At 51.9% G+C, this 134,925-nt stretch overlaps 1 protein-coding gene across 6 annotated transcripts; it reads left to right on the top strand.

Annotated features, from left to right (window-relative positions):
- Positions 1-13,634: 13,634 nt before the first annotated feature.
- On the top strand, positions 13,635-79,972 carry DICER1 (dicer 1, ribonuclease III). Of its 6 annotated transcripts, none has more exons than XM_045822115.1 (28): positions 13,638-16,974; positions 36,323-36,386; positions 37,322-37,422; positions 40,903-41,091; positions 41,736-41,898; positions 42,848-42,978; positions 43,957-44,091; positions 44,498-44,658; positions 46,558-46,726; positions 47,942-48,414; positions 54,809-54,941; positions 56,105-56,347; positions 56,938-57,092; positions 59,513-59,645; positions 60,455-60,530; positions 61,192-61,331; positions 62,107-62,286; positions 62,517-62,730; positions 62,932-63,085; positions 64,032-64,214; positions 64,463-64,568; positions 65,569-65,744; positions 66,537-67,317; positions 73,867-74,755; positions 76,436-76,704; positions 78,961-79,123; positions 79,211-79,286; positions 79,639-79,972. In XM_045822115.1, the coding sequence occupies exons 4-28, from the start codon at positions 40,948-40,950 to the stop codon at positions 79,802-79,804; spliced, it is 5,613 nt and encodes a 1,870-aa protein (XP_045678071.1). In that variant the 5' UTR covers positions 13,638-16,974; positions 36,323-36,386; positions 37,322-37,422; positions 40,903-40,947; the 3' UTR covers positions 79,805-79,972. The 6 variants fall into 6 exon arrangements, with proteins under 6 accessions (XP_045678072.1, XP_045678071.1, XP_045678070.1 ...); XM_045822114.1 differs by lacking the exon at positions 40,903-41,091 and adding an exon at positions 70,347-70,502 and having other exon boundaries at positions 13,639-16,816; XM_045822113.1 differs by lacking the exon at positions 40,903-41,091 and adding an exon at positions 70,347-70,502 and having other exon boundaries at positions 13,639-16,974.
- Positions 79,973-134,925: the final 54,953 nt, after the last annotated feature.

Here is a 134,925-nt window from a genome sequence, read left to right as displayed (position 1 = left end):
GACTGTGGAGGTGAGGTGATGTTCACAGAGTGGTCTGGAAAGGTCTCTGAGGTGTTTGGCTAAAGTCTTGGAAGATGCGGGGACAAGCAACTCCACTTTCTCCGGGAAGAGCTTTCCGAGCAGAGGGAGCAGCAGATGCAAAGGCACTGAGGTCATGACTCGTGTTTTTAAGGAGGACGAAGACCCCCGGTGGCTGAAGCAGTGAGAGGGGGAGGGGGAGGCGGGAGAGGAGGCGAAGGGAGGCAGGTCAGGTGGGGACATCGTAAGCTTGGCCTCCCCGCTAAGTGAGCTGGGACCCCCTGGAGGGACTTGAGTTGACTGACCTTCTGGCAGGCTAATCCTGGTTGCCATGGCTTACGTCTTATTTTGGCCTGGGGGTTATGCCACAAAAACCTCAGATGTGAAAATGGGGTGACATCTTCACATTTCCATTAATTGCCCATAACATCTAGGATTAATTTCAGCTGCCTCTGACCAAAAAAAAAAAAAAATCCATCAAAGCAATGGCTTAAACACAATCAAAGTTTTATTTTTGCCTTTGAAGAGAGAGGCCATCAAATCCAGGGTTGGTCCAGCAGCTTGGTATCTGTCTGTCCCTCCAAACCACACGTCCGTGTGCTGGGCCGTGGGAACGGGCCGCCCCTGCCTCCGAGACTTCCAGAAGAACCGCACACCACATCAGCTGTCAGCTCATTGCCAACCCGTGTCGCTGACCCCAGCTGCCAGGGAATCAGGAAGGATGTCCTTTGACCCGACCCCATGCAGAGTAAACCACCTGTAGGCAGGATAGGCAACTAGCCACCTTCGTGGCACTTGCCTAAGTCTGGGCTGTCAGTGCGGGCCAGATGCAGACAGTGTGTGCGTGCGACATGCGTCCGGAACATGTTGGGGACGCATTCAGGACTAAGATAAGGCGTGTCCCCTGGAGGAGGTCAGAGGAGCCCGAAAGTGCTGTGCATGGGGCACGGCCCCCATCGCTTGCTCGCCCTCCCCAGCGCTCAGCTGGAGGCCCGGTACAGGATCATCCAGCCGCCACAGCACCCCAGGAGGGCGGTCCCATCCCACCCACGGGAAGGTTAAGGGTGGGAAAAGTGAATTCATTCCCATGGTACCCAGTGGAGGAAAAGGACCTGGGGCTACCAGACCTTTACTGTCACATTGCCCCGCCTTTTCTGCCCCCAGAAGGGGTCCCTCCCGCTCACCCTAGCCAGAGAACATGGCCTGGGGCTGGGAGCCCCGGCTGCTCCCTGACGGGGGTCCGGGAGAAAACGGGACAGGAGAGCTCCCCTCGCTGTCCCGGGCCCTCCGTTTCTTCAAATGTGAAGTGGGAATACGGACAGCCCTGCTCTGAGGTCTGAAATGAGCTTCTGCCCGTGACAGTGCCTGAGAAGGAACCCAAGGGTGCATGTTCCCAGTGATCGGCGGTCATTACACTCTTGTGTCTTTGCCTCTTAAACAACATTCTTAACTATTAAAGCCTCAACTTAAAGCCTCGACTGTTGTGTTTTTAGAACTGAACCCCTCCTACCCAACATTCCTCACTTGCACACTTTTCTGCGCCACTGCCCTGACCCTTGGAAGGTCCTGACAGCCTTCGAATGTTCTGGACGGACTGCAGCATTTCAACACTCCAGGCCTCTCTGGCCCTGGGCAGCCACGTCCCAGCTACTGAGACCGACAGGAAGGGAGGGAATTAATTCATGCATCGGAGTGGTGAAGATACTGTGTGTCTGGCTCTTTTTTTTTTAAGACTTTATTTTTTAGAGCAATTTTAGGTTCATGGCACAATTAAATAAGAGGAAAGTGCAGAGATTCCCCCATGCCTTCTGCCCTCCCCCCACACAAAACCTGCCCCCTGCATCAACACCTCCCACCGGAGTGGGACATTTGTTACAACTAATGAACACACACGGATACCTCAGTATCACCCAGAGTCCGCGGCTTCCATGAGGGTTTGCCTCTGGCTTTTAAAAAAGTCTATTATTTGTACCAACTGATTTTAACTGCAGCACAATTTTTAAGGAAACTTTTTATTGACATTTTCTAACAATGTAGAGCTCACGAGGATGAACAGGGCAGGTGGGCCGCGTGGCTTTCAGTCTATTTCAGCAAAAAGTATCATGAGTAACTGCCACGCTGGCAATCATTCCGCATGATGTATGAGATTCCGAGCAGACCACAGGGAAACATACAGCTCCATCTACTGTAAACACTTTGAATTGGCCGCCTCTGGGCTTGTCCTGTGTGGATCTCAGTTTACATTCATCTCGGATCTTATTCAGGATTCTGTAAGGGGCGCCGCGCTCCGAGAGTTTGCCAGGCTTGGAGGGGTCTGCCATGATTAATGCGGGGACACTGCCCTCAGGGTCTCCTCGTGGCGCAGGTGGAAGGCAGCCCCGGCCCGGGCTGACACTCGCCGGTCGCTGATGCCGCGCCGACTCAGAGGGCGAGGTTTCAGATGTGGAAGGAGCTACTCTGCTTTGCACGAAGCCACAGTCGCTGGAGAAGGGTGACGTTGCTGTCGAGGAGGGAAAGGACTTCGGGGAAGTGGTCGGAGAGGTGGGGAGAGAAGCGGAAATCCAGGGGCCAGGTAAGGAGGGCCCTGGGGGTCTCCCGTGTCGAGACAGGGAAAGGGCACCGTGTGAGGGGATGGTTCTGTGACTCACGGGGTCATTTGTGTGCAGCAGTTTCGCCTGGCGCAGGCCAATAGCGCGCTGCGTGGGGGGAGCCCTGAGGGACAGCCGCCCCGCGATGAGAGGGTGTGCACGTGAGAGCCATGCCCTGCGGTAAATGCCAGAATGAAAGCATTTGCAAAGTGCCTTCGATGTGGAGAGAAGGCCCTCAATCTGCCGCAGGGCACAGGGGCTGGGGCCGTGGGGAACCAGGTCCGAGAACGGGATGACCGCACAGAGAAGGAGGTCAGCACCGGAGAATGGGAGTGTTTCTAGGGCACAGAGAGAGAGGAAGGACATTTCAGGCGAGAGGAACGGCATGAACAGCGGCACAGAGGTGTGAAATTTCAGCACGGGTTTAGGAAACAGGGCAGCCTGGTGCAGCTAACACCCCTTGAGACGGTGGGGCGAGACGTTACATAAGCAGGGACCAGCTTCTCCAGGGGGACCTTGACCTCCAGGGTGAGAGGTCTGCAGACACTGGGGAGCCCTGCAGAGCTCGGAAGCAGGGCAGAAACAAGGGGCCAATCATCAGGACACAGAGCAGAGGGTGGCTGGGAGCAGGGTGAGACTGGCGGTCGGAGAGACCGGTTAGGAGGCTATTGTGCTGTGGTCAGAAGAGAAGCGGGATCAGAACTGGGGCGGGGAAGCGGCAGAAACAGAAGGACAAGAGGGAGTTCAAGTTCACCTTCGAAATGGCCAGCACTGGGCCCCTAACTGGGCCGCGTGACATCTTGAACCAAGACAGGACACTTGGAGAAGGAGTTTTCAGGTGTTTGATTACGGTCCACCGCTTGGCGCAGTACGTGACACACTGAACGCGTTCTGTCCGTGTTATTGACTATTGTTACTACCCTCGGTACTGTTCTTGCATATCTCGAGGATGGTCATCTTCTGTGATTCTTCTCAGGTGCTCCTTTTCATAGGTAATTTTTAGGGAAGTCCTGTCATTAGGTTTCTTCATTGGAGGCAGAATAGCAGAGATCACTAGAGAAACCACTGTACTGCATGTCAGATCATTAACCCGCAAATCAGAGCCTTTGCAACTCGGTGTACTCCAGGTCGCCCACCAAGCCGCTCACTGCAAAGCATGGGAACGTCACTGCGCCTGGTCTGCTTCTGGGTCCTGCCCTCTCACCGGCCTGACAGCTTCCCGAAGGCAGAGTCCGTGACTCCTGCGCCATTGGGTGCCCAGTTTCCAGGGGGACCTGGGACCACGGCAGTGCTCCGGAGCCCTGTGATGAATGAATGAATACATGAGTGAGTGAGTGGATGGATGGATGGGACGATAAAAATCACTAAATCCTTTCTTTTAAGCTCCTTCTTTTGGATTCAGTATTATGCGTATCATGCTTGGAAATTGCTCGAATGATCCAGCCAAGGGGTGAACAGAATGACCCCTCGACAGGGCAGGGGGACACACTGGAATCCACGACAAACACGGGCCAGCTCTCTGCCCCGGGGAGCCGAAGGGAAGCCCCCTGCCCGCCCCCTCTCCAGAGCAGCCCCCTCAGCTCAGCGAGTTCACCGAAGAGGGCAGGCTGCACCTGCAAGCAATTTGGATTCCGTTTCTAATGACGTTGAGAATCTCTCCAGATTCTACAGGCTCTTTGTATTCGGATGTTGATGTCGCTACCAGGACAGACCCCCAAATGCCAGCGATTTAAATAAGATGCAAGATCCTGTTTCCCACCCAAGAGTTTGGGCTCCAAGGTGTTGGGAACCCAAGTCCTTTCTACCACGTGGGTCTGTCATCCTCAACACACAGCTTCCTTCTACCGTCTCGTCTCACGTGGCTCCCGCTCTCCAGTCCCAGGAAAGCAAGGGGAAAGAGGAGGGGAGGAATCCTCCTTTAATTTTAAGAGTCTCACCCAGAAGTTGCACCGATTTTTTTTTTCATAGCTCATTGGACAAACCCTGGTCACATGGTCCTGTTCCCTACAAAGAGGCTGAGAAATTAAGCTTTCAGCGGGCTCCCCACGTGCGCGGCGAACACTTCTCTCATTATAGAGCAGGGGCCCTTAACCTTCCTATGCCCTGGAGCCCTTCCTCCGAATTCTCAAAAGTATCCTCAACAATATTTGCATTTAAAAATTGTTGTGAAACCGTTGCCATCGTGCTTCTTATTGCATGAAGAAGGAGTGTGGCAGCCAGTGTGGTAACTAAACTCCCAAGTCATGATGAGTGTAAACAAAAGGTCACGTGATGTGACACACAACTATCCGTGATCCCTGCTGGTGGCAAAGTCCCAGGCCCCGTTCATCCCTCCGTGCCTGTCTCCCACCTACGTGATGGAGGGAGACACCACTGAGTTCCAGCTAGAGCTCAGGCACGGCGAAGATGGGATTCTTTTCTCTCATCCTGGTGCATGAATGCCACGAATTCTACTCAAAGGCTTCTCGGGATCAGCGGACCCCATTTAAGGGCCCCCACTGGTAGAATAAGATGAACGGAGGGCCAGGGCGCGCTAACATCGTGCAGCCACACCCCGCATTTTGGTGCACGCCCAGCTCTGCGGTCCGCACAAACCAGGGCTCAAGGAGGACACAGGAGCCACAGGGACATCGCAAAGGGGAAGCTTTACAACAAAGTATGGCTAATGACCACAGGGACTCACGTCCCGACAGACCGACTAGTAAGACATAAAGAGAACGCTGAAGAATGTAGAAATTGCACCCTGGCTGGTGTGGCTCAGTGGATTGAGTGCCAGACTGAGAAGCCAAGGTCACTGGTTTGATTCCCAGTCAGGGCACATACCTGGGTAGGCGGCCAGGTCCCCAGCAGGGGATGCGAGAGAGGCAAGCACGCATTGATGTTTCTCTCCCTCCCTTCCCTAAAAATAAATAAATAAAATCTAAAAAAGGAAGGAAGGAAGGAGAGAGAGAGAGAGAGAGAGAGAGAGAGAGAGAGAGAGAGAGAGAGAGAGAGAGAAAGAAAGAAAGAAAGAAAGAAAGAAAGAAAGAAAGAAAGAAAGAAAGAAAGAAAGAAAGAAAGAATCTAGTAATTGCAGCTCTAAAGAGGGCTGAGATGGGGTCCGGAAGTGGTCCGAGGGCAGGTCCCGGCTTACTGGATGACAGAGCAGCGCTGCGGTGCCGCGCTGGGGAGCTGGCGGGAAACCATCCTCTAGGTGCTGGGGAAAGGCGTTCATGACGCGGCACCTCACCGCGGGCACTGCGACACCACCCGGGCAAGAGGCCGGGGGCTGGGTGCCCCTGGCTACTGCGCTGCAGAAGCCAAGCTCTAGGGAAGATGCCTACACTGTGTTACCCCCAAGCTGCTGCTTCGGCCTGTGGATTATTTTGAATTATAGGCACTTAAGAAACAGCAGACACAATACAAACACTCTGGCCCTCCTTTTTATTTCTGTTTCAAAATGATTTATTTTTTAATTTCAATTCTTCCATCACTGTGTGTCTTCCCTCTTCTGCCTCCACCCACCCCGTCCTGCCTGCATTCGCCACACTACTGTCCGTGTCCAAGAGGTCTTTCTCTTCTTTTCCCTGTTTTGCTCAATCCCTCCCCCCAGCCCCCTTCCCCCCACCCCCCCACCCCCCCCCCAGCCGTCAGCCTGCGCTCTCTCTACGTCTGTCTTTCCGTGTAGCTCGGTTAGCTCATTCTGTGAACGGTCCCCTCTCTGTACCAGGAGGAAAGAAGATGTTCTTATCAGCCCCGAGACAGCGCCAAAGGAATCTGCCAGCCAACCTTATCCCCTGAGTTTCCTGCTATGTATCCATACCTCCCCCCTCAAGTCTGCTTACTTTGGGAGCCTAAGAATGCTTTCGTCGGCCCAGTCATTTCGCTACAAGTTCATTGTTCTTCGTTAAAGTACTTTGCGTTTCCGTCTCTCCCAGGGGACGTGTACTGCGTGTGTCGATGAAATCCTTGTTTTTCTCCTGTTCATCTGTCTTTTAGTATAGGAGTCTTGGCCCAAACCTCAGAAGTCAAAAAGAACATTATTTTTTCCTCCCCTACAAGTGCAAGACTGGTACTGGGGGAAGCCACCTCGCGGTGGAGTTGGATGTGGTGGCGGTGGGAGGGGGCCTTGCCTGAGCCGCTGTCACTGGTAATGTTCCGAGCTCGATGGCTGGTCAAATGGCCCTCGTTTGACCACTGATCTGCAGTTTTCCTCCATACTCCAGCCTTGTTTCCCCAAACTACGGCTCTGGGCTTCTCCCCAAGTTATTGGTTGTCCCTCAGCTCTCTAGGCAAAGGTTCAAGAACAGCCCTGAATCCTGCTGATGAGGCTGAGACTTGAATACTTTCCTCAGCCTTTTCTAGCTCATTCCCGAGAACCCAAAGCTATTATCCAAATACTTTGACTAACCAATCGAACTCCAGCTTGGATCGCACCTGGGGGAATTACGTGAAGTCACGATGCTCACCAAGAACCGCACCTGCTCCTGGGTGCTACCCAACAGGCTGTCTTCGGGCCACGCCCGGGCCTGTCCACCTCTTTTGGATCCTGGGAACCTTGCTGGCTCCAGCGTATGGGTGCCCTGCCCCCCATCCTGGTCCTACTCTCTGCCCTTCCCTCAGTCCCCTGCTGAGGTCCATGACCCCCTGAAGTTCAGGCCATCAGTCAACCAGCAGCAAAGGAGGGGAGACCTGAGGCTAGTCTTTGGGATGTGCAGAGTGGGTTTCTATGGATGTGGAGTTTTTTATGGGGTGGGGTGGGGTCTAGAAAGCCCTCCACCTAAAGCATTTCTCTTTCCTTCTTCGATTCCCTGCTCGCTCATGGCCCCACCCCAGACACCTTACCCCCCATGCTCTCTTCACGCTGGAAATAATACCATCTGCGGTTTTCCCTTCTGGAGTTAAATCGTGATTGCGGATCTCTTTCCAAGCACGAACACATGCCTCCCAGGGGCAGAAGTCATCATTATCTATTAACACCTCGCAGAGTCTTATTTACTCTTCGCTTCCAACGAGCTGTCTGCACACGAGGCCCCGAGGAGACAAGTCGCAGAACACAGACGTGCGGGTTGGCTGGAACCCTGCTTGCCTGGGACAGTCCCCGCTGCCGCGTGCTGTCCCGATGTTCTTTCTAGCGGCGCCCCGTTTCCGTCTGGCCCGGGTTTGGACGCGGGGGAACATGTGTTTCAGCCACAGGGAATCCTCTGGAGACGTGGGTTTTGTCCTCCTTCTTTCGCGCCTCCCTCCCTCCCTCTCTTTCGTTTTTTATTCTTGCGATGTGTGTCCTTCGGAGAAACGGAGTCGAGTAAGACCCGAGCGCCACCGTTTGTGCCCTTGAGGCGCTCTGCTTCGCGGGCAAGTGGCTGGGGCTGAAGGGGGGGAGGCAGAGAGAAGAGCCAATGGACGTGATCAATGTCACACCTGGTGAGGTTGCTATGGGAACACCAGAGTGGGGGAACAGTAGCCCGTTTGGGGAGCAGGAGCCAGGGAAGGCGGCCTGATGGAGTGCTGTCCGAGGGAAGGCTTGAAGGACAAGGAGCTCCCCAGACAGAGGAAGGGGAGAAAGCTTTCCAGCAAGTACCAGTAGTGTTATAAGAACTACCTTAACAAGCCAAAGCTTGGTAAGGGCCCCAACTATCCCGTCCCTGGAGAGAAGAGTGTTTTCACAGCAGCGGGAGGACGTCCGTGTTGCCAGGACAGAGGGCAGGAGGTCAGGGAAGCAGGACAGGAGGCCACAGACCGACACAGAGGCTGGGTTGCGGGGCACCTTGAATGCCACACTAAATGGGGGGTTTGCATGGGGGCAACTGGAGCTTTGGAGCGGCGGAGTGGGCCGATCAGATCTCAGTGTTGGGGAAATTGGCCTAGAAGCAGGGTGGTTCGTGAGATGAAGAGGGGCGAGTCTCGAGGTTGGAGAGGTCCCAGGGGATTCGCACCGAGTAACCCCTCTTTTCCTCTGAATTGTTAGGTGAGAGGAAAGACCCCGATTGGACAACAAGCAAAAAGGTGTCTTCCACCAGTGTTTAGATTGGGGTGGCGTTCCAGGGGTCAGTTGCAGGCATCTTGATCCCCCACAGATGGCAGAAGCACTGGCCAGTGGTATGGGTGGCACTGTGTCCCCACAAAATTCATATTTTGAAGCTTTAACCCAGTACTTCCAAAGGTGACTCTATTTGGAGACAGGGTCTTGAAAGAGGTGGTTAAGGTAAAATGTGGGTGGTCCTAAACCAGTGTGGTTGGCGACACGATAAGAAAAGGGACATTTAGACACACAAGAGGAGACACGAGGGGAGTGGGTGCACAGCGGAGAGACCCCGTGAAAACGCAAGGAGAAGGTGACTGTCTGTGAGCCAAGGAGAGAAGCGCCAGAAGAAACCAAACCCCTGGGACCCCTTGGCCTTGGACTTCAGAACCGTGAGAAAAGACTTTCTGTCGTTTGAACCGCCCAGCCTGTCGTGTTTTGCCACGGCAGCCCCAGCAGCCTCATACCTGCCGTGTGTCGAAGTGACCCCAGAGAGTAGTTGCACACAGGCAGTGGCCTGGTCTGCTTGGGCCGCTCTAACAAAATGCCTCGGACTGGCAATAACAACAGGAACTTAGCGCTCTCCGTTCTGGAGTTTGGGAGTCCAAACCCAGGGCGTGAGCACAGTCAGGTTGTGGTCACGGCCTTCTTTGGGGTGGCGGACCGCTGAGTCTCTGCGGCATCCCCCCATGGTGGGAGGGGCGAGCAAGCTCCCAGGCACCCCCCTCCAAGGGGCACCAATCCCATTCACGAGGGCTCCACCCTCAAGACCCACCCACCTCCCGCACACCCCACCTCCCAATGCTGTCACCTTGGGATTTCAACATAGGAGTTTCGGGGGCCACAAACATTCAGACCATAGCAGGGAGCAGTTGCCTTATCGCATTTGCTTGGTTCATATCACAGGGGGGGAAGGTCAGAGAACTGACTGGAAGAAAATCTGGACGGTGAGAGTGGAGAGAGAAAATTATAGGATGTTTTGTTTGTTCAGGTTGGTGAATGTAGTGAAGGGAGAGGGTAAGACTACTTAAAACAATTTTAAAGTCTTATAGCAGTTGTGCTTAACTGCTTTAAAGAAAGTCTGGGCAAACTTGATTTTCCAATTCCAAGCTTCTTTAGAAATATGGTTAGCAGAAGTACTAATGCTGCCCAATTGTTGTTTACTGAATAAAAATTCAATGTGAATTAAGGTTACAGTATTGTTTTTCCAAATAAAAAAAAAAAGCTGATACTAAGAAATGGGAAAGTTCCTAAGTACCCATCAGCAGCCGAGTGGCTAAAAAACTGTGGGACCTTTACACGGTGGAGTGCTACACAGCAGTAAAAAAGACGGAACTCCTACCCTCCGTGGCAGCAGAGAAAGACCTGGAGAATGTTATGCTGATTGAAATAAGCCAGTGAGTGAAAGACAAAGACTGCATGATCTCACTCGTATGTTAAGTCCAATGAACAAAATTAACTAACAAACAAGACAGAAACAGAAACATGGCTATAGGGAACAGACTGACAGCTCTCAGAGGGGCTGGGGTGGAGGGACTGGATGAAAGGTGGGGAAGGAATTAGCCAAAGGACATTCGTGCTGACCTACGGACATGGACAATGATTCGGGGATTGACTGAGGGCGGGGAGGGCGGGGGCTGGGGGTAGGAGGTGGGCAAAGGGGGGAAAAAGCGGGGGCAACTGTAATAGCAAAAACAATAAAAAAGATTTGGGAAATGGTTTATTTCAGCTGAGGGGGGAAGGAAATCAGTCACACAGCGATACTGAGAGGGTTGCTGCGTGACGGTAATCTTTCTGTCGTTTTATTTCCCCCGAAGGAGTGAAAGCACACTGAAACACCGTAGGAGAGGCAGTCAGGGTCCTGGGGACTAGCAGAAGGTGGTTTTAGGTAACGTTCCCTGGTAAAGTGTCACCCATTTGGAAGGTCAGGATCCTTCAGTTCTAAGTGAAACACACCTCAGGGCGTCAATGCTGAGGCCACTGGGGAAAGGGATATGATGGAATTAGAAGTCGCCCCCAAAGATGAGATGCCAAGAAGTACGGAGTTAACTTTATTCCTTGAGTCTAAGGAGGCTTGACCCCTTGCATGACATTAACTTTATTTATTTATTGTATTTAGTTTTTCATGATATTTTGTTGATTATGCTAGGACAGTTGTCCTGATTATCCCCCTTTGCCCCCCTCCTCCCAGCACCCCCCACTCCCTCAGGCCATCCACACACCGTTGTTCAGGTCCAGAGTCAGGCAATTAAGTTCTTTAGCTAATCCATTTCCTATACTGCACTGTACTTCCTCGTGGCTCTCCTGTAACTACCTATTTGTGCTTCTTAATCCCCTCCCCTCTCCACCCATTGCCCCACACCCCCTCCCATCTGGCAACCATCAAAAGGCTCCCGGTATCCATGATTCTGTCTCCGTTCTTGTTTGCTTAGTTCATTTTTCAGAATCAATTGTTGATAGATATGTATTTATTGCCATTTTATTGTTCATAGTTTTGATCTTCTTTTTCTTAAATAAGTTCTCCCAACATTTCATATAATAATGATTTGGTGATGAGGAACTTTAGCTTCTTTTTGTCTGGGAAGCTCTTTATCTGCCCTTCAATTCTAAATGAGAGCTTTGCTGGGGAGAGCAATCTTTGCTGTAGACCTGCTTTTCATGACTTGGAATATTTCTTGCCAATCCCTTCTAGCCTACAAAATTTCTTTTGAGAAATCAGCCGACAGTCTTAAGGGAACTCCCCTGTAGGGCACTAACTGCTTTTCCCTTGCTGCTTTTAAGACCCTGTCCTTGTATTTAACCTTTGGCATTTTAATTATGATGTGTCTTGGCATGGGCCTTTTTGCATCCATCTTGTTTAGGATTCTTTGTGCTTCCTGGGCTTGCATGTCTATTTCCTTCACCAGATTAGGGAAGTTTTCTTTCATTATTTTTTTAAAATAGATTCCAATTTCTTGTTCTTTCTCTTCTCCTTCTGGCACCCCTAGGATGTAAATGTCAGACCTGTTGAAGTTGTCCCAGAGACTGCTTACACTATCCTCATTTTTTTTGGATTCTTTTTTCTTCTTGTTGTTCTGATTGGTTGTTTTTGCTTCCTTATGTTCCAAATCATTGATTTGATTCTCGGCTTCACGCATTCTACTGTTATTTCCCTATACATTGTTTTTTAATTAGTGAGTCCTTCATTTCTGACTGGATGTTTTTTATGCTGTTGAAGTCCTCACTAAGGTCCTTGAGCATCTTTGTAAACAATGTTTTGAACTCTGCATCTGATGGATTGCTTGTATCTATTTTGTTTAGTTCTTTTTCTGGAGTTTTAATCTATTCATTCATTTGGGCCATAATTTTTTGTCTCCTCACTTTGGCAGCTTTCCTGTGTTTGTTTCTATGTATTAGATACAGCTGCTATGACTCCGTTTCTTGGTAGTGTGGCCTAATGTAGCAGGTGTTCTGTAGGGTCCAGTGACACAGCCTCCGCTGTCACCCAAGCTGGGTACCCGAGGTGCACCCAGTGTGAGGGCTGAGTACCTCAACTACAAGTACTCTTGTAGTTGAGCCTTGGTTGCTGTTGGCAAGTTGATGGGAGGGATTTACCCAGGCCAGTCAGCTGCAAGGACTGGCTGTGACCACTGACCACCAACCTCCATCCTCCGTGGAGGATCAGCTGTGCAGGGGTGGGGTGGTGGTGCTCTGACATGGTCTATAGCCGTCCATTGGGTGTGCAGGCCCTGGAGTTTCCTGGGAGGTGCAGGCCAAGGTCAGCCCCCACCTGTGTTCAGCTGGGGCTTCCCTGCCTGAGCTATAGAGCAATCTGAGATGGCTGCTCCTTGTGCTGGGCTCGGAGATTCCCAGGCAAAGCCAAGCTGTGAATCTAGGCTGGCTGCTGCTCGTGCTGGGCCTGAGGCCACTTAGCAAGAGGTATGTGAGCTGGAGGCTCACTTAGGCTGGCTGTTGCTTGTTTGAGAGGATTTAGAACATTGTGCATCATGAGCCAAGACCACCCATTCACATGGGAAAACAACTTGGGTGGGCTGGTAAATTGGGTGGGATGGAGTCTCAGGGGATCCCTAGGGTGGGGCAATGTTAGCCAGGTTGATGGAGTCTCAGATAAAGCACCCACCTGCAGGCTCTGTGGAGGGAAGGTTCAGAAAAGGGACAGTGGCCTCTGCCCCCCTTTCTGTCTGGCAGAAACCTGTCCCCTAGTTCTTGCCCTGGTGCCAGGCTCTTCAGTTCCTCCCTGTATGCCTCTGGTGCCTTTCAAGCTGCCGCCCTGGTGCTGGAGCTCAGAGGGAGTGGGTCTGAGTAAGTTTGTGTGTGGGTTCTTTAAGAAGAACTGCTTCTTTAAGAAGAGGTTTCTTCCTCTGACTCAATTTCTGCTGTTTTTTCCAGCTAGAAGTCACGAGGATTTCTCTTCCTGGCACTGGAACACTGGGTTGGGGGCCTGGTATGGGACTGGGACTCCTCCCTGCCAAGGTATCCCTTCCGAATTTTTGTCCATCCCATGTGGGGGCAGAACCAGCCTGTTCCATGTCTCCACCCCTCCTACCAGTCTGGATGGATGTGGATTCTTTAATTCTGTAGTTGTCAGACTTCCATTCGGCTCGATTTCTGATGGTGCTGAGTGATGGTTGTTCCATAGTTTAGTTGTGATTTTGACAAGCTGTGCGAGGAGGCGAGCTGTGTGTGCCTACTCCGCCATCTTGACCAGAAGTCCAACAACAAACTTTGAAAACTTCGGTAAGGTCCTGTGTGCTAGATTCTGTTTGTGAAGTTCTCATTTTTTTTTAAAGAGGAACTTTATGGGGAGATGCTTTGGACCTATGTAATCTCTCATTCCTTGTCTGACTTCGACCCACTGGATTTAGCGAACATTGACATTTCTCGTCTGGTGATTGCTGAACGGTGATTTTGCTCATTCCATCATTCCTTCCGAATTAATTGGCTGCATTCTACTCCGAGGGCTATCCCTTCTCCCCATTTATTTATTCATTAAAAAAATATCAGTGTTAACTCAAGGATTATACTTTATTACATGGGTTATATTCTCCTATTACAATTTATTTTAATGCTCAAATTTTCCCAGATTTGGCCCGCAGAAGCCCCTTCAAGATGACTGCTTTGTCTTGTTGAAATGTTTCCATAATTCCTTGAACATCTTCATACTTTCTGGCACAGTAAGATGTTCCAGGCCCACTTATATGGTAGTTAAAATACATGTATATTTATTTATATTGCTATGTATATAGAAAACCTTGAATTCACATCAATACCTCTAATTCCAATCCAATCACAAGGCTTCTTGCTTTGCTCACCGCTCTGTCACCAACAGTGAGAAATCCGGCTCGTGTTGTCCTCAGCACAGTTTTCCTGTGTGTCGTCCCCCTCGACACACCCAGCCACCTGACCTTCAGGCTGCCCTACCCTCCTTGTTTGCGCTCTGACCCCCACATGACCTGACTTCCTAGCTGAACACGGGGGCGGCTATCATCTCCTATGTAGATAGAAAAGCAGGGAGAACAAATTAGTAGAGAGAGATACACCAAAAAATCAAAGGACACAGAGTATCCTTCGGGTTCCTGGAAGCTTTCCAAGGCTTCATTCTAGTCCTTTGCTAAGAGGTGGCTGTGTTCCCGTTCCTGGCTTTGTGAGAAACTCCTACATCCTGATGATGAATTCTTCCCTTTTGGCTAAGTTACTTCAGGTTGGTTTCTGTTCCTTGTAAACAGAGTTATAAACAAGGGTCTATTTATATCCTGGTGTGTGCTACAAAAACTGAAAAAGAAAAAAGAACAAATTGTGGAATATAATCAGGGCAAAGGGAAATTAAAAATTAGCCCGCAGAAAATGCACACCACATGGTACTGTGCTATTGCTTCATATGAGCTAAAATATTGGCGCTAAGATCTTCAGTGATCTAAACTAAGTGTGAAGTGCTGTCCCTTAGAAGATTTTGTCTCCAGATTTAAAACAAACCAGCAACGGGAGGATGAACAGATACAACATCTGAGCAAAAGAGCCTAGAAGTGAACCCTTTAACAAATGGCCAATAAATGGCAAACTTTGTAGCCATCTGGAAAAAATATTACTTTGGACCCACACCTCACCCCATACGCTGAACCAGTCCCCAATGCATCGACGTTTAATTGCAAGAGACTGGAACTCTAAATGTCCATCGGCACAATATTGGTAAATAAATGATGGCATATCCCTGCAATAAAAAGTTATGGGGATTGAAAACATAGTGAGGAGCTCTGTGTATATTGCAATAGACATCTTTTTGATATATTAGGTAATAAAGAGCAAGATGTAATCATTGCGTATGGCATATGACCATTTTTGTAAGTCAGGGAATGTCTTGGCTTCTATAGGCATAAAGAATTCTCTAGAACAATGAGCAAAAAATAGTGGTTACATGTCTGGGCATGGGGATAGGTGTGGGGGAGAAATCCTTTTTATGTTTTCTGATGAATGAACCGTGTGTAAATATTTATTGAAAAGTTTTTAAAAATTGATGAAATCAGAGGAGCCCAGCTAGTTCTGACACATTGAGAGGACACAGGAGCGGCTGAAAGTCTTACCTGCCCACAAATTCCCACTGCAGGGGGCCCCCAGCGGCCATCCCCACCCTGAGACACCATCCTTCTCGCGAAGTTTTCCCTCCCCGAAGCCTTTCCGGATGTTACTGGGGAGGCCTATTGCCCACGGTGCTTGTTGTAGAAGAAATGTCCCTCTTAGGGAAGTCTGCCAAGAGCATCTGACTATTTCCTCATTTTACCCACCAACATTCCACGTGTAGGTGCATTTACAATAAGTATGTGATCAAATCTGAGCCCTAGAGGTGGCTGGCGCACACCAGCTTTCACAGCCAGAATTCCTGGGTTCACGTCGCAGTTGTCGACTTATTAGCTGTTTACTTGCTGGAGGTTATTCATTTTGTTCATCTTGACGGACGGGGGTGGGGGGCATCAAAGCTCCTGCCCCCAGGGTCCAGGTAAGGGTCACAGTGTCCATGTAAGGACCACAGGCTGATGGCTGTCTGTCCAATAGCAATATAATGCGGGCTGTAGGAAGCATTACAATTCTTCTAGCACTCACATTTTAAAGACACAAATGAAACTAACGTTGATTCCCATATGTGCAAAATATTACCACTTTAACATGTAATCAATATAAAATTATTAGTGAGATGTTTTACATTATTTGTTGGTACAGAACACATACATCTGAGTTCCGACCCGCGTGTCTCAATTGGGACTCGCTGTATCTTCAGTGCTCCGTGGGCCTCTGTGTTGAGCCTTGCTGGCCTAGCCAGGGTGCAGCACATAGTAGGTGCTAATTCTTGTGAGCAGAGATGCAACTGCTGTTATCACCCCTCGCTTGGAGTAAACCTGTGGGGGTAGTCCTCTGGGTGAGATGCCTGCATTTTGGGATAAATTAATAAGGTTTACTTTAAGCCAACTCAGTTGGCCTCCGTTATTTTAATTCACAGCTGCAAGGTGTGGTACCGGTCACAGCCTCTGCAAATGAACAATTTACGCAAGACGGGAAGCCACTGTCCCCATCTCGGTTCTGTGGCTGTCCCAGTTCTGGGGTTAGGGGTGGGAGGTGGGGGTCTGCTGTCCCCCCGCATGCGTTGGTCCCTGCACCACTCTAGCGGGGGTAAGGCAGGAGAGTGGGGAAGTCTTTTAAAAATGGGAGGCAAGCCGAGCCCCCGGAGAACAATTACGGCTGTGGGGCAAGGCCACGTTCAGGGAGCGGTGGGTGCCAGGAAGGGTAACGAGGGGCACGGACGAATCCCGAGAGCCCGCAGACCCGGCCAGGCTGGGCGAGCGCCCGCAAGCTCGGCGTGCGGGCCCACGAAGGCCGCACCCACGCGGGGCCGCGGCGGCGGCGGAACGCCGGGCCGGCCGGGCCGCAAACGCCGCCTCAGCCCCCGCGGCCGCCGTGTCCCGGCTGCTGAGTGGCCGAGGGGCCGGGATTAACCTTTCACCGCGGCGCCCCGCCCAATCACAGGCCCGCTCTCAGCCGGCGCGCGGCAAGCGCGGCGCGGGGGGGCGCGGGCGCCAGTGGGATTCTCCAAGCGGCCGTGCGCCGTCGCCGCGGGCTGTGCGCGGGCTTCGGGCGAGCCGGGCGCTGCGCAGTCTCCGCAGGCGCCGGCGGGAGGGGTCGAGGCGGAGGCGCGGCGCGGCGCAGGCTGCTCCAGGCCCAGGTGAATGGAGTAACCTGACAGCGGGGACCAGGCGACGGCGAGCGGGAGGAAATGGCGGCGGCGGCGGCGCCGGGCGGCACCGAGAGGCCTGGGCTGTGACGCACGCGCCGGAGCGGGGTCCGATGGTTCTCGAAGGCCCGCGGCGCCCCGTGCTGCAGGTGAGGCGGGCTCCAGCTGAGCCGCTTTGTGTCCGGGGCGGGGAGCGGCTCCGCCCGGCCCGGCGCGCGCCTCCGCTCCCGGCCCGCGTGGGCGCCGGGGCCCTGGGACCGCGCTCCGGCCTGGCCCGCGGGGCGGAGACGGCGAGGGGTAGATGGTGCGGCCTCGCCTGGTCTCGGGCGGCGCGGCCTGCGGGGCGGGCGCCCACCCGCCGGGCTCTGCGCCTGCCCCGACCCTGGCGCGCCTCCTGAGTCCCCGCTTTGGAGTCACTTTGTGCGGTCGCCGCGGCCCTGGATCGGGACGCGGGCGCCTCCGCACGTGGAGCGGAGCGTGTCCTCAGCGCTCTTCCCGGCGGGTGGAGAGCAGGGGTTTGACAGGTCCGGTTACGCGCATGGAGTGGTGCGGCCACGGCAGCGGCGTCTCGGGAGCATCCTAGGGACCTGCGGTGGCGGCGGTCACTGCTCTGGGCGTCACTGGACACCTTTGGAAGGGCCTGGAGGGAAGGAAGCCTTCGGGGCCCGCCCGGGCAGGATTGGGAGGATTGTTCGTGTTTATTGGCAGGTGACCAAGCTCTGGGTCCCAGGGGACGGGTGACCGAGGCCATCTTTCCGCCCCTCCCCTCCGATGTTTTTGTGCCAGAACTTCTGGACTTGCAGAGAAGCCTTTCTTCAGAGTCCACAAGTTTGGTGGGGAAATCAGTGTATGATTTAAGTTAGCACACCAGATTTGTGTAGATTATCTGGAAAAGCCGAGCTGCCCCGTGGCTTTGTCCGCAATACAGAGCTAACAAACCACGTAGTGTACCTTCAGTAGCCTGACGACGGGCGAAAACGGAGAGGAGTGGGGAACCCTTGCTCTGTAGTGTTGAGTCTGTGTGTGTGTGTGTGTGTGTGTGTGTGTGAGAGAGAGAGAGAGAGAGAGAGAGAGAGAGAGAGAGAAGAAAGTCATGTTGAAAAGGCACGCGTTACTGATCCACGCAAGTTGAGTGTTCTTCCCACGAGCCAGCGGGTTTTCACAACATTCATCTAATGAGAGCATCGCTTTGAAGTCTGTGCTCCTTGAGGCACTTTGTTCTCTGCGTTTTCTGGATCTTTACAATGCTGATTTCCAGTCGTCTTTGTGTTGCTGCTCTTCGAGTGCAGCGCTCTCGCTGAATGGAAAAGGGCACAAGTTAGGTGACTTGGAAATCATATGTTTTTTCAATGTGCTTTAATGAAAGGACACAGGGTAGTGGAAACATACAATAAAGACCAAATTTTAAGAAGGTCAACCAGTTTGTAAAATGTATTGATAGAAACATTAAAATTTCTAAATAAAATTACTCATCTTAACCAAGAGCTCCAAAATTTATTACAGGGTGGATGAGGGAACAGGAGCCTGGGTGAGGGGGCTGGTGACAGTAATTTTAACATCACTAATGTCTGCAGGAAGTGGGTTCTGGAATAATGAGTGTATTTCGCCAAGCGTTGCCTTTAAAACTAGATAGCTGCATGCGGTACAGATATGTTATATGTAACATGTGCCATGTATATACACACATAGCGTTATTTCAAAACTTTATTTTAAGGCATATTTTATACAACTTAGGCTGCCTGTAGATTGGAAACATGAAAGATTGCTTTTAATATGGTCACTGTAAGCATTTAAATGGTAATGTTGGTTTACAGGTTTAATCATGGCATCAAAATGCTCTTTTACAAAGAGATGGATTAGTCAAATTTAATTTGGGGAGAAAAGACTTTCCTGCAATTATTTTAGTAAGGGCTTGCTTTACTTCTGATGCTGCCGCGGCACCCTGGAAGGGTGAGGATTGTCTGCTGTGGAGCGCGCGTGGCGTGGCGTGTGCATTGTGCAGTGTGGTGGGTTTGCCGTTGCCGAGTTTTATTTTCTTGGCTATAGAAGACACGTTACTTTGCTGTGGCTCACGGTCTTCTTTGGCAGTGATTCTGCGGTGTTACGTGCTGGGCATTACGTTTGTAGTGCAGCGCGACCTTCCAGGAGGGAGGACGTCATCTGTGGCGTTGGGATAGACAGGCATCCGTCCCCTGCTGCTGTCTGCCGGGCGAGGTGCTCGCTCCGCCTGAGAAGGTAGATGTTCAGTAGACGTTCTCTCACGTGCCGCCTTACCACCCCGTGGTCATTACTCGTGGGAAGGAGAAGGGGATATGCATCAGTAAGAAAGGCCTCCTTGTCCCGTGCCAGGATGTTGCAGGTGCATCCTCATGTGGTCCTCGCTGTGATGCGAGGAAACCGAGGCTCAGATTATTGCCCAGAGCCGGGAGTCTGGCCGTGGCGGAGCAGGGCTGGCCCGGTGTGCTTCCAGGGCCCGGGCCGCCTGCTCCTTCCACTGTGTTCCGTTGCTGCTCTGCGTGGATTTCAGGGAACACTACCTGACCTGTGGGTAAGTCTCTAGTTAATGCTTGCTGAGTGAAGGAGATGCTGTCGAACCATTTATAAATGTTCAGGTGGCCTCCTCTTATTGGACTATTTCAGCTTTTTTTCTTTATTTGTGGTAAAACATACTTAACAGAATTTGTCATTTTAACTGTTTTTAAGTGTACAGGTTGGCGGCATTAAGTACACGTTGTTGCGCAACCATCACCACCGTCGGTCTCCAGAACTTTTTCATCTTCCTCCGCTGAGGCTCCGTCCCCATGGCACCAGCTCCCCTCCCCCTCCTTCCAGCCCTGCAGCCGTCCTGCTTTCCGTGTGCGCGCGGCTGCTCTCGGAACCGCACCTGAGTGGAAACATTGGGTGTTTGTTCCTTTGCAGCTGGTTTACTTCACTCAGCATAGCATCTTCAGGGCTCGTGGAAGTCGTAGCGTGCGTCAGGATTTCCTTCCTTCCCGAGGCTGAATGGTCTGGGCATGCACTGCATTTTATTCAAGCCTTCGTCCAGAGGCGGACGCCTGGGTCGCTTCTGCCTTTGGCTTTGTGAGGAATGCCGCTGCAGACACAGGTGGGCAGGTGCCTGTTTGAGCCCCTGCTTTCGTTTCTCGCGGGTATTGTTTCTTGATCTTCAGAACGCTGGACTCAGAATTTATCGCAGTGTGAGTTTTCTCAGGGTTGTTCCAGATGTTGACTTTCCTACAAACAGTTCCTCTTTGTCATAAAAGACACTAATCTCCTCGAGGCCCAGGATTGACTCATTTTTATGATTTCAGTTCCTATCAGTGTCTGGCAAATGGGTACTCAGAATAACCGGGTTTATCCTGTCCGTCCATCACGGAGCCGGGCTGTGCTCTTGGGTGCCGGAGGACAGTGCTGGCCGGGGCCGGGTCGTAAACAGTGAGCTGGAGCCAGCGGTTTACCTTCTTTGCCTTGTGCCTTGCTTTTCTGGACGTGCAAGGTTTGGTTCATCCTGAAAGCCCAGTGGAAGTCCTGTCTGCTTTATCATCTGTCTACTTCGGGAAAGGGTTCGAGACGGTCAGAACAACAGCAGGCGTCGGATAGGACTGAGAACGGTGAAGGTTGCGGGTACAGGGTGGAGGGGAGCGGAGGGGAGCAGAGGAGAAGCCAGGGCAGGGATAGCTCTGCATTTGCATGTAACTAGAGGCTTTTTTATTTATTTAAATATTAGTCAAAGCAAAAGAGGAAGCAGTGCTAATTATAGTTGGCATTGATTAATGAAAGGAAGTATACCAATTAACCAGGAGAAAGACTTTTCTCTTGTATGATGAATAAGCAGTTGTTTAAATTCTTACAAAAATGACATTAATAATACGAGGACAGAATGGTTTACAAATGGTAGAGAAACATTTTTCACATGCCATTTTAGAGAAACTAGTTAGAAGCTTTAGGCATAATAAAAAAGTTTTAGTTATACAGGTGCACGTCATCCTGGTGATTTGATTTAGTAGATTTAGTTCATTTGTCCTGCACATGATTGCCCTGAAATACCAGTTATCTGATTCAGGCTTCTGACGGGTGCGAGTGGCAGCCTGTTCACAGTGACCGCGATCCCCCCCAGTGCGGCAGTCGGGGTTCCGGGCTCTCCCTGCCGTCCTTAGGGGCGAGGGCTGGCCTGGGTCGGGGTGGGGGTGCTTGTGTGGTGGTATGTGCTCGGGGAGTGCACTCGAAGGGCGCCCTGCAGCTGATCCTCGGACAGCGTGGGGTGGAAGGGGGGCCTAGCCCCACCCAGGCGAAAAGCTGCATATAACTTTGGATTTCTTAAAAACTTGTGTGTCCCTCGCAGTCGGCACAGAATTGGCTCCTGGACCAGTCCTCCCCACCCCCATCCCCCTATGAGTGCCAGAATCCATGGGTGCTCAAGTTCCCCGTGTGTGATGGCCCTCTGCAACCACGGATCGAAAACGGTGAAGGGATTTGTTGAGTGAAAATCCGTGCATTAGTGGGTCCCTGACCCTCGTTGTGGTGTGTGTTCAAGGGTCAGCTGTGTTTTTGAGGTCTACCTGATGACACTGAAATTTTCAGTAACATAAGAAGACCTTTTTAAAATAAATTCTGAGTACAAAATGACTTTCCTCTTTATATCTAAAATCGTCGGTGAATTGTTGGTTCACCTTTAGCATGCGAGGTTGCTATACATGTTAAATAAATGACTAAGAAGTTGCCACAAGAAAGCATTGCCTGAGGATGTCTATAAGACTTAATAGAAATAAGACATGAAATACTTGAATTTTGCCCTTAATGCTTTGGCTTTTTATACTCGTAGTGACATCAAGTGTCCGTTAAGGTTTCTAGAAGAGTAAGGATGGAATAGAACAGTGCTTGGCGTACGGAAGGTGCTCAGATTTGTTTAGTGAGTAGATTAGTTTGTATTACTTTTTTAAGTACTTAGAAGCTAACACAGGTTTATGGAGAATAACATTGCTTTTATATTAAGCTTTTAAAAAGATTATTACTGTTCTGATTTCAGACAAATTATGCTGGTGGTTCATCTCCATTGGTGAGGTGCATGTAATTAGTGGCATAGAAACATTGTGGGCTGGGAGAAGTGTTAAGAACTTCATAGAAGAAAATTGATATAAAAATCGGGGAGTTACACTGGTAGTGTAGGCTTTCTCCCCGTTGGAGTGGGCTGAGCCTCATCGTTGCTGTGGTTCTTTTTTAGGTCACAGTTCAATGTATATAATAAAGTCAGGATTTTAAAAACACATTTGGAAATTCTCTTGGGGATTAAAAAATACCAGCAAATCATCATGAAAGAAGGATCTCAATTTGAAAACTGAGCTTGAAATGGTAGAGAAAGTTTCTTTGGTTGAGGAGTTAGATCAGTAGCCCTATTTGAAGCGGGGGAAGGCAGTGGACTTACCTGATATTTTGAGATTCCTGGTGTTGCGTCCCCCTCCTACCCTGGAGACAGCCCAGGAGGGCACGGTCAGCAGGACGAGCCCACAGATTTGAGGGCCCTCTTACCTATACATCCTGCTGCACAGCCGTCACTCACGTGCAGCTCCGGTCAGTGGCGTCTTGAGCCTTTCCCGCTTTCCAGAATTAAATATTAATGCACTATAGAGATGTTTAAGATCGAGTCTTTGGCGCCAGAGAGACCAGGGTTCAAACCCAGATTCCTCCAGTGCATGGCTGGGGAACAGAGCGTACGGCAGCCTCTGAGTCTCAGCCTGCTCGTGGGCGAACTGGTCGTGATAATGGTATCTACCTCCGCGGGTTGTGAGACAATCAGTTTCTTAAACTCTTGGCTGATTTCTAGCACATAACTACCCTTTGATAAAATTTAGTTGATTTTTTAAACATTTAAACACTTAGAGAAAACCCTGCTATATTCCTCAAGTGATTAGATGATAGTATTTTTCTCTGAAATTGTTAGTACTGAGGCGTGTGTCTGTGTTGATGACGGGAGGTGAGAAGGGAAGGCGGGCTCGCGAGCCCGTCCTGCAGATGGTTTCTGTGTCGAGGGCCGTCTGCCCTGGGGCCGGCGCTTCTGTGCCAGTGACAGCAGGTGTCGCCGTGCCTGTGGTGTGGCCGACTTGCCCCAGGTCTCCGGTCTTCGGTTGTACGCGAGTTCGTGTGTCATCCTCAAATCTGTGTTTTGAACTAGCATGAGCTTTTTATGGTGTCGCATGTATTCGATGTGGCCAGTGGTTTTCACTCTTCGGAGCCTTCTGATTGGAACGTACTCACAGTCTGACATGAAATTACGGGAGGCACAGGGGATCCCCTGGAACGCTATCCATAGACGCTTCACGTGGGTTATGTCTGCACAGGTACTGACAAGTCATGGGTTCTCTCAGGAACAACAACAGAATTCTGGGTAATTGAGGCATGAGTTCCGCGTGGCTGGAACCGAATGAACAGTGTAAAGCAATGAGTAGTAAAGAAACCTGCATTCTAGTTTGGTTTTACTCCTAAATAACTATCTGTATGTTAAGGGAAGGCTACCTGGGCCTTTCTAGACTTGTCTTTAATTTTCTCACTATAAAATGAGAACATTTACAGGTCTCCAGCATGTTGTAGTCAGTAAGCTTTGAAGCACCCATGTAATTCAGGTACCTGTCTGTTTCAAGCTGAGATTCTAAACTGAATTTTAGGTGTGAAAAGGAGAGACTGCACGTCCTGAGCGAACGCTCAGGTTTGTATACAGAGATGGAGGGGAAGTACGTGACGGAGCTGAGAGGTGTTCTGAGCAAGACATGTAAGATAAAAACCCTGGGAAGTAGTCTTAAAAGGAGATAAAGTCTGATTTTTGCCTTGAATGGGTGGCAGCATCCTTCAGAGACAATTGAGTCTTTTCATCGTCTATCTCTGCATCTGGTGCGGCTTAGTAGACGCTTGTTAGCGGGAGAGGCTCTGGAACTGTTTAGTGCCTTCTATCTGATTGGTGTGGTGGAGCCCACGGCCCTAGTGAGAGGCCTCCGCTGCGGTTAATGAGAAGACAAGTGCCTGATAGGTACCCTGGTGTTTTAATTTTAGAAGCATTTATTTTACTTATAACACTGTACTGAGATTACATAGCCTTTTTCACAGTTTTGTATAGCTAAACATTAAAAAGGGGAAAAAAAGCAATTTCTAAATCTTTATATGTACCTGTTACATATAATAAACTTAAGTGATTTATTAACCTTATAGCAAACATTAATTTGGGTATTCTAAGGAAAATGCGAAATTTGCTCATAAAAAATATGGACACATAACAGAACGACCTGAATCAGGCATGTAATGCGGTGCGTCCAGGGAACTGGGATTGCGGCAGGCTGCAGCTCCTGCGTGCGGCTGCACTAGCGTCCCGGGAGGAGGGATCCTGTGTCGCTGACGTAACCCGTGGGCTCGGGCTGCCAGCACGGCCTCCCACGGTAAGCCGTGGCCGGGCAGTGTTCTCCTTTGGAAACATTCGTCCAGTTCCCACTGACATACAGGGTGGGACAGAGTCGGTGTACGCTTGTCAGTACGCGGAACAGAACTTCCTCTCGTATTATTGTTTGTTAATCGTGTTGTTTTCCGTACAAACAACTGTAAACCTATTTTTGCCCCACGCTGTGTGAACAGTATTCCGAAGGAGAGGATGGATTTCACACTCAGTCTTTGTAAACCTGTAGCTCTTCCTGCTCCTGAACGTTAGGGGAATTCTGGAAGGTTTTTCTTTTCTTTTTAAACATATGAGTTGGGTCCATACTTGGGCCAAGAGTAGGAACATGAATAATTTTTAAAGCCTCTTTAGCACACACACACACACACACACACACACACACACACACACACAGTGAAACCTGTGTCTGGCCTGAGCAACACACACTCTGGCAAAATGCGTACTGTGTCGTTTGTCTTGAGTGAGGAAAAAAATGGCACATTGTGGTTTCTACAAAATTCATTTATCTGGTTTGATTTACTGCATCTGAACCGTTCCCCTTTATGATGATCTCTCTTACGATGGAACTTTTCATTCACTGGGGAAAGAAGTCATTATGTAGTGTTTGTGTCAAACGGTAAGCCGTGTTTAGTCTGCGACTGAGGGGAATAAAAATACTAGAAAAGCGGTGAGACATACAGTCAGTTACTGTGTATTTATGGAGCACCTGCGTTTCTGGACTGCGAGGCCAAGAGAAATGTAAGTGAACAGGACTGATTTCGGTTGTTAAGGCTTTACAATGAAAGCAATGTTTATTTAGATAAGTTTATGCAGATTCCGTTAAAAATAAAATACTCAGTTATTTTGCCTCTTATCTGAAATTGGATCCATTCTTTTTCAACCCGTTGAGACCGAAAGGAACTTAAGCAGCAGATGCAGCTTATTTTGACTGGCATGTTGTTGTAAACAGATACCTCGTTTGAGATCACAGTGCAGTGTATATTGTGGAGATAAGGGAGTCAGACAAAATTTTAAGTAGAATTCCACCTTTCCCATTTATTAGTCAGATGGCTTTTGATAAGTTATTTCAAATCCCTGTAAAGTGGGGATGATACTTAGTGTTGTTTTGAGGACAGTATTAAACGAGATGGTGGAGTTTAAAAGCTCAGTGAAGTCTTCTCCCTTACCCTCTTAGTGTGGAGCTTTTGCTATTTTATACCCACTATGGTCAAAGAAGAATTTATTGTGTTAAGGATTGTTTTCTTCTCTTTTTAAAAAATAATTCTCTCTTTTTTTAAAAAATGATTTATTTATTTTTAGAGAAAGGGGAAGGGAAGGAGACAGGGAGAGAAACATCATTGTGTGATTGCCTCTCACACACCCCCTACTGGAGAACCTTGCCCACAACCCAGGCATGTGCCCTGACTGGGAATCTGGCTGGCAACCCTTTGGTTCTCAGGCAGGCGCCCAATCCACTGAGCCACACCAGCCAGGGCTGTTTTCTTCCCTTTTAAAATAAACTTTGAATTCAATTAGTTTCACTGGATAAACAGGTATAAATCACCAGGACACACAGAGTTTGCACACCTGTAGCCAGTGCCCATATGTCGTCAGCCCCTCCTAATGCCCGCCCTGGACACGGCCCCCACGCTGACTTAACTACCTTTATTTACTTTAACAGTGAGCGGGCTTTTTGGCCAACTCAATAATCTGACTGCTCTAATTGCTTTTGAAGTTCATTGACCATTTTTATATCCTGCACTGCGAAGTCCTTTAGGCCCGCTCTGTTTGTTTGACTGCCTTTTGTTTATTGATTTGTGGGAGTTGTTTATATTATCTCCTGCTCTTCATGAGATCATTTAATGAGCAGTTCTAATGAAATTGCAATCCAGTTTGCCAGTATGATTAGTGCTTTTTATATCTTGTCTATAAGAACTTTCTGCTTACCCCAAGGACATGAAGGTTTTTGTCTGTCTGTGTTTTTTAGATAACTTTATTGTTTGGTTTTGTACATGTGGGCATATAATCCAGCTGCCGTTGATTTCTGTGTGTGGCGTGAGGTGCGGGGTCCAGATTCATTTTTTCCGTCTGGACACACAGCCTAGCTCTGATTTGGAGAGATTGTTCTTTTCCCTGCAATACCACAGTATTTTCCATCTTTAACCTTATATGTGTAGGCCTGTTTCTGTATTTTATTCTTTCATTGTCTTTTCTTGTGCCAGTACCCACACGATCTTAATTACTCTAGCTTCATAGCAAGTCCTGATACATCAATTGATTTTCTTTATGTTAAACCATCTTTGCATTCCTGTGACAAACCACAGCTGGTTGTGATGCATTTTTCTTTTTATATATCCCCTGGGTTCGGTTTGTTAGGGTTTTCTTTAGGATTTTCACGTTTTTCTGTTTGAGAGCTCGGTCTGTACTTGTACTGTACTGTCACTTGACTGTCCTTGTTGGGTTTGGTGTCAAGTTCATGCTTGTTTTATAGTGAGAGCTGGGAAGTGCTCTCTCTCGTTTCTGACCCGAAGAGTTTGTTTCTAACACTGGAGTTGTTCAGTAAACATTTAGAAGAATCACTAGTGAAGTCATCTGGGCTTGGAGTTTTTAATAATTAATTTTTAATAATCCATTTTCTTTAAAAGGTATAGGCTTCTTCAAATTTTGTTTCTTCAGATGTTAACTTTGGAAAATTGTGTTTTCTCAAGGAATTTGTTCACTTCACCTGAAGTAATTCCTTGAGTGCCACTAGGAAATAATTGATACTGAAAATAACCAGATAAAACTTTACTCCATTTGGAAAAATTGCAACTTTTTAAGAATCATTAAGTAAAATAAAAAATACTCTTTGTTGTGTGTATTAAAGAATAGATGTGGTTAATGCCACTTAAATTAGGTTTATTATACTCTCAGTTAGGCACATATGTGATTTATGTGGACAAAATTAGTTTCCTGAAAACTAATGATATCCAAAAGCTCTTGGTATGTGAAATCTGTGATTAGCTTGGAAGCTAAATTTTTATTTTTGTTAAAATATTTTATCTATTTATTTTTAGAGAGGGGAAGGGAAGGAGAAAGAGAGGGAGAGAAACATCAGTGTGTGGCTGCTTCTCGCTCACTCTCTGCCGAGAACCTGGCCTGCAACCCAGGCATGTGCCCTGACTGGGAATCGAACTGGCGACTCTTTGGTTTGCAGGCCAGCACTCAATCCGCTGAGTCACTCCAGCCAGGGCACGGAAGCTAAATTTTTAACCTTTGACCAAAACTCACTTTGGATTAATCCAGCCAGTGAATTGTAATTTAACATATGCTTTATCACTCTTTGAATGATTGTTTCTAAGTAGGAATAAAAATATGTAAAGTGTAAAATAGGAGTATCTTTAAAACATTTTGAGAAGAGCACAGTGAATACATTTGGCCTCCTCCTGCTAATACATGCAATTCTTTCTCCAGAACAAACATCTTAGGTACTTTTTAGTAATCTGCATATACGACTTGGCTGATGACGTAAATGTATGCGTTGTGGGCTATTTAGGGGAGCAAGAGGACCTGGAGCCGACCCCTTTGTAGCCCCCTTAGAGAAACGGGGCCCAGACTGAGGCCTTGTAGGTGGGGAATGGATTCCGTCACCACCTTGACTGTGAGCCTTCTTCCTTCCGTCTCACGTCCGAATAGTTCAGTAATATAAGGATACTGGGTTTATTGTGACGTGATTGAGTAAAATAGCGGTTGTTAGCTTAGGGGGCTTCATTTATTCCGACACTGCTGCTTTTCCCCTGGAGCTCCTGAATTCCTGCAATGGACGGTAGAATTTTTTTTCTTTTGTATTTAGCAAGTAGCAAATCTTAATCTTTCTTTTCAGATTAATTTAACTTTTGGAACAGCCTAACTCCCTTGGCAGCTAAGTGTGGCTCTCTGAGTGGAAGGAAATGTGCGACAGGCAGGCAAGGACGGAGCCCCGGAGCCCGAGATGGGGCGGCACACCGTCCCGGTTCCCCCAGGGCTGGGGTCGGTGGGCAGGTGGTTCGTGGGAGGGGACTTGCAGCGCACAGGCAGGGACAGCTGCAGGCACACCAGTGTGAACACAGGTAGTGTCCGTAACCAGGAAAAGGAATGTCTGCTCTGACGGAAAGGGGTCAAGTTCAGGAGTCTCTTCCTTGTGTTTAGATGTTCTTGCCCGTGGGCCCTGGGTACAGTGAATCCTTCTGGACTGAGGTTAACTGGGTGAGAACCCTTGGTGTATACCGAGACTAGAAGAGCGGACGCCCGGGTCTTGCTTGAAGCCGGCAGGACGAGGTTCAGGTCCTTGCAGAGCCATCCAGAGGCCGCCTACGGTCTCGCTCCTGCTTGTCTTACCGGTTTCGTTGTCTCTCCCTTCTCCTGTGGACAGGTGCTCCAGCACGCTGCTGCTGCTGCTGCTGCTCACGGCGCCTTCAGCCCGACCTGCGGGCTGTCTCGGCCCCCGGGTGCCCCGTGCCGTCCCCTTCCCGACTAGTGCTGCTACTGCCCATTCTGTAAAACTGACCCCAGTCCAGTGCTCACCTTCCCCATGGCGCACACTCGCGTCAGGGGTGTCTTGCTCAGTAACCGTCTGTGGAACAAATGAATAATTTAAGAGTCAGGAGGTAAAACAGATGTTTTTAAGTGGGGGAAACCACCTTGAATATGACTTTTTATATTACTCTGAAATGAAATTGGGTAAGTTCCATTGTTCTGTTTTCTACTCTTAGCCAAATACTGGTTTATCAGTATTTAGTAGAGTTTTGTTTTTTACTTTGTGTTGTAAAATATTTCAAACTTGGAGAGTTGTAGTAATAGAATTTACCATTTACCATTCCAGGCGTTACACTTCACTACTAAATATTTGAGGCATATTTTCTGAGAACAAGAATATTCTCTTACATAATCACAATACAGTTGTCAAATTGGGGAATTTAACATTGATAATATTTACATTTTACCAATGTTACTATAGGGGAGGGAAAAAACTTTCCACGTCCTGGTCCAGGGGGTGGAGACTGTTAGTTAAACCGGCGGAGGACAGAGTAACGAGAGCAGAAAAGGCTTGTTTGCTTGCAGGCACTCGAGAGAGTCACGGGAAGACGCGAAGGCCCGAAGGAGTGGTTAGGCTGGGCGCCCCGTGCTGCTGTAGCAGCCGCAGGCTGACGAGCTGTGCAGATGGATGGAGGGGACGAGGCCAGGGAAGAGGAGTGTGGGCTTCCGGGAACCTCCGGGGGAACAGGGAAGATGCGGGTGGTTCGTGCAGATTGGAGTCCACGGGGCCTCCAGGGATGCGTCGTCTCCCCCTGGCACCAGAGGAGGGAGAGGGGCTGCCTTCACAAAGGGAAGTCTGTGGCCCGCCCTCAGGCAGAGATGGGGAGGGCAGACTTCCTCCTGTGTCTGCCTTTCTCTCTCGCCTGCGGCTCCGAATAACCCTTCTGCCAGAGGGACATGTTGTGAGGTGGCATGTTCTGATCATGGCCTTTCTGCAAGTTTCCTTCCCCGGTGCAAGGGCCAGCCCAGCCCAGGAGTGTGTGTGGTATTTAGTTGTCATGTGTCTTTACTCTCTTATTTTCGTATTATTTTTTAACCCTCACCCCAGGATATCTATTTTTTAAATTAAAGATTTTATTTACTTATTTGAGAGAGAGACACAGACAGAGATCGACTGCCCTCTGCACGCGCCCTGACCTGGGATCGAACCTGAAACCTGGGCGTGTGCGCTGACCAAGGGTGGAAACTGCCGCCTTTTGGTGCGTGGGACGATGCTCCGACCCACCGAGCCACCCAGCGGGGGCGTCTCTGTACTCTGATTTCTGATAGTTTCTCAGCTTTCATCTCTCATGATACTGACGGTTTTGAAGAGCGCAAGCCAGTTGTTCTGTAAATGCACTCAGAACTGGTTGGATTCAGGTTTCGCACTTTCAGCAGGAAAACTGATACTTCTGAGTCCATCACGTTAGGGGGTACCTGTTGTCAGTTGGTCCCCATACTGGTGATGTCAGCTTTGTCCCTTGGGGTGAGTCAAAGTGGTGTCTGTCAGGCTTCCCAGTGGAAAACTTCAATTTCCATTTCAAATAGTAGTCTGTGCAGATATTTTAAGGTGTTGTAAATACTCTTTTATAATCATTACCCAATAGTGTTAGCATCCGTTAATGATTCTTGCCTCAATTTCACTAATACGGTTAAAAATGGTGATTTTTTTGTCTATCTTCTACCCTTACTGACATTGAATAGAGTTTTATATGGGTTATAAGTCTAATAAAAATACAGTTCTAAATTGAAAAATCAATGAGAACTATTTTTTGAGTCTTTGGGTTTTCCCAGTTGTACCTGAAACTGTAGTAGGGCTTTAAATCGTTGCAGAAACGTTGTCAAGGTTAGCGTGGGATCGGACTGCGTGTCCGTAGGAGACAGTCGCGGGGTGGCCGGGAGCCGGCCGGACGGTCCCTCCGACGGCAGGACGAGTGTGGTGGGCGGCGTCGGAAATGCCCTCGCGCACGGGGTGCCTCCCCGGCGTCAGCCCTTTCGGTCCGTCCGAGCTTTTCCTCGTGGGCGGAGGGGCGAGGACGGAGGCCTTAAACTGACGAAGATCATTTGGGCTGTTGAAAGGCTCCAAAAAGCAGGAAGCATGGAAATTGAAATTTTCTTCGACCTACAAAGATACATGTTAATTTAAGGTTAGCTAAATAAAGTTTATTTTCAGCAGAGTCAGTGAACAAAACTGTACTTACGGATGGTACCTGCTTTGCCCGGACTCAGGAAGCTGCCGTCAGGCCTGACTCGGCCGTGTAGACGGCCCGCGTGTGCCGGGTGGCGGGGGTCGGCGGGAGGAGCCTCCAGGGGACGCTTGGCGGGTGAGGGGTCGGTCGGCCCCGGAGGAGAAGCTCGTCCGCAAAGGTCAGGATGCACGAAGGTCGGGATGCACGCGCCGCAGGGAAGCGGATCACGCGAGTGGGTGCTCCCGGGGCAGTGCCGGGGCGGCGGTGCGGGGCTCCACTCTGAGCCCGGGGCTCTCGGCGCTCCGTTTTCCGACTCCACGCGGCCTGGCGCGACCTCGCACTCAGCCTCTCTCGGGCTCATTTTGTCTCAGGACTTCTCCTTAGTGTTCAGATGTCCGCGTGATGCTGTGTTAGATTGCTTGACATAGAAAACTGTGGCCCCTTCACCTCATGGGTGGCCGTAAGTGGTGTAAAGGATAGGTAGGTGGTGTCGTGAATTGAGTAAAATTCTAGCGCTTGTTGAACAGTGTTTTTACTGAGTCAAGGACAGAAAGCAGGCATCAAACCTCAACCGTAAAACTCAGCTTGGACGCTAGTGGTGTTTAGAGTGTTCATTTCCCCTGAAGCAGAACTGCAGGGCGAGTGGCACTGTCGGCAACCTGCAGGGGAAGGACAGGTGTCTGCGATTTTGATGAGTGGGAAAGCATTCCAGTAAGTGGGCCGTTGGCCGGCAGCCTAGAGACACTTTGTGTATGGAAATGTTGACGGATGGAATTTGTTAAAATGGTATTTGACCTGCATTTAGCTTCAATTTTGGACAAATCTAATTTTAGGCATAATTACGTTGCAGTGTAAACATAATATATTTATGTTACAGATTTAGAGAAACTCAGAAATTTGGTTCATAGAGTAGGACAGGAAAAAGAAGGCCATTGAATTTGTGGTTTAAGTTATAGAAACGGGGGTAAAATGTACTGCCTTTAATGGCTCCAGAAGGAAGAGGTTTTTCTTCTCCAGTACCTAAAACAGAATCATTCATCTCTAAACTATTGTCTTTATACAAATCATTCTCAGTTTGTAAGTTTGTTTTCCATTGCTAAAAGTAATAGAGTGATCCAATTGTAGGGAATTTTAAAATGCAGAAGAGTTTTCAGGAAGAGAAATTACTCCCAGCAATAATCACATGCTCAGTTTTTGAGCGAATATTTTCTCTCCATTTTTCCCTCCCTCCCCCATACATTTTTAACTTGAAGATGTAGTCATGGTATTACTGTAAATAAAAATGTTCTACTTTCTTCATTCAATGCTATAACATAAGCATTTTTGTTCATTATAAACTCATTATTTTTAATGGCTCGATTGAACTTTGTTACATAAAATGAACCATGGTCTACCAAACCATTCCCTCATTCACTGTGAGACATTCAGGTCTGGGCATGGGGTGGGAGATGCACTTTTTGCTGTTATGGTTAGTAATGTTGAGGGAAGCATCTCTCGAGGGTTTTTTTGTTCATGTTGTAGGCTAGATCAATCTGCGAGGATTTCTAACTAGTGACGACAGATACGACGAGTTACAATGGAAATGTCTGTGTGATTAAGACTCTGAAGAGGTCAGTGTTCACATCCTTGACGTTGTTGTCCCTCTGCCTTCCCTCTGGTCCCTGCCTTTGGTTCGCCCCTGGTCTCGCCACGCCCCGTGGTCACCAGATGCAGCTGGCTGATAACCCTTGAAATGTCTGTTCTGTGTGCTGTAGTAGTTTCGGAGGTTTCCAGTTCTTTTGTTTTTTCCAACTTTCTGTATTTTCGAAACTTGTCCATTTGGTGATGACGACTTCTTGCCCATTGGTGCACCGTTTCACTGCCTGAGAACCAGGAAGAAGGGAGGTAGTGTTTTCAGTGCTGTCTCTGGGGCCAACGGAAATAGCCTGGGACTCTTTGCATTTTGCTTTTGCTAGTGGACACAAAGCTATTTAATTTTATTTTACATTATATACTCTATTTTGTGACTCAAATAGGTTTTATCCTACTGTAAATTCATCATGACTAGGTAGTTGGAGTTTTGGGTTTTTTGTGTTCATCGGGTTAAAATACTGCATACAATCTTGTATGCTTCAAATTTTTATGAGAATACACTTTCTATCCTGAATTTTGGGATTAATAAAACATTTTAGATTTCCTTCAAGAAATTCCTTAGTGCCTTAAGAATTGTTTGAAAACATGGTTCTGGGTAGGGATGGCACTGTGGTTTTTTAAAAGCGGCCCCTTAGCATGTTCTGTGCAGCGAGCAGTTCTTCTCCACCAGGCTTAACGCCCTGCGTGCGCGGCCTTCCCTGGCCTTCATAGCAGGCGGGCGCTCCTGTCTTGGAGGCGAGGAAACGACCCTAGAGAAAGGCGGTGGAGTCTGACAAGGCTTGGTCTTCCCGACACTGGGCCCCTCGCTGGCATTCAGATGATTTTAAATGAGAAACACTTGAAAAAACAAAAAAGACTTTGCTTTCTACATCCCCTGTGGCCTTACTTGGTGCCCCCCCTACACCAGAGGGCCTCTGGGCGGGGGGGTGACCATATGAGGACCTGTTCCCGGGTGAGCCTGTGGGCTTGACTAGGAAGGTAGCCTGAACCGGTGAGACGCTGCTCTGACTTGAATGTGGAAGAGGTGGGTGGCAGGAGTTAAAGAACTCGGATCCTTCCTGTGTGCAAGTTTCCTTTTAGTAGGGCTGTTTGTCCTCTGAGTTCCCTCTTCTTTTCTGAAATTCCTTTCCCCAGTACAGTTGGGGCAGCACATTGTAGGGTTTCTCTAGTACTTGAGTTCCACGAAACGGAGTTTTGTTGTTTGGTATTTGTTATTTGGCTATTTGAGAATTGGACTCTTTTTAATTTTTTTTTAAGCTGGTGCTGGAGAAATATGGTTAGAAGCGCAGTCTCCTCACAACCCGGGAAATCTGCCCACAAAGGCGGGAGGAGAGAAAACAGCCCTGGCGTTGAGAACGCAGGGACCGGAATGGGAAGCGCACCGCGGGGTGGCCGCTGAAGGGGTCGCGGAGACAGGCAGCCGTGTCCTTCTTTCGCGCAGCTCGGTGGTTACGGCCCGCCCGCTGCATCCGTGTCGTCAGGACAAATGCCGACTTCTTACGGTTTTTCACCGGGGGCGGGTTTTGCAGTTTGGAGTCAGATCACAAAGTAGGCCCATCTCTTCCTCGGAAACTCGGAGACTGGGCATTATCTTTCTTGATTACACTTCAGACTGGGCTCTCAGGTCCTTAAGGAAACACTCCTGAGAAGTGAGAAGGACTCAGGTTTAAGATTCACACACATTTGGAAAGGACCGAGAAAGACTTTTGTAAGAAAAAAAAAAGGATAGGGAAAGGGTCTCTTCCATTTATTTTTAAGTGGGAGAATTAGCCTCTTACTTTTAGTTTTGCCCGTAAACCAGCGACCACATAAGCAGTCATATAAAGCTGTCACTGGGTGTCCAGGGCGAGGGGTCCCTTAAGCGATTTAGGCTTGGTTGGAATTAAAATCGTGCCTTAGATGCCATAGCATATTTGTAATGTTAAAAAAATTTTTTTTAACTTCCATGGCTGAAAGTCTCTAAAAGCAAGGGTTTATTAGGCCATTGCTGGGAGTTAAAAAAAAAAAAGACTGGCCTTGGGGCATGGAGTGGCTAGGTGGGAGAGACAGGTTGTGCATAGTTGTGCATAGTCCTGGAGTTTTGCAGGTGTTTTCATACATCCGGCAGGGGAGAGAAAGGGGTAAGCCCTACGGAAGGAATTGTCACTGGTGATAGACGGAAAGGTCAGGAGAAGGTGATGCGGGCTACTTCTGCGACAGCGGAGTCCCGGGGGGAAGTCGGCCCCCTGGGGTAGGCTGTGCGCAAGTCTGGAGAGCTCAGGTGTGAACCAGAAGCTGAGGTTCCTGGGGTCCGGAGTCGGCTTGCTGTTCACTCTTTGGAAAAACCTGGGGAAATGGCCACCTGGAAATGAATCCACAATTTCAACACAGGCCAAGGAGTGTGAGCAGTCTTGTTAGCGCTGGCTCAGGGCCTTAAACAGGCTAACTGCTCTTCGTCTGCCTGTCTTTCTGTCTGTCTCTCTAGCCGCTGTAATTTTAATGTAGAGCATCTCAGAATTGTCTTCCTGGTCAGTTACTGTGAACTAGTCTAACGGCTCTTCGGCCATTTTTCAGTTTTATCTGTTAGTTTACAGAAGCACTTTTGGCCCTGTTTTGATGCAACAATGTCCATGTTGTTTTTCTTTTGTTTTATTTGCTTTTGTTTTGTTCACTGTAGGACTTTATGGTAGTTGTGCGTTCGGTCTTCACAAGAGCAGGAATACAATCTGGACATTGGTATCTGTAAAGTTACCAGTGTCAGACTCTGTGACACGTTACAAGAAAATGAGCGAGTTGGAAGTTTGCTTTTACCAGGAAGCTCTACATGCCTTTGGACTTGAGACCAGAGGGTCGGTCGATCAGTTGCCTGTTGTCGCGAGCCTGTGTGGGAGGCAGTGCAGCCCTGTGCCGGGGCAGATGGCGATGCGGGCTGAGCTGGCTGGTTTATACTAACACCTGCCGGCGGTATGTGGCATGTCTTTTTCACAGTTAAAGGAGCCTGTCCGATAGGAGTTTGCACGTTGGTAATTTAAGTCGTGGTCGTCAATTAAAATGAAAAACACAACTGATTGTCTCTGTGTTATGAACATAAAATCAGTTCTCATTGTGCTTGGCATGTTAGCTTTCTAAAGTATCTATACAGGATTGTCTAGGGAAATGATTTGGATAATTCAGCAGTCATAGTGGAGCTGCAATGAATTTTAAAGGATTATCAGCTTACTATTTTGGTTATGGTGCTTCTAGGAAAGAGGTGACTTTGAAGGAGAAGAGAGGGAGTGATCCTGGTCTGCTGAGTGCACGTCTTCCTGGGTGGCGGCGTGGAATGGAATGGAATTGCAAGCGGAAGTGCGAGGCAGCGTTAGGAAGCGGGAATGGAGGAGCTCGGGGGCAGGGAGACGCTCGCGTGGTCCTGTAAGCATGAGACTGACTTAGCTTAGCCTGTAAGTGTCTTTAAAGCCGGACTTTACTGGGGGAAGTGTACTTGACTGCCAGGAATTCTCCCTTATGTCAGATTGTACTAACAACTTTTTAAAATGTTTGAATTAGAACATAATAAATACAGATTTTAAAGGGCACCTCTTTCAGACATGTACCGTTTTCTTGACTCCCAATAGATATAACTAAATTATCTTATCAGGGATCTTATTCTGATGAGTTATAGATGGAAATTTTGTTAAGTAGGAAATTTCTTAAAGTTGGTTTTTAAAGATGAGTTGCATGTTCTAAAATATTCTCTCTGATTGCTTTTAGGTTACCTAGGGTATGAATTAATACAGACTTGGAAACTGAAAGAACTTAGACTCAGCATTTTGAGGTAAATATGTACATACTTAAATAGTGTTAAGGGGTCCCCATTCTGCTTGTTAACTTCTAGGAGATAAGTCTGTGTGTGGAGTGAGAGGGTTGAGCCTCCACGGGACTGTTCTTTGCACAGCCAGGCTGGACGCAGGCAGCGAGAGGAGGCCGCTGCCGCTCGTCCCTCCCGGGCCTCCGCGCCCAGAGGCGCCGTGGTGTGCCGGCGGCCCCGGGCCGGTCCAGCGGTCGGTGGTGCCAACGGAGTCAGCTTTCGTCTCAATACTGTGTACTGCCTGGGCTTTCGATTTATAATCTCTACTGGGAGAGCCGCCCCCAATTTAAATTTCTGTACTATATTAATTAATATTGGTGAACTATGCTCCTAAATTATTTTATTCATAAATGAATTCTGTAAGAGTTTACTGTGTGGGTTTAACTGTTCTTTGAATTTGTTTTTAATTTCATTTTGAGAAATCGAAATGGCTGGTGTATTTTGTACACATATTGAAGACCTATTTCTGGGTCACTTGGATTTTTCAGCCAGGGTACCTCCTCTGGTGACCTTCATTGTTCTGGGTGTGGGAATTTAGGAAATAACACACACTTATCCTTTTGTTCTTTCATTTTCCTAGTTGCTATCTTTAGAGTTTTACTTTGTTTCAGAATTTATTTACTTTGTTTTGTTTCCTTGTATTCATTCCAGAATCTTTTCTTGCACTTTTTTCTTTCCCCCACATCTCTTGGAATTAGGCCTACTATTGTTCTTTTTCTTAGTCTTTGTTTTAGAATAACTTAGTGTCCTACAATAACCCAAATGTCTTTTGTTTAAGATTTAATACAAAAATAATGGCCGTTATTCAACTCTTCATATCAATAAGACGCTCTTATAGATGTATTTGTATTCAGTTTAAGTGCCAGAACCTTAAAATTGGCTGTTTTTGCGTTTGTTTTTAGAGCGGAAGCATGGGCATGCTGTGATTTTCCAATGAGCTGCTGTCACAATGTCAAAATGCAGTTCAGACAACAGCAACACAGAGGTCTCACACATTAAAACGGTAAATCAGCAATTTATCCTCCGTGGAGAATGGAAAGGAGTTTGTATGTTGCACTAAGCTGTTTCTAAGTGAATAATGCATGGGAGGTGTGGAACAACCTGGCCAGTTTCGTGAGTGTCCGTTGTTTGGCCAGAGTTAAAGTCCGTGATTAAAAACCAGCCCCGTGCAGGTGCTGCTGGCGCCGCGAGAGCGGTCAGCGGCAGTCCGCGCCTCTGAGAGCCGCAGAACTTCACTCACCGGCAGGGGTTTGGGGCTTTTCAGAAAGGGCGAGTGAAGGGAGAAACGAAAAATCTATTTCAACGTGCCAGAGGAAGTAAAAATTGGCAAAATTATAGACTGCTCTGTTTTTACATTATTGGATTACCTGTTGAATTTTTAAATCTTGGATCTGCTCTCCTCTCGCTAGGAAGTCTGTTACTGGGGCTAGCCACTGTGTTCTGAAAGAGTGAACATCGCCGTAAATGTCAGGACCTCGTGGAGACTGACTGGGAGGGTGGCATTGCTGTCCCCCGTCTCCTCGCAGGTCCCATCTCCTGCACCCCGCGAGGCCGGGAGGGGCAGGGTGGGTGTGGGTTTGTTTCCAAACCGAATAGAAAGATCTTTTTGAGCAGTCTGTGATTCTGTTCTGTACGTTATCGTGTGGACATTCGTGAATCTCTGATGCAGTTCACTGGATATTGTTTAACTGTATACATGGTACGTGTGCCAAGACATTTAAGAGTTGTGGAGAATGAGGCTGTACATCTTGTTCTTATGGAGCGTGTGCCCGTGAAAGAACAAGGTGTGTGAGTGTGTCTCTGAATGGATGCAGTGTGGTCTGCACTGTGAAAGGCAGAAAGAGGCTGTCCGAAGGTTCCGGTGCCACGTGCGTGGGCATTGTTTTTGTCCTGCAGACCTGTGTTGGCCGTGCGCCCTGTCCTGGGCGTGGTTGGGCACAGTGGGTGGTGCAGACGGGTGTGAGACACACAGCTCCTGCAGGAAACCCCGTTTACTTTGTGCAACTCTTTCCTTGGAAATTCCAGCTTTACGGAAAAGTGGCAAGGCACGAAGAGGACAAGAACACACACGCGCTTCACCCACATTGCCCATGTGCTTTATCAGTTGCACACACACACCGTACACATGTCTGTACGTGGTTTCTCTTTCTGAACCCCTTGAGAGTCAGTTGCATGTATCATGGCCCGTGACCGCTAAATACTTGAGTGTACCCTTCCTAAGAATGAGGCTCTTACTGCCCTACAGAGCCCACAGCCGTAGTGTGGTTACAACCCAGTGACTTCAGCAGCGCCCTTTCCGTGGACGCGTAGTGTCCTTTCTGGCGTCGCTCTGCCACGCAGGGTCCGGTCTGAGACTGGTTTCTGCATTTAGGTGTCATGTCTCTTGAAAGTCTTCTTTACAAGTCTTCTGGAACGTTTTCATCGTTTCTTTTGTTGTACTTTATGAAATATTTTTGAAGAATGCAGACCTCCCTTTTAAAAAATAGAACATTCTTCGCAGTTGTTTGGGGGCAGTTTTTTCTGGAGCTGTTAATTATTACACTTATTGATGTCACCTGTCTGAGAAGAACGAGTGACCTGGTGGCAGTGGAAGGAGGGGGTGTTGCTGGTTTCTGCCTGTACATGACGGAGGAAGGTGCGTTTGGGGATTCACGCTGTTGCCCTCCCCCCCTCCCTTCCTCCCCATTCCTGCCCAGGATGCAGACTGATTTCCTGACACTCGCTGCCGTGTCTGTGATTTGGGTCGGGTGAAAAGTGAGGGTCCTGGGCAGGGAGCAGCCTGTGGCGGGGAGGGAGAACGGCGGAGGGAGCCTGAGAATGTAGCCAGGTGGGAGGTGCCTGCGGATCTCAGCCTCGGCCTCCAGCGTGGCCTGTTGACTCTCAGGAAATTAGGTAAACAGGTTCTCGCTTTGGGCTCTTGGTGGCTGTGTCGAGTAAACAGCTTGAACGGTGAACCTGAGGGTGAGTATCTTGTGGGCCTGCAGAATTGAGCAAAGTGAACGCTTAGCGTGGGGTGAAAGGAGTGGCTGTTGGGGCTCTGGCCCAGTGGAGAGAGAGCAGATTGTTTCTTCGGTCCAGGGAGAACGAGGACTTGGTAGTTTTTCAGAACGTACTCTGGGACCCTTTGCTTGCCGGCTTCCTCCAGGAGGTGTGACGAGAGCGGCTGTGCTGGCTGGTCCCCAGATGGCGCCTGCCTTGCTGGGGTCCGTGGCTCCTGCAGCCGTGCACCCTGTTCCACTCCCCCGAGGTGGCACTTGTGCTAGTTGGGCGGCGAGTTCTGGCCCACGAGTTAACCTCTGAGACCAGAATTTGTGTTGTGTTCATGTGTGAGAGAGGACTGCGCCAGGGGCTTCTCGTCGGGTTGGTGCCGCAGCTGGAGGCTCCTGGGCTGTGCCGGCTTGTAAACGGAGTGTGTCAGGATGTGCGGAGTTCTTGTTGTCCAGGGACAAAGGGCGGTATTCTTTCCTTTCAGTTTCGTAGGGCGATAACAATGAAAACAGTGGACACTGCAAAGCAGCGCAAGGGAGGAAATTGCCTTCTACGGGGCACGTGAATTCCGCTGCCAGTCAGGGAGGCAGGTGATGCACCTAGAGAGTGGGAACCATAGACCTCCGTCCGCAGGTTGGGGCCGTTAGAAAGACTCCATTTTTGTCGTTTTACATAACAGATTTAATATCTTTAGGAAAGAAGACAGAAAGACACAGGAGTGCTTTGATGCCATAAAAAAACACTCATTTCACAGAGCAGTGTGTTTGTTTTAATTTATCTAGGATACGTATCGTTTTAAAGATATGTGTTTAAGTAGTCGATCATCTCTGCCAGGTTGTTAGCTGAGAAAAGACCTGTGGCTTTGGTCTCGTGACGAATGACTCAGTGCTGGCAGGCGTCCGAGCGCTGCCCCCGCGCCCTCCCCGCCCCCGCACAGGCACAGCGCTAAGCCCCTTCCGCACGTCGTCCCCTGACCCTAGCAGTGGTGACGCCGCAGGCCTCACAGATAACACTCAGAATGTATCCGTGCACATGCTTACATGTTTTGTGTAGACATGCATTTGAAAAGGCGTCCTACTCTACACGTTACGGATGTAGTTCTGTCCAGTAAATACAGACGTGTGCTCTCTCCATGGATCCCAGGTATTTCAGTAGAGCCATTCCATCATTTGCTTAGCTGATTTCTTATTAATACATTTAAAGTTATTTCTCGTTCTTAGTAATAATGCAGCAGTAAATGTTCATGTGCTGACCTGTTTGTATGGTTGTCTAATTCTTTTAGACAAGTTTCCAGGGGTAAGGTTGCTGGGTTGGAGAGAAGAGAATGCTTGGCTTTTAAAATGGGTCCTCTTTGATCAAGAAAAAGCCAAAACAGTTACAGGAGGAGTTTGAAAGGCTCATAGGAGTGATATTCTGATGTTTCTCTTGTTTCTGTGCTCTCTTTTGTTTTTAACCCTGCATGGTTGTGTAATGGTATTCTTTTTCCCTTTTGTAGTAAGCTGTGCTAGAACCAAAATGCAATGAAAGAAACACTGGATGAATGAAAAGCCCTGCTTTGCAGCCCCTCAGCATGGCAGGCCTGCAGCTCATGACCCCTGCTTCCTCACCAATGGGTCCTTTCTTTGGACTGCCATGGCAGCAAGAAGCAATTCATGATAACATTTATACGCCGAGAAAATATCAGGTACTAATGAGAACACTAATACTGGAGCATTTTCACTAAAATGGAGTAAATTAGCATACAGTTGACACAACTCATAAAACTCATTTACCTTTTCAAGCTTTCCTCTTCTGATTAATTTTCTCATTCCAGATGCCTTTGTTCGTAATAGTCCTTTTCTTTTCTAACATCTGCTGGGTCATTGGTTTGATAGTTTTATTTGTGAAGTTTTTCATTTTTTCCCTCGCTGGAAACCTCGCTGTTCCTTAATGTCCCTTTGGAGGCGTCTGTCCTCATGAGCTGGGTGGAAGTGGGATTGGCCCGAGTGACCGAGAGCGGGCAGAACCACGGTCGCTGTAAATGCAGTCGTTCCTGCAGTCCTAGAGCGGCGTTCCTTCCATGCAAAAGTGTCTCAAAGAGACCCTACGTGCGTTTCAACATAAATGCCTGTCGTGTATAGCTGTGTGTGCTTACGCAGCACAGCTGTACATGACAGGCGTTTCAGTGCCTCCGGCTATCATTTGTATGTGCAGATGCAGAAGGTCTGCAACGTTATGGGAGGAAGGTTCTAGAAAAGAGTGGAAGTTCCTGAGTTAGAACGGAATTCAGTTTTCTGGAGTCTGTGCTTGGACAGGAGGTGCATAATCTCTTTTCCCGCCGTGCCCCAGGTCGAACTGCTCGAAGCAGCTCTGGACCGCAACACCATCGTCTGTTTGAACACTGGCTCAGGGAAGACGTTCATCGCCGTGCTGCTCACTAAGGAGCTGTCCTATCAGATCCGGGGGGACCTCGCCAGACATGGGAAGAGGACGGTGTTCCTGGTCAACTCCGGTAATGGGCGCCCGTGTTGCCGGACCGCGTGGGGGACGCGGCATGAGATTCCGCGGTTAAGCGCAGTTCCTCGGTGCGCGCTGGGTCGAGTGGTTAAAAGTGTAGCGGGTTCGACAGAGAATGTGCCTGTCGAAGCTCTGATAGCAGAAATACAATTCTGTCTTATTTCTTAACTTTACGGTATTTCTCTTAAATCCTAGTCATTTTATTTCACAGGTGTTAAACTTTAGCTTTTCTTTTAAATGTAATTGCACTCAATTCTGAGTCTACATTTCTTTTGAGTGGATTACTCTTGGAACATAATCAGAGTTGTGACAGTTATTTTGCATTTGGTGTGTTAGCTTCATAAAATATGTCAAAGCGTGCTAGATTATGAGATAGGTAACTAAGAAGATTTATGATTTTACTGTACCAGTTGTAGAAGGACAGTTACCTGCTTTGTAGTAGTTCCTCAGTGAGTTCCCAGCACTGGTTTTTGTGTGTTTGGGATTACGTATTAATTTTAAAAAGCATAGAATGTGAACATGCGCTGCTCGGGTGCCAATAGGGGCTATGGCACCCCCGTTTTTCCGGATGGTCTCCGCATGTGATGTTCTTCTGTGCTTTAAATATGCACTGGTCTCCGTTGTCTCCTGGTGAAACGATCTGATTTTACTGAAGAACACAGCAGGGTGGGTCTGCAGTGGTTACCATTCTAGCCCGAAAGCTCAGGTTGTAGGCTGGGGGTGGGGGGTCGTCTCTAGAGCGAGCAGGTGACGCGGGGTTCTCTGGAGGGAGTGACAGAGGCGGGGCGGTGAGTCTGATCCGTGCCTTTTGGAAATACCTGCTATGTCGGGGGTGAGGTGTAGTATATAATGGGAAAGGTTTTCTTAACTGTCTTAGTCGTTAGTTCAGAGAACCAGTTACAACCAACTTGTCATATTTACACGGAGTTTTTGTTTGTGACCAGCAAACCAGGTCGCTCAGCAAGTGTCCGCCGTCAGAACTCATTCTGATCTCAAGGTTGGGGAATACTCAGACCTAGAAGTCAATGCATCTTGGACAAAAGAGAAATGGAACCAAGAGTTTACTAAGCACCAGGTAAGGCTTGTAGAGAAATTCCACTCCATAAATCCCTGCGAGGCCTGGACTCGGTTGGTAAGGGGACCTTATCCTTGGCTGTCGGAGCAGGACTTGCAAACTCTGCTTCCCTGTGCCCGTCGGCCCGGCGGCCAGCCCTGTGCTCTCTCTCCCTGTGCGTCTCAGCCTCGGGCCACGTAAATCGCTCATTTGTGTTGCTTTTACTTAGAAAAGAAACAGCTTTGTCATGTGATTTTACTTGGTTGGAAAAAAGCGTAAATTCCACCTGCCTATTTCCAACTTGCAGGCAACCTGCTTTCAGGAAATTTACTCTTGAGTGAGATGTCTTGGAACAGGAGACACTTCATGGCTGAGATCTTTGGGTCTTTAACGAGGTCTCCTCCGACCTCGAGTCCCCGCGTAGCCCGGCCTGTGCTGAGGGCCTCTGGGGTGCTGGTGGCGGCGGCTCTGCAGCTGTGAGGAGCGGCCGGCCTACGGAGTCTGCCGAGGGTCCCCTAGCATGTCCCCGGAGTGGGCGGAGCCTGCGTTTAAAAAGCACTGCAATGGCCCCAGAAAGAAGCTATAAAGGGAACATTTAGTTTGTGTCATCTTCTAGAAAACTTTGTCAGTTCAATGGGGAGAAAAAAGAAAAAAAACGGTGTCAAGTATTTTGTGATTTGATTACATTTGCAGGGCTCACCGGTCAAAATATGTCTGTAGGAACCTAAAAACCTGAAGTAGATTTAATAGCGCTATCATTTTTTAAAAAAGGTATTCATTATCAAGAATTTTTCTCGTAGTCTGTTTCATGTTTTCCTAACTCTCCTTCTTGGTTCTGAAGTACGAGCTTCCACGCATTCAGAGTTTCGCTGTAGTTACGGCGGATGGATTTCGTAGTTCTCACCTGCAGTGCAGCGGCGCCTTGGTCCCCTTCTGTGTAGGTGGGTCCGGCAGGCGAATGGTGCGCTGGTTTGCGAACTGATGTTGGTTTCATTTTAGGTTCTCATTATGACTTGCTATGTCGCCTTGATTGTTTTGAAAAATGGCTACTTATCACTGTCAGACATTAACCTTTTGGTGTTTGATGAGTGTCATCTTGCAATTCTAGACCACCCCTACCGAGAAATTATGAAGGTGAGCTTTTGTATTTTATTAGCCTTAGTACTTCAGGTCAAATTACTACATATAAGCAGTATTTTTATATATTAAAAACGATATTAGTTGCCAATTTTGAGAACTTGGTTCCAGTGTGTGAATGAATGAATATTAATGTTCACTTATATCTATACTCTATAATAAGAAACGATAATAAATCTATAATCTAAATCTGTAATAAAATTTTAAACATAAATGAATTGCACAATCTGTCATAGCATATTTAAATCTTCCCTTTTGATAAACAGAGCTTTTAAATAAGCTACTGTACTTCTGTAAGTAATATTTTTAGTATTTGTCAATCGCTTTGACATGTTTTAATATGGTGTTATCTCTTGTTATGGCCTTGCAAAATGAAATTTTTCCTTATCTTTTATTATGCTAGCTCTGTGAAAGTTGCCCATCATGCCCTCGTATTTTGGGACTAACTGCTTCCATTTTAAATGGGAAATGTGATCCAGAGGAATTAGAAGAAAAGATTCAGAAACTGGAGAAAATTCTTAAGAGTAATGCCGAAACTGCAACTGACCTGGTGGTCTTAGACAGGTACGCACTTGGCTGGACTTGGTGTGGCCAGACCAGCGGTCACTAACTTCAAGCCTTCAGGACCTCCTGCTGTGCCTTGCAGCTGGTGCCTGTTTCAGAGAGAGCACGGCTGCTGACGGGCATGAGCAGGACTAGCAGCTCTTTATCGGCACGGTTACTGGCGGCTGCAGGCGGGGGTTTAACCTTTTCCCACAGAGTAGCAAATGGGGCTCCTTGTGCCATAAGAGGGAAGGTTGCATCAACGTGGACCCTTCGTACTTGCTGATACTGACGGGGCCTGGGAGCGTGGACAGTGTAGTCATGCCCTCTTCCACCAGTGTGTGCGCTTTGTTTCCCATGGCCTACGTGTCCTGTGGGGTGGTTTGAGAAGAACACTATTTAGAGAATTTAGTATTTTACAGTATGCTTTAAAATAATTGGAAGCACTTTGAAAATGGGAGTGAACTTCTGAGAAAGATGTTTATGATTTCTAAGTTTGTCTCTTTGAGGAGGTTGCTATTTTGAGTTTCATTAACACACACACACACACACACACACACACACCATGCTTTTTGATTTAAGTTCCTGGAAGGGAGCCCGTATAAATTAGAATTTAAAATAAAAGTAAGTAATTCAATTCATATTAAAATACCTTTATATCCTTGTAAGATGCAATCTTGAACAAGGCTAAAGATCACCAAGTGCGACAGTTACAATAGACAGAGAAGACTGATCTCTCAGGTTACGGGTTTGAATCAGACGTGGGTTTCGAGTACTGACTCCACTGACTGTAAGCTCTGTGACTTGGAGTGAGTCATTTGCAGTTCCTAAAGTGATACAGTGGCATTGACGATGGTTTCAGGGGGTTTTTTGATGATTCATTACATTGACACCTAGAAAACAACTTTCAGTGTGCCTGTCATTTAGTAGAATTTTGGGAGAGTTCTCTAGGTAGAGTGAGAAGAAAAGGAAATGTTTCAGGTTATGGAATTTGGGTACCCAAGTGCTATATGAAATACAGACCTCGTAACCTTTGGGACACGGTACTTTTGGCCTCTGAGCCAAGACGATCCACGACGTAGCAGTTAAGGCTGTGCTTCTGCTTTTGTTTGACCCGAATTAGATTGGTAGGCTGCCCTGCTGACATCTTTAAAAACAGTAGCAGCAGTGGAGCATTTAAGTATAACTGACAAGTAATCTGTTGAATTTGGCATTACCTGCTTCTCTAACTGCCTCTTTGGTTAAGTATAGATTATGGTGGAGCATAATGAAAACGGAAGCAGTAAATATGTCTTCACTGTATTTCTTTTCCGTAATTATTTCTTGTGCTTTTAGAATAATACGTGTCATTCTGGTTGTCATAGTTTATGAAATGCATGAAAGATCCAAGGAATGACATTGTAATTGATCGAAAGTGGAAGGGAACTTTCCTTATGTCGGGAGAAGTTAAAAACAAAGTTGACATTTGCAGGTGCTGAAGTTTCAAATAGTATGGAAGTGAGGCAGTTTAAGGATGACACTTTCTCCCTGTGACCTACCCCCATCACCGACTTCTCCTGCTGAGAAGTCGTCATCACTGGGTTTCTGGAGTATTTTGATCAGCATTGTTCCTAAGCAGATAAAAGATGAAAGTCTAACCCTAAAAAACAAAATGAAAAACCTGGGTGGTGATGAGTTCACAAAACCCCGAGACGGCCAGCTTTCTGCAGTCGCCCCCGGAGCCCTGGCGGCCGGCGCACAGCCCGGACACCGGCGAGCCCCGCCTCGCCCCCCGCCCCGCAGGGAGGCCGTGAGCCTACAGTCCGGAGCAGGCGCACCAGCTGAACGTGGGCGGTTTCTTTGGGGTTTGGATGCGTAGTGGATCGTGATGCAGTAGTGAGTTTATTGTAGTATCGGCAACTTTTGTTCCTGATGTTCAAGGTATACTTCGCAGCCGTATGAGATTGTGGTAGACTGTGGACCATTTATGGACAGGAGTGGGCTTTACGAAAGACTGCTGATGGAATTAGAAGAAGCACTTAATTTTATCAACGACTGTAACGTATCTGTACATGCAAAAGAAAGAGATTCTACTTCAATTTCTAAACAGGTAAGCATCTACAAGTAAGTACAGGAAGTATAATAAAAGGCTTCTGTTTTAGTATTGAAATGAAAATATGCTTCTAATGAGGCTACTTTCTGTTCATTTTAATTGAAGGCCTTACCTTCTTATCATGTATAATGAATTTTTTTTATTAAACATGTATTGGGTTGAGTTTACTACTACCTGACAGACATTTCTGTTAAGTGTAGACCTCCCTGACTTGAGGGATGACGTAGGGTTCGTGTCATGGCTATTTAAATAAAAGGGGTCCGTTCTCCCCCCTCCCCCTGTGGCCAAATGGGTTAGCTCCTGTTCAAACCCTTTCTTCTGAGGTCTCCTTGTATGAGGTGGGTATGAGCTCATCATCCTGAGTGGGACTCAGCTTTGAGAAGAGATCCCTTAGGGTAGTGGTTCCCAAAGTGTGGCCCCCCCCGCCCCCCGGAACTTCTGGGACATGCAGATTACGGGTCCACCCCTGACCCAGGGAGTGTGAGTCTCTAGGGCGGGGTTCTGACCTGCGAGACCCGACAAGTCCTCCAGTTACCCTGACACATTGAAACTTGAGAACTTGCTCTAGGACTTTGCAACCATTCGTGAGTGTTGACCCTGTTGAATCTGCATCTTCTTTCTCTCTCACTGGTTTTTTCTGAAGCAGCAGCGCGCAGACTCTTTCCAGCCCTTGAGTTTTCATCATGTCTGTGTGCAGTCCACCGGGCCTTTTGCTCGGTTGCAGAAGACCCCTCAGTTACCCGCTGTGGATCTATGTTCTGCTCTGAGCCAGGGTTGGAAGGTGTGGTTCTCTGGGCACAGAGTTAAAGGAGACTTGTTGCTCTCTGATACCTAAAATAAAGTGACTCCTGCTACGGAATTCCTTGCACAGTTACCTGGAAGTAAATGGCTCATTCGTACTTCTAACTGGTCACAGATGAAAAATTAAATTTTATTATCCTTATACAGTTGCATCTTTTAATTCCTATTATTTAATTGTTTTGGCTGGGGGAAAGAAAAGAATGGTTCTGGACATAATACATAGGAAACAGCAGAGCTCGGAGAGTCCTCCGGCTGCTCCCCCCAGCCTCAGGGAAGCAACCTCAGAGTTGAGCGTAGTGGGGTAAACTTGTCTGGGAGGGGCAGTTCGGGACAGCTTAGACCCCAGTTGAACCCTGCAGGGAAGTGCTGCCCGCCGACTGTTCACGCTGAGCTCTGCACGTTGTGTTGCAGATACTGTCAGACTGCCGCGCGGTGCTGGTGGTCCTGGGGCCCTGGTGCGCAGACAAAGTGGCCGGCATGATGGTGAGGGAGCTGCAGAAGTACATCAAGCACGAGCAGGAGGAGCTGCACAGGAAGTTTCTATTGTTTACAGACACTTTCCTACGGAAAATACATGCACTATGTGAAGAGCACTTCTCACCTGCCTCACTTGACCTGAAATTTGTAACTCCTAAAGTGATAAAACTGCTTGAAATCCTACGCAAATACAAACCATATGAGCGGCAGCAGTTTGAAAGCGTTGAGTGGTACAATAATAGGAACCAGGATAATTATGTGTCTTGGAGTGATTCTGAGGATGACGATGAGGATGAAGAAATTGAAGAAAAGGAGAAGCCAGAGACAAATTTTCCTTCTCCGTTTACCAATATTTTATGTGGAATTATTTTTGTGGAAAGAAGATACACAGCGGTCGTCTTAAACAGGTAAATCTCTAAGACGAACATTTTCCCCGGAGTAGAACGAGGCAGCTTTTCGTCCAGTGACTGGTCTGGGACGGTCCTCGGAGCCGGCAGGGGGGCGACGTGAGTCCCGTGGGTGCCACATGGGGTCGACAGGGGTGGACAGCGAGGGTGCGTGTGCACGGTAGCTTCCCCGAAAGGCTGGATTTCGAGTGGCTGAGACTTTTTCTCCGAGGATGCCTCGCTGTTCTAATCCATCTAAAGCAGAGAGCAGGGACAGAAGAATGAAGGTGCAATAGAGCGTCCCTTGCTTTGGTTTGGCTGGGAACTCGGTTCAGACACTTACTGCTCTGTGACGACGGGTCAGGCGCTGTGTGCCGCGGTCCACGCAGCAAGCTCTCTTCTGAAGGCAGTCTTTCATGTTAGCTTCTCCTTCCCCCGAATAACAGATGTTGATTTGGGTCTGTGCACGTGCAAGTCTGCAGTGGAGAAAGTTGAGGACCCCTGGCCTCGCAGTTTGGATGGCTCCACAGACTGCGTGTTGGAACGACCTGAGTTGGGGGAGAGTGAAACGTTAGGGGGGAGTGTGGGAGCTGCCGGCGAAGGAGGCAGGGGGTCCGAGCAGGTGGTGCGTTCCCGCCCACCCTCTCCGACGGCGGGGTGTCTTGCTTGAGCACGGACCTGCCGGGGAGCTGGGCTTGGAGTCTGTGTCAGGTTGTCACCTAGTGTCTGGTTCTTTCGGTCTGTGGACAGACGCCCCGTTATTGCAAGGGCCCAGGGCCGGGGGCGGGGGGGGGGGGGGTGTACTGCGTGCTGCAGGCCAGCTCCTTCTCCGTGAGACCCAGTAATTGGCCGGAGCTGATCCCGCGGAGCCTTTCCTGCAAGTAGTGATCTCTGAGGGCAAATTAAGCTTTGCTTCCTGAGGTAATTTGGGATTTTTTTTTCCTAAACTGCTTCTGACTGGTTTGGGATTTTTGAAAACTTACTTGAGTAACGAGAAATTGGACTCTGGGGTCGTCATCTGGTGGTTTTCAGTCTGGCAATTTTCATAGTCATTGGGCCTGATCCTCGTGATGAACGCAAAGCGAAATAACTTGAGGTAGTGAATTATGCTGAAATCAGAAGTTCAGGTTGGAAGGGGACCCCACCAACGATCTAATCCAGCCCACTTAGTTTTATAAAAGAGAGAGGGGGCCTCGGGGGAGAGCCCCGGACTCCGAGTCGAATTGCTGGCTAGTGACAGAGGCAGTTTGAGAACCCCGGTGCCTGCCCCCTCGTCTCCATTGCTCCTGCAATCAGAGGGCCCCGGGCGTCCGCGGAGGACACTGACCGGGCCGTGGAGTGGGAAGGCTGCCCACACGGCCGTGGAGTGGGAAGGCTGCTGGGATCCGGGAGGGCTTGCCCTCAGCACCGCTCTCCGAGGGCTCATGGACACGCCGCGCCCTCCCGGAGTGCTGCGGGGCTCAGCCCGTGTCCCGGGCTCGGAGAGGGGGGCGCGGGTGTGTTTTCTCCCTTGCCACTCATCTCCGCGTGTGTTTTTCAGTGTAGAGGCAGGGCCAGTTTTCATTGCAGCAGCGCTAGCCTGAAAAGGTTTTATCAAAAATCAGCCCGTTACTTCCTATTGACTCTGAGGATCAGATGAATTGTGATCAACTCTCAAAAAATGCGGCTGGAATGTAGTGTTGGATGATGAATCAAGAGCGGTTTGCGGGTTGACTTTATGGGCAGCTAATTAAATGTACAATAGAGGTCTTGTTCCAGTTCGCTTTTTAATAAGCTTAGAAAAACTTCCTGAAATCCAGAATCCAGATTCTTTCCTTCCATCAACTTAATGGGAGGAAAAACCCTTCTTCAGTGAACAGTTTCATGGGCGTATGGGCTATTGTAGTGCGCAGGCAGTTTTCTCCTCTCCTGATTACAAAAATAAATCAGAGTTCCACTTCTGGGTGTAGTGTAGGTGTGTGTGTACGGGCTTACGCTTATAGTTTTTCTTTTGCCACGTGTATATATGGTTTATAATTTATCTTTATGTATGTATTTTTCAGTTTCACAACCCTTCATGGGGAGAAGGTGGATATTTTTACTCTGTTGTGGACGAGGAAACCAAGACTCAATGGGTGCCTCTCCCAAGGCCGCACGGATACCAAGGGCAGCAGGCGGCTTCCTTTCGGGCTCGTGTTCCTCCTGCTGGGTGGTTCACTAGTGTTCTGTGGCGCTGGGGCTGGGCTGGCCTGGGTGTATGTCCCCCCACCACTCTGCACTCCCCTAATAACTCTTGTTCACAGAAGACTGCAGGGATAGGACAGGTCTCCCTGTAGCCCCGTGTCCCCCATCTGTGACTAACGTCTCCTGTGGCCGCGGCGCACTTGCCACGGCGCAACCGGGGACGGTACTGCAGTGTCGCTGTGGGCTGCACTCCAGGCTTCATCTGAGTTTCACCGCTTTTCCCCTGAGTATCCTTTCTTTTCCCCAGTACATGTGGTGCCGAAACGAGCACTGACATCCTCTGTGTGATCCAAGGCACCGTACTGCTCTAGTTGTTCTGTCTCTGTCATCTCTGGTCTGCTACAGTTTCTCAGGCTTGCTTTCTTTCTCTTTAAAGTATTTCCTACTGATTATGCTCTTACAGTTTTCCCAATTTTCCCCCTTTATCCCCCCTCCACCCTGCCCCCCCAGTCCTCCAGTATCCCCCCCTTAGTTCATGTCCATGGGTTGTCATATAAGTTCTTTGAGTCCTCTGTTTCCTATACCATTTTTTATCTTTCCCTGTCTATTTTATGCCTACTTAATTATGCTGCTTCTTCCCTGTGCCTTTTCCCCACTTAGCCTCCCTTCCCCCTCCCCACTGAATCCTCTGTGTGATCCCCACTTCTCTGGTTCTGTTCCTGTTCTGGCTGTTTGCTCAGTTTTTGTTTTCGTTGTTTTTCTTTTCTTTTACATTCATTTGTTAATAGTTGTGAGTTTGTTGTCATTTTATTGTTCATATTTTTTATCTTTTTCTTAGATAAGTTCCTTTAATATTTCATATAATAAGGGCTTGGTGATGATGAACTCCTTTATCTTGACCTTATCTGGGAAGCACTTTATCTTCCCTTCCATTCTGAATGAAAGCTTTGCCGGACAGAGTCATCTTGGATGTAGGTCCTTGCCTTTCATGACTTGGAATACTTCTTTCCAGCCCCTTCTTGCCTGCAAGGTTTCCTTTGAGAAATCACCTGACAGTCTGATGGGAACTCCCTTGTAAGTAACTGTCTCCTTTTCTCTTGTTGCTTTTAGGATTTTCTCTTTGTCTCTGATCCTGGGTAACTTAATGATGTGCCACGGTGTGCTCCTCCTCGGGTCCAACCTCTTTGGGACTCTCTGGGCTTCCTGGACTTGCTTCTGTTGCCTTCACCAGTTTGGGGAAGTTTTCCTTCATTTTGTTCAAATAAGTTTTCAATTTCTTGCTGCTGTTCTCCTTCTGGCAGCCCTATGATTCGGATATTAGAACGTTTCAGGTTGTCCCAGAGAATCCGCAGCCTCTCTTCATTTTTTTGGATTCTTGTTTCTTCATTCTGATCCAGTTGGATGTTTGTTTCTTCCTTTCGTTCCAAATCGTTGCTCTGAGTCCTGGTTTCCTTCTTGTCACTGTTGGTTCCCTGAATGTTTTGCTTTATTTCATTTTGGCTATCTTTCATTTTTCAACCAAGTTCGATCAGTTCTGTCAGCATTTTGATTACCAGAGCTTTAAATTCTCCGTCAGATAGGTTGGCAATCTCCTCGTTGCATAGTTCCTAGGTCTTGCTGTGTTCTTGCATTGGGGCCATGTTTCTTTGTCTCAGGGCACCTGGTAAGTTGTAAGGGGGCAGGTCTCAGGTATTCACCCGGGCGGGGCAACCCTCCTGGCCGCACTGCCTGTGGGGGAGGGGCCGGAGAGGGACGGCGCATCCGCCTGCTCCCCTCCAGTGCACTTTCCGACAGTCTCTCAAGTCGGACTGGAGGTGTCTCCCACCGAGGCCACCCCGTAGCCCGCGTCAGCTCCGAGTCTCGGTTTCCCTCCAAGTCAGCTGGGCACTCAGCCCCGCCCTCCAGCTGCCTGGCTGCGGTTTTTCGAGCCAGCCCCGTGGTCCGCCTTAGCAGTCTGGTTCTTCTCGTTGATTTTCTCTTTAATTCCCTGGTTGTCGGAATTCCACACACTTTGATTTTCTGGTGCTTTTGTTGGTGGTTTATTGATTTTAGGTTGGTGGTTCTCCTTTTGGTTGTGCGAAGAGGTGAAGGGTTTCTGCCTACGCCTCCATCTTGGCCGGAACTCCAAAATTATATCAGTTTCTCAGGCTTTCCTTGTTTTTGATGACCTTGACAGTCTTGAGGAGCACTACTCAGGTATTTTGTAGAAATAAGTTTTATGTTTTGGGGGGAAATAAGTTTTATGCTGTTAGTAGGTAATGTTCGTGGAATGTTACAAAAATATTGGTTTCTGGACGTGAAATTAGGAGAAAACAATAACCAGGAGGTCGCTACAGATCATTTCAGAAGCTCTGTGTGCCGGAGGGCGGCGTGCGTCGCTGCACAGCCTGCTTGCGGCAGCAGCCCGCGGACGCAGGGTGAGAGTCGGGGAGGCCAGCGAGACCCCGTCTTCCAGTTAGTTCTCTGGTGCCGCGGCCTTTTCGGCCTGCCCCCCAGGAGCCCCCCGCGGCAGCGGGCCGGCGCTCCTTCCCCGGGAGCCCGCAGCTCCGTCCGGGGCACGGGGTTTGGCCTCCCTCCAACTTATCTGAGAGAGAAATGAGTTTTCTCTCTCTGCATGTTATCAGCCCACGTATATAGCCTTTAATTACTGCTCACCAGAGATTTTGTTTATTACTGTACCTGTGGTCTGTGCTGTTCTCTGCAGTGTTGGTGTGAGTTTCACGAAGTAGAAATCAATTCGGTGCTTCCATTTCTCAGCTGATTGGAGTCTGCCAGACTAATTATCTTGGCAAAGTGAAATACAGTACGTGCCTGATTTGGAGTAGCTTGAAATGAGTTGTTTTAGCCTCTGTTGCATTCATATCGATGCTTGCTTATATGAGCTAAAATTTGGAAGCACATATTTCTAAGGTAATTTCATATTTTAGATTTTGGGTCATGTTATTTGTTTGCCTGTGGCACTGCTTTCTGCTCCGAGTGTCTTAAGCTTATTGTTACAATTAAACAAAGCTTGGAACATGTTAAGGAAGTTCCTGGTTCTGAACGTTTAAGTGCTTGAATTGCAGACAGGCTTTCAGACTAACCTCGGCGTGCCGGGGCTGTGCCGATGGGAGGCGGGAGGATATTTTAGATGGCCACTCGAGGTCTCTTCCAGCTCTTTGATATTAGTCTGTTTCATGTATTTATAAAAGAAAAAACAGAATGGTTTGACTTAAAAATGCAATTTTCTATTAGGAATTTATGCTATGTTGTATGACTTCAGAAGGACCATATGGAATCACTTACGTCAGGTGTGGAACCGTTTATCCTGTGTGCTGAGTTTCTGAACGCGGGTATTTCCAAAATAGCTGTAATGGCAACACTAACTGTTAACCTTCTGTACCGCGTAACGTGATCCCCTCCTGTAGCTCTTTCCCATTTCTCAGCGGGAAGGCCCGCTCTGGGCGACGAGCACTGTGGGTTAAGGTGGAGGAGCAGGCGGGAAGGGCGAGCTCCGGAGTCTTGCTCTTTCATCCGAGGATGGGATGGGGCTCTGGCACTGCTGTGCCCGGGTCCGGGATCTGTTGTGCAGAGCTGCGGTCCGTGCCCGGACGTGGGAGCGTCGGGACTGGAGGTGCTTTTCGTGGACGCAGGTGTTCCTTCCTCCGGAGCCCCGCGCGCCGTGGTGCAGGGTGTTGGGTAAGACTACGGGAACTCACCAGCCCTCTTTTCACGCACAGCCGGGACTCTCTCCTTGCGCGCAGAGAGAGAGGAGGTTGCCTTTGCTGTGGAACTTCCCCCTTTGGCGTCAGGGGGTGTGATACTTCTGCGGTGAAAGCGAGGCCACGGCGACGAGGGCACGACCGCTGCCGCGGGTCCTGCCTGCGCGTGGATGGACCAGTGTGTGCGGCCTGAAGCCGAGACGGAGGAGGGATTCCTGTTCCCCCTGCCTGGCTCCGTCCTCCTCCCCGGGCCGCGGTTCCATCAAGGCGTCACTGCCCAATTAGGAAGGTGGAGGCACTGGGACCATTTTATTCGTCAGTGTAAATCGCCCTGTATTTGGTGTCGTAAGTGCTAGGTTCACGGTTTGCTCAGTGGAGGGTGGCAGTGATTTCTGTTTAAGCTTCTCGGAAAAAAAAAATACAGGATCATTTTGTTAGGTATGTTGGCAAAAAATACGTGCATTTCCATTTTGAGGGAGACCTTCCAAACAGGGTCTAAATTTTTTTCCCCTCACCAGTGCTTAACTTCAAAATGTATGTAATTTTCTTAGATTGATAAAGGAAGCTGGCAAACAAGATCCAGAGCTGGCTTACATCAGCAGCAATTTCATAACTGGACATGGCATCGGAAAGAATCAGCCTCGTAACAAACAGATGGAAGCAGAATTCAGAAAACAGGAAGAGGTGAGTTACAGCCGCCGTGCGGCGACGGTTTTCAGGACGCACGCAGGCACGCTCTGGCCCCAGGAGCCCCCTCTCTCCGAGGTTCCGTGGCGCTCCTTGGAATACGGGGAGCAGCCATCCCCTCCGAGGTGGCTGTGTAGTGATGCGTAAGTTCAGGGTTAGAACTGCGGTCCGGTTACTAATCAGTTTTGTGTCCTAATCAACCGTGTCGTTTCCCTCTGTCAACCTGGTGGCGCTCGAGTGTTTCTCGCAGACAGAGAGCGTGTGCACTGCCCACGCCTTCGACTCCAGGTGACTCTGAAGCGACAGACGGAAGTTTCTCCTGAGTGGGTTTTGTTTTGCTTTCCATCAACATTTTGACTATTTTTTTTCCATGCTTTTTAAGATTTTAGTATAGAAAACAGCATTTTGAAGGTGTGGAAACCTAATTACAGTGTTCTGGCTCACAGAAACCTTTTTTATTTAAAGTTTGTTCTTTAACTTAAAAGTAGCAGAATAACTCATGGCGACGTCATACCCTACGTCATAGCGCTTTGGTAACATCCCTAGTCCGGGGAGCCCAGTAGCCGGAGTCCGACAGGTCTCTAAAACCCAGTTTACTGGGTTAGTTATTCTGAATTGGCATGTGCTGTTACTTTAAATCTGGTAGTAAAAAAGTTTTCACTTTATTTTCTGATTGATTTTGATTTCTGCAATCGAAAATTCCCCAACTTTCCAGAGAAGTAAATAATGCCTTGCTTACATCTTATAGGGATTTTAGTGAATTTTTACGTCTTTGGGCGGATGCTGGCACAGCCTCACAGACATAAGACCGCAGCATTGCAGAGGGTCAGAACGTCAGCAGGACTCGGGAAGTGCATTCACTTGTTCGCTTCGCTGGCTAAACTCCCCTGTGCCATCGAAGGGGCCAAGCCCTTCGGCCCGAAGGCTTTCTGTGATTCGTACACGGACGCTTGTGTCCGGTCGAAAGGCACTTCAGCGTTTCAAGTCAGACTCAGTTGAAAAACTGTGTCTTTTGCCCATGTGTTCACGCATCTTGAGTTTCGTCTGATGTCGTCTTCTTTTGCCTGGCCTTAAAAGTTTAGTGTGCCCGGAGTATGTGTCAGAAATGACAGTTGTCGCTTCCTTTTACAACATTGGTTTCTTTGGTGGATTTTTTTCAGGTACTCAGAAAATTTCGGGCTCATGAGACCAACCTGCTTATTGCGACAAGTATCGTGGAAGAGGGCGTCGATATACCGAAGTGCAACTTGGTGGTCCGTTTCGATTTGCCCACGGAGTATCGCTCCTACGTTCAATCCAAGGGACGAGCCAGGGCCCCGATCTCCAATTACATAATGTTAGCGGACACGGACAAGATAAAAAGTTTTGAAGAAGATCTGAAAACATACAAAGCTATTGAAAAGGTAAGACCCCCAAATTAACACGGTATCTTTGTTGTTCTTTATATACGTAGAAATAGATAAAAAAAGTCTCTACAGAGAATGGTCTCAAAAGGCGTGTGCACTGTGTACATTATGAGAAAGTGAACCTACAAAGAGCCAGCAGTGTTTTCTAAAGTGTTTGAAATCCTATAATAATAAAGTGGTGCAAACAGTCGTGTGCATTATTGAGGAAGGAGGCCTGGAAGGCACACTGGTCGTGTGCACAGGGTGGTGACAGTTGATTGACTGGGTTGTGGAGGGATTCGGGAGCGGTGCCAGAGCTCCTGCGCGAATGAAATGTTGGTGACTGCACGCGCACGTGCGTGTGCTCGCACAGGTGGGCGTGGTGCTCTAACCCCTGCACCTGTAGGCCGAGTGTCTCCCTGCCGCTGGCGCTAGGAGGGATGCACCGGGAGGAATTTCCTGCAGCGGGCGCCTTGGAAGGAGCGAAGTGTGTTTAGCGGAGAGAGGTTTCGCGTCAAAGAAACTACCCTAGGTGCAGAGGTAGACGGCCCACGTGTGGCAAAGGAGGCGCTCGTCGTCGTCACAGATTCTGTTTCTGAAATGCCCAGATCCTGAGAAACAAATGCTCCAAGTCGGTTGATTCCGGTGAGGCCGACGTGGAGCCCGTGGTGGACGACGACGACGTCTTCCCGCCGTACGTGCTGAGGCCCGACGACGGCGGTCCGCGAGTCACCATCAACACGGCCATCGGGCACATCAACAGGTACGGTGCGAGCTCGCCTGCACGTGAGCACTGCGGGGTTTCCCTTTCGCAAACCGTCAGCGGTCTTCCCGTGTGTGGCTTGTAACGTTTTGATAAGAGAAGGAGAAGCTGTTTTTTTCCATTCCTTCTTTTTGGTCAGGAGGCACAAAGAGTATTGCACAGTAAAATGTTTAGTTCTCATAGACAAGGTTGACATGGTGAAGGCACGCTTATTTTAATTAGATTTAATTTCACAGTGCTCACTAATGTATTTTTCTGAATTCTGATTTTATTGTTTCGTGCCACGAGTGTTGGAAGATACTGCATTTCTCATCAGCAAGGATTTAAGATTGTGATGAATTAACTTGTGTTTTTGAGTATGTTCTAGTTTACTTTGCCCTGAGCTGGCGATAGCATTTTTAAGAGCTAAGAAAAGCAGGCACATACCTATATTATGTAGCAGGGTAAATTTCACGTAGAGGCCAAATAACAGCAGCAGCAAGTCTGAGTTCTTCTTTTTAACTTTTATTTGGAAATAATTTCGTACTTTAAAAAGTTGCAAGAATGCCACAAAGAACTCCCACACACCGTTCGCCCAGGAGATCCACTCCGGTTCCACAAGCGAGCGTGCTCTTTGTGGTGGAAGGATCCCATCCGGGACCATGCGTTGTGTCTGTTTTCCTCATCACTCCTGGTCTCCTTCAGCCTGGGACGGCTCTCCGGTCTTCCCTTGACTTCAGTGACCTTGCGGCTTTGGCAGGTTGACAGGCCGGCCCTGCCGCGGCCTGTCTCCCAGTTTGGGTTCATCTGATATTCCGGGGATCGGGCCCAGGTCATGCGTGTTTAGCCAGCGTGTCTGCTGATCTCATTTCATTGGGGCGCTCGGCGTCCCCCGTGTTCTCCCCGGCCGCGGGCACTCGGATCACTTACGGGAGGTCCGCCGGCCTGGGCTGCTGTGAGATTACCTTTCCCCCCTCAGATTCGTGACTCACTTTGTGGAGAGACTCTATAAATGTATTCCTCTTCCCCGTTTCACCCTTTACCTTAAGTATCTATTTCTGTTTCTTGCCTAAATTGATTATTACTGTGATTTCTACAGAATGGAGATTTTCTTATTCTATTTTTTTTTTTGCGTTTATTAGTTGGCCTCTTACCATCCAATGTGAATTAATGGACTGCTGGTTTTATTCAGTGGGTTATAATCTACTAATCTAATCTATTGTTTGTTTGGATGTTAAAATTTTGGCCAGTGGGAGCCCCTTCCAGCTAGCTTCCAGGTCCTCTTATCATGTTACTACTGTTCTCTGAACGCGTCCTTATTTTATGGAGTACCAGCATGTCCCGGTCTGAAGCCTGTTTTCCCTGCCCTAGACTAGACGTTGGCTGTTTCTCCCAAAGGGCCCGGTTCTTTTTACTGCAGAGTGTGCGGTGCTCGAACACAAAGGTCTGAGCGCCGGGTGTGTGTGTTGCCTCCGGAGAACTGTTACCGCCACCGGGCTCTTCAGTGGACGGAGCCGGAAAAGAACCCTGTGCCTGGGCACATGTATCTGTTCACATACGCACTGACGTCCGTATTTCCGTGTCTGACTGTTTGTCTGTTGCTACTCTGCGTTTCGGGTGACACCAGAGAGTCCGTTCTAGTTTTCTTCCTCTTTCCCATCTTCGTTGCTGGCTTCCTCAGGGGTGAGAATTAGGATTCCGTTGTCTTCCAAAGGAATTTGTGTTCTGTCTCCCTGTACGTAGCCAGCGTCCTGCACTGCAGGGCTGGCGTCACGTGTGGGTGCCCTAACTGCACGGGCCCTGCCCCCCCCTCCCCCCGGGGTGCCTTCCTGTCCCAGGAGCCTCCTCGCTCCGCCTCAGCTCCCTGTAAGCTGGCTGCTTACCCTGCAGCCACACGCTCCTGGGCCCCTGCTGGTGGTCTTGTCCTCAGGCCCTGCTCTGTCAGCGCCGGGCTGTCCTTCCGCCCTCCGCTGACGCCTTCCTTGCACAGGCCCCGGTAGTGGCTGACAGTTGTGGGAGTGTATTGTCGTAACGGATTCAGAGCAGTATTTTCTGCACTGTCCAGCATGCTAGTCCTTTGACATGTGTGGCTATTTAAATTCAAATTTCAGTTTTAGTTAAAATTAAATAGCATAAAAAGTTTCGTTCCCTGGCTGTCCGTGCCACATTTCAGGGCCTCAGCGGTGACCCTGTTGGACACTGCACTTACAGAACGTCATGGCAGACAGGTCTCTTGGACGGCCTGTCCCGTCTCCTCGAGAGCCTGAGCAGTGGTGAAGCTCCAGTTCCACATGCAGATGCCGCCCCAGTAGAGGGGAGGGGGGACGTCAGAAATCAGACTCGAGGACGTGAATATCAGCAGAGATTTTTTCATCCGTTTCCCAGCTTGAGCTGAGCTGTTTCTCGGCTATATCGAGTGTCCGCACTCCTTTTCCCCACAGATACTGCGCGAGACTGCCCAGTGACCCGTTCACTCACCTGGCTCCCAAGTGCAGGACCCGGGAGCTGCCGGATGGTACCTTCTACTCGACGCTGTATCTGCCAATCAACTCACCTCTCCGAGCCTCCATTGTTGTAAGTTTAGAGAAAGAAGTGGTTGTGCTTTTAACATGCGCCATTAATGGACTTTTTTTTTCCTCTCGCTTCTCTAAGCCTATGCAATTTATAGGTAAATAGGCCTTTACATCCACTTTGAAAAGTAGATATATAAATCTCTTTTGTAGTCAACTACATGTTCAATTTTTGAATGGACTGTATAGCTTACGGACTCTGAGAATTGGAATGTATGACCTCTGAAATTTCCTGTAAGGTCTGATTAATGTGAACATTTCTGATAGAATCGTTCAGCTGCTGCTCAGATACAGACAGTGACACAGAATTCATTAAATGCAGTTGGGCTGCTAGTTACTTGGTCGTTGACAGTCTGCCTTTGGGTAACTGCTGTCCTTGGTCCCAAGCCAATGTCCAGGCGCTGTCCCGAGGTGACCCTTCTCCAGTGCACGTTGCAGGTTGTTCAGTGTGGTCACTGTGTGTGATGGGGTCGCATCCTGGTGTGTCTTCACTTTGGGGGGTGTATATGTGTAGGTTAGTGGGAAAAAAAATGTATTAAAGTTTTACTAAAATTTAAGTTCACCAAAATTGTCAGACCTTAATTAAAATTGGTTTAGCTTTTCCTGGGCAAGATGTTTCAAGATGGCTATTTTAGATATGGAGATTAGGACATCTTAAACTTGTTGACATTTTTCAAAATAAAGAACTTTATTCTGGCAAATTTCAACTTGAAAGGCATTGGGGCAGAGGTTTCATGGCTATTTTCGGTGTTAATGTAGCTATGTTTATATACACATATAACAAAATTTATATGTATGTTTTGTTATTTTCAGGGTCCACCGATGAGTTGTATACGATTGGCTGAGAGAGTTGTGGCTCTTATTTGCTGTGAAAAACTGCACAAAATTGGTAAGTGTTTGAAAAGCACATGCAAATAAAAGTAGAGTTAAAAACACGGTAAAACAAGAGCACATGGAGGACTTCGTAGGCCCCTGCAGGTCATGGGTGGGGGAGGGCGGACTCGACCATTGCCTCGTGCGGCCGCGGTGACTATGGGGGTGACCGGGACGGGACGGGACGTGACAAGAAGGTCCGGCACAGGAGTGGCAGTGCTTTCCTTTCTGAGGCTGGGCTGCAGGCCACTGTCTGTGCTTCTTTACTGACTTCTCATAAGTACATGAAGGTTTTCTTATGCTCTCAAGTCACAAATGTTTGTATTTTACTGCAGCTCTCAAATAACTCTATATTTGTGTACAATTTAATTCACTTTTTTAAAAAATGGAAAGACTCATTTTCCTTGGCTTTTGTCGAGTGGTGAAAATGTGCCATTTTCCTGTTTACATGTTTATTATTTTCGGAACAGTTTCAGTCCTGCTCATGTTGAGTATATGAATGTCAGCGCAGGCTTTGCCCGAAGGGTCTCGCTCGACTGCGTTTCCACGGAGAGCAAAGGGGCTTTGTCATCGCCCTCCCGGGTGCTTCCCAATGCGGCGCTGTGCTGTGCCGTGCCGTTTCCTGGTGCCGTGGGGGCGCAACGTTTGTACTTGCTAATTCTCTCTGACTTCCTTAGGCGAACTGGATGACCATTTGATGCCTGTTGGGAAAGAAACTGTTAAGTACGAGGAAGAGCTCGATTTGCATGACGAAGAAGAGACCAGTGTCCCAGGCAGACCCGGGTCCACAAAGCGAAGACAGTGCTACCCAAAGGCAGTTAGTATTGGTCAGAACTGAGCAGACATCTGGCCCCCCTGACTTTTAACCCCCGGCGCGTCGCATCGCAGCGCCTCCGCTCGGCCCCCAGCCCCTGCACTTGGGTCTGCCCCGGGCCCCCGCGCGGCCCCCCCCTTGCACCTCCCCCAGCCCTGCTCTCTGCGCACACCGGGCACTCCGCCCCGCCCAGACCCCGCGTCGTCTTGCTTCTCCGCCGGGTTCTTGCGCTCGCCCCTCTGATCCCACCCAGAGGAATTTTATTTCATGTAGGGCAGATTCTTCGTTTCATTCACTGTAGTGATAAGAGTATTGCTCTGCTTATGTCTGGGGCTAAGACAAAAGAGAGCTTGTATGGTAAAGTGGACAAGTGAAGAAGTGCCCGTTCGTGAGGGGCACACCTGGGGGTGTGAGTACAGGCGTGTGTCAGGAGTTGGGGCATGGCCACGTGGGGGGCAGGATCAGCTGTCTCAGTGTGTGTGTCCAGGTTGGCCCGTGGCCGGGTTCAGGCACTGAAGCATCCCAGTCCGACTCCTCCTTGGAGGTGTAGAAGCAGCAGCGCGTTGTGAGGTCGGTGAACTGGACCACCTCGCACCCCCAGCCCGAGAAATGCTCACTCTCCGGTGGGCTCAGTGACCTGGGGGTCTTCTGCCTCGGTTCTCCGTAGCTTTTCCTCATCGTTGTTTGCTAAAGCCAGGAATAAATTTGCTTTTTTGCCAACATCTGGGAAAGGGGCCGTTATACTTGAGCTTGATGCTTACCTTTTTTCCGCTTCTAGATCCCGGAATGTCTGAGGGACAGCTACCCCAAGCCGGATCAGCCCTGCTACCTGTATGTGATCGGGATGGTTCTCACGACACCGTTACCTGATGAGCTCAACTTCAGGAGGCGGAAGCTCTATCCCCCTGAGGACACCACAAGATGCTTTGGAATACTGACAGCCAAACCCATACCTCAAGTAAGACTTCATGATGACAGATTATGTTAAAAATACATAGTTTCTTTAACAAAGGAGAAACTAACAAGGACTGCCTTTTGTTGTTGCTCAGCACGTTTGACGTTTAAAAATTGAGGTGTGCCTTCGATTCCCTGATAGAGAGCACCGTTCCCCTTCTGAAGTTAAATATTTGCAAAGGAAGGAAACGCCCGCCCGTTGACTTTGGGATGCTTTCTTTTCTTTTCGCCAAGATCCCGCACTTTCCTGTGTACACGCGCTCTGGGGAGGTGACCATATCCATTGAGCTGAAGAAGTCCGGTTTCACACTGTCTCTTCAAATGCTCGAACTGATCACAAGGCTCCACCAGTACATATTCTCGCATATCCTTCGCCTCGAGAAGCCTGCACTAGAATTTAAACCCACAGACGCCGACTCAGCATACTGTGTTCTACCTCTGAATGTCGGTAAGCGGGACCCCGACTCGAACGCACCCACTTCCGCTCGCTAAAAGGTGGGAGTCGTGCTTGCAGCCGGCTTTTGTGTGTACTGCAGAATCTCTTACTGCGGTAACTCTACGTTAGACTAGCATGTGGACGTACAGCTCGAGTGAGAGTCTTTTCTGTATTCCTGCACGTTCACAAGCTGGGCTCTGTGTCTTCCCTCAGTTAACGACTCCAGCACTTTGGACATTGACTTCAAATTCATGGAAGATATTGAGAAATCCGAAGCTCGCATAGGCATTCCCAGTACAAAGTATTCAAAAGAAACACCCTTTGTTTTTAAATTGGAAGATTACCAGGATGCAGTTATCATTCCAAGGTAGGTGGTTAAGTGGAAATCAAAGTGCTGGTGATGCTCTGTTTCAAAAGATTAACTTGTTCGGGAGAGAGTGTAAGTGGGCTGTGATTTCGGCGTTGATGTTTCTCCTAGAAAATTTAAGTGTCTCTTCACGGTGTACTTGTTCTCTACAATTTATGTCCTTAAAACACAAAACCCAAACAATGTAGTTGAGGTTTCACTTTGTGAAGGTCAGGTAGTCTGAGTGGTGACGGGCTTTCTTGGTAAAATTGCCATCCTTTCAATCCCCCAAGTCTTTCAGATGAGCATTCAAGTGATCATAGATAATATTTCTCTGGAAATGTTATAAGGGATAATGCTGTTAAGTGCAAAGGACGTTGTAAATCAAAATGTTTTTTTCTTACTTTGTAAAAATTTAGGGAATGGAGATTTTTAGCAATAAGATTAAATATAGGCACTTTTTGAAGAATTAGAGTACTGGCTGTAATACACTCTTTCTCTGATTCTTTTTCTTTGTGCACCTCAAGGCCATATTATAAATGTCAGCTGTCATCAAACTGTCAGCATCATAAATGGTGCAGTAACACATTCCACGTGGCGGTGTCTGCCGTGGGTAGCATTAGTAATGTACTGTGTGTTTACGCAGTTGGGATATTGGAAGTTTTGTATACTGTTCTCATGGATGCCACGTAGCGTCCTGTGCGGTCCACGTACAGACAGGCGAGACAGGAGTGAGGGGAGGCAGGGCAGAATGGTCAGTTGGGTCTTACTTGATAGAGATGTAGTTCTTTTTTTCAAAACTGCTTGAAATACATAATTTGGAACTGAAGCTTTCATTAACGTTCCTTATTTTTAACCTTTTGAACTCTTACATTAAAATCATAATTGCTCTTCCATATTAAAATCAGTTGTGTTTTGAGAATAGTGGATTTAAATGGAAAGACACTGATCGTTTTTTCTTTTTCAGGTATCGAAATTTTGATCAGCCTCATCGATTTTATGTAGCTGATGTGTACACTGATCTTACCCCACTGAGTAAATTTCCTTCCCCCGAGTATGAAACGTTCGCAGAGTATTACAAAACAAAGTATAACCTTGACCTGACCAATCTCAACCAGCCGCTGCTGGATGTGGACCACACATCTTCAAGGTACGGGGTTCCCCTCCTGGCGCTTTCCCAGAGGTCACTGGGCACGCGGAGGGGTTCACTGCCCCTACTGCCCGCCTGGAGCCTCTGGTCCAGACTTTCCGCTCACACCGTCATCCAGGGTGTGGTCCAGGGGTCTGGGGTTGAAGTGAGCTCTGCAGGTGGTTTGTGGGCACACCAGAGTGGGGGGGTCGCTGTGCAGGTGCACTCGTTCCTGTCTGGTGGGTAAAATTACTGTGGGATTTTTGCAGACTCAACCTTCTGACGCCTCGCCACTTGAACCAGAAAGGGAAAGCTCTCCCGCTAAGCAGTGCCGAGAAGAGGAAGGCCAAGTGGGAGAGCCTGCAGAACAAGCAGGTGATGAGCTGCTGGTCACTGGCGTAACTTAGTATTTGTAAGGATAAGTTTGACTGTTACAATACCGGGTGAACTAACAGACTGGCAGATAGTTTGGAAATTGCCCAACTCCTGGGTTTTGTTTTGGTTTAATTGATATTACGTGTTGGCTTTTCTCGTTGTCTTTTTGGTAAGTATGAGTGGCTCAGCTTTTATATTCAGTCCATTGATACATTCATATCATGGAATCACCCTTATAAATCCTAGCATAAATCTCATTTGGCTTTCAGTGATTATTTTTAAGAAATATTTTTTCTTAATTGTCTAAAGTTTTATTTATTTATTTTTAGAGAGAGGGGAAGAGAGGGAGAACAAGGGAAGCAATGTGGTTGTCTCTTTCACGCCCCCTACTGGAGACCTGGCCCGCAGCTCAGGCATGTGCCCTGACTGGGAGTCAAACCGGCCACCCTTTGATTTGCAGGCTGGCGTTCAGTCCACTAAACCACACCAGCCAGGGCTGAAATTTAGTTTTCAGTTTTTCAGTTACAGTTGACACTAGTTTTAGATGCACAGCGTAGTGGCTAGACATTTGTATAACTTACAAAGGAATCCCCTCGGTAAGTCCAGGATCTCCTTGACACCACACACAGTTATTACAGTATTACCGGTTATATTCCCTGTGCTTTACTTTACATCCCCATGACTGTTTTGTAACCACTGACTTGTACTTAATCCCTTCACCTTTTCCACCCGGTCTTCTACCCCCTTCTGTCCTGGCAGCCATGAGTTTAGCTTATGTATTTGGTCCACTGACGCGAGTATATCATGAAATCACCCTTATAATCCTAGGGTAAGACCCATGTGGCCTTCAAGGGTTATTTTTTTAATGTTTTTAAAAATAAGATTTTGCTAGTACTCATGATTTTTGTCTTTATTTGTTAGTGAAATTGGTCTTAAATTTGTTTTTCATTCTTTTGTGTTCGGTTTAAATTTACCTTTTCGCATTTTTTCACGCTCAAAGATCCTGGTTCCGGAACTCTGTGCTATCCACCCCATTCCAGCATCACTGTGGAGAAAAGCGGTCTGCCTCCCCAGCATACTCTATCGCCTTCACTGCCTTCTGACCGCGGAGGAGCTGCGCGCCCAGACGGCCAGCGACGCTGGCGTGGGCGTCCGGTCACTTCCTGTGGATTTTCGGTAGGTCCGCGGTGTTGGCAGAGAGAGCGAAAGAGTGGAATGAAGTTAAAATTTTAATTCTAAATGAAATGGTTCTTATTCTTGAAAACGGATATCTAATACGTAAGATGAACGCGTCCTCGGATTCCCGAGTGGAAACCTGCACAGTCCTGTGTTTTGTGCATGCGCAGAGGGCGAGGAGGCACGCAGACCGAAACCGATCGTCTTCCCTCAGCGGTGGGGCTGCAGTGAGAGTGGACACGGCCTGTGTCACTGCGGTGACGCTCTGAGGTGGCTTCCTCCTAAAAATCCACTACGTATTGAAAAGTAGTCGCCGCGAAACGCGCTTCGTCCTCATTGTGTCCTTTCCGCTAGTAAAGTCTCTGCATTCTAGGGAGTGTATCGGTTTAACCACTCAGATTACTTTCGGTTATCCAGTTGGCAAGACCGAGATGGTTCTAGAGATCGAGGAACTTTGTAACAGTAGGAATTGTTATTAGCTTTTCTTTCAGGGAGGAAGCTCAGGCTCAGAGAGGTTCTGTAAGTTGCCCAGAATCGCCCAGCCAGTGAACCAGAGGGCCTCAGGCCAGCTGCTGGCTGCGTGTCCTCTGCCCCCCGCTGCCACGGGCCCCGCCGTGCAGCTGTCCTTGTGCAGACTTCCGGCGGTGCCGGTTTCCGCTCTGGAACCTGGTCTCTCTTCCCGAGTAGGAGGTGTTTGTGCTGATCTTCATTTGTTCTTCATTCTACTCACCCTTGCTCTGAGCCTAGCCCCGTGGAAGGATCTGACGAAAACTTACAAACATGTCTTTGCAGATACCCTAACCTAGACTTCGGGTGGAAAAAATCTATCGACAGCAAATCCTTCATCTCGATGGCTAACTCCTCTCCAGCTGAAAATGATAATCACTGCAAGCACAGCACAACCGTCCCTGAAAATGCTGCGCATCAAGGTGCTAATAGAGCCTCCCCTGCAGAAGATCATGACCAAATGTCTGTGAGCCGCAGCGCGTTCCTCGGTGAGCCGTCCGCTAGACTCCCGGTTGAAGTTTCAACAGACCCGACAGCAATTAATGGTCTTTCTTACCATGGAAACCTTGCCAATGGCAGTTACGACTTAGCTAACAGAGACTTTTGCCAAGGAAATCAGCTGAAATGCTACAAGCAGGAAATACCTGTACAACCAACTACCTCATACCCCATTCAGCATTTGTACACTTACGAGAACCAGCCCAAGCCCAGCGATGAATGTACTCTACTGAGTAACACATACCTTGATGGCAGTGCTAACTCATCTACCTCAGACGGCAGTCCCCTGGGGGCCGCGGTGCCTGGTACTCCGGAAGCTGTTACGGTCCTCAGAGGCGGGACGGGCTCTGAGCGGAGTCCTCCTCCCGGGTACTCCTCGAGGACTCTCGGCCCAAATCCTGGACTCATCCTTCAGGCTTTGACCCTTTCAAATGCTAGTGATGGATTTAACCTGGAGCGGCTGGAGATGCTCGGTGACTCCTTTTTAAAGCACGCCATCACCACGTACCTGTTTTGCACTTACCCCGATGCTCACGAGGGCCGCCTTTCCTATATGAGAAGCAAAAAGGTAAGGCAGCGTTCTCCTGTTTTCGGCAGGTAGAGGGATTTGTCTGGGCACCCACATTGCTGTAAAGGACCGGATGGTTTGTGAGGAAGAGGAAAGGGTGCACCTCCGGGCTTGCCACACCCGACCTGTGCGGCTGCAGCCTGCGGCACAGCCACCCAGGAACTGTGTTTCACCCGTGATGCCCTCAGGCGTGGGGGCTGGCTGACGTGCGTGTGCCTAGGTTACTCCTAACCCTCGAGCATTTCTTTGGGAGGTTGCCGCCTGGGCACACCGGGCGTGCGAGTTTGGACGAGACCCAGGGCCTCCCTGGGGCAGCTCATCTCCAGGGTTCCAGGGAGCCAGGGAAGGGGGCGGGGGCAGGGCCTTGCCCGAGCCCGTGACCACAGCCACAGGAGGAGAGCGAGCCCAGGGTTCTGAGCGAGCAGCACCTGAGAACCCAAAGGAAGGGCGGCTGCTTCAATTTAGTGTGGGATCAGGGCCTATGGAAGAAAGGTGATGAAGGTAAAATAGTTCATGATAAAAGAGGTGTCACAGGCAACGTGTACCTGCTGGACAGGTAACTTAGGAAGCTGCCAGATCTCCCAGCACTCAGGGCAGGGGTGAACAGAAGAGGTGAGTTCACAGCGCATGCGTGAGAGGGACAAGTGGCAGGGTGTGTTGGCGCTCGGTGAACCAGCGGTGGCGGCAGCAGAAGTGTGGATATTTCTGCTTGAAAAGGAAGGTGGGCTGAAGCCACATTGTGGGAAATCTTCCGTGCCAGGCAAGGGAGTTTGCACTTTGAAAGTTGGCACTGTTGAGTGTCGAAGGCACTTTTTGCATAAGGGACTAAAGTGGTGGCTTTCAGTGATCCATCTAGTAGCAGAATGCAGTGTGAGTTAAAAAACAAGACCAGCCCAAGCTGAGCGACCAAGCTCAAGCAGAAAATTCGATAGATCTGAGCTCCGGCAGTAAGGGAGGGGCTTGGGGGGGATCATGACTGTAGCCAGCACTTAGGAAGTGCTTACTCGGGCCAGACACTGCTCTCTCTGCTGTTCCGTTTGTCAGGGGAGGGTACTGGGCCAGCAGAGGCCACCTGCCCGGGGTCCCCTTGCAAGGAGGTGGCAGAGCCCAGCCTGGCTTTAGAGACCTTGCTCGTCACCATTGCACTGACCCACCCCTGGTGTCACCCTGTAACACCAGGCACTGCCCTGGGCGTTTCACAGGCCTTCTCCCTTAATCTCCCCCGCACCCCCTGAGAGGTAGATGACATGTCCCCATTTTACAGGTAAAAAGCTTCCTAGAGCGTGTGAGTAGTTCGCGCAAGGCCATCTAGCTCGTCTGCTGTCGTCGGAGAGTGTGTCCCACGCTGGAACCCACGCCCTCCGCAGTCTGCTGTGCTGCCTTCTGGTGTGGTTGGGGGCGGGAGGCTGGGGTGGGGGAGGACACAGTGATGACAGCCATATACACCGGAAGGCTGGGGTGAGGTGGACAGAAGTGTAGGAATTGGGGTTCGGGTTGGGCTTTCAGACCCCGCAGAATATGAAGTGCAGTGCTCAGGCAGCCGAGGGTTTTGGGCTAAGACAGTTTGGGGAGTAGGCGTCATACAGGTGACAGCCGAAGCTCTGAGCGCAGACAAGATTTCCCGGGTTGGCCGCAGGAAGGCGGTGTCAGAGGCCAAATGACCGGAAAGAACAGTCTGTGTGCTCTGTAAGGGAAAAAGACGTTACTGTAGATTCCGGAAATTCATCCACTCCCCTGCTCAGAAAGCTCTGGCTCCTATTTCCTGCAGAAACCCTCCCCCGCCCCCACCTGGTGTGAGGCCTTCCGGGGCGCTCAGCACCAGACGCGTCTGCTTGTCACCCGGCTGCCGCGGTGGTTCCTCGCCCGGCCCTCCCTCGTGCACGTGCACACAGGCGGCCAGCGTTCTTCTCAGAGCGCTCCCCCCATTTCTGTCGGAGTTCTGCTGGGCCCACGATGAGTCCTTAGTTCTTTCTTCCCTTTCTGCCTGCCAGCCATTTCCGTCGGCTTTGAATGTGATTCCATCCCTTTCAAGCCCCTGTTGCCCTTGACCCTCTCGTTGGCTTCTGGGGTGTTGTGTTCTTGTGGTGTGGAAAAGGAGGCGAGCGTCACTGGAGCTGTCACGTTTCAGGCACCACACGAAAGCCCTGGAAAGCCCTGGCGCGTCCTGAGTGCCAGGCGGGTGCTGCCGCCTTGCTGACTTCGCTCTCTGAGGGCTGCCTGGCCCAGCGCCTCCTGGGGTGGGTGCTCGTCCCAGGGGATGCTGTTGGGGGTGGGGGGCGTAGGGGGACGTCGGGGGGAGAGCTCATGCAGTACTTAAACCAAAGGAAACCCAGTTTTCAGGAAACAAAAATGAGGTTCACAGTTCTAGACCCTAGTTTTCAAGCAAAAATGAGACAGAAATGCACTGATCTGAGTAAAGTAGGGAGGAGACGAGGCCTCCTGGAAAGCAGAGTGGAGTGCTCGTTGACACGGATAAATGGGGAGTGGTTGATGGTTGCCTTTTGCTCCGTTTTCAGAGGGTTGAACACAACTGTCTTGAAATGCCATCCAAAACAAAGAGTAGCGTTTGAGGAAACGTTGCAGTTGAAACCATATTTGTGGCTTAGGTTCTAGCAATACAAGATTATCTCAGCTCTGTCCAGGGCCAGTCTGCACTTTCTTCCATTGAGAATGTTGTGCCATCTTGGACTTTTTATACACATCTTTTTCTGATGGCCCCAATTAGTAGTTTGCATTTTATGTGATCAGGTCGTGCTTTCAAAACATGGAAATTGAACTCCTCTGAGTTTAGAAGGAATTTGCATGTGTGCGTGTATGTACGTATCAGTTTTTTTCTGATCTGCATTTAATATCCAGAAATAGTCATCTAACTACACTGAAGGATACAGAATTTAGTATTTTCTGCCAGTCTTTACAATTGAGGACCAGTTAAAGTAATTTTGGTGAAAATGTGTTAATATGTCTTGCATGAATTCAGGAGTGATCATTTATAATTTATAGTAAGTACCTTACAAATTTTTCTGCTAAAGGTCAGCAACTGTAATCTCTATCGGCTCGGAAAAAAGAAGGGACTGCCCAGCCGCATGGTGGTGTCGATCTTTGATCCCCCTGTGAACTGGCTTCCTCCCGGTTATGTAGTGAATCAAGACAAAAGTAACACAGATAAATGGGAGAAAGATGAAATGGTAAGTCTGTGGTAACTGGAAGGAGCTATGTTTTGTTGATGGGGAGAATTCTGTTCTATTAATTTTTTACTTCTTTTCCCTGCTATGTTTATAATGAAGTAGATATTTGATATATTGAGTTAGTAACTCTATAAATTGGCTTTTCATTGAATTTACAACCACTCTGGCAGTTTTGGTGGAAGACTACTTTTATTATCTCGTTTGCCAGAGGCGAAGAGTCTCTGATGCTAAGGCTCGACAAAAGAAGAGAAAGAGAAACCCCGCAGCGTTTCACTGTCCTGCTGTGTGCTGTGGTTTGTAGCAGGCCCTCAGCTCTGCTACAACGCAGCGACTTCCAGCGCAGCGACTTCCGGTGACCTGCGCGCTCCGGTCTGTGAGACCGTGAAACGCCAGGCACGGCTGCGTTGGCAGCGCAGGGCTTTTCAGGACTGTTTATCCTCTCGTGACCTAAACATCGTGATAAATAAATCTCCATGCCTAGAGGTTGCAGTTTTCTGGAAAGAGTTTCAGTCTTGCCAATGACGGTGGAAGACTGCAAATACTAGCTGCAGCTGCTTGCGGTGCCTTGTCTTGAAGGCCACCAGGGGGCACCGCAGAGGGCCTCGGCGCGCACTGCAGGAGCCGGCGGGTCTGGGTGGCTGGCCCGAGGACGCCAGAGCCCCTTCCGAGGGGAGAGGCGATCTTGGGCTCTTCGCTTTCCCGGGTATTTATTTCGTGCGAGTGATAAACTGGTTCGCTGTTACTTCATTTTTACTTCAGGCCAACAATGAAAATGCCGTCTCTTTCACAGGTTATATTTTCCAACTGTGCGTGTTCTTATCTTCTGTCTGACATGCACGTCCTTGGTATCTGTCTTAAGTGTTTCCAGGCTGCGTGCTCTATGACTCTATTTGGGTTTCTGCCTCCTTATTGAGTGTATTTCTAAGTCATGCAGTATTTGACTTATTACAGAAATTAAACTTACGTGGAGAAGAAATAGGGTGTTTTAAGCAAGTCGGGCTATAAAAAGTACATTTGTCATTAATATAGAAATAGGTGGAACCTTAGGGGAAAAGTGTATAGGTTCTGAGAATTTTAGAAAAAATACTACATTTTTACAAAAATTATTCTACTAAAAAAAATGTATCCTGCCTTGTAAATACTGTTTCACAATATAATTGATCTCTTAAAGCAAAACAAATTTAGCATAAAGTTGACATCAACATGTCGTTTTGATTAAAACAATTTTTTTTAGAGTATAACACACAGTTCTTTTCTTGACGTTTCAGATGAACTGACACTGTGGTTCCTTGAATACATTAAAGCACTGTTTATTCTTTCACTGAATAATTTATAGTTACTGAAATAGACTCCTGCGTGGTATTGAAAAGCACATGCGTAACCCGTTCCGTTCTGTCTGCCCTGCCCTTCACCTGATAGGGCGAGGTGCACACGACACACAGATGCCGAAGGTGGTAACAACTCAGGTAGAAAGTTCGCCTGAACTATAAGAGAAGAATTTCATGCTGCATTTTTATTTTTAAAATGCTTGAAGTGCTCTTGGAAACTATTTAGTGAGGTGGAATTCCACGGTTTTGCAGATAAAGAAACTGAAACCCAGGGGCTTAAGAATTTTGCCCAAGATCATACAGCTTATTTTTGATAAAACCCAGTCCTCTTCTTTGTGCTCTGCCAGTTATAGTCTGCGTTAGCATCTCACTAAAGATATATAAGGGTTTTTTAAATAAAAAATGATTCAGTCTCTGCTCTGACTGGCGAGGCTTGGTGGGCTGGGCATTGTGCTGCAGAGCGCACGGCCGCAGGTTCCGTTCCCGGGCAGGGCAGGGCGCGTGCCGGGTGAGGGCGCGTCCTGGGCTGTGGCCAGCCCCAGGTGGGGGCATGTGGGAGAGGCAGCCGATGGACGTGTCTCCCCTTTGTTCCTCCCCCCACTCCCATGTCTCTAAAAAATAAATAAAACCTTTAAAAAATCCTATTCAGTCTGATTTTTTTAAAATTGTAATTTGGCCCTTTCTTCCAAGGACCAAAACAATAGTTAGAACCGTCTGATGTTACCTGGAAAGTAGAGGGTTTTTAGCAGGAGGGAAACGGCTCCTAGAGGTCTGCTATTGCAGTTCTTTCGGCGTGCTTCCTTGTTCTTCAGAAAGTTCTATCGACTTTTTTAATTTAAAAAAGCATAGATAGTTATAGGTGTATGGCTTCTGCTCTTATTTCTTTTCAAGCAATTATAGTTTGTATCTCTTTTGAGTCTGGCTTAAAATGAAAATATTTGTGGTATTTAAAAAGCGCTTGACAGAAAGTTTGAAAACTTTTTTCCCAGAATACTCTGGAAAGTTGTCACTATTAAAATCGAAGCACACCCTCCTGTTTGTCCCCCCAAAGTATAGTCTTGGGGTTTGTTTGTTTGTTTTTAATTTTATTGCTCAACAGAATCTTGGCATCTCCCTAGCATTGCAGAAAAAGTTATATCACTGCTGAGTCCCAGCCCATTATTAAGGTTGTCATTCACAAATAAGCTTTCGCCAAAGAAATTGGAATTAGCAAAGGCCTTCTGTCAGAAATTGGATTGCTGTGTTTCATGTTAGTCTAGATTTTCTTCCATTTTTGTCAGCTCTGCTGTACTCTGTTACCGTGATTACTGCAGCTCCGTGGAGGGGAGAGCGTGCTTTCCAGATTCGTAGCTTAAAGGCTCAGTGACCACTTTGAGTCTTCAAGTAACACAGTCTAGTTTTACATCGTAGCAAATGTGGAAGTAAAATAAGGACAGAAACTTGACCATGAAACACTGCCACGCATTCTTATTGTGTAGAAATAGGGGCAGAAACTTCATAATGAAATGCTTGCACATTTGTAATGTTACCAAGATATAAGAAATACTTTTATCTGTCTTCACATTATACTTTGAATTGCAAAGATAGTGCTTTTTCTGCATCTGGAATTTAATTTTATTAATTCGAAAATCTTTTTAAAGCTTTGTCAGCGAAACCAAAGACCTCCCCGATTGGCACGTGAGTGCTCTCCGCCCTGTGCCGCCGGAGTCAGACTTTTGAGCTGAGGCTTTGCCTCACGGACGTTCGTTTTAACTCTGCGTACCGTGTATGAAGCCCTTAACTTACAGCTTCATACTGGATAGAGGTCATTTTATAGCTTAGAAAATGAACATTCAAAGAACATGTTTTACTTTGTTTATATGATTAAATAACTTATTTTATGTTAATTGAAAACAAATGGCCGTGATTTTAAAGTTGCCTTTTAGTATTTGTGGTTGTCATGTGAAATTATCCATAACCCTCGCTTTTATTGAGTCTCAGACCCTTTTAAAAACAGCAGCTATGTCTCCTCTCCTTCCCCGCTCCCCTCGCTGCAGACAAAGGACTGCCTGCTGGCGAACGGCAAGCTGGACGAGGCCTTCGAGGAGGACGAGGAGGAGGAGGAGGACCTGGCGTGGCGGGCTCCCAGGGAGGACGCGGACGACGAGGACGACCTCCTGGAGTACGACCAGGAGCACATCAAGTTCATCGACAACATGCTGATGGGGTCCGGAGCGTTCGTGAGGAAAATCCCCCTCTCCCCGCTTTCAGCTGCTGACTCTGCCTACGAATGGAAAATGCCCAAGAAGTCCTCCCTGGGCGGCATGCCCTTCTCCTCCGACTTCGAGGACTTTGACTATAGCTCGTGGGACGCCATGTGCTACCTGGACCCCAGCAAAGCCGTGGAGGAGGACGACTTCGTGGTGGGCTTCTGGAGCCCGTCGGAGGAGAACTGCGGCGCCGACACGGGCAAGCAGTCCATCTCCTACGACCTGCACACGGAGCAGTGCATCGCGGACAAGAGCATCGCCGACTGCGTGGAGGCCCTGCTGGGCTGCTACCTGACCAGCTGCGGCGAGCGGGCCGCGCAGCTGTTCCTCTGCTCGCTGGGGCTGAAGGTGCTCCCGGCGATCAAGAGGGCTGACCGGGAAAAGGCCGCGGGCCCCGCTCGGGAGAGCCTCGGCGGCCAACAGAAGAGCCTTTCAGGAAGCCGGGCTGCCGCCCCCGCGGCCGGCCCGCGCTCCTCCGCGCCCAGAGACTTGGAGTACGGTTGTTTGAAGATCCCACCGAGGTGTATGTTTGATCATCCAGACGCGGATAAAACACTGAACCACCTGATTTCAGGTTTTGAAAATTTTGAAAAGAAAATCAACTACAGATTCAAGAACAAGGCTTACCTTCTACAGGCTTTCACGCATGCCTCCTACCACTACAATACGATTACTGGTAAGGAGCCCCAGGCCCGCTTCCTCTCTCTGAAAGTCAGACCGTGTGTGACTGGCGTCATTTTGGCCTTGTAAAAAAATGACCTACGCGCGTACAGACTTGGTGCCTAAGACGCATGGCTGGGGGAGGGGCAGCGAGCAGTGAAGGAAGCCCTGGTGTGCTGCTCCGTCTGAGCGCACGCGCAGCCCCCCGGGGCCCCTTCCATGTTCCTGCTGTCCCGGTGCGCGCCGCGTGATTGGGGCGGGGTGGGGGGTGGCTGCAGCGTGTCCCTGCGCTCTCCCTGCCGCGTCCCCCGCCAGTGTCTCTCTGCAGCCCGCACAGTGCTGCCTGTGGTTCTCGATTTATTTGGGTGCTCTGGTTGTGTTTCCACATCCTTTCACCATCCTTCCTGAACAAAGAGGCCCCTCTCTCAGAGCCCTTTTTTGGTCTAAAGATGAACAGATGGTCAGAGCCTCCTCCGCAGAAGGGTGCGCTGCCCCGGCTCTGACGGCCGCCGCCTTCCTCTCTGACTCCTGCTCCGCCTGTGGGCCCCTCTCTCCCCCGCAGGCTCCCCGTCTATTAGATGGGGGGTGGGCCCCCAAAAACTGAAGCTGGCTTCAGCCTGGGGGACACAGCTGAAGTCAGCGTATTTCTTCTGTATCAGAGTAACAAGGGCTCGAATCCAGGATACCAAAGCAAAGTATAAAGTTTGTATAAAAAAAAAAAACAATGTAGGTCAAAGTGGTCTGAAAAACGTAGAGCCAAAAGGTGAAAACCACACCACCTTGTCTCCAGACAAGACAGACAGGGGAGATGGAAGCCTGTTTTCCTTGGGGTGGGTTGTGGGGGCAGAAACAAGGCGTGGCCGTCGGCTGCATGGTCCTGGGGCCAGGTCTGGTTCCCAGCCTGCCTCCACCCGCCTCCTGGACCACTGGGGGTGCTGGGGCAAGTGACTGCGTCTGTCCCTGCCTCAGTTTCCTCAGTTGGATGGGCTCTCTGAATCGCTGAGAACATTTAGATTCTGGTTAATCCTGATAACTTTTTATGTTTTGACAACCAACTGCTTTTGCCTCAGGTCTTGGCTCACTCTCACAACTCTTCTTTCTCAGTCTCTTGGTTCGTGTCAAATTCAGTATTTCTAATCCAAGTTGAGAAGAGGGTGCTGTCCTCTTATGTAACAGACACGGCCCAGGCGTGACGAGGCCCGGTGTCCCTTAGATGCATTCGAGTGTGAGAGAGCTGGTGTGCACTGACGGCTGCGGGGCGTGCAGCGGGTGGGGGTGTGTGCAGGGCTCGGCCCCCCGGAAGTGACGGTGTGTGGCGGGGGCGCTCAGACCGTGTCCAGCACCTGCCGGGCCAGCACAGTGCCAGAGGAGAGGGGCTCAGTGGTCGTGATGTCAGCTGGAAGAGGTTTTTTCCTTAATAAGCCATTTGTCTTTGGGCCACTTAGAGATTTTATGACTGCAACTTATGTATGTAAAAGAAATGTGCTTAATATGCCAATAAAGTTTCATTGCCGGGGGTTTCGGTAAGTATGACAACGTTAAGTAATTTTGTCATTGAAGAATATATATATGAAAATGAACCCAAATAAAATTCTCTCAAATGGCCCCGGGGTCAGGCCCCCCTCTCAGTTTGTCCGTGGAACCCACGTGGACGGTTCTGCCCAGGCTCACGGCCCCGCTCCGGCTCCTCCCGCAGATTGCTACCAGCGCCTAGAATTCCTGGGAGATGCGATTTTGGACTACCTCATAACCAAGCACCTTTACGAAGACCCGCGGCAGCACTCCCCAGGGGTCCTGACCGACCTGCGCTCCGCCCTGGTCAACAACACCATCTTCGCGTCGCTGGCCGTGAAGTACGACTACCACAAGTACTTCAAGGCCGTGTCCCCGGAGCTCTTCCACGTGATCGACGACTTCGTGCAGTTCCAGCTCGAGAAGAACGAGATGCAGGGCATGGACTCCGAGGTCAGTGCTCGGGGGGACGCGTTCAGACCCGAGCTGCCCTCGGGCACCCGGGCTCTCGGGCGTTTCGGCGCTCTGGCCGCACCTGCATGTTCCCGGGAGAGCTGGGACTGCGTCAGTCTCCGGGGACCTTCTGACCTTGGCTGCCCGCACTGGGGGAGGGGAGACTGGCCAGAGTAGTCAGACAGTGTGCCTTTCCCGCCCCCACTCGGGCTCCCCGAGAAGTGCTCCCCTGCCCCCACGGCAGCCTCCACCGAGGGGAAGCCCCGCGGTGTCCGTCTGCTCTGCTTTGCTGTCCAGAGGGGATCGGGGTGTTTGCTCACGTCTCAGGTGGACGGCACAGGGACGCATTCTGCTTCTGCTGGAAGTGGGAAAATCGCGGTTTAAACACCAGGCTTCTCCACTTTTAACCGCTGGGGTTCGAGAGGCTTCTCCTGTAAGTTCAGCCAGAGGTCCCTGGTGACGGAGCTGACTCTGACGTGTGGGCTGCTGCGCGGCTGTGTCTGGACGGGGCTGCTCAGGTGTCGCGCACCGCCGGCCCTCCGCATACCCGAGTGCCCCGAGGGTGCTCTCGTCTCTCCTCCTTCCCCTGCCGGTTCTTTCGTTCTTCTGAGTTTTGTAGGTTTCTTGTAAGCGCTTCAGGAATTCATTCATAAATTCCTCTGGTGGCTGTTTGAGTTGTTCTTTATTTGATTTGTGCCTTCCCTTTTTTTAAAGCACCAAACCATTGTTGGGGACTGAGTGCATTTTCTGGACTTCCTGCCCTGAGAGGAGGGAAGGGCCTCGGTGCTGGGGCATCACACAGGCAGGCAGCCGGCGTCGGGGCAGAGCCTGTGCGGGAAGGCGGTCAGCTGTGACCGGACAGAGTGTGTGTGCGGGGGAGACCCGCTGGCCGTGCCCCCCACGGGGGCCTCCCAGGCTGGCGCTCCGAGTGTGAGCCCAGCTCGCCGTGAGACCGGGGTCGGAGCCGTCACCGCACAGAGGGCAGCGTTCTCTCCGGTCCGGTCCGCGCTGGGGCGGTGTTTTACACTTGCAGTGCGAGGAGTTTAGATTTAAATTCTCTCAGATGACCGGTTCTGTTCAGTTTTGTTCATTCTTTTTCTTCCCTTTGTTTATAGGACCAGGTATAGCAGTTGCAGAAGCTGATTGGAAATGTCATGGTCTGACTTTCTAGTTTCCTGTTTGGTTTCAAGAAAATCTTACCTTTCTGGGCCTCAGTTTTCTCATCTGTAAAAGGAGACAGTTAAGCTTCATGAGTTTTAAAATATTGCTTAGGAGCAAGAACTATCTTCTTTTTCCAGTGGTCGGCATTATAAATGTTACATAGAACTTTGTATCACTGAATAGTCTGTTTAGAAATTACTGGCACCCTGCTTTTTATTTCTCTTTCACAAGTAACTTGTGTTTATTTTAGAAAATACAAATAAGCAAACAGAAAATTAAAGTTCCGCAGACACACAACCTGAGAAGTAGCGCAGATTAACCCTTCCTTTCGCCGCATGCACGGGGGTGCCATCCGCGGCAATCGGCCTGACAACGCTCCGTCGCTGCCGCCGGCCAGGCCAGCACGCGGCTGTCCTGGGACGTGCCTGCCAGCCCCTTGTGGCGGACACTTCCGTCGTTTTCGGCTAGGACTTCTAGTAAACCTGCGACACATATTCTTATTTATCCAGTTACCTCCTTAAGAGGAACTTCCAGACATGGAATTGCTGTGTCAAAGAATTGGGAACCTTTAAAAGGCTTTTGAAACATATGTAAGTTTTTATTCTGTGAATTCGAATGCCTGCTGTGCGGCAGGGACTCGCTCACAGCGGACGTGCACTGAGTGTTTCACAGAAGGGAGCTGGAGGAAAATACCTCCTAACTGGCCCCTCCCTGCCGGGAGTGCCCTGCCTGGTCCTGGCCGAGCCACGGGGGTGGAATCGTTGGTGGACAGATGTCTGGTGGCGAGTGAGTTTGAAAAGTTTTTAAAATATATGTATTGACTATTTCTAATTTTGTGTTGAAAGTTTTTTTGTTTTTATTTAGAAATAATTTTTTTTTCTTTTGGTTTTCCTGGAGCAGTTTGACAGCACTCCTCAGTGTCAGATAAGCAGTGTTGCGGAGAGCCTAGCACACCGGGGCGGGCGTGCCGTAAGCGGTTGGTGTCCTTGCCTCTGCTCCGGACGCAGTGCCCGTCGCGGCCGGGAAAAGAGGTGCCTCGCGGGCTGCCCTTAAAAACAGCCACTGTGCTCACCAGCCGTTTTCTCTCCGTCACAGCTCAGGAGATCTGAGGAGGACGAGGAGAAGGAAGAGGACATTGAAGTCCCAAAGGCCATGGGGGACATTTTTGAGTCACTGGCCGGCGCCATCTACATGGACAGCGGGATGTCGCTGGAGACGGTGTGGCAGGTGTACTACCCCATGATGCGGCCGCTGATAGGTACTGCCGGCTCCCCTTGGAGGGCGCAGTCAGAACGGAAAAGAACGTCGAGGGCACTATTTACATTATCTTTCATTTTGATTACAGAAAAATTTTCTGCAAATGTGCCCCGCTCCCCTGTGCGAGAATTGCTTGAAATGGAACCAGAAACCGCCAAATTTAGGTAAGCAAAAATGTGCATGGAAAAAATTAACTTACTTAAAATCACGGCGGGGGGAGGTCTCAAAGATGCCATCAGCGAATGATTCTGAAAAATATTTACACTGGGGCACGCTCTCCTGCAGTTCCCACTTGTAGTCTGATTGACTTCTCCCTTCGTTTTTGTAAAGCGAAGCCGGACCAGGGGGAGGGGGAGCGGCAGCCCCGTCGGCCGCTGGCGTGCAGGGAGTCGTGGCTCCTCCGTGTGGCGGCAGCCTGCACCCGGGGCTCCCGGCCGAGCGTGCGCGCCCAGTGCTGACTGACAGTCATAATAAATACTTCTGACTGCTAATTCAAGCTGTTTGGCCTCTTTGCAGCCCGGCTGAGAGAACTTACGACGGCAAGGTCAGAGTCACCGTGGAAGTGGTAGGCAAGGGGAAGTTCAAAGGTGTCGGCCGCAGCTACAGGATCGCCAAATCCGCAGCAGCACGCAGAGCCCTACGAAGCCTCAAAGCTAATCAACCTCAGGTTCCCAACAGCTGAAACCCCTTTTTAAAATTAAAAAAAAGAAAAGGCAGAATTAAGGTGGAAATATTTAAATTGAAAAGGATGATTTTAAAGTTGATACTGAGCGGAACGAATTGAAGGCAGAATTTAAAGTTTGATAACAAGATAGATTACAGAATAAAACATTTAACATGTGTATAAAAACTTTGGAACTAATTGTAGTTTTAGTTTTTTGCGCAGACACAATCTTGTCTTCTTTCCTCACTTCCGCTTTGTTTAAATCACAAGAGTGCTTTAATGATGACATTTAGTAAGTGTTCAAAATAATTATTGACAGTTTTGGGGGTTGTTTTGTTTTGTTTTTAGCTTGATTTTTCTGTCACTTTTGCTTAGTGCTAGGAGGCCACGGAGCTGCCACCTCAGACAGTCCCGAGAGGGGTGTCCCAGCCCTCGTGCCGGCCTCAGTCCCTGTGGTGCTGCCGCGGCGGGGCCCGGCAGGCCAGGCGGCCGCGGCTGCGGGAGGAGGGAAGCGTGCCAGTGTCGCCTCTGTGTCCGTGCCCCGTCGTGTGCGGTGACGACCCCCGGCGCCAGTGCGCCCGGTAGCGAGGGACAGATTGCAGTGAGCGCTGGCTGGCATGTTGGTGAATCCAGTTTTAGTTCTCTCACGCCACCTAGTCCTGCATAGAAAAGGTTGTTCTTGCCTTAAAAGTAATATCCTCATGGATAGTCTTTAGTTTTGGATCTTTTTTTGGAACAAACTAATTTTACATTCCCTTCATTTTGTTACGCCTTCGATTTTGAGACAGCGTGATACTCACAACTCACTAGTGTAGTGGCAACTTACGTTAAAACAGGATATTAGGGTTTCCATCACGTGTACTGAAAACATTTTAAAAACCGGGATCTGTAGCCTATGGATTTTTTAAAACCATAATAAAAATGATCTTCGGCTAAATACCCAATTTTACTAAAAAAAAAAAAAAAAAAGAAAGAAAACCTTCCTACTAGGTAGTCCCACTGATGGAAGTTGTTTGTGGCAAATAGTGTTGCCCCTGTAGGCTGTTTCTCTAACAAAGTAAACTTGAGACATATCACACCTAAAATATGCTGCAGATTTTATAATCATCGGTTACTTACTTAAGGAAGCGAAACCCAGCACCTTCCCCCTTCGTCTTCTCGCGTGAGTTTCTCCTCACTGTGCTTTCCGCAGTGTCGCATGTGCACTCCACCTACCAAAGCTGTGCCCTTCACGCCGTGCAGGTTCATGTTCGCGATCAGCTGCCGTGATGTTGATGCATCTGTGACTTAGCTCATCAACTTAGATAACCTAGCTTGTTATTTCCGTCTTTGGAAAAGGAAAAAAAAAAAAAGAGACATTTTTGGGCATTTGCCTGAGTTCCTTTAATTCGACCGGTAGGCGCTCTCCACTCAAATACCTCAGTTCTTCTTTCCTTTGGCACGCGTGTTCCCCGGTGTGGTGCTATGTTTATGTGTTATGCTTGAAGTTTTCATTTTTTTTTGCACTGTACCTATGATACCTCTTAATTTACCTGTACAAAAGCTGCGGGGCAGTCCCGCGCGCCCACCAGCACAGCGGTGGAGGCTCGCCGCCGTGTGCCCGTCACGTGCGCTTGAAGGCGAGGGGCGCGGAGCAGAGGTGCCGGGCGTCCCCCAGCACGCCCTCCCGAACCTGAGGCTCCGAGCGGCTGAGTCCTGTGCTCCTCGCTCTGCCCGCACCCCCTGCCCCAGGGAGGGAGACCTCAGTGCGGGGGCGCTGCGAGCGCCCCCCCCACCTCCCGGTGCATGCTGTCTCCCGCCTCACGCTTCCATCCGAGGGGGCCGAGTCGTTACTCGGTGAGTTTCCGAGCACATTAGTTTGGGTGGGCTTATTTTTAAAATACTGAATTCTGATTTGGCAACATAGATTTCTTTTCTTTTCTTTTTTTTTTTTTTTAAATATCTCATCATAAGATCTCCTGGCAAGTTAAAACCAAGCAATTCTTGAATAACATAACTGTAAGCTTGTACAGTGAGTAAGCGAGGCTGGGTGTGGATTTTACTCGCGAGGGGGATGCGTGATGAGGTCCCGTCTCCCGTCTCCGAGTAACGTAGGAACTACCTGCCGCCAGGAGCCTGGGGCTCTGCGCCGCGCCTGACGCGCTGGCCCCAGGGCGGAGGGCTCTCTCGCCTCCTGGCACCCAAACCAGACTGTCCCGCAGTTACAGTTCCCATTGGGAGAAAAATGCCTCAATATATTTTGTAACCTTAAGAAGAGTATTTTTTGTTAATGCTAAAAAGTTCAGACTTCGATATGATTAGGTCATACATTCTCAGGGGTTCAAATTTCCCACTACCATTCAAAATGTTTTATCGACAGCAAACTTAAGTTATTTCTTTCTCTTTTCTCTCTCGCTCTCACCCCCCCCCGCCCCCCGTTCTCTGTCCCTCCCACCCTCCCCCTCTCTCTCTTCCCCCTCTTTCTGTCTCTCTTTTTGCTGGAGAAAAGTAGCTGATTTTCATTTGTGGCTCACACTTCGAAGCACCCTATGATCCCCTGGTGACTAGGTTAAAAATGAGAAGCTACGAGTTAGATCTATGAAATGGTTATGAACGCTTTTGTGCTGCTGACTTGAATGCTGTAAAGACTTCCCCAGTTTAGCTTGTTGCAATGTTTTGTGTCCATTAATTAAGGGAAGAAAAAATCACTCTGTGTCGCCCCACTGTCCGACTGTGTGTCATCCCTTTGTCCTGTGACTGCGACGCGCGACTGAATGTAGCACGGAAGTCCCACCCGGGGCTGTCCTCGTGCGGCCGGCGCCCCCGGACAGGGCTGGCGCAGCCTGTCTTGAAACGCAACCCCAGAAACTCCTCGTGATGACTGTGTGGAGGGTGGCTGGCTTGGACCTTCATTGTAAATGTTTTTGATTTCTTTTGTAATGTACCTTCCGCGGTCCTAACTATGCTGCGTTTTGTATTGTAATGGCTCCCCACCCCTCTGTTCATGTAGCACAGATGAGCATTGCACTTGGTACCACGCTTTACCTCATTTCAAGGACGAGAGAGAGGCTTCGCTGAGAGGAAGAATGGGGTTTGGCCTCGCTGCTGTTTTGATTTGCCGAATCTGAAAAAGATCGTTGTAATGCCTGCAATGTGTCATATACTTGCACAACTTAAATAGATCATTTTTGTCTGTGGCATTTTTACTGTTTGTGAAAGTATGACGAAGATGTGTTAACTGAACTCTTAATTATGTTTTAAAGTTGTTTGTTACTTTTTTCTTTTACATTATGTGAAGTGATTAAATTTAGAATGACCTCTAACACTCCTGTAATTACCTTTTAAAATACTAATATTGTTATTTTCTTAATGATAGCTTACCCTCACACAGATTCAAGTTACCCTGCCTAAGTCGCAGGAGACTTGAGGCCGCCCTGGTCCTGTTGGTTCAGCTCATGACCGCGGCCGCTCGCCCGGCGGGCCGCTCCTGCGGCTGCTGCCCGGGACCGCTGCCCTCAACCGGAGGGCGGCTGCGGAGGGTGGAGGCCAGTCCCCGCCCACACCCACACCCAGACCCAGACCCGCCGCAGCCGGTCTTGAGGCCCAGCGCATTTAAAACTCCACGTCTCGCCCTGTTAGAGCATCTAATCCTTTCACACAGAACTTAAGCCACCAAACTGACACCGTGGTGTTTTTGTTTAAACCGCGTCTGAACCGACGTTGAATCCCTCCCCGGCCCGTGCTCCCCGCCGAGAGGTCCCTGTCGTGTCTGCGGGCCGCACGGCTCCTCCGGTCCCGTTCAGCCAGGTGTGCCCTTCCCACCGCCAAGTCCCTTTCAGGAATTTGATTGTTTCCCAGTACATGTCTTTATTTTGTATTGTACATGAAAAGTTTTCAAGATGTGTTGAAGACCAAGAATACGAAAGTGGTTTTAACGGTTGTTGGAGATGCCAGTAGCACTGGCCAGGGGATTTGCTTTGAGACTATTGCATTTTTCCACTGGCAGTGAAAAGGATCTTGCGAAACTAACTTGTAAATATAGTTTAATCATTAATTCCTTTTGTTCCAGTCTGTTTTTGTTTGGACATCAACCACAGACGATTTAAATTTTGTAGCTGTGTTCAGAACTCACCGCGGCAGCAGGTTACACAGCAGAACTGGGAAGTCGAACAGGAAGTAACATTGCTGGCTTTTCTGCTGTAAATAGAGTGAAGGAAGACGACTGAACTCAAGTACAACTCACGTATAACTTGACTGACAACAAAGTATCTACCGTCACATGCTGCAGATGTTTCTAAGGAGCGCGGTGGTGGAACTCATTCGTGCTGTAATCGTGCTGCAGAGACTGCAGTCCGCACCTTATGGGTCAGTTACCTTTAGCTTTTTTGTTTCTTTTTTAGTAATTGTAGCTGAGTAAATCTCCAATAAAGCTATGGTCTGTTCATGCTCACCCTGTGTCCTGTTTGCTTCTTTTCTCAGTTTGGTCGGCTCGGGCGGGTGGTAGCTCAAGTAGTCGCAGCAGAAAGGATCGTCAGAACGTTTTGACTCCACGGTCCTATGAAAACACCTATTTTAATGCGATGAAACTTTGTTTACCGAGTTCTGCTTCACATCCACTCGCAGAGTGGAACACGGGAACAATTGTCTTTTTCTTCTCACGGTTTGAATAATCCCAGTGTGTTTTCCTGCAGCTCCACCACACCGACTGACGCGTTCCAGCCCCGGGTGACTCGTGACAGATTGGACACATTCCTCGAGAGGATTTGGTTATTCTGGAACCGAGTGGACAGAATGTCCCGCTCCCAGCTTGCAGGGCCCACTTCCACATCGTGGGCTAAAAAAGAATGTTATTATTTCAAGCCTCGACCCAGCCTTTGTGTAACCGCAGTAACTAGGCACTCACAGAAGTGACTTGGCTGTAGGATCGAGATGGTAAATGCTAAGTTTCTTAGAACAAGGAAAAGGTTTCAGTTTCCCTTTGTAAGAGTTTAAATTAATCCCTTCCTTTCCCCTCCCTCCCCGTTCTCTCACTGAAGGAGGAGACGAGGGTGCATTTCGGTCCTGAGGCATTGGGTCAAGGGCTGCGTGCCTGCGTGCGTGTGCGTGTGTGCGTGCGTGTGTGCGTGGGTATTACCGCCCAGGATCCGCTGGACGGGGAAGGCCAAGCCTCGGCCACTACGGCTCCTTCCTGCCGCCCCTCGACTGCGTCCCTCGGCCGGCAGGGGGCACACAGCCAGGCCAGGCGTATCAGCTTGCAGATCGGGATGGGTGTGGAGGGAATCCAGATGGAAGTGAGCGTTTTTTTTCCTCTGTGCAGCTCCGTGACCATCGTGCACGTTTAGACGGAACGGTAGACGCCGACCCAGCTGGCGCAGCGGCCGGCCGGGCTGTGGTCTTGGGCCGACGATGCTCGGAGCTGGGGGTGCCCCCAGGTGGGTGTGTGGGCTGGGCCAGGCCGGGCCATAGTGGGCTTCCCAGCCTGCCCGCCAGGCATGGCGGGACCCACTCACTCTGCCGTCTTTTGGTTTCCTTTTGTGGTGGAACAGGGAACTTACCACGTTACCCATTTATGAGCGTATAGTTCAGTGGCACTAAGTTCATTAACATTGTTACGTGACCACCACCACCATCGATTCCCAGCGCTTTTTCTTTTTTTAGATTTTATTCATTTATTTTTAGAGAGGGAAAGGAGGGAGAGAGAGAAACATCAATGTGGGGTTGCTGGGGGTCATGGCCTGCAACCCAGGCATGTGCCCTGACTGGGAATCGAACCTACGATGCTTTGGTTCGCAGCCCGCACTCAATCCACTGAGCTACACCAGCCAGGGCCATTTCCAGCACTTTTTCTTGATCTCAAACTGAAACTGTCCCTGTGAAACGCCAGCTTCCCCTCCCCTCGCCCTCGGCCCCTGGCAGCCACCGTTCTACTGTCTGACTCTGAGTCTGACTGTTCTAGGTCCTTCCTCTGCTGGAATCAGACCGTGTATGTCTTCCGGTGCCTGGCTTTTCTATTTCACTCTGCATCATAAGTGAATCTTCAAGGCCCACGCCTGCTGTACCATGTCACCAGTTCCTTTCCCAGGCCGAGTGATAGTTCGTAGACTTTGTCCGTGCATCTGCTGGGGCTGGGCTGCTGACCCGTTCGGCCGTGCGGCGCACGGTGCTGCTGCTGCGAGCGTCTGCGTGCACATACGCCTGGATCCCTGCGCCCAGTTCTTCAGTGTACGCGCCCAGAAGTGTGGCTACTAAATCATGTGGTCATTCCACGTGTACTATTCTGAGAAACCTCCAAGCTGGTTAACTCCGTGGCTGCGCCATGCGACATTCTCGCCAGCAGCGCACAAGGGTTTCCGTTCCTCCTCATCCTCACCCACACTTGTTTCCTTGATTGCTAGTTTTGACGACAGCTGTGCTAATGGCGTGAGGCAGTGTCTTAACTGTGGTTTTGATTTGGATTTCCCTGCTGAACCGTGATGCTAAGTGTTTCTCTCCAGGTACCTATTGGCCATGAGTATGTGTTCGGAGAAACATCTGTTCAAGTCCTTCCTCCATTTTTGAACTGGGTGGTTCATTTTTTGTTGTTGAGTTTTAGGAGTTCTTTATATATTCTGGATAATAAACCCTTATTAGATTTTCTCCCACTCTGTGGGTTGTCTTTTTTTTTCACTCCCTTGAAAATTCTCTCTTGAAACATGTTGAATTGCAAGACCCACTGCCGTGGCTGGGCCTACGAGAGCAAAGGTGTTGAGCACGTGCCAGGTGCCCGGGCTGTGCGGGAGTTTGACGGGTCTATGCTGTTTACTCCTCCCCACAGTGGCAAAAATAAATGGCTCCTTTTGGAGGGAAATGAAAGCATAGAGGTTGAACCTGAGAACTGCAGGCCGACCCCCTGGATCCCAGCACCGTTACTTGGGGCAAGTTCATTACTCCCTCTCGGCCCCACATCCTGGCCTGCGGCGTGAGGAGCAGCCATTCGGGTCAGGGAGAGTTCACGTAAAATGCTGGGCATAGTACCCGACATACCATAAGCCCATCACTGAATGCTGACTGTCCCTGCGACCCCCATTTTGCAGATGGGAACAATAAGGCACAGAGAAGTGACGTAACTTGAGTGAGATCACGGTAATGAGCCAGGGCCTTGAACCCATGTCTGCCTAAATCAGGAGATGGTTAGCCATCACTCAACAATTCTCTACCTCATGGATCTTTTGAGATGAAAGGGGCGTTAAGATATGTGGCTGTATGTACACGTGTGTTACATGTATTTCCTGCAGAGAAGGGAACCAGAGACTGACCCATGAGCAGGGTCGGCAGCAGTCATGGGGTTTCTGTTCCTTTGTTTTGAAGGTGACCCGCTAGCTCGTTTTTTTTTTCCAAATGAGGACGAGAGTCAGGTCTGTGTTCGAGAGCCAGGCTCAGAACCTGCCGTGGTGACCCCGCTGCCCGGCTCACAGGAGCCTGAGGAACGGGCGCCTGCCCAGTGGCCACGGAAGGGCCGCGCACGGGGCCGGTCTTGGTGAGAAGCGAGCCTCTGCTCCAACTTCCGCTCCCCCCCACCCCGCCTTTGCATCCCCGTGTTTTCAGAATGCAACGCGCCTTCAGTGAAGCCACTCCTGTTGTGCTGTGCGGCGTCACTGGCACTGGCACCGGGCTGGAGTAGAGCCAGGGCTTTGGTTCCAGTGAGAGAGAGAGAGACACACACACACATGCGCACACACACACACACACACACACACACACCCCGCCTCACAGCAGAAGTGCGGGCCCTGGTGGCACTTCTCCCTGCGGAGGGCAGGGGGTGTTCTCCGACCTTGTGACCGCTCCCCCCAGTTTCTCTCAGTTGGGGGAGGAGGGCGGCGGGGGTCCGTACGAGTGTACCTGAGGATCTAACCAGGAGTGTAAATCAGATGGGGAAGGGTTACTAGGGTGCTGTGTTCACCCTGAACATTTTTTCTAGCTTTTTTGGAAATCATTTTCGATGAGCTGCTTATTATCCTGGATGGTCCACCCCCACCTTTTGGCTTTGAACATTGTCTTCCGTTTGTAAGACTTCCCACCCTCCCCAACCCCCCCCAGGAGCAGCTTCCAGGGATGTTGAACACATGTGACGAGGCACAAAGGGGTTCCCTGGTGACCTGAGTCTGGGTGGGCGTGGTTAAACAAAGTCAGAGGGGGCCATTCTGGGGCTTCTCAGGCTCTTGGCTGTGCCTTGGGGCTGGTAGGGAGGGCTGCGTCTCCCAGGCCAGTCAGACACAGGCCTTCACAGTGGCTCTCGTGGGAGCAGCGTCCAAGCAGCGCACCTGAGGACATGCCCTGCCAAGGGCCCTGGGCAGACGGTGAGCCACGTCTCTGGAGGCGACGGGAGCTCAGTCAGCCGGCCCCAGGTCACATGGGAAGCTGACCAGCGCTCCCTGCAGTCGGTGGGCTGGAAGGGATCGCTAAGGCTCTCTAATCCCTGGGTCACTCAGGCTCCCCGTTCATGGCGAGTGAGTGTAGGTCCCGTGGTCCTGGCTGAACTTGGCTTGCAACGAGGACTCATAAAAGTAAAGCCACTAAAATGTATGTTTTACGTCAAAATGGGTTTGGTGTGCATGTCCACGTGCTGGACCCTGGCAGTCCCAGAGCAGGACACTACTCACGGAGCCAGCCTCCCTCAGGGTCGAAGGCCATTATCTTCCCAGTGACCCCAAGTCTGTGGTTTGTAGGGAGGCCTTTCTAGGTGCTGTCGCCTCTGTCCAAATGCCCTTGGGACACCTTTACTCAGTAACACCATTCTTCCCCGCGGAGCTACCTGGATGCGGAAGTCCCCAGCAAACGCCCTCCGGGCCCCAGCCCCACCCTCGGCCCGGGTCCCCACCACACACTCCCAGCCCCTTCTCACAGCACATCACCTTGCTGTCGCCACTTCTGCCCGCCCCCTAGCTGCCGGGCTGCACAGGGACTGTTCTAAGCACACGCCTCCACGTTCCAGGTCCCAGTGCTGCTGCGCCGCCCTCTCTGCTGTGTGCAGACGTGGGTGGCTCTTCAGGAGACGGCGGAAGCAGATCAGGAGGGGAGGGTGGGGGGCAGGGGGTGGCTGCTAGCAGAGGAGAGGGAGCCTCTGCTTTTTACCGCCAAGGGGAATGGGACCCGGGCCCCTCCGGAAAGTGTGTCACAGCCTCGGGTGCCGGCCAGCCAGTCTGACACCATCGCTACAGGTAGAGAGACGTCCGGAAGGTCCCAGAGCCCATGTGTTGCCCGGAGATTGGGTTTGAACGGACACTGTGAACCTTGCAGCTAATCTCCTCCTTGTTCGCTTTGACTGCCGGGCGACTCGGACCAGGTTTCTAGCAGATGTCTAGTTCCTCTGTTCACTCGATATTTATGAAGCGCCTTCTGAGTCCAGGGCACAGAGCAGCGAGTACATGCAGTTCTGGCCCTGGTAACGGGCGGTTGCATCTGGAGCAGGTCCGGGCGGGGAGGACCGGCCACAGCCACAGCAGCGGGCAGTTGTCTGCTGGAAATAAAAGCCTGTGTTTGCTTTCGCTCCTCCCTTCCTGATTCTCCGTCCTCCTGTGTTGTTACGTCATCTGTACACTCGTTGTCGTCACGGGTGGTTTTGGGGACGAGATGCGCTGTATCACACATTGATATGCTTAGTCCAAAATACGTTTCTGCAGCAGCTACTGAGGGTCGGACGGGAGCTGGCCTGGGTGAGGAAGGGGTCCCCGAGGAGGCGGGCAGCGTTCCCTGGCCACGGCCCTGAGCCTTTGCTGACAAGTCCCCGTGGGCCACCGAGGTACGTGGGCACCGCCACAGTGCACGCGCTGTTTTTGCAAAGGCAGGGGAGACGACAGCCAGCGCGGCTCCTCGTGCGACAGGGGGCATTGTGCTCTCAGTTCCGTCGCGCCGAGAGCTCAGGCTTGCGTGTGGGCAGACGCCGTAGGACACCAGCTGCTTTTATGGGAAAGTGTGTCTGAGCTGGGAGTTCTTTTAAGAGCTGTAAGGCCACTTTGGGTTTTGTTGGGTGGGTAGTTATTTTTGCTTATATTTACCTATTTAGGAATAAAGGGCTGAATCAGTCCTCTTAACGAGCCAGAATTCTAACTTGAGGTTATGTTTATAAATAGAACATCCAGGCTTTCCAGAACGCAAAGTCACTGAAACCAGTTTTGTTGACAAAGGGGAGGTACTGTCAACCAGTGGGTGAGCATTTTTAGGCAGCTGGAATTCTGGAGTGGCAGACATGCCCCCAGGGCCACTCAAGTTTAACCCTCCTGTGCCAAGGATGCCGAAAGGAGCTGTCCCCGGGGCTGGGTGCCTGCACCCGAGGGGAGCCTCGCCCCACCCACCACCTCTGGCCTCTCGGTCGGTCTCCTTGTCTATACGGTGAAGGAGGGGGCTTACGGGATGTACTAGCAGTCGATAATCTCAAAGCCACAGAAGTTTGATTTATGAATGCAGGGGTAGATTTGAATCATGGCTGGTCAAGACTGTGAATTGCTAGGGGCCAAGGTCATGTTCATGACCTTTTGCTCAATATGTAGGCATTCCTCCACAAGCATGACCCAGCATTGCTGGGTGCGCCCCCCTACCCTCCAGGTGCTGTGGGGTCAGTAGGAACCAGTCTGATGGACAAGTCTTACCATCCAGTGGTGGAGGGGGCATTGGGGAAACAAGCATTAAATAAACCTGATAATTTTAGGGGATGATACTTGCTAGGGAGACAGTGAGACAGGGCAGGGTAATCGAGTGACTGGTAGGGTGGTGTGGCCAAGTTCAAACAACCTGTCCTGAGTCCCTACTGCTCTGATCACGTCCGCTGAACTTCACAGAAGAGTCGTGCTCCTGGCATTTCTGCTTTAGAGATGAGTCGGGATCTGCAGGGAGACGGAAGACACAGCCAGCGCCTTACATGATGCGGGGACAACTGTGTGCCTCTGACCAAGGAATTTCAGCCCTGTGTCCCCTCCAATAAAGGGCTGACCAGGGCACAAGAGGAAAAGGCTGGAGGGTTAGGGGAACGTTTACTGCTGGGTTTGAGGGGCGAGTGGGCGTCCTGGCCGTGGTAGTCGGTCTGGGGCGCCGTGGCCGTGGCAGTGTCTTCCACAGACCTCGTTACTCTGGGACGATGGGTCCAGGGAGGCCCCCCCTTGGGACTCACCTTTGCCCATGTCGTCAAGTCCTGAATGAGGGATCATTGAAGGTAAGCGATCAGGATAAATCCTCAAAATTAACTCTCCTGTTTTAATCCAAATACACAGTTTCAGCGTGGACGGTGATGCCCCTGCAAACATCCTAAGAGCGGGCTAGATTTTTCTGCACTGCAGTTTTAAACCTGTATCTCCTTAAGCAAATCTCTTCCTCTCTTGAGTCTTGGGTTGCTCAAGCATGAGATGGGGCCTGAACCAGACCCGTGACTCTGAGCTAGAGTCACAACAAAGTCAGAATCCTGGGCGAACCTAGGCGTCTGCAGTTTTACAAAGCTGCCCAGGTGCGGCCGAGGCGAGGAAACGAGGAGGTGGGAACAGGGTCTCCCACAGGGCTCTGCAGAGGCTGATGGGGCCGGGAAGCCAGGGGGTGGTCTGCGGGGCTGGGCCTCCTCCCTCCGCCAGAGAGCTCTTCCGATGTTGTCGGCTCTGCTTGTTGAGCTTTCTTAGCACGTTGTGTTGGAAGAAAGGGCTCGACTGTCAAAAATTGACGTTTGAGCCCTGGCTGGCGTGGCTCAGTGGATTGAGCGCAGGCTGCGAACCAAAGCATCGCAGGTTCGATTCCCAGTCAGGGCACATGCCTGGGTTGCAGGCCATGGCTCCCAGCAACCACACATTGATGTTTCTCTCTCTCTCTCTCTTTCTCCCTCCCTTCCCTCTCTAAAAAAAAAATAAATAAGTAAATAAATCTTAAAAAAAGAATGAATATTTAAAATAAAAAAAAATTGATGTTTGAAAATCACCGGGACAGAAGCCCATTAGGAGCTCCCCACTGGACCCCCCATCTGTGGCTTCCTGTGGTAGGGCTCCACCCCCAGCCCACCCGACCCCACCCCCACCCTGGTGATCTGGGTCGGTACCATTTCTGCCCTCAGAGCAGCTGCAGCCCCCCCCCGCCCCCCCGCCCAGGTCTGGCCACCTTTCCCGGCCCGGCGAGCTAATCCCCCCGTGTGGCCGTGCAGCACTACAATGAGGGGTTTGATTGCCTCCTTGTGAGTTACTGCCGAGTGCCCTGGTGAAGGGTTGAAGGTATTTGAGATCCTTTGGGATCCGACGCAAGATATTACTAAACGAGACTCCATTTAATAGGTGATAAATCTTGATATTGCAAGTTTAATATAGTTTGATGGTTGTAAATCCAGTGAATCTACAGTAGGAATTTGCTGCGGGTTGCGTTTATGAAATATTTAGTCAGGTGTTTTTAAAGGTACGACTTCTCTCATAAGGCACTAACTTTTATGGGCTTAACAAGAGAATTTCGTGCTGGTGTCAGTGTGCTGCTGTTTGTGGGCCTTTGAAATGAAAAAAAGGAAGCTGTTTTGTAGTGGGTTTTTTTTTTTATTATAAGAAAGCTCTTTGGTAATATTCACAGTAATAGCCAAATCAAGAAGTAGATTTTAGTATCTTTAAGAATATATTTTAGAATAAGCAACTTAAGAGTAAGCTTGTATTTATGTTTAGGCTGTAAACATGAGGACGAGGTACATGCATGGGCTGACATGTGGCCGAGGGCCGAAGCTGGGGCAGGTCCACTAGGTTGGTGGCCAGGCGCTCGTTACTGGCCACATGTGTTTGTTTCGAATCTCTGTGTAACAAACGCGCGTAAATCTGACGGCCCAAAACCACATGCACTCACTCCCTCATGGCTTCTGTGGCTCAGGAGTCTGGGCACAGCTCTGCAGGGCCTTCCGCCCGGGGGCTCGCACGGGCTGCTGCTGAGGTCTCACCTGGGCTGAGGGCTCACCTGGGCTGAGGGCTCACCTGGGCTCCGGAGCCTTCCAAGCTCCTGTGGTTGTCGGCCCAATTCACTTCCTTGAAGATGCGGAACCCCGGGCAGCCTCGCTTTCTCGAGGCCAGCAGGACAGCTGCGTTGCCACTTCAGTCTCTCTTTTCGGGGGAGGCCTGGCCCCTTTTTTAGCGGGTTCACCTCAGTAGGTTGGGCCTGTCTGGGATACTGTCGATTTTGTGTAATTCCAGGTCAACTGATTAGGGACCTTAATTACATCTGCAAAATCCTTCCACCTTTGCCCTGTTACATAACCAGGGCAGTGACATCCCGCCCGAGTCTCAGGTCCCGCTCACCCTCAAGGGGAGGGTGTTGTACAGGGCATGCACACACCAAGGGGTGGGGGTCTCGGGGGCCATCTCAGCTGTCACACTATGGCTGTGACCTTCGACAAGGCTCTGCTCATCTCGGAGCTTTCCTTTCGCCAGCTGCCACGCAGCGACGGTAGTCCCTACCTGTCGTGGAGGTTGCCGTGGGCCTAGAGAGACTGTGGGGAAGCCCCGGGTGCAGTGCGCCACGTGTGCGGGGCAGGCGGGGAGTCCCTGAGTGGGCGAAGGTGTGGGGAGTGCTACAAACCTCGCAGCTCCCCTTCGGGCCGCAGGGACCACCTGAGCACCTGAGTGGACGTGAGAAGGAAGACACGCAGACAGACCCTCCCTTCCTTCCCTTTCCTCGGTGGCCCCAACGGGCACCGGAATCGCTCCAGTCGGCGTCCACTCTTCACAGCAGCTGCCTTTTCAGAGCCCCACACTCTGAACAGTGGCGGCGGACACGCTTGTTGAGGGGCGGAGTAGCAATGGACGCAGCGTCCCGTGCTTACCTCCACTCGGATGTCCTCCCAGCCACGTGCTGGGATCAGAAAGTTGCCCTACTCCGCGTCTCTGCGACCCTCCGTGAGGGGCAGCGCTGGGGGAGACACGCCCCCTCCTTCCCGGTGCGCCCCTCGCCCAGTGGTCCCCCTGATCGCCTTCCCTTTCACAGTCGGTGCAGAGCCCGGCTGGACTCGGCTGGACTCGGAGAGCAGAAGACCGGCCGCTGGCGCCCGCTGCCGCGGGTCGCCGTGGGCTATTAGCCAAGTCGTCTCTGGAGCACAGATAACGGCCCTCCCCTCGCCGCCGTGGTACCCAAAGGCGCCCCCCGGCACGGTCGTAATTACAAACGCAGGGAAATGGAGGGAAAATCCATCTTATTTAAAAGTGTTTTAGTGTCAGCAAACACGCTGCGATGCCATTAGGAAAGTTTTTGTTGAGGACACATTCGACTTGAGGTTTTTAATTTGTTTGAAGTGTTTTGCTAAAACAGAATTATGTTGGAGTTTACATAAAAGTAGAGAATGACATGAAAAGTTTTAACTTAAGCAGCAAAATATAAAGGCTAATCTTATTTAAAAGTAATATGTATGTCTTGATTGAGTGCCCAGATCCTCTCAACTGGGGCTTTTTAGTGGAATCGGGTCTGAGCTGTTACACTGAGTTAGACCGAGAAAGGGTTTCCTGAGCTTATATTGCCAGACCTGGAATACTCTTGTGGCTGCATTTAATAAAGAAACGAAAGTCTTGAGTAAGGGGATATGATTTTTTATGACAGAAGGAATGCAAATAACTTTTAGTCTCATTGCCTTCGCTGGGTTTGGTTTGATTTGATGGCGTTTAATAATGACTTATAACCTGTGCTGACAATATGCAGGCCCGCACAACGTCACTCCACTCATTTATTCTGCGCGCTGTAAAAACAAAGAGATGGCAAATAAATATATGGAATGTTCATTGTTTGTCAGAGGGCCCAAGCCAAGAGTTTTCAGTGACCTTTTAAAATATGGTCCCAGGCTAGTACTAAAATGTCTGTCACTCAACACGAACACTTGCATGCTTTGACTCTTTAACCCACGCATCTTGCGTTTCTCTCCTTCAAATGGGTGTATGAATTTCCAATCAGCTGCCCCGATTTAGGTTTTTGCATTGGAGGATTACTGTAAATTGCGGCCTGACAATTACAATACGCAGGGCACCGGCGAGTTATTAATGGGCTCGCCTACTGATGGCCTTTCAGCGCTGCCTCGGCCCTGCGGAGGCTCAGCCTAATTAGATCCAGGGGCAGGGGCCCCTGAGGAGGAGGTGAGTGGGGCGGGGGTGGGGGGTCCCCGAGACCCCCTCCCCCCCAGCAGAGGAAGATATCAATTGATTATGCATGGCTCCTGTCCGCCATGTCGGATCTCTAATGACTTGTATTGGCTTAAGGAGCTCTGGCTGATTTGACAGCGTCAAGCTCAGCTGACAAAGACCAGCAGGTGACTTTAATTGAGGACTTCGATGGCAAGAGGTTTTATGCAAGACAGAGCAACAGTTCAACAGACACAAAAGAGGCCTGTAAAAAGTCTGTAGCCAGGCTCGAATGGGACTAGGACCAGGCCTGGAGTTAGCTACTTTCCTTTCGTTCAGTTTATACTTTTTTTTTTTCCCGCCCCTCCAGTGGTGGGATCAGGAAGGGGAGACCCCCTTGCCTCCCCCATCCCCGCCCCTGGAAATTCTGCAGCCGTCTCTCCTCTCTTGGGTTTCAATATTTATCTTTAGGGATAAATTATGTCCAGGCATAAATTATGTTTGACACATCTCGATGCTGGGGGAAAAAATTAAATTTTTCACTGCTCTGAAAAACATTCCCCAGAACAGATCACGCTCCGAGGGCGTCCTGAAAGGGCTGAGCGTGCTGTTTAGTTTTACAGAATTAAATGGATGGTCTGTCTGCAGCATCGGAAGGCGGAGGATAATGATCAGCGAGTGAATGAATGAAAAAAACAAAAAACCCGACGGCTGATAGGATCGCAGACTCGGAGACCCCGGGGAAGGAGGGGAGAGGGTGGGCCGAGCTGGGTCCGGCCAGAAGGCCGCTCACTGGTGGGGTCAGCGAGGAAGCGCTCCAGGAGCCGCCTTGCTGTGTTGCAGGGTTGGGCCGGCCGAAGGCGTTGGGTCATCCGGGAGGCCGTGCGGCCGACATCTGCCGGTGGCCTCTGAAGCGCGCTCCATTCCAGGGGCTCACAGGGACTGTCCCTGCCTTTTTGGACACCACATGAGCGGTTCATCGTGACCCCGTCCCTCGAACTCCACATCCTATCTAACCAGGCACCCTACACTTCGCCTCACCGGACCCCCTGCCAAGTGTTTTCATGCTCCCAGCCTTGGCCTGGGCTACTTTCTCTGCCGGAAGTTCTCTTCCTCCTCCCTCCTCTTCATCTCGCCAAGTCTCGTTCACCTTGCATGGCACAGTTTGGTCACCTCCTCCAGGAAGCTTTCCGGGTCCTCCCTTGCCCCCCCCCCCCCCGCTATCCTGACTCTGGAGCCCCACTGTGCTGTGTCACCTCCCACAAAGGGGTGGAGACTCTCCACGATGCAGCTCACTGGCCAGAACACAAGGTGCATGTCAGGAAAGGCACCGAAGGAGTCCCAGAGCTAGGGAGAAGGGAGAGGTGAATTCTGGGGAGGTGGGTGGGAGCGGAATCCGGGGACACTTAGAAGGGAGGTGGACCCTGAGCCTGGGCAGCACTCTTGTGCAGTGGTGGCGGTGGGGTGTTCTGGGTAGAGCTTGGGCTCCAGAGGTCAGTGGTCCAATGCCAGGTAGTTCAAGGGCAGAATGTCGTCCTCCAGGACTCCCACTCCGGAGACCCCAGGGTGCGTTCAGCCGAACAGCCTAGCTTGGACTGCAAGTTATGAACAGGTTGGCAGATGCCCCTAAGGCCCCAAACGAGCAAATTCACACAGTCAGGTTGCCCTACATGTCGTGGCTCCCACTGTCATGGGTCCCACTGGCATAGCCTCAGCCTCCTGCCTCTGCTCTGCCGAACAGCCTCCTACCCTCCCGGCCCTCCTCCGGGAAGCCCTCCTGGATTCCAGGTCTGGATGGAACCGACAGTTTCCTCGAGCGCCTGTCTAGCACGTGTGTTCAATCTCGTTTGTTGCATTCCTGGAGCCCCACGGGGAGCTGCTTGGGGGCGGGAGTCAGAGTCATCTCTGTGTCCCCTAGGGTGGCCGGGCTCTGTCTGCGGTTGAATGAAGGGGGAAGCCCAGAGGAGGAGCTGGTCCCAAAGGGCTTTCTCCATCTTCCGGTTCTGGAAGTTGCTTGATTTGTTGTTTTAAAACATACAACTTGAGCCCTGGCTGGCATAGCTCAGTGGATTGAGCGTGGGCTGCGAACCAAAGCATCGCAGGTTCGATTCCCAGTCAGGGCACATGCCTGGGTTGCAGGCCATGGCCTCCAGCAACCGCACATTGATGTTTCTCTCTCTCTCTCTCTCTCTCTCCCCCTTCCCTCTCTAAAAATAAATAAATAAAATCTTTAAAAAAAAGAAGCAATTTTTTTTTTATTGGCCACAGAATATTTCATTTTATTCATGTACCATAATTTACCAAATCATTTCTCCATCTGGGGCTTTCAAGTTATTTTTTCATTTTTTCTTTTTTTTTTAAATTTATTTATTTATTTTTTTTTTTTATTAATCATTGTTCATATACAGTTTTCTCATTTTTACTCCCAATCCAGTTCCCCCCCTCCCACCCGCCCCCCCTTCCCTCCCATTACCACCCTCCCCTTAGTCTATGACCATGTGTCCTTTAAGTTTGTTCCTGTGAACCCTTCCCACTGTCCCCTTAAATTCCCTCTTCTCTCCCCTCTGGTCACCATCAGCCTGTCCTCTATTTCAGTGTCTTTGGCTATATTTTGCTTGTTTGTTTGTTTTGTTATTTAGGTTCCTGTTAAAGGGGAGATCATATGGTATTTGTCTTTTACCACCTGGCTTATTTTGCTTAGCATAATGTTTTCCAGTTCCATCCATGCTGTCACAAAGGGTAGGAGCTCCTTCTTTCTTTCTGCTGCATAGAATTCCATCGTGTAAATGTACCATAGTTTTTTGATCCATTCATTTACTGATGGGCATCTAGGTTGAAAAAAGAAGCAATTTTCTTAAAAAAAAAGAAAAACATACAACTTGGGACTCTGTAGTGATTATTTGTCTCTGGGGATCTTTCTTAGGTACCTCGGCGTTGTGACTGCGGCGGTCCCATCTGGTTGCAGAGCATCACTGGAGGCCCGGGCTCTGTGGGGGTTGGTGGTTCCTGCCGTGGAGGTGACTCCTGCCCTGGAGGTGACCCGCTCCGGGGGCAGGGGCGGTGGCACAGAGGTGAACAGAGAGCAGGACGGTGAGGAGAAACCCACACTCGGGCCAGGGCGGGAGGGCGGGATGGAGACGGCGACATCCCGGATCTTGTCTGAGAGGAAGGAGGGGAGGACTCTGTGCGTGTCATTCCTGGTGCCGGGGCTGGGCACAGTCTGAGCCCCTGCAGTGCGAGGACCATCAGAAGTTGTCCTGGTCTCCCTCGGGGTCTGGTCCAGAGCCCGACACGGGAGGTTTCCGGTATGTACGGAGTGAATGCACGCAAGAACAAGTGCTGAACGTGCAGAGTAGGTCCTGGATCTGCCCGCCAGCCTCGAGTGTTAGCCCCAGCCTGGTTCCCCTGGCCACACGCTCTCCCGAACCCCAGCCTGCTCAGTGGACCCGTTGTCCCCCTGGTTTTCTCTGCTGGGCTGCTGGACGACCTGCTTCTCTCTTTCTCTAGAAACCGCCGGCCGCCCTCCCTCCCCCCGTGCTGTACAAAGGGCTCTTCCGCCATGACCGTCGCCAGGCCCTGCCCTTCCTGCTGGCCTGTCTGGACCTTTGTCACAGCTCCCGCGTGGCTGCCGGTCTCCATCCTTCCTCTCCCGCCAACCCTGTCCTGGGCAGCTGTCAACGTTTTGGACAAAGACTGCTCAGTTCCCGCCTAGCCCGCCTCAAATGCCTCCTCCTCCTCCTCCTCCTCCTCCGTCCTCCACGCTCTGGCCCCTCTGCCTTGCTGAGCCCCTCAGCTGGCCCGGCCCAGCGGTCACCCAGCTCCCGCCTTCCTCCTTCATCTCAGCTTCCCTGGCGTCCTCCACCTGCACTGGGGCCGCACACCCTAGGCTCCCTTCACTGGCCAGGTGACCTTGGACTAGCTACTTACCCACGACCCTTCTTGGGTCTTGTGTGGCTGAGCTGAGTGGGCTGGTTGGAGGGAGAGGCCAGAGATGGAGGCGACGTGCCGTCACGGAGAACAGCCCAGCTGGAGTCGGGCAGGGCTGGGCTCGAACCCAGACTGTGCCCCTGACCGGTTGTATGAGCTTCTGGAACAGGTGACCCTGACGGCACCATGGGGCTGTGCCAGTGCTTGGCACAAGGCCAGGCACGCCTCCCCTGCCAGCTGGCCCCGCCCCCAAGTGGCGGGAAAGGGCGCTGCTCTTGGCTGTCCCCCATTTGTTTTTCAGCCGCCTCGGATGCCTTTTTCCCCAAGGGCCCAGCCCTTGGGACCATGGACCCTGGAGCGGCCTAGAATCACAGGCCAGCCTGGGGTTGCTGGCTGGGCCGAGCTTGGCGAGGTCAGGTGCTGCACGGCTGAGCTGGTGTCCCTGTCACGGACTCCCGGGGCCCTTGGGCAGCTGGAAGTCAGCCATGGCCTTTCACCCTGGGGCGGGGAGTGGAGCCGGCCTTCCACCCCGCTGGGAGGCTCCTGCGGGAGGGCTTGAGAACTTCATCCTCGGTCCAAAGATGCAACTGTGATGGATGGAGGTTTTCTGGCTAAACTCAGCTAAAAGGGGCCCCTCATTTTTAAGTGTCGGGCTGTGGAGGGCAGGGCGGGAGGATGGGGCATGGGGAAGAGGCCATGGCAGGCCGTGGGCGGGAAGGGGGAGGCTGGGGACTTACGGGCTTGGGAGCTCCCCCGGGCAGGCTCAGCCCGGAAGGCGGCGGTGCCAGGGTGAGTGTAGCTGTCCCTGCAGGGATCACTGGTGCCTCCCGTGCATGACCCAGCCTTCCCCGGGCCCCACCTAAGGGGGTTGTCATGACAGGCACCCAGAAGAAGAAGTGGCCTGTCACGGGCTGTGGAGATGCAGCCCCACCTCTGGGGCCGAGCAACTCTGGGGGGCTGGGGACGGTGACGCAATGTTCCTCCACCCTCGTCCGGGAACACCCAGATGAGGGGCCGCCTTGCCCCTCCCTCCACAATCGTGCGATATGAGAGCTGCGTGGGGCATTCAGAGCTCCCGGTAGAGTCCTCCCTCCCCTCCCAGACCATTTTCTAATGGGGAGAACGGGGCACAGGAAGGGGCAGTGGCCCGTCCCACGTTCCCCCCTACATGGCGCCGACCTGGCTGTGGACCCGAAGCAGCCGCCTGCCAGGGACCCTTTTCGCGTTATACCGCATGCTCTTCCTTCACGTCTCCCGCACCCCACCACATCCTCCCTGTTTTACGTTTTTCTTCTCCAGGCTCTTTCTGTCTCAGTCGTCCCCTCGGCAAAGGGACGAAGCCGAGACGACGGGGATTTTGAAAGAGTGTGTACATGACGCCCTGGCTGGCGTAGCTCAGTGGATTGAGTGCAGGCTGCGAACCAAAGTGTTGCAGGTTCGATTCCCAGTCGGGGCACATGCCTGGGTTGCAGGCCACAGCTCCCAGCAACCGCACATTGATGTTTCTCTCTCTCTCTCTTTCTCCCTCCCTTCCCTCTCTAAAAATAAATAAATGAAATCTTTAAAAAAAAAGAGTGTGTACATGAGAAACCACTGGGAGGGGCCGGGAGAGGTGGAGGGGAGATCCCGGGGGGCGGGAGCCCGCTCCTCTGTGAGGGCTGTGGGGTGACGGGGAGCAAGAGGAGGTGGGGAGGTGGGACACCCGCAGAAAGGGAGAGGGGCACGATGGGGCGGAAGGGTCCCTAAGGAAGGAGGCTGGAGACTCAAGATATTGGGTGGGGGGCTAAGGTACTCTGAAGTTTTTTGGAGTAATGTTGGATCTGAACAAATATAAAAGTGAGGATGGCGGTGGCGGCAGTGATGGTGTTGGTGGTGGCGGTAATGATGATGACGAAAGGGTGGCATGGTGATGCTGACAATGGTGACAATAATGATGATGGTACAATGATGATGATGATGATGGTGTCAATGGTGATGATGGTGATGATGATAATGGTGATAATGGAGATAACGGTGTTGATGGTGATGATGGTGATGCTGCTGGTGGTGATGACGGTGATAATGGCGTTGATGCTACGATGATGATGGTGTTAACGATGATGATATGAACTCCCTCGTGTGACCACGGGTAAGTCCTTCATTCTCACTGGGCCCCAGTTTCTCCAGTGACGAAATGAGGAGGTAGAACTCCAGCCTCCTTTCTCCGCTGAGGTTCTGTGGTCCCGGGAAAGGATCGGGAGGATTCAGGAAAACGTTGCAGGAAAAAGAGAGAAAGGCTGGAGGAGAGCAGACAAGTTGGGGCTGAACAAGCAGGAGCAGAGAGGACACCTCTGCATGGTCACGAGAGAGGGGGGCCACCTGTCCCGAGAGTCTCTGTCATGTGGGCCGGGAAGGCCAGCTCTGCACTTGTGGGGTGCAAGTGGGCTCCCAGCACAGCCCACTGAGCGTTGACAGCACCCCACGTCCCCCCAGCAGGTCCTCACCTGCTAATCACATCTACCAGACCTGCCCCTCCGGGAATCTGGCTCCGTGCAGTCACCGCCCCGCCCCCCAAAGGGTCTGGAGCAAATCATTAAAATATCAGGTTTCCGGCCTCTGGGGGATGAGTAGGTGCTAAAAAGAGGCCAAGCTGGATTTGTCAAAAACCAATCAGCTCTCACACACCAAATATCCCCTCTCGGTGCAAGCAAGCAAGCAACCAGCCTGGTGTTTAGGGGTGTGAGAGGCAGTGGGAGGGGTGGAGAGGGGGACTCTGGGAAAGCACTTAACTCCAGGGCACTAATTAGTTGCCCTCAGGGCCAGACGGAGCCGCGGGGAGCCGGGGAAAGGCCCAACTGTCCAGCAGGCTTAAGGCAAGGGCAATCACCTTGCGAAGCTTCCGCGAGCCCAGGTCTCCACCTGGGGAGGAAGTGGATGCAGTTCGGGCTCCGTCTTGCAGGCCTTCTGCAAGGGGCAAACGGGCCCGTAGCTGCGAGCTGCAACTCTGAGAGCTGCAACGCGCTGAGGAAATGCAATTTGTCTGCTCCCTCCTTGGGTCCGGCAGGGGTGTCCCACCTTCTGGCGTCTCTGGGCCACACCGGAAGGAGAAGAGTCGTTTTGGGCCACACATTAAATACACTGCGACACGTAATCACACACAAAAAAAACTTATCAAGTTTTAAGTAAATTTATGGTTTTGTGTCGGGATGCATTCACAGCCATCCTGAGCTGTGTGTACGTGGCCCGTGGGTCACAGGCCGGACAGCCCTGGTGGAGAGCCCGGGAGCCACCGCTGCTGAATGCCAGTCCCAGGGAGGGAGGCCGCGGGGGCCCGCCTTCTGCCCTCGGCCACCGAGTTCTTCTTTCTCCAGTTCTTCCTCGGCCTGTGACCGCAGCCGGGTCGTCTCTCCTGGCTTGTCCTCTGTCCGACTCTGGACGTGGGGGCTCGTCAGGCTCTGCCGTGGGTTCAGCTCTGTCCTCCTCCCCCTTCCTCCTCGGTCTCTGTCTTCGACTCCCGCGGCCGCCATTGCTCTGGGTGCCAATGGCCCCCGAGGCCTCGGCCTCTCGTGCAGAATAACCTTTCCACTTCCAGACCCCTGTCTCCGTCCGCCTCCGGGACTCTCCCTCTGGGGGGCCCCCAACCTCAGCTCACTGAGGAGGCAGCAGCCTCCCAGCCCCTCCGAAGCCACTCCTCCTATGCGCGGGGGAGGACACCCGCATCCGCCCCATTGCCCGCCTCGGACCCCTGGGACTCACACTGTGACCTTCGTCCTCCTCTGCTCGTCCACCAGCCAGGGACGCCCGGGTCCTGCCCATCCCTCTGTCGGAGCTCTTGGTTTCAGCCGTCTTTCCCAGCCTCCCCACTGTCCTCCCGTCCCCGGCGCTGTCTTTTCTGACCCCCTCCTGCAGTCACCGCCATGGTCTTTCTGAATTGCAAGCCTGATTCCACCCCCTGCCGGGGCCCTCTGGTCCTCAGAAGCTCCTTTCCCACGTAGGAACCTGAGGGGGCCTCTCTGGACCTGTTCTCTATGGGGTCTTGCTGCCAAAGGGCCACCCGCCTGTGGTTTTTAACCTACTTACCAGCACGGACTAAGCAAGTCACTTAACACCCTCAGTCTCAGTTTCCTCATCTGTGAAATGGGGACGATACGTGCCCAATGCACGGGCCGTGGTGAGGGTCCATGTTCCCGCACCGGGTCACGGATACTCTGTGTGTGTGTGCGTGCGTGCATGGAGCCCTGTACCAGCGAGTACGCAGAAGTGCGGGGTAGACGTGAGGTTCTTTCTTAAAGTATCAGTTCCACTCAATTCTTGAGGCCCAACATTTGTTTAGTTAGGTATTTAGTTCTCCAATATATTTTTATATTAAAACATGGGCATATTGATTAAACAAACAAGCAAGCAAAATACAACCAAAGGCTCTGAAATTAAGAGCAAACTGACAGTAACCGGGGGGAGAGGGGAGGGGTCATGGGAGGACAGGGCGGCTTCGTCAAGGAACAGGTGTGAAGGACACATGGACAAAGCCACGGGGGGAGGTAGGACCGAGGGTGGGAGGCAGGGATGGCTGGGGTGGGGGGAGGGCGTGGAGGGGGGGAATGGAGACAAGTGTGCTTGAAAAAAAAAGAATTAGCAAAATAAAAAGATGTATTAAAAAAAACCCATGGGGCCCTGGCTGGCGTAGCTCAGTGGATTGAGCACGGGCTGCGAACCAAAGCATCGCAGGTTCGATTCCCAGCCAGGGTACATTCCTGGGTTGCAGGCCATGACCCCCAGCAACCGCACATTGATGTTTCTCTCTCTCTCTCTCTCTATCTCCCTCCCTTCCCTCTCTAAAAATTAAAAAAAAAACCTTAAAAAATAGTTAAAACACAAAAAAAAACCACGGACACATTATGGAACTGGATGCTTTAGAAGACACTGTTGGCGGCCCACCCGTGTCTCCTCGCCCTTCTTCACAGGCGGGGCCAGGAGACGGACCCCGCGGGCAGCAGCCCGCAACCAGCGGGCAGCCGGCACTGGGGTGTCCGTGCCGCCATGCCTGTGGAGGGTGGGGGCGCGGCGTGGGTGCACAGCTGGGGGTGTGCGGGCTGCGTGGGCTCCAGCAGCATCGGGGGCGGTTCCCTTCCTGCCCCAGCCCCCGCTGGTGGTCCTAGGGTCCTGCAGCTCGCACGCTGATCTCGGGAGTCGGAGACCGCCTCTGGGAGGGTGAGGCTGCGACAGGACTCTGTCTCCTGTCCGCAGCCGGCAGGGGAAACAGCCGTGACGACAGCACAACAGCTGCCGATCGGCGCGCTGACGGAGCTCCCGCATGCACTGTCTTCACTTCATCTCGTTGCCCCAGCGGGAGGCTCGGAGGCTCCGTGTCCCCAGGCCACACGGCCGGCGAGTGGCCACTGGGATTCCAGCTCCTGAAGAGTCTTGAGTGGCCTCTAACCTCCAGGCAAACAGCCATTCTGATCAGTGCCCTGTGGTGGAAACTTCCAGAAGCATGACTTGGAGAGAGCAAGGGGGACCGTCATCCGGGCGGTGCTGAGGAGGCCGGGGAACCCAGAAGCTCTCTGGGTTGGCAGGCGTTCCTCACGGGCCGCCGCTCAGCGACACCCTACTTGTGAACAGCCCTCCAGCTGTCCCGCCGGACCCCGACTCGGGCTCGGGGCACCTCCCTGGCCCTCAGCGGCCCGGGTGGGGGCTCTCGGCCCCCGGAAGGCAGTGCCGGCTCCATGCCGTCAGCTGAGATTTTTCATGGGAAGTTCAAAATCCCGATTTCTTGACGAGACTTCCCATTTTAAGATATTGGCCACTGTTTAGAGACATTTCAAATCCTCCCTCCGGTAGCCCAATTATCCCCCTCTGGGGGCTGAGTTTTGCCCACAGCTGCCAGCTAGCGACCCTGGCTGTGCTGGGACACCAGCCAGAAGCCGCAAGGGTTGTGACTTCTACTCTCCTGTTCCCTCGAGAAACCCAGATCCCCGACTTCCATCATGGCGAACGGGGGACCCCTTCCTGGGCCCAGCTGGGGGGCTGGCGGGGCTGAGCTGAACCTCCCTGTGCAACCGGGGGACCCCGAGGTGGGCAGGGGAGGGAGGCCACCAGTTCCCAGCCCTCCAGGAAGGGTCTTAACAGAGAGGAGAACCCGCTTTCTCCCGTGCCTCCTGGGCTCTGTCCCTGCAGCTGGCATGGCCGGGTTGGACCACGCTGCAGCGGGGTGTGGGGGGGTGTGCTGGTGTGAGCGCCTGGCGGGACCCCCCTCGCTGGCCTGTGTGGGTGGCTCTGCCCATTGGTTAGCCTTCAGAGCCCGGGGCGGTGGAGTTTGCTGACAATCGCTGCAGCCCTGGGTGAGCGGTGAGCCCCCCGACTTCAGAGGGCTGCGGTGTTTATTTCAAACCTCACAAACAGTTTACAGCCAACGGAGCAGAGTTTCCAGGCCGGGACCTCACTGCCGGGCGGCCCGAGAGGCTGGGGAAAGGGCAGGCGTCTAGCTGGTCCTCGCAGGCCAGGGGCCCCCGGGGTGGGGTGGGCGGCCCTGGGAGGGTCCTGGCTGCAGCCCGGTTCACCTACCGTCTCGGTTCCCTCATCGCTGTGGGCTGAGTTGCGTCTCCTCCAAAGACAGGTGGAAGTCCTGCCCCTGATGCCCGTGGATGCGACCTCACTGGAAACAGGACCCTGCAGACCTGGTCAAGTTCAGGCGGAGAAGGGCCCTCATCAAATATGCCAGGGGCTCCGATGAGAAGGCCGTGTGAAAGTGGGGACAGGGAGTGGGGTGACGCGGCTGGTGGCCGCGGATGGCCGGGAGCCACCGAAGCTGGGAGAAGCCAGGAAGGATCCTTCCCAGGAGACTTCAGAGGGAGAGGGCCCTGCTGACACCCCAACCTCACACTGCCAGGCTGCAGAACGGGGGGAGGGTGGGTCTCTGTGTGTTTAGACACCCAGCGTGCGGTTCCTCGCTCCGGCCACCCCGGGAAACCGACGCAGCCCCCACCTGCAGGCCCCGGCCAGGGCTCCTTCGCCGTGCACGCCCACCCAGGGCTCTCCCGGCCCAGACCCCCACACACCCTGCCTTGGGCGTGTACCCCTGGACGCTCCCTGGGCCCCTGCAGCTCGGCTTTGCTGCAGCAGGGACGGCTCGCGCCCTTAGGGTGGCCTGGCGGGTCTGGAGGTCCTGGGTGCTCCCAGACCACGGGGCCCGGAGCAGGTGAGCAGGAAGGCGCAGGCACCACTGGGGAGCAGAGAGGGTGCGGTCCTGAGCATGTGACTGATGACGGAATCGGACACCTGGGGGCACTGAGGATGGGACCTGGGACTGGGAGACGGAAGCAAAGCTCTGGCCCTCGGGGAAGGACCCAGCTGCCCTGTGGCTGCGGGGCTCTGTGGCCTCTCGGGTGACCTGGTGGAGTGACCGAGTCTGAGGTTCTGTGGCTGTGCTGTGTGTGGGGGGCGGGGCGGGGGGGCACGCCGGGCGCTGACGAGCGCCACGTCCGTCTGTTTGATCGGAGCCCACCCCCGGGTGCCCGCACACTCACTTCTGTTTGTTTTCCCGAGAAGCTGGACAAGCCCGTGAGACTGAGCAGCCCCACGCCAGACGTGCGTTTTCGCTGTAAAAATATTTTTGCGGGTCAGAAAATTGCACCAAAATGTTTTCACAGGCAAAAGGCTGCTGGGAAGGGGGCTGGCCCGCCGAGGGGTCAGGGGCCGCGTGTGTGCGCCCGGACATATGTTTCGGGGACAAGTGGGACGCACGCATGCGGTGTGTGTCGGCAGCTCACTGGCAGTTCCTGAGTGATGCGTTCTCACGCTGGCCCCTGCTCTGCGGTCGGTGTGATGGCCGTCCGTCCCGCTTTGCAGGTGGAGGAGCGGAGGCCCAGAGAGGCAGAGCGACTTCCCCGAGGCTGCGAGGCCTGCGGGGGAGCAGAGCAGGGTAGGAGGCAGGGCTGCCGGACTTTGGAGCTCGTGTGCACAGGAGTATCAGAGCCAGCAGGGCCTTCTCCCATCTGCTCCTGGCGCAGGCACAGACGAGGCAAGCAGTGGGGTGGTGCTGGGCTGTGACACCCGGTGTCCTGGCCTCCCTCGCTCCCGGCCTCCCTGGCTGAGCTTGTCGCCTCGCTCGGTGGGGTTGGAGGTGTCGTGTGAGAGCGGCCCGCGCAGCTCTGGGGCACGGCGGAAGCTCTCGGTGGGCATCCTTACACACAGCGGCACCACGGCACACGTCACAGACGCGCCCCTCGGAGCTGGGGTTTCAGGACTCATGAGGAAGTCACACAACATGACCGTCACTTGGTTTACACTCAGCCATATGTGCCCAATAAAAAAGATGGGTGGAAAAGCCAATTTAAATAATGCAGGCGACTCCTCCTCCTCCCCTCCCCAGCCCACAGACAGTTCCTAGGGCAAAGCTGGGGGCAGTGGGACCAGGAGCTCCCAGGTACACTTCTTCCTCCGCCATGGCTCCACCCCCTCCGGCTCGGTGGGCTGGGGTCTGGGTGGGGAAGCGGATCCGTGGGGGTGCAGGGAGAGGCAGGACAGGGTGGCCTACCCAGGAGGTGGCTCTGACCCCAGGCCGGGCAGCAGGGCACCCTGAGGCGCTGGGAGGAGCTGGAAACGCAGGTGTGCCTGTGTGGGCTCTTGCCCCCTGTGCGGTGTCGTCTCATACCTGGGGAAGACGGAGGCCCTGTGTGTGTTCGTCTGTCATCCTGCTCCCCAGGGACAGGGCCATGGCGAGCCCTGTCTGTGAACCTGGGCAGTGATGGATGGCACCGAGTCAGGGTCCTCCTGCCCTTGAGCGAGGGGGCTCCCAGCTCCAGCTCTGCAGGGAAGCATTTCCGGGGTCACTGACCACACCCGGAGCTGGGGCTTCTAGCAACGATGGGGGCAGAGCAGAGCGTGGTGACCCAAGGGGCGTGTCCCAGGGGCTGCTCACAGCTGGGACGATGATGTCCTTTGACGGAAGCTTGTACAGGGGTCAGTCATGCCCCCCGCACACTCGTGGGGGCCCAGTAACGGGGTGGAAGGGAAGTCCCTTGGCGGTTGGCCCCTTTCCTGTGCCAGGCACCCGTCCGCCCCTCAGCCGCATAACCCCTGCGAGTAAGATCGCGGTGCCAAACAGAAGACGTCACACGTCCCCACTGTCGTCTCTGTACACCCAGAATGCACTGCAGGGCGGGCACGGCGGGGGTTGGGGGGCGGTCTGTGTAAACAATGTTTGAAAGGAACTGTATAATATTTAGACCCATTTAGTCCAGGATGATGGCCCGCTAAGAGGGCTGCTGGTGACTGGCTCTCATGTTAGCCTGGAGACAAAAGATTTTATACACCAAACGCTCTCCTCTGCCAATCAGGAGAGCTGCCCAATCCCGGAGTGTGTTGGGGTGTGTATATATGTGTGTATGTGTTGGGCGCACTGTGTGTGTGCACACGTGTGTGGTGGGGGGGATGGAGATCAGCTCCAGAGGGGGCTGTGCTGGTGGCCGTGTGGACGGACGCCAAGGAGGGGTCCGAAGGGCCCGCCGCCTCCCCCAGCAGCCAGGGCATCCAGAAGCGAGTGGAGAGGCTGCGAAGCCACGGACCCGCCCCCAGAGAGGAGGGCAGGGGGCTGAGCTAAAGGCTCAGCAAAGGTCAGGCGTGTGATAGATGCAGACAGGACTGGCAGGCGGGGGACAGGGGGGTGGAGGGTGGGGAGCAGGCCCTCGTCTCCACAGACAATGGGGCCACGTTGACGCTGCTGCCACGGCGAAGCGGCAGTTCCTGGACATCCCTGCCTGCAGGTCCCTCTGCTCAGCCCTACGGACGCTGTCCCATTCGATGTGCACCCCAGCATGAAGGCGCAGGGCTATTACTGCCATCCTCAGTGGATGGCATGACACCAGACACACGAGGTGACTCGTCCTGCATCCCACAGCAGGGAGGAGGGAGGGCTGCAGGCACACCCGAGCTTGGGCCCCTGTGTTGGGGGAGGACCTGCATCGCTGCTTGCTGCACGGACGTTCTCACCTTCTGTGATGGTTAATTTGCGTGCCAACTTGACTCTTGACTGGGCCACGGTGTCCAGATATGTGGCCAAACGTTATTCTAGATGTTTCCACAGAGGGTGTTTTTGGATGAGACTGGCATTTAAATTGGCGGACTTTGAGTAAAGCAGATTGCGCTCCCTCGTGCGGGTGGGCCTCACCAAATCAGTCGAAGGCCAGAATAGAACAAAAAACTGACCTCCCTCGGCAAGAGGGAGTCGTGCAGTAGACAGGGGCTGAACCCGAGTGCTGGCTTTCTCCCTGGTTCTCCAGCGTGCCGGGCCACCCTGCCGGTTCCGGACTTGCCAATCTCCATAACCGTGCAAGCTCATTTCTTAAAATCTACCCGTCCGTCCCATTGGCTCTGGTCTTCTGGAGACCCCTGACTAATACACCTGCCCGAGAGTGTGGATGGCAATAGGAGGGAGAACCCAAGACCGGGCAGCCTGAAACTGACCTGAATGGAAGCTTCTGGCACCCGGAGCGGCCCAGGAAGGCTGGCGAAGCCCAGGCACCATGAGGAGCACAGTGCGTTCCCGAGCAGGCAGACGCAGAGCCGGAAAACACGTGGAGTCGAGACAGGGCGCCTCAGGCTGAGCCCACCTCTGCCACGTCCATGATCTGTGACTGTGGCCGAGCCACAGTCCCGCTCCACGCCGCTGTTTCCCTCTGTCCAGGTGTCCCTGTGGGGTCCTTCCTGTCTGCAGTATTCAACGACCTCCGCAGGAACAGAGCAGAAGGGAGAACCCCGTGGAGGCCCGCGTCTTCCTGCCGGCACCCTCATGCAGGCAGGCACCTGCTAGGGGCCGCTGCTCCCCGCCCCTGGTGGGGACACGTGGAGGCAGAGCTGGCGGGAGAGCGGGCTGGGCGCTGCTTCCGCACCTGCTGGCCGCCTGGCCCCGGGCAGACCGGCCTGGACCCTGCATGCACGAGCCCTCTCTCCGGAATGGGGCGGTGACGTCACCTAGCTGGCTGGTTCTGCGGGTGAAGGAGGTGATAACGCAGAGCTGGCACCTGATACGTGCTTTAGAGAAGCACAGCGGCCACTGCCGCCGAGCTCCTGGAGCGGGCAGGAGGCCGGGAGGCGCCTGGCTGAGCCCTGCTCTGACGGGCCCACATGCCCCGCCTCCCCACGGCCCCTGTGGGGGCTGCTCTTGGAAACGTGGAGGGGACAGAGCTTTGTTCCGAGGCCTCTCTCCCGGACGTGCAGACAGCTCCGTCCTCCCCGTGTCTTCCCCTGGTCCCTCCCCTGGCGTGTGTGTATTCCCTCCTTATAAAACACCTGGCAGATTGCAGTAGGGCCCACCCAAAAGTGTCCGTTTTACATCGATCTCCCTTGAAAGGCCCTGTCTTCAGACGTAGTCACATGCCGAGGCAGTAGGGGTTAGAACGTCAACGTGGGAATTTCGGGGACACACAATTCTGCCCATACCACCTCAAAGGGACAGGTCTTGCTTGTCCTCTCCCAGCTCATCGGGAGACCGAGTCACCGAGAGGCAAATGACTCACCCCAAAGCCCATCACCAGCATGGGGCCGGGCCACGTCCCGTTTCCCGGGAGCCAAAGCTCTCCTTGCCACCAGCCCAGGCTGCCTGGAAAGCGGAACGCGCCACCTCCCCGCTGCTGGGTCCCGTCCCCGCAGGAGCACCTCATCAGCGAGACCGGGGCCTGGCGAGCCGCGACCTCACACTGCATCCCGCCGTCCGCACCCCCCCCCCCCCAACGGTGGCCTCGGTGTAATCGGACACCCGAGTCAGATGCTGCGGAATTAACAATCCTCCACATGGTATAAACAAAGTCTAAATCAAATGCTCAAGAAAGGGTATTGCCTTTTAAATAGGCCCTGACAGCTGTGGAAAATATTATGCCCACATAGGATCCTTACAGACGACGGACATTAATCCATGCAGCACCCCCGAGCGGGTCCTCGGGATCGCGTGTGAGATTTTATTTTATTATGGATTGGATGCACGGAAGTAAGACCATAATCGTATTGTGCGCTGACCCCTGTTTTTACAGCTCCATGGAAACGGCAGTCGCCGTATTTACAGAGGGAGGAACGAAAACACGCCGGCTGGCTGTGTTGTGGGAACCCGAGAGCCGCCGGGGCAGGGCCTGGCTCTTGTTGGTCGGAGGCCCCGGCTGCTGGAGCCCATGACCTTGACCAGCCGGGGCTCGGAGCCGCGGGGACGCGAGCTCCCGGCTCCTGGGTGTCGGTGTGACCCCGGCCGGGGGTGGGGCACGCTCGGTGGGCACGGTGGACTCTGGCCCGAGGGGGGTTGTTTCTGTCTCTCTGTGGGGGCTGCGCAGCGAGGGTTCCAGCTTCGGAGCTGGGCGGGCCCGGGGCTGGCCCTGGCGCTGTGCCGATGGAGTCTGTGATCTTGACCTTCAACCCTCGGAGCCCCGGTTTTCGTGTCTGAAACGTGGGGGTGGCAACACCCATTTCGTAGGTTCCTGTGAGGTGCGAAAGAGACTGTGAACAGACGGCGCCGGGCGTCGGGAACGTTCCCCGCTTCTGGGTTTGTTCCCCGGGCGGGCATGTCCGCGAGGCAGCCGATGGATGTTTCTCGCTCCATCGATGTTTCTCTCCCTCTTCCCTCTCTAAAATCAATAAAACATAGCCTCAGGTGAGGAATAAAAAAAAATTTCTTGCCTTTGTTCCTTCCCTTTCCTTCAATCCCATTATCTTCTTTTTTTTAAGAAATTTCTTTTTTTTTTAAGATTTTATTTATTTATTTCTAGAGAGGGAAGGGAGGGAGAAAGAGAGAGAGAGAGAGAAACATCAATGTGCGGTTGCTGGGGGCTGTGGCCTGCAACCCAGGCATGTGCCCTGACTGGGAATCGAACCTGCGATACTTTTGGTTCGCAGCCCGAGCTCAATCCACTGAGCTATGCCAGCCAGGGCCCATTATCTTCTTGTTACTGTGGACCTGATGATAGTCCTCGGAGAGTGGCCCTGCCGAGGCAGCCACGGGCGACTTCGTGGAGCCCACTCGGGCTGCCAGGAGTCTCTTGCTGCTTGTTGGCGTGGAAAGCCGGCTGGGGGGACCGGTGCGGGGAGAAAGCAAGGCAGAGGGCAGCGGTGGGCTGTCCGGTGCAGGGAGTCGACAGTTAAGGAAGAGTGGCTAAGCAAGCTTTAACGGAGAAGTTAACGTCTGAGGAAACACCCGAAACCGTTTCCCGAGGAGAACTACATGCAGGCACTTGGGACAAGAGGACCCCAGGCGGGGGGTGGGGGGAGGAACAGGGACGAAGGCTGGGAGGCAGGAGCAGGTAAGGGGGTTGAAACGGGAGCAAGGGGACAGTGACAGGGATGGGGCAGGGGCAGGCAGGGCCAGGTGTCTGGACGGGCATGTGGCCTGGTCACACGGGTGGAGCCGCGGCCCCCCTGCCGGCTGCAGCACAGGGCCGGGCACCAGGGGCCGGTGGCGCCCCATGGGCAGGCCGCTGGGGATCTGGGGTGTGCTGGACTGAATGTTTGCATCCCCCCCATCCATATGCTGACGCTCTGACCCCCAGGGTGAGAGTACTGGGGGGCAGGGCCTTTGGGAGTCACTGGGTTTAGATGAGGCCATGAGGGTGGGCAGAGCCCCCGTGATGGGGTCCGTGGCCTCTTAGGAAGAGGAAGAGGCACCGGAGTTCTCTCTGCTCACACGCGGAGAAGGGGTCACGTGAGCGCACAGTTAGAAGGCGGCCACCTCCAAGCCAGCCCTCCCACTGGCGTCCTCTGCCCCCACCCAAGCGTGGCTTTGGGAGAGGAGGGGAATCAGCATTCTCTTTAAAGGGACAATGGCCTGGGACCCAGCGGCAGGCTCGGCCCAGTGCTGGGGGTCCCGGTGATGGACGCCGCAGCGCCGTGCAGGGGCCGCCGAGTGAGGCCCACCCTGGGGAGGGACCCTGCTCGGACCTGGGGCGCAGAAGGCAGGGACCCGAGGGGGAGCGGGGTCGCCGGACGGGGCAGGTGTGCGGGTTCCTCTGTCAGGCGAGGGTCTTGACTCCTTCCTCCTCCTGGCTCTCGGTGCCCATGAGTCTAGGGCAGTGCCTGGCTACCAGGGGTGGCCTTACCCCTCAGGGGGCTGCCATCAGGGTCTGGAGCCATCTGGGGGGCACTGTTCTGGCACCTCGTGGGCGGAGGCCAAGGATGCCACTGAACGTCCTACAACGCCCCCAACGGCCCCCGGCAAGGAGCGGTCTGCCTCCGAGTGTCCGCTGCGCTGTGATCGCGAAGCCCGGGTGCAGGTCAGTGGCTGACGAGGACCTCAGAGGTCAAGGCACGTTGAGGGTCAGGAAACTGAGGCCTGGGGAGGGGGAGGGGCTTACTGAGAGCCTCGCGGTCAATCAGGGTCTCCACGTCCGGTGCTCATTCTCCGGCACCAGACCAGTCCCATTCCCGGGGCGCCTCGGAGAGCCCCCGTCTCTGCCCACCCTTCGCACGGGCAGACGGTGGGGCTCAGGGCTAGCCAAGGGTTAAGGTCACGCCGTGCCCGCAGCCCTGTGCTCGTGGAGACACAGTCCCCGCTTGCTGGGTGGCCGCGAGTCGGGAACGCACTTTCCGTTCGCTCTCCCCCTCTCCAGAAATTGGACTGAGCTCAAACCAGACTCGCCATCTCCTCCCTGAGCCACAGACCCAGGCAGGCCTCCTGGCTCATCCGTCTCACGGCCCAACCCAGCACCACTGGCTCCGTTTCCACCCTTAACGAGAACCAGGGGCTTCTCTGCTGGCGGCCCGTGGCACAGGGGCACCTAAAAGGCTCCATGTCTTTGGGACAAAACAAGGAACAAGGAAAGGTCCCTCACCTCTCGGTTGTGGGAGGTGGGTCCACAAAGAAGCTTCCAGCGTGGGCTTTGCGTGCGGCCTTGTCCCCGAACGCCTCTTTTGAGACCCAGAGGCAGGGCGCCAGGCCTCGGGCGGGAGCCGCGACTGATCAGAAGACCCCTTTCTCCAGTTACGCCTCAGATCGCCCTGGAGACAGGCGGGGTCCTCCCGTGGAATCTGGTGCAAATATGAGACCCTGGCTGGGGAGCCCAGCTTCCGCGTGTGCATTAGCCAGTGCAGCCGGAGACCTGGGCCTGTGGGTTCCGGTCCCTCTGGCCCACGGGAGCGTGCAGGACCGGCCGATGGCTCTGGGCCAGTGCAGGTTTCCTGGCCGCAGAGAAGCAGCCACGTGGGGCAGGGATCCCCGGCCGTCCGAGGGTGCAGGGAGGAGAGGAGGGCAAGGAGAGTCTGAGTCCGAGTTAGCACGGGAACCCCATCTTTCTGTATTTTTCCTCTTCTAACCTCTTTATTGTGAAACAATGACAGTAGACTCATAGGACATTACCAAAACAGTACGGAGAGGCCCTGAGGACCCTCCCCAGCCTCCCCCAGCGGTGACATCTCATGTGACTGTTGTGCAGTGTCAAAAGCAGGACACCGTTTGGCACACCCGGGGAACTGGATGACAGGCTTTGCGTGGCTGTCACTAGCTCGCGCAAGTGCTCGTGTGGCTTTATTTTGTCTCTGTGTGAGGTTCCGTGACACTTTACCCCACGTGTAGCTTTGTGTCACCACCACCACACAACCGTGACTCAGACTGTGCCCCTCGGGGACTCTGTCCGGCTCCCCCTGCACGGTCATCCCCGCCCTGCCGTGCCCGACACCCCGGGTCCTCACCGTTCCCACATCTCTGTGACTCGGCCGCACTGGGAATGCTCCACGGGGGGCGCCGTACCCCGGGACCTCCTGGATCCCGGCTGTTCGCACTCCGCACGATGCCCCCAAGATCGTTCCGGTTCGTCCCTTTTTACTCCCGAGGAGTGACACTCCCTGGTGTGTGCTCACCAAATCTGTTCAACCCGGATTCCACCAACACGGCCAAGTGGGGCCGGCGGGTGGTGGCTGGGAGAGACAGGGTGACACGGAATGACTCAGCCTCGCCCTGGTTTGTGCAGGACACGCCGAGGTGACAGGCCACACTGTCCCTGTTCCCGCATTCACACGTTCACTGGGCGCATTTATTTGGCACCGCCTCTGTGCGCATTTATTTGGCACTGCCACCGTGCAGCAGGAGCAATGCAACGGAGTAGAAGGAGACCCAGGTCCAGATATTCAGGAGGCTATGGCTCGGGGAGGAGGCGAACGTTTAACCGTTAAACAGAAAAATGACAGTTGCAACTGGTGGAAGGGCTTTCAGGAAAACAGCCGAGTCCTGGGAGAGGAGGGAACTCATTGGGGAGGGCGGCAGCTGCGACGTCACCTGAGCCAGATGAAGAGGCGACTGCCCATGGAGGAGAAAGTCGTCCCAGGCCTGGGAACGTCAGGTGCGCTCCCTGGAAAAATGGGTGGAAGGCGGGAGGGCTGGAGTGTGACCCGGGGGCCCGAGGTAAGGCTGGGTCGTCACCTGGGTCCTCGTACGTGGCGCCTTTAGCCTCTGGGGCAACGGGACGCCTTCCCGGTGTTTGAAACAGGAGAGAGGTACTGCCTGGCCTGGGTCTCACGCAGACATGCCGGTGGCAGTGTGGGTGGATATTGCACCCTAGGGTGTGGGTGGGAGCTGGAGACTTGTTGGGAGGTCACGGTGGCTTCCTGGGACCATGACCGTGGTGCGCTGGGCTAAGTATTCGGCACTGGAAACTGAGAGAACTGGACCAGCTAGAGAGGCTGGAAGACCACGGGAGGAGTGGGTGGAGACGAGTCAGGGAGCGACAGTGTCCTGGGTCCGAGTCGCCACCCTGGGCCGTGGGTTATGGGGAAAGCGCTGCATGAGGAGGCAGAGAGGGCGCGAACTCGCTCTGGACAGAGGGGCCGAGTTCAGATTCTGCTGCACTCAGATTCGGCTGCCTGGGCCCGCTGGAGTGACTTAGCTTCTGGCAGCCTCTTTTTCCTGGTCTGCAGAATGGGTATAGTCCTTACGGAGCTGTTGCAAGGACCAAATGGATGGTATGTGCGTGGCGCCCAGCACGGTGGTGGATGCAACAGGCCCTCAATAAACTGTAATCATCTTCCCATCGCCCGTCGCCAAGGGCAGGACTCAGGTCTTGTTCGGCCTGGTCGCGCCAGCATCTAGCCAGAGCCCGACCCAGGGCAGGTGCTCCGAAAAGCCTCATTAGTTCTTCCCTTGCCCTGAACTTCCTCGAGAGTCTTCTCGCCCAGAGACACGTGGACAGCGCTGGGTGCCTGTGGGGCAGGGGTGGCTCCAGGGACAGGTCAGACTGCTGGCGGGGTGGGGGGGGCCCTTTGACGTGCTGGGCTTGGAGTGTTCTCTCCTTCGTTTCTAGAAATCTCGATGCACACTGTGCCACGGATGGCTGTGGAAGCGTTTCAGAGCCCACCCCGGGGAGAGGGGCTGGAGGCGGAGACTCGGCAGGTCCGGAGGGGAAAGGGGCTACTGTGTTTCTTTCACTTGAAGTAAGCGTTCTTTCTCTTTCCTCCTACGTTCCGGAGCTTTTGAAGTCAGGATACACGACGTGTCTGGGTGTGCTCTGTCCCCCAGAACTGCAATTAAATCTTTCAGCGGATGGGCGTTTACGGGGAAGAAATCTGGCCGTGCTTGGCTTCGCTTCCCCCGACGCAGCGCGTCACTGCGAATGAGGCTGGGCGAGCCAGACGGAGCCTGTCTGAGGGTCTTCCGAGGCCCCCGGAGGTCTCTCTCTTTGCTGTCCAAAGCTTCTGAAAATAGATGGGGATGCTTTATTATTTGGTAGTGTGTAACTTCCTCAGCGCGGTCTCCCGGGGGCGGTTACGGGTGAGCGCGGAGACATTTGCTGTGCGTCAGGGTTCACTCCCTGACAGCGCGCACCTCCGAGTGAGTGAGAAGGGGTCCTGTCCGCGGCGCATGTGCCGTCCACGGGAAGCGCAGAGAAAGCGGGGTGTCCGTGGCACGGCCCACGGCCAGAGGGAACGAGTTCTCTTCCACCCTGGGCCCCGGTAGCGATAGTCACGGCTGTGCTTCCGTGGGTGGCGTGGGGTCCTGGCGACCCCAGAGAGAGGCCGGTGCTGACCGGACACGACCGGCGCCCCATGCAGGGAGCGCGTGAACTCCTGCACGGGGTCAGGGTGTGCGGGGCGGAGGGGGCAGCAGAGGGCTGCTGGGAGGAGACACCTTTCGGGCTCTGGGTGCTCAGAGTTCCTGAGGGTGGGAGTCCCTGACGTCACGGCCTCCGGTCCCCTGAGCCGCTGCAGGTCAGCGGTGCTGGATGCTCGGGTCAGCGGTGCTGGACGCCCACTTGTTTGTGCGTGGTTCTGACTCCCACACACCAGGCTGCTCCTCCCCCACGGCCCCGGGCTCAGTCTGTGGTTTAGGGACAGAGTGGACAGCCCCTCCCCTTTCCGAAGGACAGCCCTTCAGAGAGGCGGCAGTACCAGCGTGGGTCTGAGCTCCAAACTGCCTGTCTCTCTGCGTATCCTCCTCTGTGACACGCAGATGCCCCCAGGGCCCGTCTCACGGAGCGTGGGGATACAGGGGGCCTCACGGGACAGCGGAGGAGCCCCAGCAGCTCCGTCTGTGCTGTCAGGGGTCAGGAGGCCACTGGTCGGCTCATGGCAGCGTGTCCCGTGAGCGCCCAAGGTGGACGTGTCTCTCTCCGCAGTCCCGGGCAGAGCTTGGGCTGCCAGCCCGGGGCCCAGCCGGGCTTGCCGTGAGCACGTGGACCGACCTGACCCGCCCAGAGGTTTCAGACGGAGGGACCTGGCGCCGTGGGTTCTGAGGAGGCGGCTCAGGGCAGCTGTGATCGTTGGGCAGCGGGCGGGGTGAGGGCGGGCTCCTGAATGCTCCCCTCCCCCGCAGTGCAGCCCCAGCCGCATCTGTTTTACATATTGTGGTTCTGGGCGGAATGACTGACGCCTGAGGAAGGTGGGCTCCCAGGAAGGCGCTCGCTCAGCCTGCAGGCCACCGCAGCCCCAGGGTCCCCGCCCTCCGACCGTCTGGGCGTGACCGCTGATCCGAGTCTGGGCGTCGTGCGTGTCTCTGGGCGGGCTTCCCCGCATCCTTTCTCTGTTACACGTTACGTGTCATTTCACGCTGCCCCAGGCCTTTCCGGCTTCAGAGCCAGGCAGGGTGGACTGACAGACGGACAGACTCTGGTGCATCCTCTGTGTCACTCTCAGGTTTAGGGACTGGTCCAGGGCAATGAGAAGCAGGGTGGCGCCTGGTCCCGAGACCCCCGACGAAGCACCCCTCCCCCACCGTGCACCAAACGCAGCACCCCTCCCCACAAGCATGGTGTGAGCCCACCCCCCCGCCCGCTCCTTGTTGCTGAGCTATCCGGGAGGCCGAAGGCTTGGGGGCCCTGCCCCGGCCCGGCCACATTCCTCTCCTGGAGTGTTTGTTTTATTTGCCTTCTGTCCCGTAAACACTCCGGGGGACCGTGGGCATGGCGGGCGCTGTTTAGAGAGAAGCGAAGGATGCCTGTCCAGCCAGGCCGTGCATTCAGGCTGAGCTGGCCTTCCCCACAGAGGCCGAAACCCTCAGTGGAAAGGACATGGTGGCCCTAACTGACCAGGGCCCCGGGCCTGGGCCTGGGCCAGGAGCCTGGGACCCAGCCCTGGGCAGCCTGCTCCGGGGTCCCTGTTCTGGGACGGGACACGCGATGACCCATTTCCCTCCCAGGGGCGCTGCTCTCACACACACACACACACACACACACACACGCACACACACACACAGGCCCCTCCACAGTGCACTCTTCCCCCCCGCCACCAGGGAAGAGCGAGGGGTGGGTGTTCCCTCCCGAAAGCCCCACCATTTCCCCTAGGGAGCACCAGCACCCCCTCTCCGCGGGCACACGTCCTTCCTCTTCCTGGCATCAGCAGCGCGAGTTCCTTTCGGGGACCTGCCCCCCTCTGGGCTCCGCATACAGGGTTCAGCCTGGGCCGACCCCCCCAGGGAGCCCGGGAGGTGGGCCAGACCTGTGAGGCGCGCCACAGTGCAGCGATGGGCGCGTGACCCAGCGTGGCCAAAGGCAGCCCTTGGCCGGAGCTTTCCAGAAGAGGGCTGCCCCCTCAGCTGCACTGGTGGGCTGAGAGCCGCAAGGTGCGTGGGGTGGACCCACACGGGAGGAAGAGGGTCCAGACTGAGGCTCCTCCCTCCAGCTCCCTGGCCAGCCCGTGCCCAGGGCGGAGCCTCTCTCGGGCTCCCTTAGAGGTTCTTACCAGCCTTCTCTGGGCCCAGTGAGTGTGGCCTGGGTCTACTCCCTTGCACCCAAAGGTGCTCTGAGCAGTATGGGGGAGGCCGAGAGGGTGACAGGCCTGAGGGCACTCTGGTGTGCAGAGGGAGCTAGGTGGCCAGGCCTGGTGAGAAGAAGGGTGGGCCGGGGGGCTGGTTAAGTGACCGGTTAAGGGGTGGGGCCAGGGCTGAAAGTCAGGGCTCCGTCTCCCACCCCCTGCTCCTCCTCTGTCCTCCCCCCTCGGGGCAGCCCCGGGCCTGCTCTCCTAATGCTGGCCCGTCCCTCTGAGAGCAACCTGGGCTCTGCCTGTGGGGGCCTGACTCTCGGGCGTGGGGACCCTCCGCTCCATGGTCCTCGTGCCTCCTCGCAGAGCGGGAAGGGGCCTGTGGACACCCACACTGGCCTCCCGTACTCCAGTGGGACAGTCCCGGGGTGCAGTCCCTAGTGTCCCAGACAGCCCCCAGCCGGGCGGGGCCCCAGTGACCGCCTCCCCTGCCCCACTCTGCCCTCCATCCTTCACTTGCTCCTCCCGGGACAACCTCCAGAGCAACAACAGTCCCCGAGGCCTGGTCTCCGGCTCTGCTTGTGGGGAAGGCAAACGGGGGGACAGTGGTTTTGAGGGTAAAACGAGACCGTCTGTCTCCAGAGGTCAGCATCCCACCTGGCGCGAAGTAAGTGTTTACTAAACAGAGGCCCCTGTAGCGGTATCGTTACTGTCTCCCATCATTGGCATCGCCACCGTCACCATGACCGTGGTCATCAAAGTCACGTTTCTGCTTTGGCCCGGGGCTGCCCAATGTGACAGACTCACCCATCCGCCCGCCCCGCCTTCCCCGAGCCCGGCTTGCAACCTGACAGCGGGCTCCCCGCACAGCTGCATTCCGGATCTGCCGATAATCAGATGTCCCCAGAACTTGTCCCTGGTCCTGGCACCTGCCAGGGTCCCTGCTGCAGCTGCTTTGTTCTGCCTTTGAACCTCAAGGTAGAGGCTCAAGTGTCCCAGCTGGAGCAAGGCCAGGGGAGCCGGCCCCTCCCTGGGGGCCGGGAATCCCCTCCAGCGGCTTCCAGCGGGAAGATCCGGGGGCTCGAAGAAGGCAGGCGCTTTCTGGGCCCAGATGGCCGCACCCCCCCCACCCCCCCAGCCCTTCCCCACACAAGATGCGCGTCCCTCCTGCTCCGTGGTCCGGTGATTAAAGCGAACATATTCAAAGCAAAGGGCTGTGCCAAATCAAAGGGAAAACGAGGAATGCATGAAACCCCAGCAGTTTAAGTTTCATATTGGAATATCAAAAGAATATTGAAATATAGGAATATCAAATACCAATTGGTTCTCTCTTTTTTTTTTTTAATGTTTTGCATTTACAGATGCCATTTCAATGGGATAAAGCCTGCTGTCTTTAGGAGGCTCCCGTGCAACCTGGACTGCACTGGTTTTAAAAGAAGCAGACTGGAGACCTGGGGCGCAGATAGGTTTTCTCCTGTGCCAGCCCCCCCCCACCCCCCGCCACCACCTTTTCGCAGCCGTATGGCGTCTAACTGCAAGGGCACCCGGAGACCCTCGCTGGTTTTCAGTCGAGCCACCGAGGCCCCATGGAAGAGCTCTTCTGACCCTGCCGGGTGCTGGGGAGTCACAGAGTGAAGGATAAGAGTCGAATGTTACGGTTCCTGCCTTCAAGGAATCTCAGTCCCCCTGCTAACTAAGGCTGACCCCGAATGTGTTACTCAGGGTTCTCTAGGGAAACAGAGTACGTGACACATCTGTGCGTATGTGCAGTGGTCTGTCCAGAAGGCATCCAGCCATGTACTATGAAAAACAGAGACATTTACTGAGGGAGATACAAGATACAAGAAACACTGTACACGGGACAATGACACCTGAGTCCCCTGCAAAGTTGGCACCTTGGGGCCTCACCCAGTTCTCTCAATAGCCATCATTTTCCCTGTTGTACTTTCCTGAATCTCATCAACAGTCTGAAATCTCTTCCTTTTCAAAGGTGATTTTAGTTTTGGGAAAAGCCAGAAGTCACAGGGGACCAAATAGGGGGGCTGAGTCACCTGGGTGATTTGATGTTTCGCCAAAAAACTCTACACGAGATGTGATGCATAAAATGAGCACATTTTTGTGATGAGTTGCCAATCACCAGTTGCCCATAGCTGCAGCCTTCCGAATCATCAGAATAGTTTCCGCAGAGGAATGTTCAGGCTAAAAACAAAATTTCATGCAGATTTGTGGCTCAACTTGCTCAGTCATTTTGAATGTGATGGCCACACAGTGCACATGCTCACTCACTCAACAGTGTCTGCCACCCCCACTGACTCATACAGGGAAGTCATCATTGTTCACGCATGTGCATTCCAGTCCACTCTCCTTGGCTGCCTGTTTGCATAGGTGTCGTGCACACTGTTCTCATTATACTAACAGTGGCTGGAATTTTTCCAGACAGACATTGTATGTATGTGTGTATCTATCTATCTATCATCTATCTGTATGTCTCTCTCTAATCCTCTATGCCTACCTATCCAGAGATTTGTATTAAGACATTGGCTCATGGGATCGTGGGGACAGGTCCGAAACCTGCAAATCAGACCAGCCAGCTGGAAGCTCCAGCAGGACCTGGGCCTGAAGCGGATTCCTCCTTGTCAGGAAGCTCAGCATTTGCTCTGAAGGTCTTCAGCCCATCGGATGGGGCCCACCACAGTATGGAGGGTGCCTCGAGTCTACCAATTAACTATTCATCTCTTCTAAGAAATGCCATCACAGCAACGGCAACACTGGTGTTTGACTAAACAGCTAAGTACCAGAGCCTGGCCAAGCTGACCTGTGAAATTCACCAGCGTGCTTATCCAAGAACCTAAAAGGAGCGTATAGCTCACACAGTTCAGTGTGGAGTCCGCCTAGTTGCTCAGCCCCTCCGATGAGCCGAGCATTCTTTCTGGTGCTGGGGAATGAGTGGGAAACTGGGGGGCTGTATGATGACACCCCCACCCCCCCCGGAGGAAGCCTGGCAATGAAGTGGGCAGACACGCACAGGAGGCAAGGTCAGGGAGTGGGAGTGGCCGTGGAGAGAGCACGATGCAGGACAGCACAATGCGTGGAAGTGACACGTGGCTCCTTCTGGGTGGAGGGAGAGCGGCTTGGATGGAAAGGATGAGACCGTGGGCGGGAAGCCTGCTCCTGGCACGGGGCACAGGCGGCAGAAATCCCCGAGGAGGGAAACAGCCTGAGGTCAGACAGAGGGCTCCTTCACCCGGAAGGAGTGCAGGGGTGTGTCATGAGGTCAGAGGGGTAGACAGCGGCTGGACCACTCTGCAGTCGGCGGGCCATTTATATTCTACGGTTAACGGGGAGCCTTTAGACAGTCATAAGCAAGGGAATGACATGATCTGATTCATGCCTTTGGAGAGCCGCTCCGGCTGCCGGGTGGAGAGCGGCGCAGGGAAGCGAGGCTGCAGACGGAGAGCCCGGTTGGGAGGCTGCTGCAGAAATCTGGGGGAGGAGAAGCAGCTCCCGGCGCTGTCGGGAGCTCTGCAAATCCTCTCGGCGATGAACTAGGCAGGGCTGGTAAAAATATTAAAGAGCAACCATTAAAGTCTCTGGAAATTGTTCTAAGGACACACGCAACAAACGAAGAAACATTTATCCAAGAAAATCCATTAAATCTGTGGCAATGCATTTATAATCCACTCCCTCCTCTCCAGTAACACAGGGTCCCTCTCTCCCCAGCCCCCCGGCTGAAGCTGCAGTGTCTCCTCGGGAGGAACAAGTCGCTGGTGTTTCTCCTTGTCCCCAGCTCTGGGCTGCAGAGGCTCCGCCCCGGGGGGGAGCATCCCGTGAGCCCCCGCTGGTAGAGTGGGAGCTCAAGCCCACGTGGGCAGGCAGGGATTACTGGGGCTCCAGGGGCCGGCTTGCTCCTAAGGTGGAGAGTCCGTAACGGGAGACCCACATGCACGTAGAAGTCTCGAACCACAATATACACAAGAAGATCTAACGGATAAGACAGCCCACCTCACAGCGGCAGAATGAGCATGCGGTCCGTCTGCTCAGGGCACGTGGAATGCCCTCCAGAGTGGACCAGACACTAGGTCGTAAAACAAGTTTCTTTACATGTGTGAGTGGTTGGAACAATGCACGTTCTCTGGCTGTAATGGAATGGTCTTAGAAATCAATGACAGATGGAAATTAGGGAAATTCACAAATATGTGCCAATTAGCCTATTCTTAAATAACCCAGGAAAATTCGAAAACGTTGTGAGACCCGTGAGAGCGAGGAGATGACATCCAGCACACGTGGGGTGCAGCCGAAGCCGTGCGTGCGTGGGAACTTGTAGGTGTGAATGTGTGCACTGAGGAAGAAAAACGATCTCAGGTCGATAACGGAATTTTCCGTCTTACGTGACTGGAATAAAAAGAGCAAACTGAGCCTCCAGTGAGAAGCAGGAAGAACATAGTGGATATTAGAGAGGAAATAAATAAAATAGAGACCAGACCAACAACAGAAAAAATCAAGGCAACCAAAAGTTGGGTCTTGGAAAAGACCAACTAAATTGACATATGGCTAGGCCGACCTACACGGAGGAGAAAAGTCTCAAGTGGCCAAAATCAGGAGTGAAAGAGGACACATCCAAACCGACTCGATGGAAATCAACAGGATGACCAAGGAGAACCCTGAGTCACTTTGCCAACACATTAGGTAACAGACGAAACACACCAGTTGCTAGAAACACGCCGTCGACCAAAACGGAGTTGAGAAGAAACAGATCATCCGAATAGACTTCTGCGAAATAAAGGAATGGAACCAGTCACTCAAAAACTTGCCACAAAGAAAAACCCAGGCTCAGATGGTGGATTCTACCAAACATTTAAAGAGTGGAAACCAATGCGTCACGGACTCTTCCAAAAACGAAGAGCAGGGAACACTTTCCAACTCATTCTGTAAGGCGGCTGCTGCCCTGACGCCAAAACTGGGCACGGACAGTATGAAGAGAACGAGGCCAATGTCTCTTACAAACACTGAAGGACATGAGTACTCTCTGGCCAGTGCAGTCAGGTGTAAACAGGATGGTGCACCACGACAGGTGCGATTTCTCCCCCAGAAATGGGGTGGCTGCCGAGGGTGGGCGCAAGGAGGGGAATCCAGCAACTCTGAGGTTTTGGCCTGAAAACTTCACGCCATGTCCCGAGGAGGAAGAGACAGCCACATCCTCTTGGGAGGAGAAACCTGGGAGTTCTGGTTGGACATGTGTGAACAGCGTGGGGGACATCCTAGTGGGGACCACGGTGACAGTGTGCAGGTATGTGGCCCTCCCTGGATGGGAGGGACATTCCCTGTCGCTCTTCCTTCTGTCTGTCAATGAGAAAACCAAGGCCTGGGACGCTGGAGGCACTCCTTGAAGGGACCTGCACTGGGTGGCCACTGGGAAGGAGCCAGTGCCTTGAGATGTCCCCGAGCAGCCCGGAGGCCGGCCCCCGGGCCTGCTCGTGTGGATGAGGGAATCCCTGTCCTTCACTGCTGGAGCCATTTGGAGCGGGAAGCATCCCCTGCGGTGCATGCGCTCCAGACTGTCCCACGGCCCAGGCTCTGTATCTGCCAGCCCTCCCAGCCCCTCCGAACGAAACCCAACCCCAAGGCTGGGGAAGGTGGCCTCAGGTGCGCCTGGATCCCAAGACCCTCCCCCTGCTGCTGGGACGCATAGTCAGGCTTGAAGTCAGGCTGCCGCATGCTGGCAGCTCGGTGACCCCGACTACAAGAGGACCCACCGATAGGAAGAACGCTTTCGGGCAGCCTGGAATCCGCTGTCCACTTTTGTGATGCGACTTCTGGCGGGGGGGGGGGGGGGTTCTGGTTCAGCCCCTTGGGAACCACCGTGGAAACCGGGAGCATCTGTCACCGCCGAAGGGCTTTGTGGCTCTTTCTTCTGGAGATGCCACAGCCCAGGTCTCCCTCTTAGAAACTCACAAGGCACCTTGGGACATTAAAGGCTGGGAGGAATCCTGCGGAGAAGGACAAGAGCTCGTGGAAGAACGTAACCCGGCATTGAACAAGCTCTTCCATTTTGTTCGGCGTTGGAGTTCATGAGTGAGCCTCATCGGAACCCCAGTTCGGGACCAGGATGGGGGAGCGCTGGGCCCCGTGACCCTGCTCCCGGGCTCCGCCTCTCGCATCTGTGAGTCCTCCAAGCTTGTGCAGAAAACAACCTTCAAGGTCCTCTGCTCGAGGGGGTCCCGTGCATGTGCCAGGTCACCTCAACCCCCGTGAGGCATAGTTGCGGCACGGATTGGGGGAGGTGGTTGTCCCCAGTATGCCCACCGTCCATCAATGTGTGTGGCTGAAGTAGGGAAAGCCCCCTTGACACCCTAAAGGTGTGCCCATGCCATTGTCAGAATATGGAAACAGCCCCCCCCCCCACGCCCCCACCCCTAGCCTGTCCCCAGCCCTGGGTGGTCTGGGAGGCACAACCTGGGTGGTTCAATGGGTAGGGGTTTAGGCTCCTCCCCTTGGAGTCGCTGGGGTTTGTGGGTGTTCACAAGTGCAAGACGAAATTCCTGTGTGTGTACGTTTTCAGATCTGTCTTATGCAAATGGAAAGAGCACTGCACTGGTCGTAACTTCACGAGGCTGGGAGACCAGCCTCCAGGTCTGCATCTCGCGATAAAACGGGTTCATTACGGAGGCGGGCCGTCGCCTGGAATGGCCTCACATGGAACCCCGGCCCCACCAATGAGGACTCTGATGGGACAGAGGTGTTCCAAGGATGTTCCCAACCACCGGCGTTGCATCAGCCCTGCCTCTGGGAGCCTGGGCTGAGGCTTCCGACCAGGGAGGCACTGCTTCTCCTGCAGACAGCAGGCTGGATTTCCAGAGCTCTGCCTGCTGGCCCTCACGCGGGGTGGCCCTGCCCCACTCCATGGCAGCCAGCCTCATCTAGCTTTGTCCCCGAGGAAGCGAGAGACGGGCTCCCAGGACGGCTCAGACCACCAGAGACGAAAGGGATGACATAAGACTCCAGAATCAGGCTGCGGAGCTGTCGGGAACCCCCTTTCCCTGACCGCCGGAGCCTCCTGCAGCCCTCCAGGCCCTCGACTTTCTGCCCAGGGACTTCTGCCTCCTAGGTCCTTCTTCTGAGGGACGAGACGGCCCCAGGCACGTGGAGGGACATGCGTCTCTCCCTTTTCACTACAGAAAGGTTGTTGAAGAGGGAAGACGCTGCAAGAGCCTTCGGGAAGCCGGCGTCTTCAGACACGGGAAGCTCTGGGGGGCACCTCTAAGGCCCTGTCCCTCCCTGACAGCCACGGAGACACAGAAGTTCTGACAGCCGAAAGAGCCCAAAAGGCCACGCTAGGAAAGACGTTCGTGAGACACGATTGACGTGAGATTGACACGTGGCACACGCCACCCAGTAGAAATATGATGGGAGGTGCATGTTTCAGAGTAGTTTCATGCTTTTTGGTCGCCTGAATAAAAAGAGGCAGGTCAAATTAGTTTTAATTCGTTAACAATATGTAGCATATATAATAAAGCTTTCATGGAAAATATTCAAACTGCCTCAGCTTTTAAATTGAAATACGGTCAATAAAGTTAAAAACTCAGTTCCTCAGTAGCGCCGATCCCATTTTCCACGTGCCGGTGGCTCAGCCTTTGCTCTTAACTGTCTAAACGTCCAACCTTTGGAAGGAAGCTACATTTTTTAATGGTTCAGACACCTACCCTTTCTCGGCTTCTTGTGCTTGACGAACGGGAATGGAATGACTTGATTTTGGAAGCTTAACATTTTATTTTAAAAGCAATATAACAACTGTAGGAGAAATCTGAACAGACAAAAATACTCCCCATATCCTTACCTTGCACATTCTTGGGTAGCCTGTGTGTACGCGCTCCACGCCACACGCATCACACCTCCCATTCCTCACACACATGCACACACTGCCATTTTGCACACCAGACAAGGTTAAGTTCAACAGCCTTCCCTCACACACCCTCCTGGAGCCCTGCACTTATCACCAGCACCTAGTACACAGTAGGTGCTCAGTAAACACTTGTGGACTAAGTCGCCTTTGCAGCCCTGTCAGTTCTGCTGTAACATGTATCATTATAGTAAAACATACTTCCGGTTCGTGGCATCCTCTTCGTACCTAAAGGCTGCCGAGGGTTCTGTGCAGGATACTGGTCCTTCCCAAGAAGCTTTACGAGGGCTGTGTTTATCGACAACACTGCAAGGAACACCCATCTGCACATAGCTGGGCATACTGAATTGTGTCTTCAGCGTGTCGCCTCCAGGGTGGCCAGGCCAGGCCAGACCCAGGATCCCACCTGCAGCGCTTGAGCTATGTGACCAGGCTGCCCTCCAAAAGGCCGCACCCCCACCCTGCCTGCCAGAGAGCCCCGGGTCACACTACCGTTTGCAGAAGTTTGTGTCCTGTTAAAACGATTTCTTTTGCTGAGTAAAGTGGATCCGTTAAAGGTTGCCTTTGGCGTAATGTTTCTACTTTGTTTCATCAGACTTGCGTGCCTTTTCCTTTGCAATTTTCTCGTTGGCTTCAAAGCTCGGAAAATAATTACTTCTCCAGGAGCCTGACAAATATTTGATTGTATTTTCTGCTAGGCTTTGGGGATAATGTAAGGTTTTATGTATAGCTTTTTTTTAAATTGGAAAAACGAATATAGCAACATCGTGGAACATTTTGAAATAAAATTGCTCGTACCCTACACGACCACCCACCCCATCAGAGCTCCTGTCATTCGCTGTGGTCCCTTTCCGCATTTTGCCACGCACACACAAGTTTCACATAGTCTGAGTCGGGGACAGAGGCGATGCTCTATTCTGCTTTTTCACTTAGCATAATAGCATAAACATCTTCCCATGCTGCCTCCTAGCCTCCTGAAGAATCATTTTAGTTGCTGCGTAATATTTTATTGAGTGTATGTACCTTACGACTTGATTAACCAATGTCTTCTTTTTGAATACCTGATTTCCCTTCAGCTTTTTACTATTAAAAACAATTCGGCAATAAAATACTTTTACGCATAAAGTCTCTTTGGACGGTTTCTTTAGGACCGAGTCCCGGGGGGGACATTCCTGGGAAAGGGTATTAAACCGCAGCAGACACGGTTGTCTACACATGACCTCTTCATCTTTATAAACAGCGCCTCGGATCCTGCTCAATATTAAAATTACTTTCCCAGATGCCCTTGCAGCTGGCCCAGCCCTTTGCCTCCGGGAGAAGCAAGCAGAAGCCCGAACTTCAGGTGACTGGGGAACACTATCGACCCCTGGTTTAAAAAGGAGCCATTCTGAGGCCAGGAGGAGGGGAGCCACCCCTCAGGCTGGGAGAGCAGACAGGCAGAAGGACCCTGGCCACTGCGGACATCATGGAGATGGGACCTCTGCCTTGGACCCTGTTTCTGGGCTCTCGGAATACTTCTCACTAGTCTGCCATTTCTCAAGTATTTTGGAATATCGTATCAGAATTCCTGTGCTCCCCAGAGCAGGTGGAGGCCGGGGGTTGTCTGGAGGAGGGAAATGACAATGTACTAAACCCTCTAAGGTACGCACCAGGTGCCTGCCTACGGCATGTCCCCTAACCCTTTGAGGACAGCTAATGGGGCAGATGTTATTATCCCCATTCTACAGATCAGGACGTAGGGCCAGGCGGCTTAGACGGTCTTTCCAGGTTTTCTGACCCTCAAGGGGCAGAGCTAGGACCGCAATCCAGATGTGTAACTGGAAGTTCCATGATCTTCCTGTTTCTAAGAGGAAGCTGGCTATACCCGTGGGGAAGGAGAGCAAACCCCATTCATACAGCGAGCAACTTCCGTTGGGGTCAAAGGGGACGATGTCTGCTCCTGAGTTCACCGACCCCTGCCGCGGCTCTCTTCCAGCTCCTGTTCACAACGGCGACCCGTTTCTGGTGTTAGCCTTTCCCTTCTAGTCACCTCTTTATCTTCTGATTTCAGGAGCAGCGGGTGTCTATTGCAGAAAATGTGGACAATCTAAGGGGGAAAATCAAAATCATCCAGGACCTCCTTCCCACAGTTAATCACTAAGAACATGTCAGTGTGGTTTCCTTCCGGTCTTTTTTCCTTGTTGCTATTATTTACGTACTCACACACCATTTCTGCCTAGTGCCTGTCACAGTGCCTGGCTAGGAAGACTTCGGCAGACACACAGTCAGTGAATGGGAAAGCACACTGGCGAGATTGTATCCCAGTTCTAGCGGGGTGCCTGGTACATAGTAGGCCATCAATCAGTCTTGGTTGAATGAATAAAGAAGAAAATAAATGAACACTTTTTATCTCAGCTCCTAGCCTGGCACATAGTAGCTTCTCATTAAAATGGAAGAAAATCATCAAGGGCTGTTTTTTCATCACTTTTTATCAGAAACATGTTCTCATTTCATTACAAACTCTTTATTGTTATTACCTTCAATGGCTGCGTAACATTCTACCACTTAACCTTTTACTGGTCTCCTATTGTTACATATTTTACAAGTTTTAAAATTTTTCCTTTTCTATAAAATGTTACGACTATCCTCTCTGTGTGTGGCTGTACGTGTTTTAAATAGATTCCTCAATGTGAGATTATTGGGTCAAAGATTTGTGACATGTTGCTATTGAAATCAGTCTATCCGAACATTTTGTCCAGGCCCGTGTCCAGGCCAGCGGGGCACACACGTCTGTGTGATTTTCTGCTCCGCATCCCCGAACACCATCCGGGTTGGGTTGGGTTTGGTTTGGTTTCCTTTCCCCACCACGACTGCATTTTGCTGAGTGCTCAGCGTTACTCCGGGATGAACAAGAAGGGGAAGGGCCAACACAGTTGTTGCAAAAGCGGGGTTAATTTAACCCTCCTAAGTGCATGATGGTGTTTACCTTTCCAATGCCAGGGTTTGCACAACGGGCCCGTCTCCTCCTCTGGTCAGCGAGAAGCGGGAGCGGGCGGGTCTTCGCGGCTCTGCTCGCCTCCGGCAGTCGTGGAGCGCGGCCCCGGGTCCCCCTCAGGCACGCACAGGAATGTGCAGTTCTTTCCTGCTCTGCACTGGTTCTTTGTGTCAAGTGCAAACTCATTTGAGAGTTCATTATGTGGTTTAATTGGGCTTAACACACTTCTGGCTTAGCTCTGACAAGGGCCTAACCTTTGGGTAACAATGAAAATAAATACTGTTTGTAGGCTACATTATAATTTTCAAATCAACTTCACATGCCTCAGCTCCTTTGAACCTCAAACTACTCCTGCGAGGAGGTGAGTATTATCATCACACCCATTGCTTTTGAGAGAAAAGTGAGTTGTGGGGCATTCTGTTGACTGGCCTGTGATCACATGATCACACGTCGGTGGAAGCAGGGCTTGAACTCTTGTTCTCTGACTCCAGCTCCCAGAGATTTTCTGCTCCGAGGGACTGAATAACATCCCACACCTGGTCAGAGCGAGCAGTGCCCACGCCATCTCCAGCTCGTCGTCTTTCCTTCCTGGGCGCAGGGGGACCGCACTTCCAGCCCCCACACAGGGAGGGTCACGTAACCGGCTCTGGGTCGCACCGTGTGAGTGGAAGTTGAGCCTGTTATCCTGGGCTGAAGCAGGAGGGCTCTTTTGCCAATGAGTCTCCTGTCTCTCTCACCCCCGCTGACGTGATTGGGTAGGAGCCCACCGTGTGGGCGCGTGGTGGGGCCACACAAAAGGAGCATCCTGCATCCCCCAGACGTGCGCTGGAGCTTTGGGTGAGTGAGCGATCAAGTTTTGCGTTAAGTGACTGAGATTTGGGGGGAGTGTTTGTTACTGCAGCCTCGCGGAGCTCACCCTGACGAATACAAGAAACTTGCACATAAATGGATGTCCTCCCTGAGGACTGTCCCGTGGCAGGGTACAGCCTGGCTTCTAGGCTGAAGTCCGTCCCTTTTGTGACCTTACTCAAGTCACTTCGTCTGAATGTTCGCTTTCTTATCTCCAATATCAAGCGATCGGGTATCAGTGGCGTCCGGCGTGTGTTTTATTATTATTGTTTAAGTCAAGTGCTCCTTCCTGTTGAACAGTATCTATCTTGTCATCCCAATGAATATGAACTTGAAGCTTTGCTGCTTGGCTGGGGGAGGCTGCCGAGCGGGCCTTCCGGAACCAGGCTGCTTGGCCTCCCCTTGGCGTGACCTCCGCCCGCCCCCTCCCCGGTTCCGAGAATCTAGGGGGTGCCCTGGAGCTCCTTGCAGCCCCACTTGCCAAGTCTGGGGCGGGAAGGGCGTCCAGGCTGTTTTGTGGTACTTCGCTTTGAACACACCGGGCATATATTTCAGGCTGTGAGCCCTGCAAACTTCTTCCCGTCAGAGCAACCCTTCTTTCCAGGAGGCAGGTGATGGATGGTCTCCGTGGAATCCATGCGCATTCCTGCTGCTGGCCGGTGTTCCCTGAGCGTCTGTGGGTGCCAGGCCTTGTCTGAACCACGGGGGGTCCCGAAGGGCTGAGATAGCTTCTGTTCTGAGGCGTTATCGTATCGTGAGAAGTGCCAGGAAGAGTTGGAGGTTAAAAAGAATACATTTTAACTGTAACTGTTGTGCAAAAAAAATTACTGTCTTTGAGCTCCATTATGTTCTGAGCACTTCGGACAAATTATTTTGAATCTTCACAGCCATCCAGTATGTCCCAAGTATTTAGCCTCCTCGGTGTTCCCCCATATTGCCTTTGGGGTCACTTCTCCTTTTAAGAGTTAAAGGAGAGCAACTTGAACCCCTACCTGCATGGGAGGAGACCCTCACCAACACCCTCCACCCAGTTTCTTTGCAGAATCTTGGTGGGGGGTGTCCACTTCTCCTGGTCTCCCCCAAGTCTAAGCCCTGCCTGCACGGAATTCCTCGTGGCACCTTCATCTCACCTGTGTTCTGGCCCGCCCACTCCGCTCCCTCCCTCCATCTGGTTTCCCCCAGACAACCCATGGAAGGCCGATGTGGGGCCTGGGGCCCAGGGGAGTTCCAGCCCTGGTGCCGCAGCGATGCACGTGGCTTCAAGTTCCCCTTTGCTGTGACTTACACTCTTTGTCACGACAGTTGTTCCTCGGTCTCTGTAGGTGGCAGGAAGCAGTACTGAGATTTTTCCTTCTCCGATACAAATGACACTGTGTCATCTGTCATCTCCACTCCCTTCCCCAAAACCCCTGCTTGGAAGGCAAAGTGGTTGTTTTATTTGTTTTTTTAAACATTCTCCATTTCATGCCCATAAGGCACAGTCCACCCTCCTTGTTCTTGGGTTGTGTATTTGTGCATTTGCCTCTTCACTGAGATGTGTCTGTAACTCCCGTTTTACACACAGGCGCAGAGCCTTGAAAACAGTCCCCAGGTGTGCCCATTTGCACCTGAGGCCGAACACGGTGACACTGCGCCCCTGGTTCATGCTCGCATGCTGTAAACCAGGGTCCTGCGGTATTTTGTGGCGCTTTTTTTTTTGCATTTTTGCATGTTTTTCTGGTGATGTTCCTGTTATAATACCCCTCAAAGCATAATATTGCCTAGGCTAGCGTAGGAAGGCTGTGTTGATGGTGATGATGATGATGACAATGATAATGATAGTAATAATAATTTTTAAACGCCCTGACCCATGTGGCTCAGTTGGTTGGGTGTCGCCCTGCAAAGTGAAAGACCACTGGTTCGATTCCCGATCAGGGCACGTGCCTGAGATCCAGGCCTGGCCTCTGGTTGGGGTGCATGCAAGGGGCAACTGATTGATGTTCCTCTCCCTTTTTCTCCCTCCCTCCCCCCATCTCTAAGAATAAATAAATAAAATCTTTTACAATAATAAAAATAAAAAGGAAGACTGTGACGTGTCCCTTCCAGAAAACATGTGTTCCTTCAGGCATGAGTGACAGCTCGGTGGGCCGTGAGTTTACTATGAACGTGTCAACAATACGTAGTAAATAAGGTGTCTTTGAACAGGAACGCCCATAACACAAGCTTACGTCTTAACTGGTAAACGCAAGCGTCGTGACCAGAGGCTCACGGGAGCCTAACCCTGTGTTTCTCTGAGGGGCCACGGCTCCGTCGTTGCTAACTCAGTGCACTGGGCGACTTCATAGGACGTAACTACCATGAGTAATGGGAACCCACTGTGCTTGCTTACCCTTCTCATTTCATACACAAGGGAGGTGAGCTCAGAGAAGGCAGTTGCCGAGTTCATGCCCAGGTGGGGCCTCAGAACCATCCGAGACCCTCGCTCTTCCCAGGAAGCCGGCTGGCCCCACCGCCCCACCTCTTTGCTCCCTGCTCTGCCCGTCTGCAGCCTCTGAAACTCGAGGTTTATTTTCTATCCCTTAAGGGGTCATGGAAAAATTGCCCATCCCCGCTTGTCCCCTGCATTTTAATTGTCCCAGAAGGGTCTGGGGGCTGAGGGTGGTAACCTGTCCCCCCCCACCCGCAAGCTGGCCCCGGGGACAAAGGGCCCCCATTTCAAGTTCTCCCACCCCCAACTTTGAAGCTTAATAGCTTTAAAATCTTACAAGTTGTAAAAACAATTAAAGCAATAATCTTAAAAAGAAGCAGAATGCGGGCCTTCAAAGGCATGCGAGCCATTCACACTTCGTGGTTAAATGCAGCCCATAGCCCGGCCGGGCCTGAGAAAACGCAGAGGCGCCCTGCGAATTTGTTGATGCCAGTTTGGACAGACTGTTTATTTTCATGATTTCATGGAAGAATTTTAATTTAATGAGTGTTTTATACTCTAATGTAAAGCATCGTTCGAGCCCTGTAATTACTGTGTCAAAATAAGCCTTCTTAAGCGGCAGCAGCTTGAACCCGGGGGCTGGGACTCGCCTCCGAATCGGCCGCTGGGAAGGGGGTGGGGGCTGCGCGGAGCCCACCGCCTCCTTAGTGGACAGGAAACGAACACCCACACGGGTGGAGGGGTGTCTCCTAGAGCTAATTCCCCCGCGGACTGCGGCTTAAACGCTGGAGCGGATGGGCCGGGAGACAGGGCTCTGGTGCTCCTCGGTCATTCCGCGGCTGCTCCCGGCTGAGAAGTAACTTACTCTGGGAATGGCCTGTGTATCCATCATCCCCCACGGTGTGTGCCCCGGGCAACCTCAGACACGCATTGTGTCGTTTCAGCTCCCCCATCCCTCCTTTTTAAAAAGAGTATATTTTGCTTTTGGCTTTATGTGTGACCCACAGAAATTATTGTTTTTCCTCTCTTTATTTTATTTTATTTTATTTTATTTTATTATTTTTTATAAAGCCTAGCTCATTTTATTTTATTTTTTTTAAAGATTTTATTTATTTATTTTTAGAGAGGGAAGGGAGGGAGAAAGAGAGAGAGAGAGAAACATCAATGTGCGGTTGCTGGGGGCCGTGGCCTGCAACCCAGGCATGTGCCCTGACTGGGAATTGAACTTGCGATGCTTTGGTTCGCAGCCCGCGCTCAATCCACTGAGCTACCCCAGCCAGGGCTCATTTATTTATTTTAGAGCACGGAAGAGACTTCTGTGCCACCCAGAAGAAGGAAGGGCAGCTGCTCCCATCCTCTGGGTCCAAGGTTTAGGCCAAGTGCAATCCTCTGGTTGTAGCGACTTCCCTGTCCCTGTCCACTACCTGTCCTGTTGCTGCCATCGCGTCCTCTCTGCAAAGGGCCAGCCAGCCTTCCCACGGGCCTCACGCTCTTCTCGAATGAAGCACGAAATGGTCTTTCCAGACGCAGGCTGAGAACCTCATCTTTCATCACACCCCCCTTGTCCCTGCATGGGGGATCCCCCAAACAAGCCCCTGGAACGTCGTCTCCAGGGAATCTTTTTCCATGCTAAGCGGCCCAGATTTGTGCCCCTTGCTCCAAGGCCAAGAATCCCGCTGCAATTCGATAACTTGCTATTTCCATTCCTGCTAAGAAATACATGTGTAGTCAAATGCTGAGACCTTTTCTTCTTTTTTTTTTTTTTTGGCTTCCAATTTCTTGTTTAATCCACTTTTTTAAAGTATTTTTTATTGATTATGCTATTACGGTTGCCCCAGTTTTCCCTCTTTGCCCCCCTCCGCCCAGGACCCCCCTTCCCTCCAGCATTCCCCGTCCTTAGTT

Source organism: Phyllostomus hastatus, unplaced genomic scaffold (genome assembly GCF_019186645.2).
Source record: "Phyllostomus hastatus isolate PE091 unplaced genomic scaffold, TTU_PhHast_1.1 phas_scaffold_501, whole genome shotgun sequence".
Taxonomy (NCBI): Eukaryota; Metazoa; Chordata; class Mammalia; order Chiroptera; family Phyllostomidae; genus Phyllostomus; species Phyllostomus hastatus.
This window is presented reverse-complemented; position numbering and strand designations above follow the sequence as displayed.

Coding starts and splice junctions, on each gene's coding strand:
- DICER1 (XM_045822111.1), top strand. CDS start 40,948: ATGAAAAGCCCTGCTTTGCAGCCCCTCAGCATGGCAGGCCTGCAGCTC. Junction 46,727..47,941: donor CTACTTCAATTTCTAAACAG/GTAAGCATCTAC, acceptor GTTGTGTTGCAG/ATACTGTCAGACTGCCGCGC. Junction 70,503..73,866: donor AATGGGAGAAAGATGAAATG/GTAAGTCTGTGG, acceptor CCCTCGCTGCAG/ACAAAGGACTGCCTGCTGGC.